The 103,431-nt window shown below is 34.4% G+C and overlaps 2 protein-coding genes across 5 annotated transcripts; both read left to right on the forward strand.

The window, feature by feature from the left end:
* Positions 1-1,582: 1,582 nt before the first annotated feature.
* Positions 1,583-35,206, forward strand: LOC126969554 (putative inorganic phosphate cotransporter). 3 transcript variants are annotated; one of them, XM_050815069.1, is made up of 8 exons: positions 1,583-1,729; positions 11,053-11,258; positions 15,436-15,675; positions 16,493-16,702; positions 16,782-16,949; positions 20,266-20,482; positions 21,654-21,892; positions 34,942-35,206. In XM_050815069.1, exons 1-8 carry the CDS (start codon positions 1,693-1,695, stop codon positions 35,170-35,172), a joined length of 1,548 nt encoding a protein of 515 aa, XP_050671026.1. In that variant the 5' UTR covers positions 1,583-1,692; the 3' UTR covers positions 35,173-35,206. The 3 variants fall into 3 exon arrangements, with proteins under 3 accessions (XP_050671026.1, XP_050671025.1, XP_050671027.1); XM_050815068.1 differs by lacking the exon at positions 1,583-1,729 and adding an exon at positions 6,616-6,681; XM_050815070.1 differs by lacking the exons at positions 1,583-1,729; positions 15,436-15,675; positions 16,493-16,702; positions 16,782-16,949 and adding an exon at positions 6,654-6,681.
* Positions 35,207-39,248: 4,042 nt separating this feature from the next.
* Positions 39,249-81,063, forward strand: LOC126969558 (putative inorganic phosphate cotransporter). Of its 2 annotated transcripts, none has more exons than XM_050815078.1 (10): positions 39,249-39,381; positions 68,883-68,962; positions 70,397-70,596; positions 71,555-71,791; positions 72,596-72,805; positions 73,782-73,949; positions 75,163-75,379; positions 76,345-76,466; positions 77,830-77,946; positions 79,086-81,063. In XM_050815078.1, the coding sequence occupies exons 2-10, from the start codon at positions 68,929-68,931 to the stop codon at positions 79,302-79,304; spliced, it is 1,524 nt and encodes a 507-aa protein (XP_050671035.1). In that variant the 5' UTR covers positions 39,249-39,381; positions 68,883-68,928; the 3' UTR covers positions 79,305-81,063. The 2 variants fall into 2 exon arrangements, with proteins under 2 accessions (XP_050671035.1, XP_050671036.1); XM_050815079.1 differs by lacking the exon at positions 39,249-39,381 and adding an exon at positions 62,045-62,116.
* The last annotated feature ends 22,368 nt before the right edge of the window (positions 81,064-103,431 follow it).

A 103,431-nucleotide genomic window follows, 5' to 3' on the forward strand; every position in this document is an offset into this window, starting at 1 on the left:
AAAAATCGTGATACAAAAGTAGTTGTAGATCGTAGAAGGGCGAAATTTTAAATTTGTATGTATTTGTATGTATCAATGCTGAATCATAATAAAAATAAAAAATAAAAAAAAATGTCAAAATCTGTACGAATTATCTCTTGGTACGAGCTGGTTCTCTGTACGCCACATTTGTCAGGAAGTAAGGAAAAATAGACTATAATAATAAATATCACACTGATGTAATTATTATTGAAAATTAACCTTTACATAACAAAAATTAAAATTTGGTAAGCAAATTTCTGTAATGACTCCAAATATAAATTTAAATGCGTTCAACCGTCCCGATAACAAAAGATCTTATTACAAACTTTACGTTCAAATCATTATATTGTAAGAAAAAAAATATCATCAATACCGTAAAATTTAACTTGTCGGTTGAAGGAGTCATAGAAGCCAAATATGGCAATATAACGCTCAGGTTACCTAACCTAACGGCTAGAGGTAAAATAACTGTGAACGCACTGTACCTATACTCGGCTCGCGTAACTTTGAGCGGGATAGTTTCGTAGAACAAAATAGTTGTCGACGTCGTTGATACTTACAGTAAGCTGTTTATAATACAAAGTTTTATTTTCTTTAGGGCTTGACACTGACTTAAAGTCTATCAAAAGGTGGCACATGCTAAGGTATTCTATTAAAATTTATGGTATTTAGCAGGTTTGCATCGGAGGTGTATTTAATTAAATCTTTATTAAGTTAATTTAGTCTTTTTAGTTTTTTTATATAAAATATTTAAATTTTAATTTAAAAAAAACATTGCTCGGACCCGGTATACACTTGAATAACAATCAAATAATTTCACCATTGGAAAATAATACAGAGAAAATATTGCCGTTGGGAATGTAGTTATCTATCATACAAATATAAATTATGTAAAAAAAACAAAACAATTGCATAAGACCATAGGTGCTATGACATATGAACAATATTACAAACTAAATAATGTACGAATAGACTCAATATTAACAACTAGCTGACCCGAGAGATGTTGTTCTGATCATAATAAAAAAAAAAACTCTTGCGGATGGAATTTTGGAAAATCCGTTCTTAGCTGACTGAAAAAAGTATCAGGATTATTAATTATTGTCTCAGCTTATTAATTATTGATGTGCTTTTATAATGTGTAATAGTAATAGAAAAAAAAAATATGCAGTTTAAAGAGTGACAGGTCGGTTATAGGTTAGCACAACCTCGCCGGTTCGCGTTTGAGGCGTGCAATAAATGAATGAAATAACGAATACAATATTATTTCTTTAAATGTACTCAAATCCTACTCAATTGTTATACTTATTGGCATTATTTTTTTTATTTCTTCACAACTATGTAGAATATCGTGATTGACTTTAAGGAAGCACTATGAAATTACAATAAAAAGAATATTTTTAAAAACAAACTTTATTTCAGTTGACTTATATTTCATGTCATCATTATTCGCTAGGTAAAGCGAATAATCTTTATCAAATCTCATGTATTTTATCTTCCTCCCAGCGATCGTCATTTGATAACGTCAGTGGCATTTTGTTACTTATGAAGTATTTGATAATGATACTGGTTAAGTGACAAATATTTCCTCAAGTATATTTTGGGATGATTTCGATGGTTCAATGATTCTGTCGTTCATAAGAGTGAGCTGTGAATTATAGAGAACACGTTATGACATTGACGGGATGGCGCCTTTTTTTAAACAAAGGTAACTTAAATGCTGATTTTACAGATCTAAACCTATTATGATTTTTATAATTCAGTTTGTATATATATAATACTTTATTAGTTTAGTAGCAGGGCATTCAGTTGATTGTAATTAATACGCCTGCCCATTACAATGCAGTGCCAGCATTCGTCAAAAACCTCAAAAATTCTGAGCGGCACTACAGTTGCGTTCGTCACCTTGAGACAGATGTTAAGTCTCATTTACCGACTAATTTTGTTTATTTATTTGTACCTTTATTTCCTTACATCTATACATTTAGATATTTACTTATAAATTGTATTTGTTAGTATGTGTTAGTATTTCACTATTTTAAATAAAAATACCTATTTTGTTAATATAATTAGTTTATATTTTCGACATAAGGACCGACTTTAGCGGTAAAAGTCTCCTCCATTGATTTCCACTCGTTCCTGTCTCTTGCAATTCTTGTCCACATCTTTCCTGCTGTTTCTACTATGTCATGGCTCCATCTTTTATTAGGCCTGCCTCGATTTCGTTTCTTATTTATAGGGTACCAGTTCGTTACTACTTTGGACCATCTTTCATCTTTTGTTCTTTGTATATGTCCAGCCCATTTCCATTTTCAACGTAGAACAGATAAGGCTACATCTTTTGTTATGGTTTTCTTTCTTATTGTGATATTTTTAATTTTGTCTCTTATTCTTAGCCCCATATAACTTCTCTCAATTCCTCTCTGACAAACTTTAATTTTTTCTAAGTTTCTATAGGTTGGAGGCCATGTCTGACAAGCGTAAGTGAGGCATGGCATTAAACAGATCTCCATAGCTTTTGTTTTAAGCTTCGTTGGCAAATTTGAATTGAAAATTATCTTCATCGACCTGTTTTTATTCCAAGTGCTTTTAGTTCTACGTTCTATTTCTTTCTCATAGCAAGATTTGAAGGACATAACATGCTCTAGGTAAATGTAGACGTCAACATATTCAATAAATATTGCATTAAGACTCATAGGTACTTGTTCTCTGTTAGTCATTATTTTTGCCTTGTCTTGATTTATTTTGAGGCCTACTTTCTTACTTTCTTGGCAGAGTGAGATTATCATGAATTGCATTTCTATTGGATCTTCTGATAATAATACAATATCATCTGCAAACCTGAGGTGTGAGAGAACTTTGCCATGCAGTTGGAGCCCTTTATCTTCCCAGTTTAGTGCTCTGAAGACTTCCTCTAAGAAACTAACTACTAATTAATTTAATTAAATATAATTGTATTATTTTAATTCTTGGACATCTGATGTTTTAAATTTTTAGTATATTTAATTCATTTTGAAGCTACACAACTTATTTTGATTTGATAACAGTCATTTTGTTTTACCTTAACACTTAATTGCTTAAGGCTAAATGTAATAATATTTTTTAAATACGGAAGAGTTCTGATAAGTAAAACAATCAAAGAAAATTAAGAAATAGTAGCTATTTTAACCGACATCAAAAAAGGAGGTTCTCAATTTATCGTTTTTTTTTATGTTTGTTACCACAGAATTTCCGAATGGGTGGATTGATTTTTGATAATTCTTTTATTTATTCGAAAACTAGTGCTTCCCATTGTAATTTTGTACAGATCTGACAAAGGCATCCATGAGAAACCAATAAAAATCAATATTACAAAAAAGGATAATATATTTATTTGTAATAACTAAATAATATTTGTAATAAGTTAATAATTTCGTATTCTTATACAATCTAATTACACTTATTGGTATTTTTAGAGTCGGTCTCAGCCTACATTAGGTTTGTAACTATATAAAATGTTTATTATACATAGTTGTAGGTAGTGGAGATAGATGAAATAGATTGTATAAAAATATCCAAATATTTTTATTCTTTATCGCATATTATATCTTTGGCTTTGGAATGGTTTTTTTTGAAGTCGATTATTTTTTGTTAATTTTTTTGTTGCATAATTAACTAAGAAACACAATTTATAATATACAATAACAAAAGCCTTTTTCATGAGGCAGGTAACACTCCTGTGCTTCTTCTGTTGCAAGAGAATGTGAGTCGCAGTGATCACCTAGCATCAGGCGATCTGAATCCTCATTTGTTCTCCTTCCATAAATTATTGTTTGACTGCACCACGTTTTCGTTATGAGTTTGCGTGGTGTGTCTCACGACAATTTTGATGAGTCCAAATATGTTTCGGTTTATTTCTTTAAGGAGATTCGAGCATAGCCTTCTAGAACAACTTTCTAAATAATCACCCGATGAGTATTTAAGGCTATTTTTAAAGTGAAAACTGCTTACTGCTTTAGCGGCGTTGAGCACTTTTCTTGGGATCGGTATAAAATGTTAAACTCGGGTCAGGACACGTGACCTGATCGAAAATTCGTAAGGGAGTCGTTGAAATTATGGATGAAAGATTTATACTTCTAACTAATTATTGTTCAGCTATTCCAACTGATCTGATCATACTTTTGAATTCCGTTGAATGATTGTGATTGGGAAGCCCCTCGAGGTCAAGGGATCGAATCTCAGCCGTTAAATATTTTTACAGTTTATTATGGATGAAAGTTGATTTTTCTGAGACAAACTTTTTAATGTAAAATATAGTAGTATTTTTTTATTTATATAAGGGGGGTAACAGTCATAATACAGAGTTAAATGTAAATGTTAATAAGTCAAGGCCATTTAGGAGCCACTACAAGAAGAAACTCCACAACTCCACAAAACTCCCCGTGATAAATACGGTAGAAGACACACAATTAACTGACGTCTCGCAATGTCAAGGAATCCAGCCATTCACAGAGCACTGGGTCCCCTACTATTCGAGCTGCTCTACGTTGCATGCTTTCAAATGGTTCAAGCTGATCCTGGGGTGCGCCAGATGAGAGATGACAGCAATACTCCATATATGGCTGGACCTGCACTTTGTAGAGCGCCAATTTGGGCCGGTTTGAAGTATTGCCGTGCTCTATGTATGACGTCCAGCTTCTTCAAAGCCAATTTGGTTTTGCCCTACAGATGACCGCATAATTGGCAATCACTCGACATTTAGAGACCCAGTATTCCGATACTAGGCCAGGCGTTAAGGGAGATGTTGTCAAAGGGCGGCGATACGACAAATAGGGGTTTTTTAATAATAAACACGCAAACTTTTGTTTTGAAATTGAATATGTTTTTTTTTTATTACACACGTTATACCTAGCTTTAATCCAAATTTTGTCCGCCATATGCAGACGTAGAAAGTTGTTGAAATGTTTATCTTTGTAAGTTGTTTATCTACACACGTCATGAGATGTAAACCGAGTAAGATTACCGTGAAAATATAAGTCAGTGTCGTCAGTATTTAAGATGTCTTATCCGTCCACGAGTTAGACTCTTACATTTTATCTTGCGACAACAATCGTGATTTTATGACAGATTTATTTTAGGATTAACTATTGTTATTGTATTTTAAACAATATGTATATAAATAAAAGAAGCTTATATACGAATATAATATAAGATCTTAGGCCTAAATGGACGCATCTTTTGCACTTATTTTCATAACAAAAAAGTAAGCTAACACACCCTAGTAAATCTAAACGTATTGTGTATTTGGGTGAATATACAAATTTGGGTGACTTTTGAGGATATTTTTTTTACAATGGTTATTAAATCAAATTTCTACAAAATTGGGTGTATATGATGGCTAATCTAATGAATATATGGTTCCAAATCGGGCCAGTCACTTTTTTAAGTAGATTTTGAGATATTTAAAATTTTCAGAATTTGACTGCCAGGGGACTGATGAGGGTAACATAGTACTGATAAAATGAACTGTTTTGTAAGAATTATAATGAAATTTAATAAAAATTAATACAAATCTCTTAGGATTTAATAATGGGACATGCCTTTTAAGTATTAAAATCACTTAGTACAAAAATAATTTTTAAATATATGTAATACAGGGAGAAATTACTATCTCAGTTTTAAAAACAGCCTTGTGACATTTTTATAATTATTTTATATTACTTAACTTTTATATTATTTTGAGGTAATTTTACGTACCTTTTTTTCTTACAAAGCAAGTATATATAATAAGCTATACGTTAAAAGCATCTAAAGAGATAATAATAATTAAAATAACATAAGAAGTTTTCTCCACAAAAGCGAAGAATAAAACGTTCAAAATGTGCAAAAATAAAAAAAGTATTTTTCGGAAACATCAATTTTGCCCTTAAATTGGTAAAAAACTCTCTTCCCCTTTATAATGACGTGTGATACGGGTAGATTTTTTATTATTTAATCCATGGGAACATCGAACCCATCTTTTTCATCCAATTTAAAAAAAAAACAGAGTGCCATTCTGCTTACAAATTTTGAAAAAATTACTCTTACTTCACCGCCTTCATCATCAACCGAAGAGCAGACAGCTGTATAGTGATAATCTGTTTTCTTTTTGAAATATTTGACCAAAAAATTATCACTACTACTATAACGACTTTGCTGGTGTGAATAACCGCTACTTCCTGGTGCCGATCAATCGCTATCCAATTTAGAGCAATCGTCATTGTCTTTAACGTATGTAGATAGTGGTAAATCATCTTCAGAGCCTGAGAATACTGTAGAAGTATGTAGACGTGTACTACTTTTAGCACATAAATCATCGGTATCACAAAAATAACTGCGTCACTTCATCGTAAGATTTTTGCAAATAAAAGCTGTTCCAGTTACCTGATGAACCAATTGTGTCCCCTTGAAAGCGATAATTTTAGATGACTTATCATTAATGATGGTGTTCATCTGCTCAATTTCACACTCTTCGATCACATCCAATTTATACCTGCACCTCTTTCACGAATGATAGTAGCGAACTCATTCAAGTTAGTTATATCTCCCTCTGTAGCAATCACTTGGTCTGCTGTTCGATTGCAAGTGGCCCCTACACCAACAGGTGCTCCCTTCCCATGTCCAGCTTCATGCAAGTTCCAGGTATATTTTATAGTATTAGGGATGGATTTGTTCCTGTATTGTGTTACAGGATCATAGGACGGTAGGAATTAATTCATCAGTACCATTGATACATGTCAGTCCTCTGGCATGAACTGAGAAAGGGCTGACGCCAATGGACTGACGAAAAAGACATAATTTGAGGCTATACTCAGAACAAACTACAAACTACATTTTAACAAATCATAGTTAGCTATGTAAAAATAATAATAAACCTCAGATTAATAAGAAAATAACGTGTTACCATGGGACTGAAATTTTGACTGACTTTTCACGTGTTGAGACGACAAACACAACCCATGTACTGGTACAGTTATGGCTGCCGTCAAATTGTGTCGTCCGCAACTAGCTTCATTACCAACATAAAAATCCAAATAGGGATTTGAAGATGAGTCGGTTATATTTGGCGCGAATTTCAAATTTAAACAAAACACAACGGACTGGCGAATGAATACAAACACAAAGTTTCTTATTTTTTTTTATAAAGTAGAAAACATTGCTAAATGAAAGTTGTAGTATATATTACTATGTACATCGCAGATTGTAGTAAATTAGTAAGTTTTCTTAAATCAATGACAATTTTTAATAAATAGTCACTTGATTGTTGGTTTTCGGGATTGTGATATGCCAAAGGACTGACGTTTTAAGCATTAATTGTGGTTTTTTACTAACATTTATTTAAAATGAAAAGCCGAAATTGGGTGACCAGATAAAATACTTTTCATTGTTTTAAAATAATTTGTAATCTCAATAAAATATGATAAGACTTTGTATATATTGGTCGATGACATTGAGTTACCCAATTTTTGTATATTCACCCATTTGTATTTATACTATTGACCATCCTACTCATTGAATTTACCCATGAACCTATATACCGCCTTAGAATAATATAAATATAGCTGACTAAATATAAATAGCAAAGTAGCTCTTCGCAGTTCTTCTACATAATCTTCCCGCATTGTACTATTTTATTAATTTTTCTTCAGAATACTGTTTCATTAAAAATATTGTCTATAAAGTCTAAATAAAGTCTGAATGACAAGTTCGTTAGCCTCATTTCATATAAGATGGATTAGCATGTAGGCTTAATATAAGAGCTTGAGTATAAGGACGTAGACACACAAAAAAGTCATTTAAAAGAAAGATCTGTGATTAAGTGTTACTTATCTCGTTGTATGAAGGCCAATACAATTAAGGATATTAATTTTCAATGACAGAGCATAAAAGATAACAGTTGTTTTATTAGTGAGATTTCTTCCACAGTCTTTTTATTATGTCACTAATCATCAAATGCTTCTTTAAGAATAAACAGATAAAGATTAACTATGATTGAATGAATGTATAATCATATGAATTGTGTAATCTCATGAACGTAATATCAATATAATTGTTTTCTTTTGATATTATAATATATTAATAGTTTTTTTTACAATGGCTGTTATATAAAAACCAAATTAGTTCGTTAGGTACTGCATCCAATATATGAATTGTGTTCAAAGTTAAAATCATCATCATCATCAGCTGGAAGACGTCCACTGCTGGACAAAGGCCTCCCCCAAAGATTTCCACGACGATCGATCATGTGTTGCCCTAATCCAACGTATTACTGCCCCAACAGCCATCTGTCCGTCGAACTTCGGTAACTTTGGTTCTCCTATGGTTCTCCTCATTTCTGATTCGATCGCGCAGGGAAACTCCGATAGCAACGTATAGCCCTCTCAATTCCCTCTGAGCGACCATGAGCTTTCTCATAACGCGACCACGTCACGTCTGCGTACCTTCGTCTTCAGACACTGTGGTATTTGGGACGAGAAGATTTCAGAGAAGAAGCCATCTTCCAACGCAGCGGTGAACAGCTTGGGTTGGGATATGACTTCGCCTTGTCTGACTATCCCCTGGAGTCAGATAGGCTTCGAGATCTAATCCTGGTGACGGACTGACTTGGTGGCTTTTCCATACAAACACTTCAAAGCTTTGATATATTGGTAATCAATATGGCACCTCTGAAGAGACTAAAGCACCACCCAGGTCTCGATCGAATCAAAGGCTATCTCATAGTCCACGAACGCCAAGCATAGTGGTTGGTTATACTCCTCTGTCTTCTGTATAACCTGCCGCAGCGTATGTATGTGGTCTATGGTGCTAAAGCCTTTTCGGAATCCAGCTTGTTCGGGAAGCTGGCAGTGTGCAAGCCTGTGCACGAGTTGATTGATGATACAACTTTTATACATGGCTCAGAAGTGATATTGGTCTATTCTTCTACAAAAGCATTTTATCGCCATTTTTGAAAAACAGCGCCTGCATACTTCTGTGCCATGCTTGCGGCATTTTGCCCTCGAGGACGACGGAATTGAATAGCTTCTGGAGGGTCTTAATAACAGGGGTCCAGCTCTCAAAAGCTCAGCTGTAATTCCATCATCACCCGGCGCCTTGTTGTTTTAAGGCTGTTTTAGGGCCATAATAATCTCGTACAGGCTGACGTCTGGGATGTCTTCGGTATAGTGTCGGGTTAATTTAGCTCTTGGGTCTTCAGCCTTGTTGGTAACGGGGGCCCGTGCAGTCGTGTTATCTGTCCGTAGAACGTCTCGACTTCCCTCAAAAGTTTGGGTTATGACGAGACGACGTGCCATCACCGGTCTTCAGTTTCGTCAGTTGGCTGTGAAACTTAGATAATATAGCCCCACCCAGAATGCTGCTTTGTATTACGATACACCTGAATTAATCTGGTGCATTCGTGATAATTCGTAGTATTAAATTAAATATCTATATATTAATATACTTTTGAGTTTTTGAAGTCAGTTTTTTTAAACTTAGTTTTTTTTTATTTCTTACTATTTAGTGTCATTAATCAGGTAAACTATGAAATTTCGTTGCTTTGTATTGTCATATATTAAATATTATTATTTTAAGTAGCTATGGAAAGGCCTACGAAAGATTCCGCGTGCCTTAAATAATATAGATCCCATATTTCACGTTCTTGTGAGACACTGAGATATGGTGAAAGAAAGCTATTAAATGATAGGTAGCTTAAGACCCACTTATCGGCAAACGGGTTAATAATAATAATATATAATCGAGCTAAATGAAAACTCTTAAAAAATCAGTACACAAACTATAACAACATCATCCACGTAAACAAAAATATTCATAAAATGAAAACTTCGAACTATGTCTAATTTTTATGAGATCAATTGGCAAACATTCTGCATCGAACTAAAGAAAAGTCATAAATCTCGGAGTACCTACTCGGTGTAAATACATAAAAAAATACCAATCGAATTTAGAACCTCCATTTCGAAGTTTGTTAAAAAAAGAAATAGCATACAATACAATACCATAATAATTAATTAAATAGGCAAATGATACCTTAATATATATATTTCTTTTGTGCGTCTGTTGTAGCTGAACTCCTCCTTAACGGCTAGACCGATTTTAATGAAACTTTCTGTATGTCTTCAGGTGGATTCGAGAATGGCTTATATTCACAATTGAACTGCCTCCTAAACGGCTGGACCGATTTTGATGATTTTTTTGTGGGTTCCAGTGAATTTGAGATTATTTTAGATTCTCAATTCCGTCCATATAATGTAATTCTCCTGCTCATGTGTATGTTATTGAACTCCTCTTAACGGCTAGACCGATTTTTCAAATTCAAGCGTGTGTACAGGACAAGGTCTGTCGGGTCCACTAGTCTGATATAAATGTTTAGATGAGCATAATTATATTATGGCATATAATTAGAAATTGGTCTCTTTATGAGACTTTAAATAATATTCATCTACTTCTACTGAGATACAAATGAAGATTTAATCAAATAGTTTATGATGAAAATTATGGAAATCTTGATCATGAGATCCAATCACGTAATATTTTAAAAAAACAACATTGCTGGCGATTTGGTTAGTATTCCCTAAATAAAGTAAGGTGTTTGAAAAAAAAAAACCCTTCAACTATTAAATGATATGAAAATATCCTTAAGTCAAGGACGATACTTTGAAGACACTATTTATTTATTTATTCGGTAAACCAACAATCGCATACTAAAACATAAACTACTTGTAAAAAAGAAAAAATATATCTAAGTGTACAGTTAACTTATAGGGTTACATATGATTCATTTTCTGTTATCTTTCTTATTATAATATCGGTTAAATTAATAGATAATGTTATTGAAAATGTTATAAAAACTAAAATTTAAAATGATAAATTAATTTACTTAAATTTGAAGTTAATTAAAATATTTACTTTTAAATTAGTTATCAATTTTGACGTTTTATGATAACATCTTTTTTGTGATAGTAAATAGATGTTTATTTAATATTTAGTTTCTGTAATTGATTGATATTTCAGCAACGGTCATACCACAGAGGTATGTGATTGGAATTTTGGGTTTATTCGCTCTGGCAAACGCATACACAATGCGAGTGTGTTTGAGTATGACGATAACACAAATGGTAGCCCGTGTTGCATCGGAAGAGATTGTTGGCGACACCTGCCCAGATGACGAAGACTATCTGTTTAGAAGTAATATGAGAAATGAGACTATGGTTTATACAGTAAGTAATTATTTTGCTTTGTTATGAAAGCATCATTTATTTATTAAAGTAATCAACAGCGTACACAACAATTATTTTTACAATCTTAATCTAGGTTTTACATAAAGCCACAAAGGATTACATAAATTTTAAATTATAAAAAGAATTCATATATTAACAGAATATAACTACCTAACGAAATAACATACTAACAAATAAAATTGTGTGTGTGTGTATGTGTTTGTGTGAGTACTGCGTTAGCTATTATTATTATTTTTTACCGATGATGTTTTATTATTTCTGTTTTTAACTTTATTTTTGATAAGTGAAATACATCGAACTCAGCGTACTGTTTATTATAAGTTCGTGACAGACGCGGAGTTATGGAATTTTTCAAATACAAATTATTTGCTTTGGAAACATGCAAAAGGCGCCTGTGACGCGATCTTAAAGATTGAGCGTTTAGTGTAAACACTAAACGCTTAATCTTTAAGATCATAAGTCATGTGAAAAGATATTTCAACGATAGTAATTGGAATAATAAAATCTAGGATAGTCGCATCAATAAAGTTTTTTTTGGTGGAAAACTCCTCGGGAACAGCTCCGATTTGGATATTTTTTTGTTAATTTTTGTTTTTTCATATTATTTCAAATCAGAAATATTTTAGAGGGGGAGATAATTATTTGTAGTGTTTAAACAATATGTACATTTTATATAATATTATTATAAGGAAACAGGTTTTTACTTGGTTTACGTTGAAAAAAATAATTCGTGTATTAACTTTGGTGTTAAGAATAGTTGTTAAAAGTACATTAAGGGCGGGACTTCGAGTCACAATTATTTCAAGAAGTTTGCAAGATCTTGGGAATCCATAAGATCAGAACTACGCCATATCATCCACAGTCTGACGGGATGGTGGAGAGGTTTAACCAAACATTGGAGCAGTATCTGGCAAAAGTAGTGGACAGTCATCAGGATAACTGGGATGACTACATTCCACTGTTTCGCATGTCGTATACAGCCGCAATACACGAGACGACTACGGTGGCTCCTGCATACGCTCATTTTGGAAGGGATTGAGATTGCCAGCTGGTTTACTTTCAGGCTGTCCACCGGATACTCCGAAAAGTACATGTCGATCGGGTGGCTAAGTACTACGGAAGCAACGATGATCGGGACGATCATGTCTTGGGAGGGGGCAGTGTCGCGTAGCAACGCTTCGACGTATATGACGAAACTTCTCAAACTACAAGACATTGATAATTTCAACAGCTCCGTCAGTAATACTTGTAGCTCAGCGGAAAAGTGTTTACTTTAGACGCTGTAGAGCCGGGTTCGATACACCTACCAGTTTATGGAATTATTTGGGTTTTATAAAGTTAATGGAAATTTCTAGTAAGTTCAAGATCAAATCGAACAGAGTAAAGAGGATGGAAAATGTGTAAGCAGGATAACAATAGTTAAAAGAAATTTCTAGTACAATTTAAATTTAAAGATGGAATGGGAGAATCATTTTGAAAATAGAACAGATCCGGGGGTATATAAGCCCTACTAAGCGTGGACTACGGCAGTTCTAGTTGTGACTCGAAAGTGTTAAGGAAGAAGAAGAAGAAAAGAAGAAGTAGTGAAAAGTGCCAGGTGATCCAGGTGAAGAAGAAGAAGACATAAGAGACTTAGTGTTCGGTGCGGTGTGACGCGTTGAAGGTACCGCCGCCCACAAGACGAACAGCGGCAGACCGGCGAAGTGAAAGTTCAGAAAAATTGAACGCAAATAAAGAGTCGTTCCTATAAGCGGAGTATTATTTCCAATCCCTGACCCACATTCGTGTCATAAGTACTCGTATACTGTTCCATACCGTAATAAAGTTCAAAGAAAAATTTATCATTTTGGTAATGTACAGAACTTTAATTTTAAACAAGGTTACAAAGAGACCTCAGCGTTGTGACCTAGTCAGCAATGGTATTAGTATGGCAATACCTCTAGGGTATCTTCTTCTACTCTATAACCTTACTTTAGATTTCAAATAGGTAGGTGGCGGCAGGTAGTAACTTGCAATATTTGTATATTGTGTTCGGGTCAACAAGAGTTGAACCGAATGTATTAAAATGAATTTTGAATTTATCTTCCTCAGCTGATAGAGCTGAACTTAATGAATGAAATTATGGATACCAGAGATGTGTTTGTTACCATGCACAGATTGCACAAATTTTTAATGAGCAAGAGATCAAGGGATAGTGGTAGCAAATGAGAAGATATCGAAAAATTTTATTCATGTGAATTTAGTTATTGTAGCCTAGTACAAATGTAAAAGAAAATAATTAAACGAGAAACAAAATTAATTTCTGTTGTATTCTACTGCTTCTAAGGTTTAGAAAATTTAGGACCTTGTTTGCTTAATAAGCTTGTATGTCAGTTTTTACAGAAACATAAAAAGCTTACAAGTTGAGAAATAGCGTAGAATATGTTTCCAAAAGTCAAGCGTTCTAGTTCAAATATTGAAGATACAAGTATTTATTATTATGCATAAGTACTTATTACATTATAATAGGTATTTATTTTGGGCCTATGTCAAAATAATTGAATTCAAGCTCGCATGTCACGTTCTAATCGCTTCAATGAAGCCGTAAAACAGCTGCAAACCGTAAAACTGACTCTCACTAAGTTTGTGACTTCCAATTCAAATATTTATCACAAATGTGAAATATCTTGTCTTACCTGTATTAGTCCGTGCCTAGGAAAACATATGATATTAAAAATGAAATATGACATATCTGAGACTCCGAGGAAGAGTGGTCTGCAGCTGGGGGCACCGCTAATCCTCTAGGAACTCCTGCTGCAAAAGTTTTTTTACCGTGTTCTTGGCGTTTGTAGAATGTAAAATGAGACACTGATTACTATTGTTACGATGCGATTAGGTCGTTGACCACTGATGATCACTTCGTCGGTATGTTTTTTTTTTGTTACCTCGAAACTTTCGACTGGGTGAACCGATTTTGATAATTCTTGTTTTATTTGAAAGTACAATCTAATTAATTAATCTAATTCTAGTTACGATTACGGTAATTTTTGGAGTGGGTGTCATTCAAGATAGGTTTGTTACTACATACATAGTTACAGGTGAGATGTGCTTTAGTCGTGAGGAGGCGAGAGGCGAGAGCGGGTCGCGGTGGAAGGACACCGATTCCAAAAATAGTAATAATCGTAACTAGAATTAGATTAATTAATTAGATTGTATAAAAATACGCAATTATTTTCATACTTTTTAGTTCACATTATATCTATTGTTTTGGAATAGTGTTTTTGAAGGCGGTTGTTTTTTTTCTAAATATTTTTTTATTTTAATTAATATTATATGCGTATTGCGTATCGCGTGCAAACTGTACAAGTACCCGGTGACAATTTTGGTTATTAACCGGCGCAAGAGACAACAGGCCTTAGATTACTCAGATACCAATGCGTCTGTTGTCTATGCGTGTCTCTCTATGTTTTTACAGGAAGTGTCTGCACTATTGTTGCCATAACAAAAAATAACAACAAAGAGAATAAACAATTGCGGCATCCATTACCAATCACATGATACCTACTGTATTCCGGCAGTATGCGGTGGTTAGGTCGCTGACTTTGCAAGAAACGAATAATTACAGTGATTATTTGCCGTGAACTGTACAAGTTTTACAAAAATATTTTATTATATAGAGTGTAGACCATCTACTTAGTATTACACACATAACTATAGTAGATAGTGTAGATAAATGTTGTATAAAAAGCTCATACGAGTGTAATAACTAAGAAAGTAAAAGAGTATGCCATGCCAAATAGTGAACTTAACTTTTGATTTCTGGGAGAGATATAAATGATTGCATTTGCATGTCATCATCATCATCAGCCAGAAGACGTCCACTGCTGGACACGGGCCTCCACCAAAGATGTCCACGACTATTGATCCTGCGCTGCCGTCATCGAACGTATTCCAGCGATCTTGACCAGATCGTCGGTCCATCTTGTGGTGGGCCTACCAACATTGCGTCTTCCGTTACGTCGTCCCCATTCGAGTACTTTGTGCCCTGCCCACTACCACTTCAGTTCCGCAATCATTTGGGCTATGTGGGTAACTTTCATTCTGGGAAACTCCAAGCATAGCCCTCTCCTCCCATGCTTTCTTGCATGTATTCATTCACAAACTGTTGCTTTTGCAGGGCCGTGACCGTTACGATTGGAATGAAAGTACACAAGGGTTTCTGTTAAGTGCCTTTTATTATGGCTACGTTTTGACACACATTCCTGGCGGGTTGCTAGCTGAAAAATTTGGCGGCAAATGGACAATTGGTATAAGTCTTCTATGTACTTCTATTGCTACAATTTTAACGCCATGGGCTGTTACTATAGGAGGTGCTACGGGACTTTTCATTATAAGAATGATTGAAGGAGCTGGTGAGGTGAGTCGTATAGTGGCATTAATACTATTATCATTATATATCAAATAATTTGTCTTATCATACTTATTAATAAGTGTAGTACCTGGACGACCGAGCGTTGCTCAGATATTTAAAAGGTACAAGGATTCGAACCGGGGTCTTCTACTTTCCGGATCACCCAATCTGAGTGTAGCAGTTTCTCATTAAAATAGTGATAAATTAAAGTAATTAAACTACATTTTTTTTTAAATTGAAACCTAGCTAGATCGATTTCTCGCCCACGAAACTACCTGTATCCTAAATTTTATTAAAATCGTTGCAGGCGTTTCCAAGATTCAGATTATATTATACAAGAATTGCTCGTTTGAATTTATAAGATTAAAACAAAACTTACATTTGTTTTATCAAATTGTATAATTTATTTTTAAGTCTTAACTTATCTCAAAGTCAGTAAGCGCTTTTCAACTTGGATTGGTCTCTGTGTTGGTGCTATGTAAAATAGAATTTCTGATTTTCGTGCTAAAGTTATTTTTATATAATTTTTGAAAATATTAAGTCCCCGTTTTTGTGAGAACTCACTTAGTATTTGTATTTTTGAATTCGATATGGTACATTTTTTGTAAAAAGTTTCTTAAAACATTTAAAAAAATACAAATATCAATGTTTCCTTCACAAATATACAAAGCGGTAGATTGTTGTTATTTTTATATGAATTTTTTATATGCTAACTAACTAACAAAAATATAAACTTAAAAAAATTGTATCGCAAGAAAGTTGCATAATTTTTTTAACAAATTTTACTCTTTTATGTGATTTGTTGCCATTCTTAATATTTCAGGGTCCAGTAACGCCAGGATTCATACTGTTATTGGCAAGATGGGTTCCACCAGCCGAAAGGTCTAGATTTGGGGCTATGATATTTGGTGGGGCACAAATTGGAAATATCTTTGGGCCGTTTATATCTGGCTTACTTTTAGCTGATGGTGGAGATTGGGCGAATGTGTTCTACGTATTTGGGGGACTTGGTGTTATCTGGTTTATATTTTGGGTAAGCAATAAGCAAGAAAGCTGCAATAGGATATTATGATAAAAAAGAATATTAAAATTATTGTAAAATGTATTTACAGGCGTTGCTATGTTTCAACACACCAAATAGTCACCCGTTTATTTCGGAAAAAGAACGAAATTATCTTAATGAGAACATAGTTGCATCAGGTCTACACAAAAAATTGGATCCAGTCCCCTTCAAGGCTCTTCTTCGCTCAGCACCTTTATGGGCCCTTGTCTTCGCAGCTGTAAGTATGAGTACTGATGCATGGTTCATGTCTCGTTCTGCGCAGGCCACCTTACGCTAGCAGCGTTACTCCATACAAACGTATTCCCCTTTTTTCTCCCTGGATTATGCTTCTAGAGATATATTGTCAAAAAATCTAGATATGCTAAAGATATGTCTGTACGTTTTGTTTTTTTGAATCAACTAACGACAAAAGAATATAAGACTTAACAATTACGTGTAACGTATGTTACAATTTTGAAAGGTTTTAAGAAAATTTCTTTAAATAAATACTTCTTTCTTTCTTCAAATACATATTTTTTAAATTACGCTTGTTCCGGATCCCCTCCTAAATTGTATAAAATTATTTTAGATAGACTTGCTTATTACAAGAATTGCTCGTTTAAAGATATGAGACTAAAATGAAACTTACACACACACATACATATTATTATGACTGTTCATTGTCAGTACATTTATGAAAATTTAATATACTTTATTATTTTCATTATTATAACACTAGAAATAAGGGATTGCTAGTAGCAAATTCTAGTAGGCTTCATAAGATACATAATAGCTTTAAGGGTAAATGTATAAACTTTTATAATAAAGTCCCAGCCACTGTTCAGGCATTATCTATAAATAAATTTAAATATTTTATTTAAAAAGTGCCCCGTCGTAAATCCTATTACTCCACAGCTGAATATCTAAGTGATCGGACAGCCTGGGACTAGATTATGATTATTTTATAGCAATAGCAATGACAGTACAATATTGCATATCTTTATTAAAAAGAGCGCAAATAAAGAATACTAAGAAGAGTTTCTTGCGCTGCTTCTTCTCTCTCAGAGCGCCATTTGTTTCCGAAGCGGTAGTATATTAGAAATGACATCAAAAAGAAATCTTAAGGAATCAATTTTGAGAAAATAAATACGTTTTATGCCTTTATTATATGATTTAACCTTTAGAAACTGATATAGCTTCATAACGTATACCAAGTGTCGTTGCTAAATGTTATGATATTGTCACTCCATAATGTAAATCAATATATTTCTATTCAGTTCTATTCGTTTTTACGCCCATATAACGCAGTAGAGTGGTTTCGCGTATAGGAAGACGCGTTACGAGAGACTTGCCGTTTAACGCGGTTTTACGAAATCGTAACTCGTAATAATAATAATAATTATAGCAAAGAGTCTCGACCATCATCTCAAGAGGCTCTCACTTAATAACTGGATAAAGGGTCAGTGACAGAAAGCAGCTGTTTTGGGAACGGCACGCATCGTGCGGAAGTTCCTCAGTCTGTCGCCCTAACCACCGCGCCGGCAGAATTGTCGTGAACCAACGCCGGCGGGACTCTATTTTTTATATTTATATTTGTAATAATGTTTTTTATAAATATGTTATCTTATATCTTTAAATGAGCAATTCTTGTATGTATATATATATATATATATATATATATATATATATATATATATATATATATATATATATAATCTGAATCTCGGAAACGGCTCCAACGATTTTCATAAAATTTAGTATACACGGGATTTCGGGGGCGATAAATCGATCTAGCTAGGTTTCACTTTAAAAAAACGTAGTTTTATCCGTCCTTTAATGAGAAACAGCTACCATAACATCAGAATACATAGGTAAATTTCGCCACTATATACAAGACTGTAATAGCTCAGATGAGATGGGACTTTGGGTGATCCGGAAAGCAGAATACCCCGGTCCGAATCCAGATGTTCTATTAGTTTTTCTTTAGTTCAAGTTTTGTACATTCTTACAAATCCGAGCAAGGCTCGGTCGTCCGGATATTATATATAAATGTAGAAAATAAGATGAAATTGTAATAAAGAAAATTATAATTTATTAATTATATTTATTATTAATTGTTATTATAATCCTTTACAAGTATTTCCAATTGTTTGCCTAGTTTTACTATTTTATTAAGGCTTTTAATACACAAATTTATAAAATAATTAAATTTTGTTATACCACAATTGACACAGGTGAAAGTAATTATGAACTGTACAAATCATTATAAATTTCACAGTACAGAAATATGTGTGAGGGTTATCCTTACATGATCGTGTGATATGGGACATTGTAATCGCGTAATATGAAAACGCCTTTTTATAACGCACCGCGTTATAGGGGCGTATAGTATATTTGTGTTTCAATTTGAAGGGCTCCATAGCTTGTGTGTATGTGTCCATACCTAATTTAAAAAATATGATACTTACGTTTATATTCTAAGGATACTTGTCATGATGTTGACATTTTATGTGACGCTCTTAATATAAGGTTTTATAATAAACTTTGTATACAAGCGTAATAGACAAACTATCTCCTTATTACGGCGAGAAATATTTTAAAATGTTCATGTGTGTTAGTGAGTTAGTGAAGTGTTTTGTATTTTGCTTTTGGCCAATCTATTCTATGACAAATATTTATAAATGCGTCATATTCACGTATTCGATATTTTAATTTGTAACACATACTTTTTATTATTAAAATCTTTAGAAAATAGAGTGATAACTGCGTATATAAAACGTTATACAAATTATTTCAGTGAATATATTCTACGAAAATAAGCGGCGAAAAGAATCAGTATTTAGCTGTGAAATGTTTCGTTTTCATTTGGATTATTCACACAATTTAACACAGAATACGACACCATTATACTTTTTAATTAATATCCGTTAAAACACAGAACAATTACGAAAAAAGCACTAAAATTAAAATGCGGTCCAATTTGAAAGGAGACTAATGGACACTAAGTTGTTTCAAAACGGTGTCACGGTCCAGCTATTCCGTCTCTTTCTCACTCCTAGGTTTTTGTGTAAGGATTGTTATCTCACTCTCACACAGGGTTCGTCTATTACGCTACTTTACTAAGTTTATGGGTTTTATAGGACATAGGTATTCTGATATACAATGCATTATTGTCGGCAGTGGACTTACCATTACGTAAACTCGTACTCATTATTAATTAAGGCCTATTTAGCAGTGGGAGGCTCCTTTGCACAGGATGCCGGCTAGATTATGGGTACCACAACGGCGCCTATTTCTTACGTGAATCAATAATGTGTAAGCATAATTGTGTTTCGGTGTGAGGGGCACCGTAGCTTGTGAAATTACTCGGCAAATGAGACTTGAAAACTTATGTCTCAAGGTGACGAGCGCAGTTATAGTGCCGCTCAGAATATTTGGGTTTTTCAATAATACGGAGCGGCGCTAAATTGTGCAGGGCGTATTTATTACCATCATCTGAATGTCTTGCTCGTTTCATCCATTATTATCGTAAAAAAATCATATTATTTTTTCAGGTGGGTCATGATTGGGGCTATTTCACAATGATAACAGATTTACCAAAATATATATCTGGGGTTCTTAAGTTTAATATCAAAGACACTGGATTTCTGTCAGCTCTCCCTTATTTAGCTATGTATCCGCTCTCCTTTATATTCGCTGGTTTTTGTGATATGTGTATTAGGAAAGATTGGCATAGTATTACAACTGGCCGGAAAATATACACAACTGTTTGTAAGTACTCACTAAAATTTATCTTGATGTAATTGTTGATTTGTATTCCTAACAAAAAAAAATATTAAAGTAGGCGTTACTTTGCGGAAATCCATAATTATCCAAGTGTTTTGAGTTTTCTTTAGTGTTAATTCCGCCAATATTTGTCTTTAAACAATTCGACACGTGTTTCGCCTCTACACGAGGCATCCTCAGGACATATTGACTCACCAAACTCTGGCACGAGATTGAGTCTCAAATTGTTTAAGGACAAATATTGGCGGAATTTACACTAAAGAAAGCTCAAAACACTTGTATTACTAACATCAAATTTTTATAGATCATATTATTCCAAATGGTATTAATAAATTGTAAAAAAGTGTACAAAAACTGACAATGACACATAAGGACCAGTGGGAGGCTCCTTTGCATAAGATTCCGGCTAGATTATGGGTACCACAATGGTGCCAAATACTGCCGTGAAGCAGTAATGTGTAAGCATTACTATGTTTTGGTCTGAAGGGCTTCGTAGCTAGTGAAATTACTGGGTAAATGAGACTTAACATCTTATGTCTCAAGGTGATGAGCGCAGTTTTAGTGCCGCTCAAGATTTTTGGGTATTTCAAGAATCCTGAGCGGCACTGCATTGTCTAATGGGTAGGGCGTATGAATTACCATCAGCTGATCGTCCTGCTCGTCTTGTCCCTTATTGTCATAACCATCTATAGAACTTTCATCCACCTTTTTCACCCCACACAGGTCTAAATTTTAAAAAGGCTAGAACAAATATTTATAAATTTCTTATCAAGTGCCTAAATATAAATTTTCACGGTGTTGTCTTCAATAAGGATGACTCCGATTTCACCTCCTATTTCAACCTTGCCAAGCCTTTTTGTCGCAATAAAAGGTAGCATATGTCCTTTCCCGAGCTCTTGTCTATCTCTGTACTAAATTTCATCAAAACCGGTTCATTGGTCTAGGCGTGAAGGCGTAACAAACAAACTTACATTCACATTTTTAATATTAGTAGGGATATTAAATTAAAATTACAAATCTGTGTCTTTCTGTTGTTTTGCATCAATCTTTAGACGTCGCTTAAATAATTAGACACTGTTTAACAAAACACGTATCTAAGCCATGTTTACATTGTTTTTTGTAATAACACTATGTTTAACTTTTACTTATTTTTCAGCGTCCACTCTGCCCGCTATCTTCATAATTCTGGCTTCCTATTCCGGCTGCGACGGGCCACTAGCCGTAACCATGTTTGTTCTAGCAATGTCTTTTATGGCGGGCTTCTACAGCAGCGTAAAAATAAATGCTATGGATATTGCCCCTAACTACGCCGGCACATGTTCAGCCATGGTGAATGGGTTGGCAGCTTTTTCTGGGATTATAACTCCGTACTTGTTTGGTTTACTGACACCAGATGTAAGTAGAAAATACTACTTTTATTTAGTTTTTTATTTTATTTATTCATACATTAGTAAAACGGCGTAAGCCAATTACAATATAAAAGTAAGTAATTAATTTCAAATAAACAAACTAAACAGAATACACAAATAATAGTTAATAAATACAAACTTTACTCACATCCAAATACCGTTCATTCATTCCTCTCACAAAAACGGAATCACTCTGTTAAGATCGTCTGCCATCCATCCGCAGATAAATCACAAGCAGGGTTGGCTTGGAGAAGAGCGTTGAGAGCGGAGAGAGACTTGGGTATAGGTGAGTTGATGAGAGTCACAGTACGATGTGTCGGACTCGCGAACAATCTATGCCTGCGCCTCAAATAGTACTACGAATATTAATCAGAAAAGAACTGGAATTGTTAGGAATTCGGTAATCTGTTAATAACTTGTCATTGAGTAAAGACTTGGCTTCGCTATGTTTTATAATATAAAAGTTATTTGCTGATTTCTGTCTTCGTATTTCAGTATCTTCAACCCAAATGCTCAAATACTTACAAGACGCATTGCTTTCGTTTACGAGTTTGTCGAGTAACTTTCTTTTATGTTCACAGAACGTATTGTATTAACTCTCTTTCGTGGCTCTTCTAGGTTAATTTGACATGGATAAATAACATAATATGATGTGTGGTGTATGTATAGAACGTCATTGGTGGTACACCACCAATGACGTTCTCTACGTACACGTAGAGAGCATTGGCGTGGCGTAACAACGTGGCGTACAAGTGTGTGCTTAGATGATCTCGCACCTCGTGTTTTTATTTGATATGGATATTTATTTGTTTTCATGTTATATTTCATAATTATCAAAACTAGGAAAAAAATATGACTCTCTTTGTATGTCTCTCTATTTAAAAAAAATTTAAGAACAATACGGGAATCGATTGTATTATAGTCTTCATTTCATTGAATTTAATTTAATAATATGTACATTATACAGCAATTAATACAACGAACGTCTCACGTGACATTTTTATCAAACACATTCCATTTGCAGTTACCCACCCACATGATGTTTGAACTTCGTATGAAAAAAAAAGGATATAAAACAAAGTTAAATTTAAATAGTTAAGTGTAGATGAAATCAAAGGCTAGTTCTGTACACAATAAATAAAATACTGTTTTTATGTATTTGTCAATTATTTCGTAAAATATGTTCCCTGTTGTTATAATGAAATTGTTGCACAGCAGAACTGTCAAACCGTGCGTCACAAAATTCTCTAATAGAAAATATGGCCATAAATTATATATAATATTGGAAATAAAAATAATTAGGGGTCCCAAATTGCAATAAAAACGATCCTATCTCTAAATTTGGACTAAATTGCACTCAATGAAGTGATCCCCTTTAATCCGTTCCGTCCGTCATTAGTTCAGGAGTTCACTGGAAACAAACATCAGGACACTGGATTTATATTAGGATGACATGACTTTGCAGATGTATATGTCTGAGCAATAGGTTAAGGATTCAATTCCTGCAGTGCATTTCTTTTTACGTTTAGTCTCTTTTATGCTATTAGATACGATATTAGAAAAAGTTGCCTCAAGCCACTGCACAGGTGCATCAAACTGCCTGAACAAGTTTAATAAGAATACGGACCTGCTCTTGCATTTGCTAGTTGACCATGTCGTAGCTTCTTTAATGTTGGTATTATATTTTACTTATTTGAAGCCCATATATTTCAACTCAGAGAAAAATCGGTTAATTAAATTATAAAATGTATTTAATGCGTACTTAAGTACGAATTCATAGCCTTTTAGACAAAATAAAACCAAATCAACACTAAAGCTTTTACGTATAATTATAATATGATGAATTGCTTGTCCAGACAATATGTTGCGACAGCGCAAAGCCTCACCTTATCGCTACAATATGGCCGCAGTATAAGGAGCTAAAGCTATTAATAGTCATAAAAGGCATAAAAGGCATTTATTTTCTCAAAATTGATTCCCTTAGAATTCTTTTTGATGTCATTTCTGACATTTCTAATAACTACCAGATACTACTACCGCTTCGGAAACAAATGGCGCTCTGAGAAGAAGCGGCGCAAGAAACTCTCGCAGCATTCTTTTTTGCGCTCTTTTCAATAAAAATATACAATATTGTACAGTCATTTCTATCGCTATAAAATAATCACAATCTAGTCCCAGGCTGTCCGATCATTTAGATATTCAGAATATCATATTTGAATACAAACCTCTGTAGAACTTTTACGTAACATAGGTGCTGTTACGTATTGACAGAGCTACTTGTTTTATAAATTTCTTGAATAAAGATTTAACTTGACACTATACTAGAGTCAATAGTAAATATATCGACAATCTTCAGTCACTGTACGCGCATCGAACTAATTTTATTGTTAATTCAATGACGTAAAAACTTTAAGACCTATTCAGTCTTGCTTGAAATTTGCGGTGAACATAACATAAAAGTATTCTGAACGGATTTTGGACGATTTGCACATTAATTTAGTCTAAGTAGAAAATGTTTGTTCAAAAAATAAAATCTTAAAAACTTTATATATTTTTATGTATTTATAAAGCTTATTACACAAACACGCACAAACGCACACATCGTCACACATACACACCAACACCTTTAGTGTTAAGTAGGTACCTACTTAATAATTATAGATATCAAATCAAATCAAATCAAAATATATTTATTTTTTCTCACACAATAAAAACTTACAATACAAACATATGGAAGAGCGGGATATTCTGACACAGTTCTATATTATTTCTTGTAGTATTATTTTAACAAAGTTTTACTATGCAACCTGGCACTTTAGTTACAATTATTAGCAAAGTACAGAACATGTGGCACGTCAACGTCACACATTGTCCGAGACTGGCTCGAGTACGCCCATTTGGGCGCAGTAAATGTTGCCGCATTTTGCGACTACGCCTGCGGTATCTAGTTGGAGCGCAGCGGAGACCAATCCTTAATCTAAGATACCGAAGATATAATTAGTAAAGAAGGAAGTCTAACAAAAAAAAAGGAAATAGACTTTTAAAATATTATTACCAATGACCTACGCTTTGCTGATTGCGGAAGCATTTTTTGTCTCACTTTTTTAAATTAGTTGCTCCAATTTAATTTTTTGTGCATTAAAATTTATTTAATACTAGCTGACCCGGCAAACGTTGTTTTGCCATATTCATTATTTTAGAGTTAGACCGTTTCTTGGACATTGCAACATTACTTTATTTTTCTAAAATAAAAGATTTTTTCTAAAATAAACGTAGCATAAGAAATTACATCCGCTACCTGCCAATAAAAGTCTCGTCAAAATCGGTTCAGCCATTTCAGTGATTAGACGGAACAAACAGACAGACAGACAAACAAAAATTGTAAAAAAAAAATATTTTGGTATATGTACCCTATATAATATACATGTAGTCAAAAACAGTTACTTCAATATTACAAACAGACACTCCAATATTATTTATATGTATAGGCGAGTCTTATTCGGGAGATCGTCGGTGTCAAGTACAGTTTTACCGCTCTTCCTATGAAACTCGTCATAATTCAGGATTATAATGTAATCAATGTTCAGTTTCTTATCTCGATTATGTCCAGACTAAATTTTAAATCAGTTGGTTAATTTAGCCGATACACTATCATACCGATAGTCTAACAAGTATTAAGACGAAAAATATAACTCTATAGGGAATGTTTGTACCTGAACCGCTTTTGATCCCCACCATCTGGATGTGTGGCGGTCCTCCACAGTGCGCTTTTCAAGGAGCTTACTTCCACGTGCTACAAGGCTGTGGAATGAACATCCTTGTGCGGTGTTTCCAGCACGATACAAAATGGTAACCTTCAAAAAAACGCGTACACCTTTCGGTTCGACACTTAACACCAGGTGACCCGTACGCTCGTTTGTCCTCCTTTTTACATAAGAAAAAGCTAATCTCACAATGATTTTAAGTATTTCTCATGGCAGAAGGAAGGTAAGCGACACGCGAGGTTCGAGGTCGGGACATCACTAGTATTATTATAAACATTGAATGAATTTGAATTTCAAACTCCAAGCACTTTCAACAAGTTGCGTCTTTGTAATGCATCTAGTGTTTTAAATTTGAAGTACCGATTACTTTGAGTTTGAAAGGTACAATGACATTCACTTTTTGACAGGAAGTTAGTTTAATGTTTGACATTTGCAAAATGGGACACTATATTATGCTGGAACAATATTGGGAAATAGTAAAAACTTACTTTACTTTTTCGAATGAGTTGTTTTTGATTTCCAATAAGTGATATTAGATCCTATTTAGAATAGGAGCTCGGATCTGTGATTTTAGTCTGTTGGATTATTTTCTGTGGGGAACCATTATCGATAAATGTTACGCAAACCAGAGACAATTGAAGTGTTGAAACGTAAAATCGAAGTTGCTATTGAAGAAATTCAAGCCGAAACAATCGGAAATGTATTGATTAATTGAGTTGATCCCATGGGGTACTGCCGCGCCAGTCATGGTGGTCATATGAATGATATTGTGTTCCAATTTTAAGTGAAAAAGTTCAACCTTTCCAATAAAACAATAGAAATTTGAAAAAAATATCAGAATTTTTCTTATATCCGATTCAAATTTAAAACACTAGATGACTCACCTTATATATGTTTCGAATGGCTTCCCCAGTCCGTATTACATATTGCCTCAATGTACCTACAATACACCACAAACACTGGCGGAATGACTGCCCTGACTTTGCTATATTCGAAGTTCGTGACTCACAAGAGACGCCCTAAATGAATTCGCTTATGGTATCGATAACGCTGTAAGCAACTAGGGCACACAAGATTATCGTATGATGACATTCATAAGTAATTGATGACTGCGCAAATTTTATAAATATTTTTTAGATTTATTTTCATAAAGGTAACTTAAATGTGTAAAACAAAAATTTTTCAATAACAAGTTCCACTTCAAACATGCATATACCTTAAAACAACTGATAAGTATAAATGATTTTCCTCCACCACATTTTGAAGTTTTTGGTAACCTACTGCCTGAAAACAATATATTTCGTATAGATTTTGCATTTGGTATTTTTTGTATAATGTAAGAATAGTATTTGTCATAGATGTCATTATGAAGTTTAGCGCCATTTATTGCCTCGGAGGTAGTATACCAAAAACCATCTGTCTACAGCAAATACATTCATCTGCAGTCCCCCTGAAAACGAGATCTGGAAACGTCTTGAAAAGTCGGGTTAACTTAAATAAAAATGTTACTTTTACGCAAAAATCGAATGTTACAATAACACGCGTTTTAATCCTTTAAAATTGTCCAAATCTGTTGTGAATAGTCAAACAGTTATGTAATTTATTTGAATGTAACACTTCATTGAACTCAATTCGATTGATGTAGATGATAAGTCGAGCGTTACAGTTTCCTGTTGAGTGGCAACTCTTTCGTACATTTTCCTTGGTCGCAATATAAAAACGCGTACCAAATATCCCTTCAATATTTTTTTATTGGCAAGAAGGAAGTAAACACGCAAAATTTGTTGAAACACATTCGGAGCTATATCACTTATAGGTAATTCAAACTAATATTATCAAGAGGAAACATTTGTGTTTTCGTATGTATGTTTGTAATGTTTTCACACAAATACTACTGGATTGATTTCAAAAATTCATTCACCATCTTCACTGACTGACATAGACTATAATTACAAAAATAAAACCCAAGTTGTCAAAAATTGTAATAAATATGTCATCGCGTGCGCTAAGGAAGCTATTGATTATAGAACAAAAAATGTCCAACAGTATTATAGAACGTATCAATATCTACAAAAATGTCCCAGATACCATATATACGACCTGTATAGCCGAGTGGTTAGCGATGCTACCTACTAAGCTAGAGGTCCCGGGTTCGAATCCCGGTAGGTGCAAGCATTCATATGATGAATATGGATGTTTGTTCCCGAGTCGTGGATGTTTAAATGTATTTATGTATGTTTATATGAATTTATGTATGTTTAAGTATATTGTATTAAATATATCATTTTCTTGTAATCCATAATACAGGCTATATCTGCTTAACTTGGGGCAAGATAATTTGTGTAAAAAGTGTGTCAATATTATTATTATTATTATATATCCAACTACTGGTAGTTATGCTACTATAACTGCTTTTTAAAATTTTAAAAGTTGATAAAGTGCCGACAACATTCAAACCATAATATTGTTCATACCTGTGTATTAATCCTTATGTATGTTTTCATATTGATGAAAAAATTGTCATAGCGTGATTCTCGAGGAAGGTTTTAGTATATAATTATTTGTGATATAACAATATATGGTTGGATGGTGTCTTATATATGTATACAGAAAAGTCCGCGATGGCATATTATGTCTATCTCTTAATATTCTAACCCCTTATTCATAATAGTCTGCTAGCTTAAAGCATTGCTAATTCTCACTCTGTCTTCTTCTATTGACCTAAGTCAGAATGAGAAAAAACACTCCTAAGCGGCTCTTTAAAGTTAGCGGACCATTATGAATAAGGGGGTAAGATTCGATTCTGCGGGTACGTGGTTTTTTGATTAAACTCATTTTAAATAAACGTTTTGGAAGTAAACAATGTATTAGCCATGTGTTGCCTATAAAAATTTGAGCGCAAGTACCTGTAATTAATTTTCTGATGTAATTTGCACCCATATTTTTTTAATAAATCGTACGTTATTTTAAAGGTAATTATGTAAAGAATTGAAAAATTATGCCAGCCGCAGCATAAATGTTGCCAGGTGTTAACAGGTACATTTTTGTTGATAAATTGTAGTCATTTGTTTTTTTTTTTAATACAAAATTGAAGTTTTTTATTTCCTATTTACGATAAACCATGGTTGCCCGTTTTAAAATGGCCGCAAGTCGAGGTTGTCATGGTTTTAATTAAGGTATCTGGCTCCAGTTAAGTGTGAGCAAGTTTATGTTTCTTAATAAATTTTACGTAATTTTAAAGGAAATTATGTAAGGAATAAAAAAGTGGTTGCCAGCTCTCAGTCAGCCGTAACGTTAGGGTTGCCAGGTGTTAACAGATATTTTATTGTTAATTATTTATAGTCATCTCTTTTTTTATTTTAATGAAAAATTGTAGTTTGATATTTACTGCTTACGATAAACTATGTTTGTCAGTTAAAAAATTTGGTAATCCCACTAATATCTTCCCTTTCTTGGCGTACGTCCGTGCAGAATGGGATGTTTCAGTATGACAACTCTCTCTGTTATCCCTACGTGAACATTTTATTGAGATAAAACCTTTAGTTGCGAATGCAGCGGGCAACTACTTATTAATAATAAATTGGTGTAACTATTTCTCACGTCACTGACGGTGACTTAATGAAGTTTGACGACTGTGGGCTTGTAAACATTAAAAAATAAAGAGCGATTCGAAGAAAACATTGCGGATGTCAAACATAATATTATGCGTCAGATAATATTTGCACAACGTTAATACTTGATAAACCAAATCACCGCTTAAGATATGGAAAATAAATACTGTTTGGATATTTAGGATTCAATGCAAACAAACATAAATTAAAAGCTCTGGGATTTACATTGAAAGGATACATCAGAGGATCATTCAGAGAAACTATAAAAAAATTAACATATTAAATGTTACATTTCAGCCACAAATTTTCAAAAAACTGTCGTAATCGTAATGTTAACACTAGGAACAAACATAAGCCAAGTTATGAGTTATTAACTCTTTTTTTGGGGCAATGTATATGCTTTTTCAAAATGTATATATTATATTTCATAGCAACATTTTACAAGTCACGATATAAGAAATGATATTTATAAGACGGCAGAAGTAGTTTGCGCTGCTTATAAAGTATTGACGAACGCAGCCGTGGTTTAACTATAGGCCTAATGAGAAAGCTCATGGTCGCTCAGAGGGCAATGGAAAAGGGTTATGCTCTTAGTTTCCCTGCGAGATTGAAGCAGAAATGAGGACATTCGTAGGAAAACTGAAGTCACCGAAATAGCGCGGATGATTGTGAACTGAGTCGGCAGTGGGCAAGCACTTAGCTCAAAGGACAGATAGCCGTTGTGGCAGTGAAGGCCTTGAGTAGCGACCACGTACTGGTAGATACAACGTTAGTAGGCCCTCCACAATATGGACCGATGATCTGGTCAAGATCGCCGGAGTAGATTGGGTTGCGCAGGACCGATGGTCATGGAGATTCACCAGTGGGAGGCTCTTTTGCACAGGATGCCGGCTAGTTTATGGGTACCACAACTACGCTATTGCTACCGTGAAGCAGTAATGTGTAAACATTACTGGGTTTCGGTCTAAAGGGTGACGTACCTAGTGAAATTACTGGGTATATAAGACTTACTAAGTGTCTCAAGGTGACGAGCGCAATTGTAGTGCCGCTCAGAACTTTTGGTTTTTTCAAGAATCCTGAGTGACACTGCATTGTAATGGGCAAGGCGTATCAATTTCCATCAGCTGAACGTCCTGCACGTCTCACAGACAGCAGTGGACGTCTTTCGGCTGAATTTATAAAGTACTAGCTGACCCGGCAAATCTGCAATTCAGCAATATTCATTGCTATGCAGACGACAGCACGGGGTATGCTTCCTACACCGGCCGTGCCAACATGTCCCGGGATAGCGTCGATGAGAACCGGATCAAACTTGTGTCTGAAATCGAGACTATGCTTTGCAAAGTCTCAGAATGGGGCCGACAAAATTTAGTCCAATTCAACCCCAAGAAGACACAAGTTTGTGCGTTCACCACTAAAAAGTCTCCCTTTGTCGTATCCCCTCGATTCGAGATCACTCCTCTAACTGCCACAGCCTGTATTGGCATACTTGGCGTCGATATATCGAGCGACGTTCAGTTTCGTGGTCACTTGAAAGAGAAGGCCAAACTGGCCTCTAAAAAGCTTGGTGTACTCAGTAAGGCGAGACAGTACTTCACTAAAAGCCAACTTTATAAGGCGCAAATTCGGCCTCACATGGAGTACTGTTCTCACCTCTGGGCGGGTGCTCCCCAGTACCAGCTTCTTCCATTTGACCGCATACAACCAAGAGCGGCTCGAATCATCGACGATCAAGTCATCTCCGATCGGCTTGATTCTCTAGCATTGCGTAGAGATGTGGGTTCTCTCTGCATTTTCTACCGCATTTATCACGGGGAGTGCTCAGAGGAGCTGTTCGGGTTGATTCCAGCGGCCGAATTCCACCATCGGACATTACGTACAAGAACCATCCGCATCACGTAGACGTCTGGCATTCCACAACCGCGCGTTTTCTTCGAAATTTCTTGCCTCGCACAGCCACTTTGTGGAATCAACTACCGGCAGCGGTCTTCCCGAACAGATACGACTTAGGGACCTTCAATAAAAAAGCATAAAAAGCTTAAAGGCTGGCAACGCATTTCTTGACACACCTGTTGATGCGGATGTCCATGGGCGGTTGCCTCACCTCTCCCCATCCCGTGAGCCTCTTGCCCGTTTGCCCCTCTCATATAAAAAAAAAAAAAAAAAAACATCGAGACATACAAACTTTCACATTTATAATATTAATAATAGGATTGTCGTTAAAAACCTAAGGGGCCGTTGTTACGCTAAGGTGTGTTACAAATAGAAAATTACCCCATAAATCCGCAGGTGACTTCTTAAGGAAAATATGAGCGTCGGTGAGCAGTACACTTGTTTCTCCTCCCATAAAATCCCTTAAATAAAATACGAAATTAGATCAAAAACTACATGAAATGAAAGTCTAACTGATATACGGCCGTTCACAATATTTAGTCTATCTCTTAATTGAGATAAAATCGTAACTATCGTTGACTTTCCTGTCCCAATAAAGTTATCGACTGTAACTCACCTTATCCGTACACGCTGTCTGTCAATGGGACGACGTATAGCTTACTAGCGATAGAAGTTTGTATTGAAATTGCAATTCACCCGTCCCAATATAAGGCGATAAGAATGACTTATCGGGTATATTGGGACAGCTTCAGATTATTGACAGCTAATTACTGACAGTAAAAGGTAGAAATGTATCTCTATCTGTAGATAGTATATTGGGAACGGCCGTATGTCGATAGGTTTTGAAATGTAAGTAAGCGTAAAAGGATAGATTTGCCAACCTCTAGTAACTTAAACTAAGGATAGATAGGTTATTGACAACGGCCGTTAGAATATAATAGAGTAATATACGATCTGACAGCTTGATAATGCTTGACCATTTCTTATTTGTCAATGTATGCCTGGGCTATTGGTTTCATATTCAAAATACTAGAAGCTAATGCCAAACATGGCTGACAACTTACGACTTTACAATAAAAATCGGTTACAGTCACAATAAATTCTCTTTTCTTTTCTATCTTGCTGTGTCTCAGTTAGCGATGAGCTTATTTCTTGCATGATTTGATATCCTATTCGCTAGCATACTGTAATACTATAGTTTATACACTAATGACTTGACAATAGCAAAAACTTTAACTGAAATGACACCTTATAGAAAAAAATATAATAACTTACAAGTATACTTTGCCACTAATATTATTTAGGTGTTTATAATTTTTGGTTCCATACTGCGTCATTTGTATTATATTACAACTAATGAATGAATGAATATACTGTGAGACTTACATTTTTCGTCAGAGGACCAGGATATGCACACAGTATGCAACGGGATATCATCATAACTGAACTTACACTATCTTCACTCCCTGAGGCCTGGATTTAAAGTTGTTCCCTCACGGTGTTCTGTAAGCTGAAAACACACCAACAGCCTTATAGTGCGAGGCTTATATTCGATGTTTTGGAGTGGTTGAAGCCCGGGATCTTGATTCAGAATTTAATGCATTCTTGAGTACCAATGAATGAATAAATGAATGATTTGTTAATTCAACAAAAAGCAGGTAAAATAGGTCAATATAACGTCTGATGTGTCTTATACCTTTTACCAGTGTGACTGGAGTTTGAATATTATATTAATATAACAAGTTATACATAGAATTTATACAAACAAAGAATAAAATAATAGTAATGATTAAAATGTAAACATAAAAGTCCACAACCAATTATTGTTAATAATTTTAAGATATCCGTAACCGTTAATAATAATAATAATAATAATAAAAGCCTTTATTCACTGACCTTTCCACATTTTCAACTTATATGCTATACTTAAAAATATGTTACATGTTATTTACTAAAAAAATATTTATATTATTAGCAACCAATTCGCTGTAGTTTGTCAGGTTGTCTGTCGACATAGGCCTCCCCCATTTGTTTCCACGTCACTCTATCTCTGGCTAACCTTCTCCATCCCTTTGGTAAATCATCTTCCCATCTTTTGATTTGACTTCCTCGTTTTCTTTTTCCATTCCTCGGATACCACTCTATTACATCCTTAGTCCATTTCTCTTTGTTCGTCCTCATTATATGTCCGGTCCAGTTCCATTTAAGTTTTCTTATTTTTCGTAACACGTCACTGACTCTTATTCTTTTCCTTACTTTTGCAGTTGTCCATCGATCTCGTAGTCTTATGTTAAGCATACTTCTTTCCGTATCCGTAACCGTCAGGTAGTACTTAATTTAAGATAACTCGCATAAACTTATCACTAATGAATTCAGAAATATTATAATAGCAAATGCTATATAAATATTTATAGCCAACTCATGAGTTCTCCTTTTGAATTTCTTGAAAATACTGCTTTTATAGTTGCCAGGAAGTTTATTAAGTGTCTTCAAAGTCGATTTGACAAAAATTGAGATAAAGGTTCAACATCAAAATGAGTCCTTTTAACACCTTTCTTTGGAGGTTTGTCAGACCTTTATTTATTTATTTATTTAAGATTACCTACAGAAACTACAACATACATTCCACTATAATAACAACATACTTAAAAAAATTATAATTGCGATTCTACTTACAGGCAATCTGACATGCATGAAATATAATTTTTTGACGATGTTTGTCGGCTATAAAGTAATAACGAATAATATAAATCTAACAAATACTTTACAACTACTTCTACACAAATAAGAAGAAAAATATATAAGAACAAATTTAAATTAAATTAGTAATTTAAAAAACAACATACTTTTTTGACGTTGATTGTCGGCTAGATACTAATAACGTATAATATAAATTTAAAACATATTCTACAACTATTTCTACACAAATAAAAAGAAACTTTTCTTTTTAAACACTTAAAGAACAAATTTAAATTCAATTATTATTTAAAAAATTACTACGCTTAAATTCATTTCAATTATGGTTAATTTCTAAACCCTCAATCCTTGAAGATAGATTATTGTATGACCGCGAAAGCCTTACTAAAGACCTTCCTTTGAACTTGATCCTTGCTACCTATGCCCAGGATCTTAGGATAACTCTGTTCTTTTATCCCACAGTATTTTAGATAGTCTGTCAGATATCTACGAGTCTCGAGACTTTTCTGTTTGAGTCGATAGCTAACAGAGCCCCATTTATCTACTTGTTTTTTTAAATCACGAAATGGGAAGACATATAAATGCATTTATTTTCTCAAAATTGATTCCTTTTGAATTCTTTTTGATGTCATTTCTAATATACTAGATACTAATACCGCTTCGGAAACAAATGGCGCTCTGAGAGGGAAGAAGCGGCGCAAGGAACTCTTCCAGCATTATTTTTTTGCGCTCTTTTAAGTGAAATATACAATATTGTACTGTCATTGATATTGCTATAAAATAATTGTAATCTAGTCCCAGGCTGTCGGATCACTTAGATATTCAGTCCGAATGAATCGATTGATACTCGTATGTCCGAATGAATCGATTGATACTCGTATGTCCGAATGAATCGATTGATACTCGTATGTCCGAATGAATCGATTGATACTCGTATGTCCGAATAAACCAATATAAGCAAAATGTCCATTAATTGTAAATATTTTGCATATTCTTGGCTTAGGGCCGTAAATGTTTAAGTAATTTAGGAAGTTTATTGCAACACTTAATCATGGTTTCATTTCTTTTAGCAAACAGTTCAACAATGGCGGTTAGCGTTTTGGACAGTATTTGCTGTATTAGTAATCACAAATATTGCTTATCTAATATGGGGTTCAGGAAAACAACAATGGTGGGATGATGTCGATAAGTATGGCTACCCACCAGGATGGAAACACGGTCCTCTGAAGAAAAGAACGGAAGATCCTGAGAAGAAAGTGGTAAAACCAAAGCATGATCATTCGCCGATATCTGATGATTAGAATTAGATTAATAAATTATTAATTCGAGATATAATTTTATTTCTTAATTCATAAGTATTTAGTAAATTTATTCCGCTAAGTTTTGTTTTTAATCAATTCGACACGTGATTCGCCTGTACACGAGGCATCCTCAGGAGATGTTGACCCGCTAAAGTCTCATGCCAGAATTTACACTCAATAAAAATCACAATATTTGGATAGTATTGATACTATAATCAACAACAACAAGAATCTCTAACTGCAGTTTTAACAGGTGTCGCAAAATCAGGAATGCGTGTTTGGTATGCGCACATTAACCTGTTAAAACTGCAGTCAGAGATTCTTAAATTAGAAAGTTAGTTTAATTATTTTCCTGACAAAGGCCTCCCCCAAAGACCACCATGACGATTGGTCATGCTCCGCCCTCATCCAACCTATTCCGGCGATCTTGACCAGATCTTGTCGGTCCATCTTGTCGGGAGCTTACCAACACTACGTCTTCCGGTACGTGGTCGCTATACGAGGACTTTACTGCCCCAACGGCCATCTGTCCGTCGAGATATGTGCGCCGCACACTGCCACTTCAGTTTTGCAACCATCTGGGCTATGTCAGTGACTTTAGTTCTCCTACAGAACTCCTCATTTCTGATTCGATCTCGCAGAGAAACTCCGAGCATAGCTCTCTCTATTGCCTCCTCAGCGACAATGAGCTTCCTCATAAAGCCTAAAGTAAGCGACCACGTCTGCTTTCCGTATGTCATCACTGGCAACACACACTGGTTAAAAACCTTCGTCTTCAGACACTGTGGTAATTTGGACAAGAATATTTTACGGAGCTTCCAGAACGTTGACCATCTGAGTTGGATTCGTCGAGTGACCTCTTTCTCGAAATTGGAACTGCCTAAGAGTTAGTTATTTTCATAGTATTACATACTATGGTACATTGTTAAAGCGCAATGCAGCTGATACTAATACCATATTTGTGGTACAGAAGAGGGCTGGGTATTCGCGCTATTAATTACCTTTGAATATCCTAAAGAATCATTAAGAGAATTTTTTTAACCATAAACATGAAGGTGATCGCGCTTTTTTAATGTAGCAATGTCGTATGGTTCTAGAAACTGCTTCTTAGCTGTATTCCTTTCTATGAATCCCTTATTATATGAATCCCCTGCAGGAAGCTATTCTGTTACAGCGCAGTGTGCGAAACTAAAAGAGTCATGGACCACAAAAAGAAATACAGTATCTACATTTGATTTCATATCTCCAATTCTCCTTGTTCTATCAGGCAATAATCCGATAAGAATTCGGATAGTAGAGCGTAGAGCTGTGCATTGGTTTTCTAGCAAGGTAGGCCCAGTAAATCTCACTAGTAGTTGCGCTTTAGTTCGTACTAACTTTTACTGTCGCCAGTATTGTAATGTTCCTCGTTTACTCACGAGTGAAACAACTAATCTTTACTATGTACTAGCACTACACCCGGACACGTCCACACGCAACCAATAGCCGATTAGACTTTCCGCTGTACTGTATATTCGTTATATAGCACTCAACGTCACACAGTTAATGTCACTGTCGATGTCGTGACAGTGACAATGATAGTTAACACATGCTCTGTTAAGACTAGATGTCAGTACACTACAAGTATGACATTAGTTGTATGAAACGCTGCTTGCTTCGTACAAGCAATCTGTTGACTGCCTACCGTAGGTAGTTAGTTAACTTTAACACTAGTGCTATATTTATTTAGGTTCATAACGAGGTAGGCACCTAATTGCCTATATGACATGCACGCCCCTGGTAGAGCGGCTCTATCCGCTATAGATTCAACACACTTTTGTTTCTTACACTTTCACGTATGGATTTTGATGAAAATTTACAATAATATATGCACATGAGAATAACACAAAGGCTATCCCTACTATACTTAAATATTATAAATGTGAATGTAAGTTTGATTGTTACGCTTTCACGCCGAAACCACTGAACGGATTTTGTTGAAATTCATTACAGAGACAGACTAGAGCTTGGGAAATTATTTTATCGCTAGAAAAAAGGCTTCGAGGGGTTGACATAGGGCATGGAAGTTTGAATGGAATTTCGTCATTATCGAAGATGACACCATTAAATTTTGTATGATGTAGGCACTTGATAGGAAATAAATATATACTTGTTCTAACGTTTCCGAAATTTCCACAAGAGTGGAGTTGAAATAGGGGATGAGAGTTCATATGGGAGTCCAACCAAAGTCACGCTTGAATGTGAATACGATTTTTTTTTAAATCTGGTACAAAAATGAAACGATTAAAGGTTACAGGACTACTTTCAGGAAAATTGATTTTCCCATAGGAAACTAAAATCTTTACGATTTAGCAAAGGATGACAAAGAAAATAAATAAGTTTATAAAAATATATTTATTTAAGTAATGTATGGTTAACCGTTATAATATGAACCGATGACGTATATGTTTCTATACATATACGTCATCGGTTCATCGTCATTGATACAATCTGGTATAATACCAGTAAAGTTTCGAAAATTAAAAGTCACATTTAGACTTGTCGTGTCAAATAAAATGAAAGTTAACAAAATTAAACAAAATTAAAATGAGGAGAAAAAAAGTGTGTGTACTTATGTATGCACGCAAGAAGTTATACTTCTTAGGCCTAATAAAGAAAAAATCCTTAAAATTATTTATTACTCGTGCTATTCTACTTTTGTAGAAAGAACAAATAAATTATGAATACGGCTGTACGGGCTTGAACCCTTTGCCTATCGTAATAATGAACGAAGAAAACAAAAAAATAATAAAAAGAAAATAAATAATGAATGATGAAATCTTAGGAACCTACTTCACCCTGTACCTTTTGTGTTACAGTGATGCGCGCGCATCTTAAAATTTCCCTCTTATCACTTTTTCATAACGCGCCTAAAGAAGTAAAACTTAAAAAAAGAGAATGTGCTCGTCTTTACGAAGTCTATGCTTCGTACTTATCTACATGACACCCCTCTAGGATTATCTAGACATATCTATGATATTTTTATTCTTAGATATAATGTACCGCTATTGTAATCTATGAGAGCAAGGTCATGTCGAATCAATAATCTAACTCGTATTCTGTAAAATGTTATTATTATCAATTTTATAGTAAAACTTAGCGTATTATTCGCATTCGTTTGTGTTTTATCATCTCAGTGTGGTATTTGTGCTGGTCCCGGTTTTTTATAAGATAAGAGTCGAGACAAGCAGGACGTTCACCTGATGGTAACTGATACGCGCTGTCCATTACAATGCAATGCCGCTCAGGATTCTTGAAAGACCCAAAAATTCTGAGTGGCACTACAACTGCGCTCGTCACCGTGAGATATAACATGTTAATTCTCATATGCCCAATAATTTCACTAGCTACGGCGCCCATCAGACCGAAACACGGTAATGCTTACACATTACTGCTTCACGGCAGAAATAGGCGCCGTTCCGGTACCCATAATCTAGTCGGCCTCTACTAAACTATAATAACATCCTCCACGTAAACATAAATATTCATACAAAATGTTCTTAAAATGAAAACTACTGGACCAAACTATGTCAAAATTTATGGGACCAAATGGCAAACATTCCGCATCAAAATAAAGAAGAATCACGAACATTGGACCACTCTCTCGACTCAGCGTAATCGGTGTACATACATAAAAATATATCAAGCGAATGAAGAATCTCCTCTTTTTCGAAGTCGGTTAAAAAGAGTTACAATAAGTTTTTCGCCAATTCTTCTCCTTTAAAGTACCTTTTCCTAAGTCTTGATAAATGGTAAGCTTTTGTCATTCATAAGTGTCAACTTATTATACTCTACTAGTTCTAGTATAAATGACGTAATCGCAAAAATGAACATTTACTGCAATTGGGTATAAAAATACTCTGTTATTAAGATTCAAAGATATACACCTTCCATTAGTAATTTTACTAACATGCAATGCTCGAAATGATAAAACAACTCAATCAGAATAAAACCACAGTCTTATTAAACAAATAATTACTTAAATAGTCGTGATTGTAGTCGCAGGCTTCATTCAAAATCTCAAGACATTCATATTGTGAACGTTAAGTGGCTGTGTCGACTGATTACATATTACTATGACTTAGAACCTGCGCAGGAGTTGAACAGGTCGTACGTTTCGATTATTCAGTGTGAAAATCGGTATTGTGACATAAAACATATGGATATTTGGTAAGTAACTTTTTTATTTAATTATTTATGAATAACATTGAGTATTTTTTTAATGTATACAAGAAATGCGAATTATTTTAAAATTCTTAGGAATTCTGTTTTTTAATGTACTTCAAATTATGGCTATGTTTATAGTTTATATAGGTTTATATAAATAATACTGATAATCTCATGGTTTTTTATATTAAATACATGTTAAATTACAATATAGACAAAAGTTTAGTTGAATAGTTTGAGATAGGAAAAAGATAAAGTCCATTGGTTAGACAACGCAACTCAAAGATATTAATCTAATCTCCTATTCAAAATATTTCGACACATATAAGAGTAAAGTATAAAATAAAATAATTCCTTATCTCTATGTTCTTGACTTGTTTGGTTGGAGCAACTTTTAACTTACCTTGAATGTATATAGAAATGTAAATACAATTAATTCATTTTTATAATATTTGATTTATCATTCATTTATACGTTAATATGAACGACAATTTAAATATTCAGTATTTACAGTCTTTATGGTAAATAATTTGTTTTTAGTGTTATATGTGTAAATTATAGGCTATATAAAGATATCACGGTTGTAAACTACTCTACTATATATACTGTAACATCTCTTGCAAACAACTAATAATTTACGCGGAAATAATCTATGTATGCTATGTGATACATGTACTTACTCTGGCCATAAATATTGTAACAATTAAAAGTAAAAGAATATTACATTTGAATTTGGAATATGTCAGTTTTATATGATTGTTCAATGAGTTTTCTCATTTTGGCGCCAATACATTGTACAATATTTTGTGATATTAAAATGGAGTGGGGGTGATAAAGAGATCCGTAGGTATGGAGCCAAATGCAATTTTTACAACTCTCCATACGCTTGGTATTAGTAAAATGTTTGTGTACCGGGCTAATAATAGGTACAATGAGACCTCCTCTGTTTGTGACATAAAAAGATCTGGCCATCAACGAAGTGTTCCTATGAAAAAGGTGGTCAAAGCAGTAACGGAAATAATTCGAAGAAATCCTGTCCGAAAGCAAAAGATTATATTTCAGGAGATGAAGATAGCACCTATCAGTTTGACAATAAGGGTCGAGACGAGCAGGATGTTCAGCTAATGGTTTTTGCCCATTACAATGCAGTGCCGCTTCGGATTCTTGTAAAACCCAAAAATTCTGAGCGGTACTACAATTGCGCTCGTCACCTTGAGACGTATGATGTTAAGTCTCATTTGCGAAGTGATTAAATAATGCAATAATGTTTACACATTACTGCTTCACGGCAGAAATAGGCGCCGTTGTGGTACACTAATCTAGCCGGCATCCTGTTCAAAGGAGCCTCCCACTGGTAAACATATATATAATGATTCATATCAGCATAACATAATCGTTTTCAAATCGTTTATTTTAGTAGATTTGTGTAGATATCGATGTGTGTGAAATTGTAATATTGGAAATGAAAACACGCTACTATCATGCTATTCTATACTAAAAATGAATACATCTGTTTTATCGATGTCATTTTTTGTTACAATAGTTTATATTTATTTGAAGGTTGTGAGAAACTCTCTCAACCTTATTATCATTTAGCCAGGTTTGTTCAGTTACTGGTCTTTAAAATCACGATGCCTGAATCGGTGGCAATATCAAATGAAATATTTTCATGTCATCCAAATTAGTGACTTATATTACCCTATATCTTATAATGTTATGTATAATCCTTAAAAAATATAATCATAAGGCTAGACGATTTCATAAGCGGAAGAAAATAAGCGATTCCTAACTAGGGATCAATTTATAGGCACGATACGAAGTCGAGGGCTTCAATACACCTAAGCAGTAGAACGTACTCCACTACTTCACGTGTAATTTTAACAAATCACAGGAGCGTTAACGATCTTATTAGGCGTAACACATTGGTACGTGGCGGGCGAGGATCGAAACGAGGGCTCGGTGGTGAGAGTCAACAGTTTAACCTCCATCATCCATCATCAGCCGGAAGAAGTCCACTGCTGGACAAAGGCCTCCCCTAAAGATTTCCACGACGATCGGTCCTACGATGCGCTCATCCAAAGTATTCCATTCGAGGATTTCACGCCCCAACAGCCATCTGTCTGTCGAACTATGTGCCCTGCCCACTGCCACCTCAGTTTCGCAACCATTTGGGCTATGTCGGTAACTTTGGTTCTCCTACGAATCTCCTCTTTTCAGATTCAATCTCAGTTTAACCTATTTTTAAAATATTACTATCAATTATTATTGCAGGACATAAAAAAAGTTTAATACTGACTCACACATAGTATTTAAATGGTAACTAACCAGTGTCGTAGTCTATTAAAAAATAAATGGAAAACCCGTTAGAAATTGATTTTCATTCAATCTTTCCGCCCGTTAAATTACGCTGATAATGGATTTTCACCCGCATTTTTGTACGTAATTAATGATACACTTTCGACCCAGTTATCACATGAATACGACATACTTTTCGAAAAGCTGTTATTTAAAAAATATTTCTGAATTCTACAAGTAAAACTTTCTCAAAGAAGAACTTTATATTATATCAATGATGGAATGAAAAAATAGCAAAACTTGAAAAGATTTCAAGGTTTGGTATGTTTTCATAATTTATTTATAATTTTTAATGTTTTTTGCACAAACCTTATTGTTAATGAAAAGTCTCAAACCATTCAAAGTCAAAAAATAAAAAAAATGTTAACGTCAATGGCATAGATAACAGCAGTGGGAGGCTCCTTTGCACAGGATGCCGGCTAGATTATGGGTACGACAACGGCGCCTATTTCTTCCGTGAAGTAGTTATGTGTCAACGTTACTGTGTTACGATCTGAAGGGCGTAGCTAGTGAAATTACTGGGCAAATGAGACTTAACATCTCACATGTCACAAGGTGATGAGCGGACTTGTAGTGCCGCTCAGAATTTTTGGGATTTTCAAGAATCCTGATGTAATGGACAAGGCGTAGATACCATCTCGTTCCTTATTTTCATAAAAAAAAAAACAAACCAGAACTGGTTGAGTTCGCTTGATTAAAAAGTACCATTTCTAAGTCTGTATTTGTGTTTTCCAGCACTTTATTGCGTTCATAAGTGTCACATTATTTCGGTAGTAATAACAGATAACAAAATTATTTACCTAATCTTACAACAGTTTTCATTTAATGATGATGTAACTTCTTTTTGACGCCTTCACCGGAATTTGATACAAATGCAACCTAATAATCAAAGAAATTAAACTAAACGCTGGCATTATGGATTGGTCTCCGCTGTGCTCCAACTGGATACCGCACACCTAAAAACAATAGCTTCTTATTACAGCAACTATAAGTTGCTAGTGTATCGTGACACTCAATGGTATCTTTCAAATTTTGTTACATACGCTTCGTGTTATTTTACATAAAGCTAAATGATATACTAACCTCCTTATTCATAATAGTCTTCTAACTTAAAGCATTGCTAATTCTCACTCTGTCTTCTTCTATTGACCTAAGTCAGAATGAGAAAAAACACTCCTGAGTAAGCGGACCATTATATAAGGAGGTAAATATATAATGAAAGTATAACCGTGGTATTTTATTTCATGAAAAATCTAGAAAAATATATTTATATGTCTTGATGTTCTATCTATCAGAAGTACATCTTGGTTGTATTTGTTGGTAAAATAAAGTAGTACAGGTTCAATTAAAATCTAGATTTTCTCGAGTCATAATTATTTTCAGCTTTTTTCTTGAGGTGCTAAAAAAAACTCAAAGAAAATCAAAGTCAAATAAACTTTATTCAATTTGGCTTTAAATAAGCGCTTTTTAATATTCACTATAAATATTTCTTTTAAATTATTGAATTTACTTTTGTAAGGTGCTGCGCATCCATGAATTGTGTTTAAATTATATTAAGTATTTCATAAAAAGTAATAAATATAAAATATCATATATGATATGAGGATGAGAGATCATCCTTTAGAATTTGAATTCATTGTTTGTATAAGAATGCATCGTGAACGTGATGGTCGTGATTATTGTAATAACAATTAGTAATTGCATCCAACAAATACAATGATTTATTAACTACTAGCTGACCCGAGTCCCGACAGACGGTGTTCTGTTAGTATAAATAGTAGGAAGAATGAAGTTTGTATTCGGGAATAATGTGTAATCAAAGTTTATATTATTACAATAATTATAATATTATGTACTTATGGAATATTAAGGATTGAAATCATATTTGTGTTGTGGCTTTTACATTAGCGCTAACTAATTGCCAATTTTTTAAAGTATAAAATGGAAATAGTATGTTTTTCTTAAGAGATAGGAATATATCTGTAGACCTATATAAGATACATAATTCCACCATACATTATTTTGTTATATCTCAAAGAGCTTAGACAGCGTTTTCAGTAAAATCTCCCAGATGGCTTATTTTTTACGACAACACCAACAAAAATTGTAAATGTATACAAAATTTAAAATTATGTATATAAGTATTAGTATTAAAACCTTCCTCGAGAACCACGCTATTCACTGGTGAAAACAGCAAGAAAATTGCACCAGAGTTTTTGAGTTTATCGCAAACAAACAGATGGAGGATTTTGTTTTATAATATGTTTAGATAACAGGTCGACCTGGCACCACAAGCCGTTTTAAGTGTGTTGTCAGGGGGAAAGAACGTGCCATATTTTTTTGATTTAAACTTCAATTTATTTATGTGGTAACCGTAAACATATAAGATTAATTAATAAGATTATTATTAAGTAAGCTTTTAACTTTGCATTTATAACTTCGTTAGTTCTGACTAGCAGTGGACAGCCAAAATTATTGGCAAGACTGATATTAGGAATGTAGGTGGATTTAATAACGTTTTTCTTCTAAATTTCATCTTTGTAATTTCAAACATCGACAGAGCTGCAAATTTCTTTTAGGTCAATGTCAGTTTAAGGTCACTTATTTGACACAACAATATGCTATCATAAAAGAGTAAAGGCCGTTGTGAGACTTGTGAAGGCTAACTCCCTTTCTGTGGAGAGGTCAATGGACGGAATTCAAGCGGACTGGACAATATATTAAATATTTATTTACAACTGACATTTTTGTTTCTAGGCTGTGATTAACTAAGAGATGATTTTACTGATAAATATATATATATAATAGTGAAGTAGAGCATATGTCTGTGAGTGCGTGAGATACTTCCCGCAGATTCGCTAACTATAGTGGCCACTACTTTAAGTTACGTTATGTTACATTAACCGGAGAGAATTAAAAAAAATAACGGGTTGCACTCCGGGAGTGCCGGCAGAAGTGAAAACTTGAACATTAACGTTGTGCATTTTTGAGTATCTTGGAATGGTTAAGGTTAGGTTACTTCGCACGAATTACATAATTTATCGGTAGAAATCACTAGATTATATTACATAATGTGGGTAAACACTTAAGAATTATTACAATCATTTTACATTAAAAAGTTTATCTCTCAGGAAAATCAACTTTCATCCATAATTTCAACGACTGTCTTACGAATTTTCATTCAGGTCACGTGTCCTGGCGTGAGTTTAATATTTTATAACCTAAGAAAAGTGCTCAACGTCGCTAAAGAAGTTTTCACTTCAAAAGAAGATTCAAACTCCTCTAAATAACTCGACATTAAGGAAGTTCATGACGCTAGTTTAGCACTACGAAACCAAAAATTTGGTATCTAAGGTAATCCCCAAAAATACGGTTGTGTCCACAGGTGTCAACTCATCATTTTATACTACAATATTTGTATCAATCTGTCTAACATTAGGCTAGGAAAATTTAATACAAATTGGGTTTTTTAAGAAGAAGATAATTCGTTGTGAACCATTCCACTAATTTAGTAATTTAATAAAGCGAATATTTTTTTCTCACCCAGTAAAAGCAATTTATTTAAATGTGATATGCTGCAATATGATATTGATGTTTATCACCTTGAGATGATTTAGATATGTTATCGTTATACAAAGAATAACATGAGAAACTATCCGTGAAAAATTTGTATAAATTATATTGTAAGTTATGTTGTGGAAGAAATATTACTGCGTATTATTGCTTATTCTATTTACTCATAAATATCTCAGAGTCATGATTGAAACATTAAATATCTGATCCCTATTCTGTGATTATGCAATAAACATCCAAGTCGAAGAGCTTGAAATTAAAAATAATTGTTTATTTATCCAAATGTTTTGAGTATTCTTGAGTGTTAATTCCGCTAATATTCGTCTCCAAAGAATTCGACACGTGTTTTGCCTCTGATGAACAGATGACCATTGGGGCAGTAAAGTCCTCGTATAGCGACTACGTACCGGAAGACGCAGTGTTGGTAGGCCCCCCAAAAGATAGACCGACGATCTGGTCAAGATCGCCGGAATACGTTGGATTGAGGCAGTGCAGGTCCTATCGTCATGGAAATCTTTGGGAGGCCTTTGTCCACCAGTGGACGTCTTCTGGCTGATGATTATGATGATGATGAGAGATATCGCTTCAGTGCGCGTCTTCTAAATTTATCACGGGGATTATTCCGAAGAAGAATTTGACGTGGTTCCAGCCAGCAAATTCCACCTTCGCACAACACGCCACAAATTAGAATATTGTCCCAACCATCTGGATGTTTGACCTTCGAGAAACTTCTTCCATGTACCTATAACCAAAGTATGTAATGAGCTTCCATGTGCGGTGTTTCCAGGACGATACGACATGGCTATCTTCAAAAAAAAGTGAACAATTTTTTGAATGGTGGGCAACTTCTCTGGTGTTGCTGGAGATTGTGTGCGGCGATGATCACTTAACATCAGGTTACCCGTACACGCGCTTGCCTCCTCTTTTATAAAAAAATAAATAGAACATTTTAAGATTTAATAGAGATTTAAGAGAGAATCTTTACTAGTGGGAGGCTCCTTTGCACAGGATTGTAGGCTAGATTATGGGTACTAATGTGTAAGCATGATTGTGTTACGGTGTGAAGTGCGCCGTTGCTAGTGAAATTACTGGGCAAATGAGACTTAACATCTTATGTCTCTATGTGACGAGTGCAATTGTAGAGTCGTTTAGAATTTTTGGGTTTGTCAAGGATCCTGAGCAGTTCTGCATTGTAATAGCAGGGCGTATCAATTACCATCAGCTAAACAACCTGTTCGTCTCATCCCTTACTGACATAAAAAAATCTTTTTTGTATGATATATGTAGGTACTGATACGTAATATAAATATGAATTTAAGATGTCCACTCAGGTAAAGCTGGAGGCAGAAGCTAGTATGAAATAAACATATTTTATTTCATCCAAAATAAAGGTTCTCGTGTTATCAAGAACATTATTTTATGAAACGTTTATTGAGTAACCGGTATTCTAACATAAATAATCAATTTATTTACCTCAAAGAGTAACACTTATATACTTACTAACTTCTTTGGTTATAAAAACATTTATACAGTAGTCATTTCGGCAGGCTCATAATTTTTGTATAAGTTAAAGTAGAGATTTGTACGGTAAATGTAACTATAGCATAAATGACTAGGTGTTACCCGCGACATCATCCCCCTTACTATCATCCCCCCGTACTTCAATTATGTATTTAAATTTCGGTCAGTAAGTAATACAGTAATGGCTCTAGCTAAAACAGGAAGAGATAATATAAGTAATAAAGCTGTTATTCCTACTGCTCACACAAAATACGGGTTTTGGATTGCCATATTGCAACTCTATTACGTGTCTGTGGATGGATTAGAATAATATTAAAATCACGATACAAAAATAACTGTTGATCGTAGATGGTTGAAATTGTATGTATTTTTAACGCTAAATCATAATTAATAAATTTAAAAAAAAAGTAAAAAAATAAATTTAGGGGACCCTTAACATTTAGGGGGATGAAAAATAGATGTTGTTCGATTCTCAGACCTACCCAATAAGTATAAATTTCATGAGTATCGGTGAAGCCGTTTCGGAGGAGTTTAACAACAAACACCGCGACACGAGAATTTTATATATTAGATAAATTTGAATATCATAAACAATTTCGTTATATCACTCGACAACCACGTGTCATTCTTGTTTTCATTTAATGATATACAGAGGTAAATATATTATTTACATAAAAGAAAACCGGTTGTTCAATAAAGATTTTATTTATTACTTCAGATAACAGCTGGAAATTTATTTTAGAACGAAATTAATCATGTCTGGAGGCCTTTTACGAAAATCGAAATACGAAGTATCGGTTGACGGATCGTACATTTATTTACTTATTATGATAGTGTTTCGAATCCGAAGATCGAAACGAAGTTCGCGATTAGACATTTTGTCTTTCGTTTACCTTATTCCCAAATTCACTTGACACTTACGTTTTCGTTGTTTGACATTGACAGCAATTAAAACTAATTTTTAAATTTCTAATTTGCTATCGGTTTTGGCACGATTTACCGGTAATATAAGTATGTACATTCATATCATCTTTGTGTAATTTTATGTCTATGTTTCCGAAAGGAATTACGACCGCACTATTCGGATCCGAAGTACTTTGATAATAGGATTTAAATCGAAGTTCGTCGTTCTTTCGTTTTGCACCAAAACTATGTATTTCGATTGTCGTAATAGGTGCCCAGGAGCCCTATTACCAAAAGCGAAATACGAAGTTTCGGTTGATGGATCGTATATTTTCCTATTACGAAAGTATTTCGAATCCGAATATCGATACGAAGTTCGCGATTAGACGTTTTGTCTTTCGCTTATCTAATTCCCAAATTCACTTGACATTATTATGATCGTAACTACAACTGCGCTTTATATGGTTATGTCTATGGTTCCGATACGAAATCCGTCCGCACTATTCGGATCCGAAGTACTTTGGTAATAGGATTTAATTCGAAATTCGTCGTTCTTTCGTTTCGGACCGAAACTTCGGCTTTCGATTTTGGTAATAGACCTTCAGATTCATATTCAGTTGTATGACATAAGCTTAACAATAAACAAGAGTTAATGAACACAAAATTGAGAAGTCGTTTTGAACAAAATTATCCAAATGATTTTTCACGTTTTTTTCAAACAATTCGACACTTGTTTTGCTTCTACACGAGGCATCCTCAGGACATGTTGACTCGCCAAACTCTGGCATGAGACTCGACTTTTGTTTTAAGACAAATATTGGCGGAATTAACGCTGAGGAAAACTCAAAACATTTGGATAATTATGGATTTCCGCAAAGTAACGCCAACATCAATAAATTTTCTTGAACAAAATTTGCTACGGTTTCATTCGTACGAGATAGACAAGAGACGGTAAAAATACATATTGTTCTAAAAATATCCATCACTTGCTTAAATTTATTCTATGTTCAATCGCTATACTAAATTTGCAAGCCAAACTTGATATTTTAAGCCATTTCCTGCTTTATTATATTATTTATTGCTGAATATAAATTTTTCAAACCATATATAGATGACATACTATCGAACCATAATATAATAATATGATACAGAATATAATATTTCTATGAAAAAGACAAATAATTATCGAAATTGAGAAAATTTTCTATATTGTATGTATTTAGGAATGAAGATTATAAATGATGAATGAGTTAGAAATATTGAAATGTAGATTCATGGTGGATTAACGGAAATCTTAAGAATCTGGATTTAAAATAATCTTATGTTATATATTAACTGTGGAGTGAACGTTGTCACTCCGCAGTTAGAATTTTTTTATTTTTTTTTATGAACATAAGGGACGAGACGAGCAGGACGTTGAGCAGATGGTAATTGATACGCCCTACCCATAACAAAGCAGTGCCGCTCAGGATTCTTGAAAAACCCAAAAATTCTGAGCGGCACTACAATTGCGCTCGTCACCTTGAGACATAAGATGTTCAGTCTCGTTTGCCCTGTAATTTCACTAGCTACGGCACCCTTGAGACCGAAACACAGTAATGTAAATACACACACACAGTATATTGCTTACACATTACTGCTTCACGGTAGAAATAGGCGCGGTTGTGGTACCCATTATCCAGCCGCCATCCGGTGCAAAGGAGCCTCCCACTGGTAAACAATAAAATTTGCTATGGTTTTATTCAAACGAGATGGATAATAGCCGGTAAAAATATATATATTGTTCTTAAAATATCCATCACTCGCTTAAATTTATTCTATTTTCAATCGCTATCCTTAATTTGCAAGCCAAACTTGATATTTAAAACCATTTCCGAAAAAAATCGAACCATCTTTAAATGATTGATGATGACATAGTATTGAACCATCTATAGCTTCTATATATAATAGAATAGAAACACTTTATTAGCAATAAAAACACACACCTTCAATTTAAAGCATAAATCTTAAAGTAATATATTAAATGAAATAAAAAATATTAAAATATAGACAAAATAATTAAATAAACTGTGCGGCGCGTGATTCCCTTCTAAAAGATACAGAATATATTATATTCAATGAAAGAGACTAGAAGGACTTATAAGAGACTAAAACAATTTTCGAAATTGAGAAAATTTTCTATATTGTATGGATTTAGGAATGAAGATTATAATTAATGATGAATGAATTAGAAATATTGAAATGTACATTCATGATATATTAACGAATATCTTAAAAATCTGGATTTAAAATAATTTTAGATCGTTAGAGTCTTATATTACTGCGTTAACTACACAGTAACAATTTTTTTCAATACTAAACTTAATCTTAAATCTTAATTAATTGTAAAACCAACTACATTATTTAATTATTTTTTTATTTCATTATTATTACAAAAATAATCAAATATTTCATTATATTTATACAAATATAACAAATCTTATAACTATATGTACAGTACTATGATGAAATAAAATAAAACTATCATTACGGTGAAGCGTACCAAGAATACTGGCAGCATTTCCACGTTGGATAGCTAGGCTGATCCGTTGATCGAAATAAGTGTTAGCGCTTGGATTGCCATTAGCCCTATTGAGGCGAGATGATAGTACTTTGATTCTAAGATACTATACCAAACGGCACAACGATGTAAGACTCATTGAGACCGACATATTTGTGACTTGGTGTTTTCGGCAGCCGAAGCAGTAGCCCCAGCACCAACTGACGTAACTTGGACGTGAGAAGGAGCAAATATTGTACATTCAAGAGAAAATCACTTTAATCGGCATTTCCTATCTTCTTCAAAGTCTTCAATCACTCGGAAGTCGACTTTTACCAGTTGAGATCAAAGTCCACTCCAACTAAGTAACGGGCATAGCTTGAATATTAAATTAAATCATTTTAAGTGATTGAGATTATGTTTTACAAAATCTTAATAATTTCTTCATATATCTAATTACATTATGTCGACTTTTACTAGTTTAGATCAAAGTCCACTCCAACTAAGTAAAGGGCATAGCTTGAACTCTATCATTTTAAGTGATTGAGATTATTTTATACAAGATCTTAATAATTTCTTCAAATATCTAATTAAATGTAATTACAAGACCTTTTATTCGTTAAAACTAAATCACTTAAATCGGCATTTCCTATCTTCTTCAAAGTCTTCAATCACTCGGAAGTCGACTTTTACCAGTTGAGATCAAAGTCTACTCCAACTAAGTAAAGGGCATAAGGGGCTAAATAAAGGGTAAGTGATTAATATTATTTTTTACAAAATCTTTATAATTTATCCATATATCTAATAACATTACCAGACCTTTTATTCGTTAAAACTAAATATTTTTTAACTCACGAGTTTAGTTTTTTATTGCAGAGCAGGATGCATTGTTTAAAAATCATTAACGTCATTTCATATAATATCATATTGTTTTATGAAAAGCAGCATACCAATTACCAAAACAATCGGTGATAAATGTAAGGTAATATTTCAAATAGCTTTTCATTTGTTGATTATTTCTGTTGCAAATTACTTCAAAGTCAGATGGAGTCAGCATACAAATGAATATTACTAAATTTATATATTTTATTGATAAGTATTATGGCTGTGAATGCCAAGTTCTGGGTATAATCTAACAGAAGTTAATAAAATTTGAAGTTGAAAGAAAAGTTAAACTGGCAGAGAAATGAAGGGGCTTAAGGCTGACTGTGATGTGGATGCAAGGTGAAAGGTAATTTCACTGAACCCTTATATTATTATGAAGGTAAAGGTTACAAAACACACTTGTTGCGCCTTCAATTCCTATTTTCTACTAGCACTGTTTCATGTGCCATGTGTCTATTTAATACACAGTATTAAAAATAAAAGCGGCTAAGTGCAAGTCGGACTCCCCCATGATCGGTTCCGTAACAGCTTGTAGTTCGATGTAACTCTAATATATTTGAGTTGATTGAATGAAAGGTAAATTGCGATTTACGATCTATGACGTATTAAAAAAAACTAGTTACTAGATCTCGTTCAAACTAATTTTCGGTGGAAGTTTGTATGATAATGTGCATCATATATTTTTTTTAGTTTTCTTATTCTCTTATTTTAGAAGTTATAAGGGGGAGGGGGGACACATTTTTCCACTTTGGAATTGTCTCTCGTGCAAACTTTAGAAAAAAATGATAGTAGAAACCTCATCAATCATAATTTTGCATGACGGCCATCTTGGATTTCAAAAATGATCCCAAATTCATTCTCTGCACCCTCGTGAATCTCGGATACGATATCCATATTGTTAAAATCATAATTTTGCATGGCGGCCATCTTGGATTTCAAAAATGGTCCCAAATTCGTTCTCTGCACGCTCGAGAACCTCGGATTCGATATCAATATTGTTGAAATCATAAATTTGTGCAGCGGCCATCTCGGATTTCAAAAATGATCCCAAATTCGATCTCTGCACCCTAGAAAACCTTGGATATAGCTGTGAACGGCGCCTCTATCGTCTCTCTTTTTCATTTCATCGAGTTTCAAAAAACAACGATTCTAAAGAACTTCTTTAGATACTTACACTTCAAAATGGTTGCAACAATAATTATTAAATACGTGATGTTTTTAATTAATTCTTAATTTATATTTTATTTCTTCTTGCTTATTACATATAATCTGGTATTTCTTACAATTTATTGATTTAGGGAAATGTCTATTCACTTGCAACATTATTTAGCTGTCTGTGTGCGTGTTGTCGAATGTAGGTACGTGACGCTCACGCACACATTAATTATAATGTTACTTCTATATTGACAGGAACTATGAATGAAACTATCGTTCTGAGCGTTATTATTCTATGAATGTAGGTATAATTTCTTTCGTTGGTTTAATCCGTGACAGCTGCAGTTGTCAGTTGGAACTGTCATAAGCTTGCCTATCCAGGATGTGCCAAAGATGTCAAATTGCGATGGTCATATTTAAGAACGATATACATAGTAATTGTATATTTTTTGCTGTGGTCGTATAACCTAGACAAATTAATTTTGTTATAAAAAATTGAAAGTATTCTACTAGCCTTGAGTAGGCATTATAGGCCTTGAGTGCGTAACGAAAAACTATCTGGTTGGATGTTCAATAGAAGTTCGATTATAGAGTAAAAGAACTAAATTTATCTGTATTTACTTGGAATTAAGTATAGGTATATTATTTAGACTCTAAATATGGTAGGTAGGCAATGCCTATTGGCATATATTCAATGCGCGCCCCTGCTTGCATATTACTGATAGGCAGAAAAGGCGACATTGTCGTACCTAAATTGCCAGCACTCTGCGCAAAGAAGCATCTCACTGGATTTACATATTATATGCTTAAATATTGACTAACTATCTAGTTAATAACAGTCTTAGAACTATTTTTCGATATATATGTATACAAAATCTCATAATCCACTGGTACTACCCATCTATTAAACGGAGTTTTCACAATCGATTCCACTACTTGATAGACGTCACTTAGACAACACAGATAAGCACTCGAGTTATATTTCACACATCAGGTTTCGCGTCTAAATTGCGTTTGTCTACAATAAACAATAAATATTACAAAAATCAAATTACTTGCGGCGAGATAAGAAGCGACTTTTTCTTTCGGCGTGAGCAGGAAAATCTTCAAAAATACTCTGACCAACAACTGTTTGACCGACACTTCAGATTATTACCTAGTAAAAAGTACCCCTCCCTTTTACCTAGCCACTGTTCTGCCTTTTTCTTCAACAGTAGTACCTCTTTCGCAAACCCGTCATTGCTCTCCAAGTGTTGTTCATTGCCAACATCCAAGGTTCGTTTTTTTCTGGATTCTGGATTCCTTTTTCATTCTGTCGATGCAGCCATATTTAAGTCTACCGTTGGCAGTTAAAAAAGGTGGGCTACTCAGAGTGTCAGATGCTCTGCTCTGTTGGTGTTAAGATGTTATTTATCTATATTTGGTTTCTTATCCTCGTTATCGTGTTTGTAAAATTTATAATAGTACCACGCGTAAAACATGGAAGCATTTACATTTTAATCATGATAATATGAATACTATGTATAACAATTATTGTTGTGTGTAATTACGTGCTATTCCAATTTTATAATTTTAATTTAAAACATCGTCTACAAACATTTATTTTAGAGCATGCTAGCAAGAAAATAATTTACCATATTTTAAAGTTTGTACCATGTTAAATGTAGGGCGTTCAATAAAAAGTGAATATGTGTATGTTGCCGGTAACTTTTATTAAATCTAAATAAATTTTTCAATATAGTAAAATATAATAACATTTTAACTTAATACACTTGAAGTATAATGTTCCTGTACTTCACCGATCATAGCTTCAACATCTTTGACGACTTCAACGGCTGACCTATGACTGGGGCATTATCTTGATGGAACAAAACAATTGTTACAAGTTGACTCGCCAGTCATGGGAAATTTTATTAAATAGCTATTTTAATTTATTCTGCATATTTAAAGCCATGAACACCCTTTTACGAGTACTATCCCAGAAAAGAGATTGTTGCCGCCAAACGGCTCACCTTAAATTTTGTTATGCTCTTTCTTCCATGACTGTAATTTTGTGTCTGGATCTTAATGGTGAAGCCACGTTTCATACAAATTGGTCGAAATCGATCTAATTAATGTTCAGGACCTTAGGACGTTATGGCCAATGAAGTTCGGGAAATTTTCAGTACAATTTGTTCTTTTAAAATGCTATGTTTAACTTACAGTAATACGACAATCTGCTAAAACATTTTTTTCAACTTTCTTTAACCATTTCTTCGGCCACGACCGTTGTAGTAATTTCTTCTTGAATAAAATATTCTACATTTAAATTTGGAGTAAGAGTATTTACTTTTTTGGACTCCAAGGAGTTTATATCTCATTCTCACTATTTATTGAATGCCCCTCGTATATAATATTATAGCTAATGGCTAAATGTTGGTATTGGCTAATCATTTCCTTAAACTTAAATATAATATTGTAGTTTGATTTTTGCATTGGTGAACTGGGAGAACATATGCCGTGACGGAAAAAGCGTATTTCATCCATGCGATATAAGACGCATAGTCCGATGGACCCCTCGCTACTAATTACGGGATATTTACGCAAACCATGGAATAGTGAAGTTCCATTTGCGGTCTTCTTAATACGTTCTTTTTTACCTACATTATATTAATTATGTTATGCTATATACTCGGCGCCAAAAAAAGCCAATGCGTTCTTAGACGAAACGAGAAGACCAAAACATCAAAAATATAATTATTACAATAACGAATTTGATCAAATCACTATTTTTGAAATTATACTTATTTAGGCGCTTTATGAAAAAGTTATGGGAGTGAAGTGAGCGATTTAAGACGCGCTCGCATCACTGTAACACAAATAATAAAAGTTATTTTTTTTGGGTTCTTCGTACATTATTAGGACAGGCAAAGGGTTCAACCCCATACAGCCATATTCATTATTTAATAATTAATTGGCAAAGCCATGTTTGCAAGATTTTTACAAAATTATTCTTTCTAAAAAAGTAGAATAGCACGATGAATAAATAATTTTAATGATTTTTACTTCGTTAGGCCAAAGAAGTATTACTTCTTACGTGCATATGTAAGTACACACACAGTTTTTTATAAATTTTCCCGCAACACATATTATATAGGTAACACCAGGGATCAGAAAGTAACGAAAGGCATAAATTAATTAATGTAAATTGTAGGTTAGCATTTATTTCCCATTTCTAGGAAGTAAATAAAGATTCATATTGATTTAAAATACATTTTGAATACTACCGACTAGATGGACTATTTGCATTTAGACAGCATGAATTAGTAATTTTGAATGAATTTGCGAAGTTTTAAGTCGAACTTGTATAAACAAATACTATAATATATAACTATGATTATGATTATTATTGATGTATTATTAAAAAGCAACTTATCAAATATTGGGAAAAAGTTCGAAAATGGAAATCTTGTACACAATAGGGTATTATATTTTAAAATACTTTTAATTTGATTTTTTACATCCTAAAAGTTATCAAACACATCAAATTATAGATAAAAACATTCTTATTTAATTAAAAAATAAATATTCTTTCCCGGCAAGATATTTCGGCTATTCAAACGCGCCATTTTGCGCGGGGTTTCTGTGATGTCAGAGTCTATCCCAAGAATCTGTAGTGTACTAATAAATGTATGGCCGGTTTTTTCCTCCTGATATACTGCAAAAACTACTAAATGGATCAGAATAATTCTTATACCATTAGATGCAGCGTGTTTAGGAGAAGATTTTAGTATATAATATGTTGGTGATTACTTATTTAGAACCTATTTTTTTACCTAGAAATGCCTATAATATTAGAAAAAATAATATTTCAACAACATTCCATTATCTCTGTTCTTATTTGTACAAAATTTAACGGACTTTTATTATTTTATAAGTTCAAAATAAAATGGCACTTCCTAATAACAAAATAAGGCGAGAAATGTGGTGGTGTCATGCTACGTTCTTCGAATTGGTACATTTATGGAGCCGGACCGGTGTAGCGCTAAAAGATAATTTGAAAAAATATCATACAATGTAGGTAATTCAAAGAACCAAATTTTTGTTTCGTGTCTCATAGATACCTCTTAAGGCTGCTATCCCAAGAAATCGGCAAAAAAGCACATATTTAAAACCATTACTTGACAGTTTATGTGAAGGTTATATTTTTACAAAAAATAATTATATATCTATAGAATATAAGAAGAAAATACATTTTTTCCTTACATTTCTATTTGTTACAGACAGTGCGAAAAAATATCACCGAAACACCTCTAACTTTTACAGTTGGAGCCATACTAATCATTCAATCTAGATAAAAATTGTACGAAAAGTATTTATTTTGTACACCAATACTATTTAACATGACAGAGTTTTGTTTGTTTTGTAAAGAAAGTTGATTGTAATAAATTAAAAATGCTTCTAATTATGAATTAGAACTATGGCGATCTTGTGTGAGAGAGGTAGATTATGGGTACCACAACGGCGCCTACTTCTGCCGTGAAGTAGTCATGTGTAAGCATTACTGTGTTTAGGTCTGAAAGGCGCCGTAGCTAGTGAAATTACTGGGCAAATGAGATCATCTTATGACTCAGTGTGACGAGAGCAGTTGTAGTGCTGCTCAGAATTTTTGGGTTTTTCAATAATCCTGAGCGGCACTGCAATGTAATGGGCAGGGCGTATCAATTACCATCAGCTGAATGTCCTGGTCATCTCGTCTCTTATTTTCATAAAAAAAAGGTAATCTGGCTCCGCTCGATTCCTCAAGGCCATTGGCTCGTCCCCAGCCTTAACGGTAGCCCTTTCACGTTAAATACCCTTCAGGTTTGGGCTCCTTACTTACTTATTTTCCCCTTACTTCTCGCAAAATATATCAGGTCGCTTAAGTAAGAGGCACGTAAAGATAATACATTCGGGTCAATTACTTGTGAATGGTACGTATCAGACATCAACTTGTTGACACACTAGATAAGTACAAATTAACACCAGCTGTGAGCATAGCCTCATGGCAATCATTAACGCTTGAGATCCGCAATGTATTTCTTAGAATAATGTCGTAAAACATTGATGGTATACATAATGACTTTACTTCTTAAAATTTGTTTAATCTTCGCCCATAAATATTTTATTGGTTTCCGACGTAATCGCAATAAAATGTGTTACTTTATGGTATTTGCATAACTAACACAAATGCTTAAAATATCTATATCGAATAAGAACTATATTAAATAATAATAATAATAAGTTCATTATTTCATCCAACAAAGGATCATAATGTGTTAGTAAGAAAGTAACCTTAAACCTAGTGTTAGTACAATATGTCTTAAAAACTAAGCCTTCCTAGCCTAGGACAGGGTCGACTTGTCAGTACATGTAACATACAGCAGTGGCTCAGGTTCTGACAATCGAATCTTTGCGAACATGCCCTCAGAATACCATTGGGGCACGCCCGAAACCCCTACGCAACAGGGATGTACAACGCTTACGCATAGTCGCGTAAAAACAATCTACGCGCGCCTCAGCAAACATCCCCGACGCGCTGCAGTATTGTGGCATTGGCACGTGTTAAATGAGTTACAAAAAAAAAACATCAAACAAAAATACAGAAAACAATACGTCTAGGGGTCAAAAGTGTGTAGCCGGCCTTTAAGTTGGGAGTATGCTTTATGCTTGGAGGTCCCTAAGGCTCGGGTTACTATGGATGCGAGTTCTGACGAAAATTTGTTCTGACGAGGATTTCGGACGTACTCGTTGGCGTTTACACTGTGCGCGTTTTCTGTGATTCTGATAGTCAGTTCGTTTCTGCCGTCCAGCGAAGATGGACGAATTTGATGAATTTGATTTTCTTGAAAGTCCATTATTTGAATTATTATTGTTAAATGGTGGAAAGACAGAGCATGTCAACGAGTTATTTTCTATAAGAGACGACAAAGAATAGTTCCAAATGTAGAGTGTTGAGTTCTTTAGCAACTTTCTCCCACTTTTGCCGAGAAATATATCTGTTGTGATAATTTTTGTCTCTCATATCCCACAAACACCTGTTCTCGTACACGAGACTGATCAATTTATCGTTATCCATGGTGGAAACCAAATCACTCGAAATTCGCAGACGCAGGTCGTGCGAAAAAATCAAACAAGTTTGAACGCTCGAGTGGTTCTGACGACGTCGTGCATGTTCTGACGCGTTCGTCGTTGCCAGTGTAAACACTGTCATTGGATACCAGGTGTTTGTTTCTTCTGACGAATCCGTCAGAACTCGTATCCATAGTAACCCTAGCCTAAGTCGTAACAGTTCACGAAAATAGTAGCCAGTAATTGATTCCAGAATGTAGCTTGAGCCAGACAAGAATTTTATCGCAGAACAACGTAGCATTCTGACATTATCTCCGGAATTCGGCTGCTGGTATCAACTCGAACAACTCCTCTGATCTCTCGCGTTGATAAATGCGGAAGAAGATGCAGAAAGAACCCATATCTCATCGCCAACGCGTTTAGATATTCCTGTTACTTTAACTAATTCTTCTGTTCATTATTCCCTGTGGTAAAATGTTAAAAGAATTACAGAAGTGATAAATTCTAACAAACATCGGATCAATGCACGCAAATGTAAAAGTTTGAGATGCCCATTGAAAAATTTGGCTTTTGATTATGGCTAACTCCAGAACTCGAATTAAAATGGGTATAAAAAGGCGTTCAAATATCATATTATTATGATGAATTTAGAAGTTTATTTGATTTTGTTTTGTCCACGTTGTTCTTATATAAATAATACTAATAATTATAATTATAAATACAATATGAATGATTATGATAATACTTATTTTTTAAATTTTCTATTCTATTCTTCCAATTGTCGTCTTCTATTAAAGGGGCACCACAATTCAGTGAGTGTATGTTACCTACGTGTAAGTAGACCACCAAGCTAAGAGCATACATTCGATAGTTCTTAACGAACTGACTAGTGTTTACGGTAGTAACCGGAACCAAGATTGAAAAATTATAAATGTCTTTATAAGATATTTCACCCTATGTATTGACTCATCAAGATATCTCTAGAACCATAAAGGTGTGAAGAGACTTGAAATTTGGTAGAAGTATTTCTTTTGCCAAGCAAATATCAGGTATATTTTACGAAATTCCACCCGCAAGCTTTTTTTATTAAGGTCAGAATAACAAGTGTCGGGTCGGCGTAAATAAAAATAATAGAATAGAATAGAAAACACTTTATTAGCAATAAAAAAGAGACACCTTAGATGTACAGAACTAATTATAATATTAAATACTAAATTAAATGAAATAGGTAACAAAAATTATTAAAATGTGAAGTAAAAATAAAAATTACATAAAATTAAAAATTAACACGCTGCACGTGATTCCCTGCTAAAAGGAGCTGACTCAGTACATTGTTGGTCAGTGCAGAAGACACCAACACAACACACAATATTAAAATTTTATAATATTGACATTTGACATTGAATTAGTTTGAAGCGATAAAAGTTAAAAGGTTAAAAACCGTACAATATTGTATATTTTTATTAAAAAGATCGCAAAAAAAGAATGCTGGGAGAGTTTCTTGCGCCGCTTCTTCTCTCTCAGAGCACCATTTGTTTCCGAAGCGGTAGTAGTATCTAGTATATTAGAAATGACATCAAAAAGAATTTAAAAGGAATCAATTTTGAGAAAATAATTGCCTTTTATGCCTTTTCAAACTTTTCACAGCCTTAATTTTGTTAGATGTCTGCACAGTAATGTATACTTCAAATAGATCAATTCAAAACCCCTTAGTTATATCCTGTTTGAATAAAGTTTATTCGACTTGACTTGATGACTTATACGTAAAAACGGCAAATTTTGATATTGACTCTTATGGATATCATCTCATATAACAGAAGCTATGTGACCTCGTAATTGACCCTTTTTATTAAAAGACGTTTCCTTCAGAAACACGTTATGCCTTTAAGGTAAACGATTATATGCTTATTTGCCTGTTGTTACATTAGCATATAATTCTGTTATCTGTAGGAAGTTTTACTCCACACTTTATTGGCAACCTTTCAAAACAAGTTCTTATATTCACATGCCTCATTACATCATTCCCTATTCTATCATCTAAATTCACTCTATTAATTAATAGAGTTTCCACAGTTAGTCTTTTATTATCGTTTTTTCATCGCTCATTAATTTGCTGAGGGTGGCTACAAATTTTAATCTTACAATAGCTTTAAGTATCTCCTATTGAGCTATGGCTCAATAGGAGCACGCGTGTGCACGCTATTAGTTATGACTAATAGCGTGCACACTTTTGTTATTGTCAAAATAATTTAATGTATCTTAATATATATAAATTACGTGACACGTCCGCGATGGACTCCTAAACTAATGAACGGATTTTAATGGAAATTACTACATCGAGTGCAGTTTAGTCCAACTTGAGAGATAGGATGGTTTTTATTTCGATTTCGGACCCGTAATTACTTTTATTTTCAATATTTGTTTTGTATGGACATATTTTCTATGAGAGAATTTAGTGACGCACGGTATGATAGTTCTGCTGTGAAACAATTAACAACAGGGAGCAATGAGGTTCTATACATAGTATAGACTAGTTCTATTCTATCTTTTTCTTCTTTTTCTCCTGGGTCACCATCCACTTTTCACTACTTTTTCTATTCTTCTTCTTCTTCTTTTACACTTTCGAGTCAGAACTAGAACTGCCGTAGGTCACGCTTAGTACGGCTTATATGCCCCCTATATTATTGTCTTTTTTTAGGTATTGATCTTTTATTTCTTTTAATAGTAGCTTAGTAATATTTCCTAACCGTCCAAATTCGAACCCCTGTGTCTCTACTACTTCACGAAATATTTCCTGTTAGTGCAAAAAAAATTGAAAGTGTTTAATAAACGAAATTCTTTGAAAGAGAATTTGAATATTTTTTTCTGTTTTTGGTAGCTTGTTCTAAAACCAAAACAATGTCTTTACTAATAAAAAAAAAGCCTATGCTTATAACTTTTTAACAAACAACGCTCGAAATTTAAATCTCTATCGAATATCTACAATATTATCTACCTCTGTGTTTTGAACGGAAACAAAGACTTGCTACATTTTGAGATTACTTGGGACGTAATGAGACATTGTCGAGCATAATAGCTCGGCCGAGGGGTATGAAAAGGATTTTTTTAAATGAAAATAAGGGCCAAGACGAGCATTTATGGAACTTATGACGCAAAAAAATCAACTTATCATCAATTACATAACTTGTTTTCATTTATCGTTATACATTTCACAATTGACACAAAAACATCAATATAATGTACACTGTTAAAGAAATATCATTAAATAAACGAATACAATACGATTAAACTTGCTTTCTAAGTGACTTTTTATAAAATGTTAATTTATATTTAAACCGTAAAGTGAATATTTGGAATTGTTTTATTTTTAATCGTTTTTTTTTATAATTGACCGTGACGTCGACTCTAAGCTGTATTGTCAAGGTATAATAGAGGGATACTTATAAATGACATATAAACATAATTTAGGATTATGACTTCATAGTGCCCAACGTATTATCAAGGAATTCACTTAACCCGTGAGGACTCACGCTGGGTCTAAAAGACCCATCTCCGTTTTTGTTTGCTCATTATTCATGTATTATTGATTACTTCGCTTCAACCCTTCAGGTACCTTAAAATCATGTCATAAACTATTACCATTCTCCGCGAAACTCAGTTTTCAGCCGGCGTTTGCGCAGTACGGACGGCTCAAGTGTGTGTCGATTCAACCCATGTGTGAGTGCTACGTTAGTAATTTTTTTCAATTGTGATTTTTACATTTTTGTTTGTTTTGTATGCACAGAATATCACGTAAAAGGCTATCCGACAGTATTATCGAGCTAATTTGGATATGATAAAATATTTCTGAAAATGATTGCCCAGAAAAGGATAGGCTAGAGGTTAACTCAGATTATAGTCAGAGTGGAGGTGATGACTGCTCACACCCATCTTCTTTAGTTATATCTTCACGTGCCAAAGTGCCTATTGATTCATAACAAAGACCTGGTTTGAGAGTCGTTTCACTTATACATTGGCCAAGGGTATTTCATTACCCGCTAGAATATCCAAGAGTCCCTTAGAGCGAAACGAGACAGAAATTGGATAAATTTACTGCCCTAGGAAATATTATTGAATTTTTTGAAAGAGTAAGTTTTGATACTTTCGTAACTAAAACCGAAGAAACAATAAAGAGCTTCTGTTACTAATCTACGTGTTCAAGTGTGTGAAATACTGGGTGGCAAAGAAAACAGTAGTACAGAAAGTACTAGTAAAAGTTTCAGCTCGTGGCATGTGGTGAAGATGCTGTAATATGTATCCGTCAAAGAAGGATAACAAAACTTAAACAGCTTGTCTATACTGCAAAAAGTCTATATGTCGTGAACAAACTGGCTTTTTGTGCAATAAGTAAATAAGTAATCTTTGGTCTTATATATCTTTGAAAAAAAGTTAATTGTTTTTTAGTTAATTTCGAAGTTTTATATTTTGTTCTTTGATCATGTAGACTGATTTAGCATGTAGGTTCTAAGAATATTGATTATTATTGTTATTTTTGTTCAAAATTAGTTCCCAAACCCCTAACCCCAGGTTAAAAATAATTTCGTAATTTTTTTTACATAAATAAAAATAAAGTCTGAACTATACATTACTGGGATTCCTTTCATGAATATATGTAGAAAAGACTACTTATTCATTAAATTCATATTAAAATATAGGTTTAAGCTTACGGGTCTTTTCGACCCACGTGCGACTGTTTGTGTTCGAAAATGAGGTGCGAGTCGTCGCGGGTTAACAGTGAGTGATGAACTCGTGTTAAAACTTATTCATTGATTCCGATTGTATATTTTAATTCGGAACCAAGAAACCTTAGATTAAAACTTCATAGCCTTTTGTAGAAGTTCGTTCCAAGGTTTGATTATATTATTATAAATTTTAGTAAGAATGGAAAGAGCTTTAATGGAATGTGTGGCTGTGATCGAATATTGGAAATAGGCACCAAAAATCAAGTAAAACATAATCCCTACTAATTTTAACTTTCACTTTTAAACCACTGAACCGATTTTGATAAAATTCAGTATAGAGACAGTCTAGAACTTTGTAAAGGATTCCTTTAATCGCGAGAAAAAGACTTGGAGGGATTGAAATAGGAGAAGTTCGTCATTGTCCGACCTGTGTCGGGTTGAAATAGGGTATGATATATTATAAATATATTATATCTATATGATTTAGCTAAAGATATAAAAACACAGTAAAGTAGTTTATAATAATGAATAACAATAAGGACTTTATAATTAACCGCAGCATTTTGTTTATGTAATAAATAATGCCTTAAGCTTTGCCTAAAGAAACTATTCCATGAGGACGAAGTCTCGGGTTAAAGCTAGTAAAATAATAGTATATTGAAAATTCTTCGTATAGATGTCGCCAGCATGTCGTCCAATAAAGTGACTCTGTGTGCGAGTAACCGAGTGATTTACAAAATGATGTAAAATTTGTTGCTAAACACATTGCATATTAAAACTAACGATATGATAAATATTGTTTTCTCACATTAGATGTTCACTGATCGCTTACTGAAACGAACCGAAGTTAATTAAACAATACACGACGTAATCGTAATTGCTCATGTATGAAACAATCTTAAACATAGCATTCTAAAATTGCAGAAAGTAGTCGACCTCAGACAACGTTGACTAGCGCGGACTTTATTTACAATCGCTCGTTGCAACATTTAATAATTGCCATGCAGAATGTTAGCATTCTTACAAATAATAACAGCTCTTTGAAGGTTCCTAATATTCCATTGGAACCAAAAGCGTATACAATTTATTTTTTATTGAAGAGGAGAACAAATGAGCGAAAAACTTAAATCATCATTGCCACCTAATTCTCTTGCAAAACCAAAAGAATCAAAGCAGCATTACTAACCTTTTTGAAAGGCGTACGCGCTTTTTTGAAGGTACCGATGTCGTATCGTATCGTCCTGTAAACACCGCACAAGGAAGCTCATTCCAAAGCTTGGTTGTATGTGCAGACGCCACACATCTAGATGGGATGGATGATATCATAATTAGTGGCGTGTCGTCCTTTCTATTTTGTACTTGTTTTTAGAAAAAAAAAATGTAATGAATGATTTTGATATATCTAAATATTGAGATTATAAACATATTAATTATAATGAAATAATTAAATACCGCAATCGCCCATATTAATTGGATCATGATGTCACGGCTTAATAAATATCACCGCGTCGCCTGAAGTTTTGGTTGCAAAATAACGTGATATAATTTATTCTAAGGCGTGACGTCATAATTGGCCACCATAAAAATTTAAAGCGTTTTCGCGCTAATTCAAATTACAGTTATAATATCGTACCTTGAGAAGTATAAAAGCGGTGTTATGTCGATTTGTTTTTATCGTCATAGTAAAAAGCAACACAAATTACATTAGCTCAAATTTTTTCAGATTTTTCTTACAAGCAGTATGGGTCAAAAATTTGTTATCAGTGTATTTTGACGTTTGACAAAAATATATTGACTACAGAAGTAGTTTGATGGATTACACAGAAAACAATTGCTAATCTCCACGTTAATTGTTTGACTTTTACTTTAACGGCCTTACAAATAAACTTGGTATAAAGTTATAACTGATGATAAACAAAGAAAATGCAAAATGTTTACAATATCGTTGACAACACTGTCAATACAATGATAATTCTGAAGTTTTCCGAATGACAAGCTGCCTTGCAAATAAGCGCGGGAAACGTTATACGTCCGAACAAACCATTCGTAAGCAAACTGTCTATTTGTAGACATTTTACATACGAGTATTCTTGGTTTATGCTTAGTTATAACTTTATGCCAATTTTATTTGTAAGGCCGTAACTGTTTAAACCTGAAGAAATGTTTTTATTATCTTCAGAAAATGTTTGATAGCTTATTTTCACAAAATTTTAAATGTTGTAGTTTAGGTAAACATATCACTTCGTCTCATAGTATAGTCGATAGATATAAATAAAGGTAGGGAGTATGAGTATTTTATTATAAACAATTTTAAATAAATTATACTCAATCATCAATCCAAAAGTTGTAAGATTGGTTAGAAAATTTGACCATACTAATAATAATAATTCAGATGTTAGCATACGAATCGACAGATGTGATACTACAGGGCATGGATATTTTTATACCAAGCTCTGTAGTACCGATTGGTGGCAGATCACAGCCCTGGTTTGATGCGTCAGTTAAAGCAGCATCTGACTGACAAAAACAGGCGTATCGAACTTGGGTTGCGGCGCTGAGCTCAAAGGATCCAAAGTACTAAGTTCTGTAGAGGAAATATAACTGTACCTGCAGATTTTTTAAGCGGCAAATCGCACGTGCGAAATCGAAGCACATCGTCAAAATCGGCGAGCAGCTTACCAGTTACACGACCAGAATACGCAAGTACTGGTCGTTCTCAAAAGCTGCTCTTGGTAACTTCAACCAGCCGTCCCTGACGCCGTTGCACATGAGGAATGACACCCTGCCCCATACGGCAAAAGAGAAAGCCGATCTCCTGTGCGCTCTATTTGCCTCCAACTCGACTCTTGACGACAACGGAAAAACACCGCCGACCATCCTGCGGTGTCAGAGCTCTATGCCTGAAGTACAGTACAGACAGAAAACTGTTAGTTGAGCTCTGTTTTCGTTGGACGTCAGGAAGTCGAGCGAGCCGCGTGGCATTTCTCCAATCGTGCTTAGAACGTATACCCCTGAGTTGACGCTGGTGCTAACGCGTTTACTCCGGCATACATACATACATACATACATCCTCATATACAAAAGGCGTAGTCCCTGACTCATTAACATGTTCATGTCTACTTAACCGCCAGCTCTTGGTATACTTAGAGGGTCACCAGTTGATTAACGACCGACAGTACGGCTTTCGCCATGGTCGATCGGCAGGTGATCTTCTGGTATATCTAACACATAGATGGGCAGCGGCTATCGAAAGCAAAGGGGAAGGCCTGAACTTCCATCATTTGGGCTTCCCGAGAGTATATGCAAGTGAACCTCCAGCGTTCTCACTGGGCGCAGCATTCAGGTCGTTATCGACGGCCATTGATCAAATCCCAAGCCCGTGAACGCTGGAGTGGCCCAAGTCTGTGTGCTATCTCCCACACTGTTTCTTCTGCATATCAATGATATGTTAGACACCTCCAACATACATTGCTATGCAGAGGACAGCACGGGCGATGCCATATACACGGGCCATGCAGGTCACTCTCGGTATCCCGAGAGTCGACCAGTGCCGGGAGAAACTTGTGTCTTCTATCGAGTCCTCTCTTGAGAAGGTCGCGGAATGGGGTAAATTGTACCTTGTCCAATTTAACCCCCAGAAGACTCAAGTTTTCGTGTAAACCACTAAAAAGCCCCATTTGTCGTATCACCGCTCTTCAACAACTTCCCTTACAGCCTCGCCTAGTATCGGAATTTTGCGTCGCGATCTCTCGAGCGATTGCCAATTTCGCGGCCATCTGGAGAGCAAAGCCAAATTGGCTTCGAAGGAACTGGGCGTCATTAATTGAGCACGGCAATACTTCAAGCCGGCCCACATTCTAGCGCTGTAGATAGCGCAGGTCCGGCCACATATGGAGTATTGCTGTCATCTCTGGTCTAGCGCATCCCAGTATCAGCTCGATCCATTTGACCGCGTGCAACGTCGGGGTCCCGGTGCTCTGGAAACGGCTGGATCATTTGGCGTTGCGTAGAGACATCGCTTCATTTTGTGTCCTCTACCGCATTTATAATGGGCAGTATTCCGAAGAACTGTTTCACCTGATTCCTGCCGCTGAATTCCACCTTCAACGACACGACACGCCACAGTTAGGATATCATCCCCACTATCTGGATGTGTGGCGGTCCTCCACAGTGCGGTTTTTAAGGAGCTTCCTTCCACGTACTACAAAGCTGTGGAATGAACTTTCTTGTGCGGTGTTTCCGGGACGATACGACATGGGTACCTTCAAAAAAAGCGCGTATAACTTCCTTCAACGCCGGCAACGCTCCTGTGATTCCTCTGGTGTTGCAAGAGAATTTGGGCGGCGGTGATCACTTAACACCCGTACGCTCGTTTATCCTCCTTTTCCATAAAAAAGAAAAAAGAAAAATCTACCAGACACTACTTTTAAAATATTTGAAATTATGGCTCTATACGGGTTGGATATCTGAAACTGAACATTTGTAAGGTATACAGTTAGCCTGTTAATATCAATACACAGTGATAATATAATAATAATATTGACACACTTTTTACACAAATCAAATTATCTTGCCCCAAGTTAAGCATATATAGCCTGTGTTATGGGTTACAAGACAATGATATATTTAATACAATATACTTGCTTAAACATACATATATTCATATAAACATCCATATAAAAATACATAAATACATTTAAACATCCATGACTCGGAAACAAACATCTATATTCATCATATAAATGCATGCACCTACCGGGATTCGAACCCGGGACCTCTGGCTTAGTAGGTAGGATCGTTAACCACTCGGCTATACAGGTTGTCAATGATGACAATGTCAATGACAGTGATGTTCAATATTAAATTTTATCTTTATTTAACCAAAGAAACACTGCCAAATTTGAAGTACATAATAATATGATAGAGCTGGTTATGAAAGTTAAATTAAATTACATTGAACAGTGAAAATAAATATATTGTAAGTAAAATAAGAGACCAAAAAATGTCTATATCAGATATCAATCAAATTTTTTGTTACATAACAAAACATCCCGTGTAATTTCACGGCTTTTCATTTATTAATACAACCTGTATTGTAACAACACAAGATACCTATCAGTTTTTTTTAAGTTAGATGCGATAAAACGCCACTATCACGTACGAGCTTCTGAATGAAAAATATAAAGGGTTGGCCGCTCATAATACCATTTTTTTTTTATGCCAATATGGGACGAGACGCGCACGATGCTCAACTGATGGTAATTGATACGAACTGCTCATTACAATGTAGTCCCTTTCAGGATTCTGGAAAAATCCAAAAACTCTGAGCGGCACTACAATTGAGCTCGTCACACTGAGACATAAGATGTTAAGTCTCATTTTCCCAGTAATTACACTAGCTACGGCGGCCTTCAGACCGAAACACAGTAATGCTTACACATTACTGCTTCACGGCAGTAATAGGCACCGTTGTGGCACCCATAATCTAGCCGGCATCCTGTCCAAAGGAGCCTCCCACTGCTACAATACAATAACTCTTGCTCATTACAAAATTACGTCAGGAAAAGGCGCTGCAGACGGACCTACCTAACCGACATACTGTGTAAAGAAGTCTTTCACAAAGTTAAAAATATTACAGAGAATAATTTTATAATAATGAAGTATTATGTTATTATTATCACAATTACAATTGTTTATCACTACAATCATAATTCTAAATAGACTAACGCACTTAACTTATTTGCTTTACTCTCAACCTACAGAGCTGCAGTCACATTACCGGCTTTAATCTTTATCATATACGTCGAAATGATACCACGATGGCGGCGGACGATCACAAAACGTAAGTTTAATTAAATAATATTATCTTCACCTTCCTATATTATCTCAACAACAGCTATTAAAATTACTATACACTACTTAATATGTTGATATATATTGGATGTTATATTATATTTCAAAGAGTAAACGTCGACAAATTCTTGTAGAGTTTTTGTCGCTTTTCGTTTTAAAACATGATGAGAATAAATAATAAAGAGTGCATTAAAAAAATGCAAAAAGGATTAGAATAAAGCGGCAAATTTTGCTCGATATATTGTACCTACTGTTTGAATTGATATGTACATCGAAATATATTTGAATGTAGCTATGAAAATGACGTTTATGGTGTCCCGATATATTTGACTACTTCGGATGACGCTATCCATTTGGTCATTTTCAGTGAATCGATTTATATGGTAACGATGAGTGTTGCCATGTTTTTGAATACAATGGGTGACGCTATTTTTTTTCGCTCACTGTACATATCATAGAACTGTCATATTCTTTAAGGAATTATCTCTGTAAATCTGACTGAGTGATACGATGTACGATTTTGCAGCAAATTTTTATGAAAAAAATATTGTTATTAAAATTTTATCAAAGATTTATACTAACTTTATTATCCGTAGTAGCTCTAAGTCATGCTGAGTTCCTTGCCCGTTGTTCTGTCGTCTGAGACATTACTTGATGAATCTCTTTTTACATCGCCGAACAATTAATGACTATCTAAATTTGATTGAGTAGGAGGCGTTACAAGTTTAAGTTCATTGCTGATGTTATCATTATGAATATCACAGTTTCTAGAAGATTCGCTTATGTTCCTAAGTACATTACATTAAATACTATGTGCCCATATTACTTTTGCAGTCTTTAAGACTATCTTATTTGAAATTTTTATCGAAAACTACTGATTGTTTTCAATGCATATGTTCTTTGCCTTGATACTTCTTTGCCACTACTTTTAAGTGGCTTCAAACCTATGCTGATTCTACTGCGAAGCCACTGAAGACACCAATCTTCTTGAATGCGAAGCCATTGCCAGAATCAGGCTGGGGTGTCTTAAAATACCTTTACTCAAAGCAGATGACGCACACTGCCTGGACCCTCTGAGGACCTACGTCTCTTAAAAGTAATAATAGGTCTTAAGGATATATTTTAAATCCCGGCATACTAAGTGCACATTTTTTCTAGTTAGTACCCTCAATTTTTCCACAGCTCATTTTTACGCATCGGAAGTCGAGGGTAGGCGCGCTAGCGCAACCAGGGGTTCAATGGATCCTAGGATTTAAGTGCATCTAAGTCCCCTACTCATAATAATAAAAGATAATAAATGGCATTTACTTTCAAAAGGGGTGATAAATTGTACTTCCAATTAGGGATGCCAATATCCAACATTGAAAAGCAATTCAGCTTATATGCGTAAGTATTATAGTAAGATTACTTTTCATACTTACAGTATTCTTGATACCTCAGCGCTATGTGTTGGGTATCATGGGATTGCTGGCGGTATGCAACGCGTACACCATGCGAGTATGTCTTAACCTGGCTGTGACTCAGATGGTTAACAACACCAAGACAGAAGAATCGCATTATGATCCCGATGCGTGCCCTGATGACAGCGAATTATTACTAAATGGGACAACCTCCTTGAAACCGGTGAGTAATTGAATAGTGATAGATTTTTTCATACATACATTTTTTTATGGAAAAGGAGGACCAAACGAGCGTACGGAGCACCTGGTGTTACGTGATCACCGCCGCCCACATTCTCTTGCAACACCAGAGTAATCACAGGAGCGTTGCCAGCCTTTAACGAAGGTGTACGCGGTTTATTTGAAGGTACCCATGGCGTATCGTCCCGGAAAGACCGCACAAGGAAGCTCATTCCACAGCTTTGTGGTACGTGGAAGAAAGCTCCTTGAAAGCCGCACTGTGGAGGACCGCCACACATCCAAATGGAGGGGATGATTTCCTAATTCATTGTGGCGTATCAAGCGACATACATAAAATTTAAACTAAATAATTCATAAACTCCCCTAGTGTGTTAAAAAATAATGTGTTTAAGTGTGTTAAAAAAATCTTTAAAACATATTTTAAGAATATGATTCAGATTCCTTTAAAAGATTTAGTCTAAGCAAATTAAATAAAATTTGTAGTGATTTCCAGTCCGCTTCGAAATCTTCAACTCCAATAAAACTTTTTCATTTCTGGTTATTATAAGCCGCCGTTAGTTCATTGGCCCATCATCACGCGCTTAAGGTTGGGTGCGTGTATAAGCGGAAGATAGTTTCTTGAAACGCTTAAAGTTTTTTTTCATTTTGATTCTATAAATAATACAAGATACCATATACATTTATCTAGAACTAATATTCAGTTCTAATGGCAATTGATACATTTTTTAATCCTATTGTGCACCCTATTGTCACAATAGGATTAAAAGATGGAATATCTCATGTGTATGCCATTAATTAATTAATAAAACAAAATGTTATTTTAAACAGGGCGTTTTAAAAAGTGAACGCATATAAAACATACACTGGTTTTAAATAATTTGTTCCAAATATATGTTTCATATTTTCACTTTTATATAATATAATTTTCATTTTCTTTTCAGCACGCAATATTCGACTGGTCCGAATCAACCCAAGGGCTAATATTGAGCGGGTTTTATTATGGATACGCCCTAACTCATGTACCAGGAGGATACTTAGCCGAGAAATATGGCGGTAAATGGACGTTGGGAATCGGTCTCCTGAGTACAGCACTTTTCACGTTATTGACTCCTTTCGTTGTAACAACCACTGGTGCTACCGGTTTATTTATCTTGCGGGTTTTACAAGGAATGGGGGAGGTGAGAGCAATAAATTTTATTTTATCAGATCATTACGAGGAATATACTTCCTATCTTTTTTCAGTTAATTTTGTTATAAAATAGTGTGTTTTATTAGAGAATAGTTATTACATATCTATATTTGCAGTGCGGATTTATATTAATTTCCCACATATAATGTATTTTTAATTGAGTTTTTTCTAGACAAATAAAATTTGAAAAACAACATTTTATATATGACGATACGTCACTCGAACGGTTGGCTCAGTTGGTTAGAGCACTGGCACGGAACGCCAGAGGTCGTGGGTTCGTGTCCCACATCGTTCATAAAATTTTGTTTTTCAAATTTTACTTGTGTATTAATCCTAGAAGTGCGGGTAGTCACTTTAAAAACATAACAAATTGTCGAGTTTTTCTGTGGTACAGGACGATATTACTTAGGCTGGTAATACTCCTATAATTTCAACGCTGTGTAAAAAAAAGTGGAGATAACTAACTATTTTATTCATCTATCTACTGTTATTTGCTATTTCGTTCTTTGAAGCGAGTACCAAATATTAATTAAATTACTTTTTTGAGGATTAAGCCGGGTGTAATATAACTGTTACATCACAACGAGTTTGGTAATGTATGACGAGAACGAAAAATGTTATTTCATCATAATCATGATCATCAGCCGGAAGACGTCCACTACTGGACAAAGGCCTCAAATGTTATCTAAAAGCAGTAAATTATTGAAAAGTTTGATTCATATTTCATTGAGTTTTTATGATTTTTAATAAAATATATTTGTTTGTTAAAGTTAATTCTGTTTCTATATTTTAGGGTCCAACAATGCCGGCGTTAATGATTGTATTGGCTCGTTGGGTTCCGCCACACGAACGATCGCGACAAGGAGCATTGGTGTTTGGGGGAGCACAAATTGGAAACATCTTCGGATCATTCATGTCCGGATTTCTGATGGCTGGAGGAGGTCATTGGGCTAACGTGTTTTACTTCTTTGGATGCTTTGGAATACTTTGGTTTATTTTCTGGGTATGCTTAAATTCTGCTGGTTTTGTGCATATAAAGTATATATTTTTGTATTCTTACTCATAAAATACGTATTAGTATTTATTTCAATCAGCACTTCAGAAACTTCCATTCAGCTATGTTTTCGGCTTCTTTAATTCTAGATCAGGCCAACCGCTGCTTCCTACAGCATCTCTCCCACTTTAATCATCAAAATTAATTCACCACCACCAAATAAATAATGATCAATTATTCAAATGATTTGAGTTTTCTTTAGTGTTAATTCCGTCAAAATTTGTCTTTAAACAATTCGACACGTGTTTCGCCTCTTATTGTTATTATTGAATTGTTTAAAGACAAATTTTGACGGAATTAACAACAAAGAAAACTCAAATCATTTGAATAATTATGGATTTCCGCAAAGTAACGCCTACTTCAATTAATTTTCATGATCAATTAGCAAAAAGAAACGAAAAAATAATATAAAATTTATAGATAACTAAATGTAAAAAATGCCTATCGAGATACCAGTGGGAGGCTCCTTTGAACAGGATGCCGGCTAGAGTATGGATACCACAACGGCGCCTGTTTCTGCCGTGAAGCTGTAATGTGTAAACATTATTGTGTTTTGATGTGAAGGGCGCCGTAGCTAGTGAAATTACTGGACAAATTAGACTTAACATCTTATGTCTCAAGGTGACGAGCGCAATTGTAGTGCCGCTCAGAATTTTTGTGGTTTTTCAAGAATCCTGAGCGGCATTGCATTGTAATGAGCAGGGCGTATCAATAACGATCAGCTGAACGTTCTGCTCATCTCGTCCCTTATTTTCATAAAAAAAATATTTTTATCATGAGAAAGATATACGCGTATTTTTACTGAGTAAACTAGAATCATTTTGGTAATGTTTGATCCTAATTCGACGATCTAGTAACAATAATCGAAGAAATTAAACTCTTTATGTATTCAAGTAGTTTAATGATTATTCTTATTATGTTTAAGAGTCTTCTATGCTCCAGTACGCCTAACACTCATCTATTCATATCAGAAGAAGAGCTGAAGTATTTGAACGAGACAGTTACCAGTGCTGACACGACGAGCGTTCGAGATCCGGTGCCATGGAAGGCTATTGTCAGATCGGTGCCAGTTTGGGCACTTTTGTTTGCAGCAGTAAGTTGACATTTAAAAGTTTCATTATCAGCATCATCAGCCGGAAGTCGTCCACTGCTGGACAAAGGCCTCCCCCAAAGATTTCCACGACTGTCAGTCCTGCGCTGCTCTCATCCAACGGCAATCTTGACCAGATCATCGGTGCATCTTGTAGTGGGCCTACAAACACTGTGTCTTCCGGTACGTGGTCGCCATTAAAGGACTTTTCTGCCCTACTGGCCATCTCTCCGTCGATCTATATGCCCTGCCCACTGCCACTTCAGTTTCGTAATCACTTAGACTATGTCGGTAACTTTGGTTCTGCTACGGATCTACTCATTTCTGATTCGATCTGCCAGGGAAACTCCGAGCATAGCATCTTAAAAGTTTATTTAGTACAAATACTTACAGGTTTCTGCATAACAAAGAGTAATTTACTAGTTTTCAAATATATCATTTTAATTACTTTCAAAATTTCTAGCGAGTTACAAGATTTTGTGTTTCTTTACATCATTTTGTTGCAGTTTGCGTTACTGTCGTAGCGATGTTGATAATTCATTCATCCATTCCTAAATTGAAAACAATTTAAGAAAAAGCACTGTCGTGGCCTTCTAATCACACTTACGATTATTGTTCTAACTTGTATTACATCTTTAAATTTCTGGCAAATTGAATAATATAATAAGCTTTTAACCAAATGATTGCATTCAACAAACTCTCGATTTATTTGATTTTTAAAATAAAACGCATAAGTTTAAACTTTCAATGAAAATCACGGAGTCACTTCTATGTGTTTCATGTGGAATAATTGAGGATGTTGAACCCTTATTAAATCAATGTGTCCGATTTTAGTCTAGTAGAGACGAAATTGTAGGACTTATGGGTTTGAACAGGTTTGATACGGACATGTTTGTAAATAAAAGGATGCCATGAGTCTGTTTGAATCCATAGGTATTATTTGTTTTTAGAGACTGTATCTGTAACTTGCTTCTCCTTATAATTAAGCTGAATTTTTGTTTGAGTTTGTTAAGTTAATAATTTTGTGGGTTAATGTACTTAGATTATAATGGGGCTGACATGTACATACGTCATATGAAAGCCCCTAAATAAATAAAGAAAAAATAAAGATTACACGTGGCCGCTCTCTTTCACCACTACTGTAGTCAAATAATATCATCGCCAATGCCTCTGTGTGTATAATATTATTATAATGGCATATTATATTTACTTTCAGGTGGGGCACGACTGGGGATACTACACTATGGTGACAGATTTACCAAAATACATGACAGACGTGCTCAAATTCAATATCGCAACGACTGGCACTCTAACCGCAATGCCTTATCTTGCAATGTGGACATCTTCGTTTGTTTTCGGATGGGCTTGTGACGTATGTGTGAAGAGAGGATGGCATTCTATCAAAACTGGGAGGATTATACATACAACTATAGGTAGAATTTCTTCAATGACCTTAAAACACTAATACCTATAAATTCGTAATGCAAACAATTCAGTCAACCAATTGAGATCAACGCGTACTGAATGCTCATTGGACAGACGATGATAATGACTTATCGTTGTTGGTTAGTTATATTGTTACAAAGGGTAAACATAAGATCTGTATTCCTAATGTGGTATAAAGTTCGGAGGTATAAGGTCGATGGATCAATTTTATTTGGTAGAGAAATCTGCTTTGCAAAGTAGCCTAGACTTGTTTGGTTCAGTAGATATTAGATCATCATAGAGTCATATTATTACCTCTGAATTCGTTGCCGCAACGTTTGCCCAGTTTTGCGTTGAACTCTCCCAAGACAACGTCGAAAAGGGTCTTAGGAGTGTCAATGGTATTCGTTCAGTAATTCTGAGTGTTAGGTACGCTACCATTTACGTTTTCCACCTCAGTTACGTTGATGACGCGACGTGTGCACAAGGAACCCGATACCAGCCTGGGACAGCTAATCGCCCTCCCGGAAGTAGAGCAGGGCAATTTAGGACTATCGAGTCATCACCCTGTCTTCAGACCTCAGATAACCCCATGACATCCCATCGTAGTTTGTTTAAAACTTCCTCCAGTTGCTCCAACGTCTCGACGGTCTGCAGTGTCTTGATATTGTATGTTGCCAGGGCCAGTGGTCTTCGTTGGTGGAAGCAACCCGGGGATTCTTAGTTCCCACTACCCCAACGCGTTTTTTATGAATAAATAGCTTATGTGGTACCGTGGCCACCACGAATGAGGCAGATCCTCCGTTCTGTGTATCCATTAGTCGTCTCTTACGACACCCACGGGAGGAGATGGGGTGTTTCTATTATGGTGCGACACCACACGCGCTTACAATGTTAGGATATTATTATTCGTAATATTAGGATTATAAAATAATACATTCTATTTTTACTAAATACTTATTTTCATTCACAGCGGCAACAGGCCCGGCTATTTGTATAATCCTTGCTTCATATGCTGGATGTGACAGATTCGCTGCTGTCGGATATTTCATTGTTTCAATGGCTTTAATGGGAGGATTTTACAGTGGCATGAAGGTAACATTATCTTGTCATATATTTCTTCTTATGTGTTCATATATATCTGATGTTTTTTTATGGTTTAAAGGCAAAAATGTCATAGACCACCTGACATAACTCAAATAGATGGTAAGTGTTTACCACAACAACTCTCTTACAACAGCCAAGTCGTATTGAGCTGAAAACACTGCATAAGGAATCTTTATCCACTGTTTGGTTAGACGTGGAAGAAATTTTCTTGAAGACCGAAGTCTGGAGGCTTGTCTGGATGAATTCGACAGCCGGGTTCTTCAGATAACACACACAACGTGATAAATGCGGTAGAAGACAGTAACAGTACCAGTGAGAGGCTCCTTTGCACAGGATGCCCGCTAGATTATGGGTACCACAACGGCGCAACAACCACTATTTCTGCCGTGAAGCAGTAATGAGTTAGTATTATTGTGTTGCGGTCTGAAGGGCGCCGTAGCTAGTGAAATTACTGGGCAAATGAGACTTAACATCTTGTCTCAAGGTGACGAGCGCAATTGTAGTGCCGCTCAGAATTTTTGGGATTTTCGCGAATTCTAAGCGGCACTGAATTGTAATGGGCAAGGCGTATCAATTACCATCAGCTGAACGTGCTGCTCGTCTCGTCCCTTATTATCATAAAAAAAAGACATGGTATAATATGTGCCTGTCTCTCGAGCAATGAGATACAGTTTCGATTTTCGCTAGTTTTACATACACTTTGTATTTTTGTTGGCAAAATTCGTTCGAAATATTCCCAGATTTTGATCGCAATGCCAGCTACAGTTGCCACGTGCAATTGTCAAACAAACGTATTCACGAATTCAAGGATGTGAATAAAACTCATTATTACTTTGAGCGACGGCGACGCAGTCAAGATGGTGCAGAATCAAGACAAATTCTAATTTCAAAGCTATTCTATTTTCTGTTTTCTAATGTAAAAATTAGCAGTTTACCTAATACGCAGATATATTATCCGGTAACTTATTTAAAACAGAGGATAATAATGGATAACCTTAATGTGATAAACTAGTACTAGTTTATTTTTTTAAATATAAGCGGCAGCAAACTGGGATCCCACGGACATCCGCAATACCAGAGGTCAGAGATGAGTAGTCGGCCTTTAAGGTGGGAGTATGCTTTAAGTTGGAGGTCCCTAACTCGAATTATTTTGCAAAAATTGCAGCCGATAATTGATTCCACAAAGTGGCTGTGCGCGGCAAGAAGGTTCTCGTAAAACGCGCGATCGTAGACTGCCAGAGAGAATATGTTGCTAGTAACTTTCTAAAAATAGATAAAACTTTCACAAAAATATTTACTGAATGTTTGGATAAAGTGTGAAAGTGTAATAATAAGAATCTTACTATTTCAGGTAAATGCTTTAGATTTGGCGCCAAACTATGCTGGTTCACTGACCGCAATGATAAATGGTACTTCCACACTCTCCGGCATAATAACTCCATACTTAATTGGAATCTTAACACCTGATGTACGTATACTTATAATTTAATTACATTTAAAAGGTTAATAGGCTTGAAAACTAAGCTACTGATCCCGGGTTCAACTCCCAGTAGGTGTTAACATTTGTACGATGAATATAAAAGTTTCTTTTCGTATCAAATCTCTGTCTATTACGTCTAAAAGTGACACTCTTGATACATGAGTAAATTTTCAAGTGAATCTTGAACGTGATGAAAATTATATTAAGATTATTATGCATTCTATTACTTTTATGTGAAGCTGATATAAATATAAAGAACAAAAAAGTTTGCCCACTGCTCAAATCACGGTCAATACTATAACCGTGCTATGAAAGTATAGGGCTTGGTATTATTTCCGTGCACATAATACTATATTTACAAGAACGTATCAATAGCGTACCATATCAATGATAATTGGTTTTAGTTAAGGTAGCTTCAATGATCCACTTGTCATATCCATATTATTACGTTTCTCTCATTCGCGCAGTTGTCGTGTCCACCCTTATTCTCCAGTGTTTTCGCTTGAACCACACGTGTCACGTAGACCAAGAGAATACTTTTGTGGAGAAAACTATTCACTGTTTCTGTAAGGAAGACTATTAAAATCTTGTGTTATTTAAAAACGGGTTCGAAAAGACAGTCATAAGCAGCTAACCCTTATTCTCATCGCTACGCCGATTGTACGCACTGGTTAGACAACTTCATGTGCCATCCAGGGAGCAATTTTCAGACCAACAAAATATTCTTGCTGACATATTTTGTGAACGCTCCGTGCCTTTGGCATTTCACGTATCATACTTTTCATACAAATTTTTTTTTGTCTGATACGTTCGTAGCATCGTCATCGTATGAGACGATGTAGTGGGCAGTCTCCATTACGCGTCTTAAATAAGTTAGTCATTAAAAACGTACTATGTTTGATGTTAAATAATCATTGCGGCACATTGTCAGTGTTCAATAATTGACGTACAACCAAATTTTTCAAGTGTCTTCACTCCTCTCTCCTTTTGTAGTGTTCCCGTAAGCTAACCGTAGCTGATAACCCAAAAAAGAACTTTAAATTACTCTTTTTTGTTGTTATGATTAGCCAAACGTTATGTCATCCACTCATAAATATTTTTTAATGGAGTCATCCTTTTTTTTGCAGTCTACTTTAGCACAATGGCGAGTTGCATTCTGGATTTGCTTTGTGGTATTAGTTGGTACCAATATTGTGTACATAATATGGGCAGACGGCAAGCAACAATGGTGGGATGACGTCAGACAATATGGGTACCCATCAGACTGGAAGCATGGTCCTCTTAAAACTTCGGACGATGACAAAGAAAAGAGTAAAGAAAAAGAAGCCACAGCAACAAATTTATGAAAAGATAGTTTTATTATTAGTATAGATAGTTTTTAAGATTAGTTAATATTAAATTATTTATTAAATAGGATTAACATTTTTTTCAATGACACATAGAACAACTAGTTAAATTAGTTATGAAGTTAATTACTTGGTATGAGCTAGCATGTAAATGATAAATGCTTAGATAATTTATATAATATCTCTATAGAGCCTCTTGCTGTTAGGCGATGCATTAACAGGCCAGGTTTATTACTTTACTTTGCATGACAAGCAACGTCTTACACTCGCGATACACTGACCTCTACTTTATACCACTGGACTGGCGGCTGTCAAAGTGTTTTTGTGCCTGTTTGATATTCGCCATTTTGGCGCTGTTGGCCACGTAGCAAGAGTCTGCGGCACTAAAACTAGTGATGACAACCTCAGCAAACAACCATAGATGGTGGGAGACTATTTACAAAAAAAAAAATTGTGTACTTTCCGTTGTTACGTGCGTTGATTCTTGAAGTATAGATAATAGGGAAAACGAACGAAATTAATTCAAAATGCAAAAATACTTCAGAGTATTGTACGTTCCTTCTCCGATATTTTTATCAATTTGTTTAAGTGTGAGTGCGTTGCTCAAAATAGAGGTTAATTGTTAGCCGATGTTTTCACAGCTGTCACAGTCTATCTAAAATTAATATTATAAATTATATAAATTATCTAAGGATAAAATAAAACATTAAAACTAATTATTATTTTGAACAAGTTACCATTTACTTAGTTTATTGGGAGATGAAGATTACTTTTACCAAACTTATGGGATCACAGTTATAACATGCATATCTAGCAGTACCTAATGAATACGAGAAAATATTATGAAATCATTTAGTTTTGCTGTGTATGAAATGAATCCCACCTATATATAACTATATTATTAGTATTAAGTATTTCCCTGTAAACTCAAGTACCCAAACTTTATATTGTTTTAAGAAAATTTTTTGCATAAGAATATGATTGTTATATTTCGTATATATTTAAGATTTCATCGCTAAAGCTAAGGTTCAAGATAAAGAATTTAAATCCACTAAAGTTGGTAGTTTGTTGGAGCAATAAAACATAGAAAACTTATATATACATTTGCTTAATATTCTACATTGTTTTAAGTAGTCCCAAGCAAAATTTGTTCGTTAATTTAAATCTTTAATGGTTTAATTATTTATAACTAGCTGTTGCCCGCGATGTCGTTTGCGTGGACATCTGCATTTAGCGTTATAATATGTAGCCTATACGTTGTCCCGACCTTTTCTTAATATTCACACACAGTTTAAATTCAATCTATTCATTATTTCTTGCACTTAGTCCGGACATACATACAGACATACAGACAAATGTACTATTAAGTACTTTTTTGTCTTCAATATTATTTATAGAACACACAAAAAGAATTATTTAAAAATATGTACACGATTTTATTATATGTATAGTCAAATAACTCATAATGCTTGCAGACAGACGATTTCTTAATTTTCAAGAGAATCTATAATAAAAGCATAATATCTAAGTACTTTATGATGTAATGGACATTAATCTAAATTTCTATAACAGGTCGGATTACTACTAAGTACAAACATACACATAATTATTCATGATCATTGAGTATTATTTAATTTAAGCTAATGCCATGTAAATATTTTACGTAACTAACCTACATGTGATGCGATATAATTATTGAATAGTCACTGTAATATTTTATAGTTGAATTACGAGTAAGAATAAAAATATTGAATATTAATATGGTTTTATCTTTTAATACAAAAGTATCCTTATGTCAAATAGCGCTGTAAATATGCATTTTCTCCCCTTCACCGCAATGATGGTAGGATTCGTCACGTTCATATAAAACTTATTGCTTGTATCTTGGGGCGGGTAGTCCATACTTCAAAAATATGGTGATGGCTAGTCCATTAGTTCTATATATATATATAGACTCTAGTTGTACAGCGCGACTAGTTGACTTTAGTTGTTTTCATAGTATTATATTGAGTATGAGGCAATACAGCCGATATTAATACGATCATTGTGCTGCAAAAGAGGGCTATTCGCGCTATTTAAAACCTAGGTCCTAAAGAATGATTGAGCGCGTAATTTAAAGAAATAAACATCTTAACTGTTGCCTTTCAATCTTCTTCTCTGTCGTTTCCAACTTAATGATGCCACAGATTGGGAGTGGAGCGACAGGCTATTAAATAATAAAATTTATTGTAAGTTATTACATTGCAACCTATTTAAAAAGAAGCCCGCTAAGTTACTTCTGAGTCTGTGGGATCCTTTTTTGTATGGGTATAATTTCTTGCTTAAGTGATATCATATCCCATTTTGAATAAAATGTTATATTATATAATATAGGATGATCCTTTCATCAAGAACTATGTTTAATCTTGTTAAATAAAAAGTTATATTAAACATAAATTATATTTATATACATAAATTATGTATCTTCTTGTTGATATCGCTTGCAATAGTTTCATTTATTTACAGATTAATTTAACTTTACCTTGTCCATCATAGAAAATAATGGCCTTTAAAATAGGCCGTTTTAATAATTCAATGCAGAAAACATTGCTTTCACAGATTCTGAATCTTAGCCTAGTTGGAGATGCTCTTATAACGTAAGAGGAAATCTCATTAGCAGTTTTAGTCTTCTCAAAGTTTTAATTAGAAGCATCCTTGCAGGTCTGTTTGTCACTGGACACTATCTCAGTTCTGCTTGGACTAGATTTTTTTATATGTCAGCTACCAAATTGCTTTGAATTCCCTAGTTTCCAATATCTTTATTTCCCTAGATACTACTACCAATGTTTACAGCTATAACTATGATCTTAAAAATTAAACAAATATTAATTAAAATTAACAGACATTTGAAAAATAATAGTTTGAAAATCGAAAAACACGCTTTGGTTGTTAAGAATGGTTGAAATTTAAATTGAATATCAATTGCTGCTTTATCGACGATCGACGAAAAAATTATACAAATTAATAAAAATGTTATTTTGCAAATTGAAAAATGGAATAATTTTATCAAATTAAATATGTGTTGGACTCGGTCCTCAATAAATCTACGAAGTTTGAACGAAATCTGACCGTTTAAAGTGGGTCAAAATCGTGCCTGAATGGGTAGGTTACAAACAAACATACATACAGGTGAAGCTTATAAAAGCGTATAAAATATTTAAGTTCATGTAAACTTACTCAGTTAACGAATTGTTTAGATGAAGACAATGTTAATAAAATAAAAATAGAATAATTATTTATATTACTTTTATTTCTGTTTATCAAAATATATACGTTATTATTTGTACAATTACAACTCATGATCTAGGATTCGTCTGATTGATAATATCAAACGCCAGTCTCAAATCTAAATCGCATTATAAGATTAATTGGCCAAGCAGAACTATTACGTAAGCGCATTAGGTCCAATTCTCGCTAACGGATTAACATTTTGTCATTGTATTGTGTATGAATGTAACCATAAAGTAAATTGTCTGAGCTACAAGTACATTTAGCTATTATTCAAATGCAGAGTCCATTATAAATGTTGGCTGCATTTTATTACATTCAAGGTCTTAAATGTTTATTCTCTTCGCGTACGTAATCCGGATAGAATTAGAAGGATGAATTGTGTACGCGCAATCTAATTAACATTGTTGGCCTATTATTATGTTAAAACATTTATGCCTGTATTTGTGTGTCTGTGGCAATGTCACTCTCGACCGATTATGGTGTCCTTTTTCGTTTGTTAACAGAATTTATAGAGAAGGAAGTTCTCAATTCGGTTGGTTTTTTTTAATGTATGTACACCGATTACTCTAAGATTAATGATCCGATTTACGTAATTCTTCTTTTATTCGGTGCGAATTAGATGCAATTTGGTCCAATAACAATTATACATAGTTTTGACCCAGTAGTATATTTTACGAACATTTTTTATGAAAATTTTTGTCTACGTGGATGATATAATTGGTTTTTGTGTATGGCTTTTTTAGGAGTTTTCATCCAGGTTGATTATATATTATTAAAATAATAAATTATTATTATTATTTTTAACTGACACTATAATGTAAAAAATAATAAAACAACTACGTTTAAAAAAACCGACTTCAAACACTGAAACGTATCAAATAACTAAAAATTTACTTTAATACATTTTTTATGCAAAACTTTGCCTTTAATATTAATAAAATTCTATTATGTAGTAGTATATGTAGTTATTAAAAAGGCATAAAAGGCATTTATTTTCTCAAAATTGATTCCTTTAGAATTCTTTTTGATGTCATTAAGTATATAAGTTTTGTTGTTTGTTTTGATGTTGTATAAGTTTTGAGAAACAACGACTTTTATTACCTACGTGCTCAGTCATGTGTGTACAAGGACAAAGAAGCGGGTATCAGCTAGTTAACTATAAAACAATCAACATCAATCTTTTCTAATAACTTTAATTTTTTCTTTATTGCATGCCTTAAGCGCGAAGCACGTAGGCATGTTCTACTAGGGCCTAAAAATCAAAATATCGTTTTGTCATCAGCACATCGTCAGAAAGATAAATGATTCTTAAACTTATTAAAAATTTAATTGATTAATTGCTATTTTTACATAAAAAAATGGTTTGAGTGGCTGATAGTGTGGATTTATAGAGTCCGCATGGCGAGGTTCGCACAATAAATTCTTAAGATATAAATTTTTAAGTCAGGATTTTTTTTTAATATATTCATATTTATCTAGGAACCCATTTAATGTAAATAGCAGCATAATTGTGTTTTGTTTAGTTATAATTATTTTTTTTCGGCTATATTTTATATTTTATTTCTAAATAGAGCTTAAAGACAGCTACTGTTCCCTGTTGTTTCTTTTGATAATTATCTTTAATCGCAATAGAGCATTTCGTTCGTATAACAATAAAAAATATTCACAGAAAAATTTGAACGAAGTTTGAAATTAAATTGAAAAAAAAAATTACCATATTTGTTTTTTTTTAACAGACTCATTGGCTTAATCATCATTTCAGTTATTCATTTTATTTTCTTGATGTTAGACGTAAAATTATCAGTAAATCAGTAGTAAAGTAATAAGGGTATATAAATATAAGTGAAAATTTGTCTGTATTAAACTGCTTTAAACAAATACGAAAAATTCTTAGAAGAAACAATCTTCAAATTAAATTGTTTCGATAACCAATAATAATAATTTTTTTGTTAAGCATAAAGTTACAAACTATGACAATAATTAGAAAGCTTCATGCTAATATTAGTATGCTTATTAATAAGAACCAACTACTTGGAGTACGTGGCCCCTAGTAAGTAGAACATATTCCCTACTAGCGTTGATTAATGCAGGCGTAGCGCGAGACATGTGTAAGGATGTCGACAGCGAATTTACGAAAAAATCTTTGATCGATATTTTTGTTTCTAGCATTTCACTAACATCAAATCTATAAGACCCACCATATATTTCTGTAAATTTATAATGAAAACTTTATATTTAATTTAAATAACTGAATGTACCATAATATTATTTTCGGAAAAGGTAGAGCCCGTGAGAATATACTAGAAATTCAATCGCTACTCTTATATTTCAAAAAGCATTTTATAATAGCCGTAATATACATACGCTTTACGCCTTAATGAATCGATTGACCAGGCCCAAAAAAGGACACAAGAAACATTTTATCCCGAAGTATTGGATAGTTCCCGAGGGTGTACAACATGATCAAACTTCCTGTGATCGGAATCGCAAATAGTAACTAGTAATGTAATAAAATGAACTCTATTTGAGATAGAACAACCGGACATTTCGCATCTATGTTGCCGTCTTTTCTTGCAAGCGATGAGTCGTGAAATTGACAGCAAAAGTATCTACGATATATCAAAGATCAAAGGTTGTATTAAAACTTGAATCCCAGTAGGGTGCATATATAAGAGTGGCTTCAATTTTATTACTGATTATTTAGATCTTCAAATTAGATCAAACTAGTAGGAACCTGTATTTTGGCTTACAGCGCCAAAAAATTAATTTCGAAATAATATGTTTAGATGCACTGCAAGCTTAATTAGTATAACATTTATATGTGAACCACCATGTATAGTATGAATAATGCTGTTTAAATAAACTAAGTGGGTAATAAGTTAAAGTGCTTCGGGAAACAAGATTTAATAGCTGTATAAAACGTTCTAACCACTACATGATATAATATCTGCATTCAGGAATTTAAACGTCTAGAATAATATGATAGTCTTTTAGTATTTAAGGAATTTGTGTGACAGCTTACGAATAAAGTATGTGAAATGAATTATCAATAATTAAAATAAAATATTCTCCCTACTGTTATTTATTATTAGTTAACACCATATTGAGGGAAAATAAACTCGCAAGTCAAATTGTTGGTTGGGTTTTAGATAATAAATATCAAAACCACCAAGCAAAAACAGTTCCGATGGATTTTACTTAAATAAGAGTGGCTCGAATCATCGACGATCAAGTCATCTCCGGTCCGCTTTTTTGGCATTGCATAGACGGGGAGTGCTCAGGGGCAACTCCTTTGAGATTTGTTCTCGAGAACTCCTCTGAGGACTCCTTCAGATTAATACCAGCAGCTGAATTTCACCACCCGTATCACATAGACGTCTGGCAGTCTACCACCGTGCGTATTGCAAGAAAATTACTTGCCTCGCACAGCCACTTTGTGGAATCAATTAAGCAAATAGCAGATTTTCCGAACCGATACATTTTAGGGACCTTCAAGATTATAGCGGGAAACTTTAATGCCAGCATCTCATCTCTTGACCCCCTGGTATTTTGGATATTAATGGGTGGTTGCTTCAGAATTCCCCATCACATGAGCCTCTTGCCCATTAGCCCCCTCTTATATAAAAAGATTAACCACCATGATATGAAATAAATTAAGTGTAAAAATATTTACACCCATCGAATAATCAAGCAGTAGATGTTTTGGGAAAATTGTGGAAAAAGTTGGAGGAGGCCTTCACCCGAGGAGGGGTTCATATCCAAATAAATAAATAACCCGTACAAATAAGTAACACGTACTAACATCTAGATACTAAGAAAAATATAAACTAACATTATATAACAACATCTGAAATGTACATATATTAAGGATATGAAATAAAAAAGGCTTTATTATTATTATTCTCTTTATTACAATTTCATCTTATTTTCTACATTTATATATATAACTTATTTATAAAAAAAATATTACAAATATAAATATAAAAAATAGAGTCCCGCCGGCGTTGGTTCACGACAATTCCGCCGGTGCTTATGGCGACAGACTGAGGAACTTCCGCACTTATTATTATAATTCTTATAGATGTTTTGGGAGTTTGTTTTGTAGTGCCGCCCAGAATATTTGGGTTTTTCAAGAATCCAGAGCCTGCATTGTAATGGGTAGGGCGTATCAATTACCATCAGCTACCGTCCTGCTCGTCTCGTCCCTTATTTTCATACAAAGATCTGTTATTCGTATGTATAATTCCGTGGGCAGCAAATGATTGCAAGGCTCTTACGAAACGCGGAGTTGTGACGTGAGGTCCGGTTATGGAATTTCACTGCTGATATTAAAAATGTGATATGTGTAGCAGATGCATATTTAATCGATATAATATGATCACATTGACAAATAATTAAACCGATTGGGTTAGACTTAAACGTGCATTAAAAATCTTATCTATTTCTGGATTGCTAGCTTTATGTAATATAATCTTGTGGCGCCCAAGGGCTTGCATAATAGAATTGCTTATCTACGAGAATATTCAATTTATATTATTATTTTATAGTATTCCATAAGATGATTTCAAAAAGATATACTTACGTAGATTTTTTAAAGCTACCAACGCAATTCGAAAGAAAGGACTCAAATGTATTTGACTCAATTTTATTTAAATTTTTTTTATGACAATAAGGAAGGAGACGAGTAGGACGTTCAACTGATAGTAATTCATACACCCTGCCCATTACAATGCAGTGCCGCTCAGGATTCTTGAAAACCGCAAAAACTCTGAGCGGCACTACAACTGCGCTCGTCACCTTGAAGACATAAGATGTATAGTCTCATTTGCGCAGTAATTATAGCTACGGCGCCCTTCAGGCCGAAACACAGTAATACATATACATTACTGTTTCACGGCAGAAATAGGCACCGTTGTGGTACCCATAAGACGGCATCCTGTGCAAAGGGGCCTTCCACTAGTTATTTAATTACCAACCTATTCTCAGACCTGCCAAATATAGACAATATTCATAAAATTCGGTCAAGCCGTTTCGAAGGAGTTTGGTGGTAATCACTATGACGCGAGAATTTTATATATTAGAAGGCCATTGAACGCATATAAGACTGACAAATGTTTAGGTAGGTGCCTTAATAATACAATTTGTTACAACAATTTCATAATATTGAAACACTAGAATCTATATGACTACTAGCGAACCCGACAAACGTTGTCCTGTAAACACGTCTTAAGTTTGAAAAAACAATATTTTAACAAAAAAACAACCGACTTCAAAAACACTATTCCAAAACAATATATATAACATGCACTAATAGTTATTTATGCAACTGTTGTGTAATAAGGGGTATTAAAACACGAATGTGGGTTTATTTATAATAGTATCACATGAGTGTTTTAATACCTAATTATCAACAGTTGCTTACAAGACTTTATCTACACCCAGAATATGAATACTCTAAAAGATTCTGAAACAGTTAGCTTACTGCTATCATTAAAACACCAGTCCTAGTAGTAACCTAATATCTTTAATTACTGATTATATACAAATAAACTAAGTATTAATGAAACAATTATTTATTTTAGTACTAATTTACATTTTGTATAGTGCAATAATTAAAATTCACTCGAATTTAATGTTCTTTTGCAGCGTTTAAAATGAATCGCTATTTTTTGTAAACAAAACAATAAAAATATCGAAGGAAAATGGCGGGGATTCGAATAACCTATTTTTTTTACGGCGCGCTACGTTCTGGTAGTGTGGAACGTGCGTTAACGAAAATGTTCTTTTTTTGAAATGCATACAGATACCACGCATCGAGCAATAAGAATGTGGCTGTCTGTTGAAACTCTTTGTGCATAAGGGGATCAAAAAAAAACATAGGAGTGTGTGTTGTTATGAAATTCAGTCAACACTCGTTTGGATGATGTAATGGTTATTAGAACATTGGGAGTTTTAATGTTGGCAATAAGCTAACTGTTTCAGAATCTTTAATAGAGGATTCAAAGCATGGGTTTAGATAAAAAGTATAACGATAATTACGTATTTTTATACAATCTAATTAATTAATCTAATTCTAGTTGCGATTATTGTTTTTTTTTGGAACCCCTTAATTTTATTTTTATTGTTTTGCACGTAATTTTATGTTTTTACTTTTTTACGATACAGCATTAAAAAATACATACAACCTTAAATTTTCAACCCTCTACGATCAACCCGTATTTTTGTATCGCGATTTTTATATTATTCTGTTCCATCCACAAATCCGCTATAGAGTTGCAAGATGGCAATGGATCAATACTTACAATAATTATAGTACGATAAATTTGGTAGGTCTGAGAATCGTTTGCATCTAATTTTTACACCCCAAAAGTTTTTTTATTACTTTATATAGCAATACAACGTTTGTTGTGTCAGCTAGTAATTATAATATAATATATAAACATAGTGAAATCGATCAGCGAGTATGTAATTAAACACAGTGTGAATAATTTGACTGTGACAGGATATTCGTATTTACAATAAACTTTAATTTCGTGGTGCTACGACTTAATGAGGAAGTCATGACACAATTTCTATTTAGTCTAATGAATTTCGTAGATTAGTAGTCGCATATTTTACGTAATTAAGTGTTTAGTTGTTGAAGAATATGACCTTCAAATGATGTAGAGCACAATGATTGGAATGCAAGGGCGGGACTTAACAACTAATTGTGAAAAAATAATTAAGAGACAATTTGCTATAAATGAATTTTACCAGTGGGTAAATCAGCCGGCATCCGGTGCAAGGGAACCTTTGCACCGAATGCCAGCTAGATTATGGGTACCACAACGGCGCTTATTTCTGCCGTGAAGCAGTAATATGTAAGCATTACTGTGTTTTGGTCTGAAGGCCGTCGAAGCTAGTGAAATTACTGGGCAAATGAGACGTAACATCTTATGCCTCCAGGTGACGAGCTCAGTTGAAGTGCCGCTCAGAGTTTTTGGAACTTTTTTGGAGTTTTTTTAATAATCTTGAGCGGCACTGCATTGTATTGGGCAGGGCCTAGCAATTACCATTAGCTGAACGCCCTGCTCGTCTCGTCCCTTATTTTCATTAAAAAAAATTACATACCTACCAAGCTAATAAAAGTAGAACAGACTGTTTAAATTATTGTATTCAAATTCAAAGTGAAATAAACTTATTTAGAAGAGGAATAAGATATTAGGCATATCGAATTGCAGATAAAACTGTTTTTACACAGTTAATGATTTTCTAAATGATAGTAACAAATATTGGCCCTAATCAACTTTTTACATGATATTTTCGCGTTAAAATAAAAACATGGGAATGTTTTCCAAATATGTAAAGATCAAAAATATTATTATTTTACTGAATATTGTAAAGAAACATTAATTATTGTTGGATTATGGCCATTTTGAATTTGTGTAGACCTAAAAAAAAATCACTATGTGCTGGGATATTTTATAAATGGCATTATATTGTTTTTAATAGAATGAGGTTTATTTAAAAATAAACACGGGTACGAGTTCGCGGGTGACCATTGATTGGGCCGGTCCTAGTTACCATTAACCATTACAGGACCGGCCCGAGTAACCATTTTAACCATTATTATTTATTACAAATGCATAGTAGAGATGCAGTGCGCAAGTAACCATTGATCGGTCCGGTCCTAGTTACCATTAACCATTACAGGACCGGCCCGAGTAACCATTTTGACCATTATTATTTATTACCAATGCATAGTAGAGATGCAGTGCGCAAGTAACCATTGATCGGGCCGGTCCTAGTTATCATTAACCATTACAGGACCGGCCCGAGTAACCATTTCAACCATTATTATTTATTACAAATGCATAGTAGAGATGCAGTACGCGAGTAACCATTGATCGGTCCGGTCCTATTTACCATTAACCATTTGTCTATAACCATTACAGGACTGGTCCGAGTAACTATTTTAACCAATTAATAGTAGAGATCCGCGTACTCACAAATAGAACCATTAATTATAGTTATTTAGCAAGTGTCATAGATTAATTTAGTATCTTAAGTAAATAAATACCCCCTACCATAAAACCAATATAGATATCTACCCATCAGTGCACCCCTTTTCATGGTTATCAACATTACCATTTCGTTCATTGTAATACTTCTGTGTTTTGTTGTCTGTCAAATTGATTCACACAGTAACATACAAATGAGGAAGAAGAATAGATTTTTCAAGGTTGATACCATGTGGTATCTATGTAGATCCAATTAAGATTTTACCTTGGGAGCATTACATAAAATGAATGAAGAAATGTATATCATGTATTTTATCATTAGTTTTTCTGATCTAACGCTTCTAATTATTATTTTGTTAATATAACTTGTTATACAACTGAAAAAAATATTTATACATACAGATATCTAATGGAGAAAGGGACTTAAATTTTTCTGAAGTTTCAAGAATTTTAGTCCTATAATTCTAAGCAGGACTGTATAGGATGAAATGAAGTGATTTTTTTTTTATTGAGTCGAATACAGTATGCATATAGATCTTAAATTTATTGTAGTGTCTATTCAGCTTATTTAAATTAGCATGCAAAATAGTTTACTTATTATTATTATTATTAATTAAAAAAATCCTTAATAGTATAAAAATTGTCCATTAACTATTTCAACAGACGTCCAGAAAATCGTTTCTGTAGTAAGATTTTATTTCCAGAGGTATGTGAATGAAGAATTCTACACACATTGCGTAGCTTCTATTTAAGTATAATGTAGTTCTGGGACAGTGGCCATAAACCAGTCTAACCAGTTATCGGGTGGAACGAGGATTGGAGGATTTAAATTATTGGCCTTTTAAATAAATGATTATTATGTTAAACATATTTACAAGCTTAAAATATATGTAATATATGATTCTTAGGACAATTTATTTAAAAACACTACATTTCACCACCTTTCTTTATAGTAAGCAAACAACATCACATTTTTTTTTACATACTTAGTATAGCTTCTGCTCCTCAGTCAAGGAATAATTAATTAGACATGCTTAGTAAAGTTCACAATACTCCGGTAAATCGATGAAAAGATATCGCATTTATTTTTCATAAGAATTGGACGATAAAAATATTTTTTTCTCATTCTGAGTTTGGTAAGCTTTGAGAATATCTTAGTGTAAAGAATATTTAAAAAGTAATTTATGAGTGGTTTGAATTTAAGCAAGGCTACTCGTAGATAACCAAAATGATGTATTTTTTTTTATTAAAATAACGGATCACCATGTAGTGCCGCTCATTGAAAAACCCAAAAATTCTCAGCAGCACTACAACTGTTTTCGTCACATTGAGACGTAAGATGTCAAGTCTCATTTGCCCAGAAATTTCACTAGCTACGGCGCTCTTCATACCGAACCACAGTAATGCTTACACATTACTGCTTCACGGCAGAAGTAAGCGCCGTTGTAGTACCCATAATCTAGCTGGCATCCGGTGCAAAAGAGCCTCCTATTAGTATCCATAAATATATCTATATATATTATTATCTGCCTTCTTTAAAAACAAACTACGAATTCTTGTTTAATTGTTACTTTACAAATAAGACATATTTGCATTGCACTTATGAATTCAAGGCGATGATAGCGTCGACTACAGTAAGAAAAACATTCCATCAAGCAAACAAAAAGTATACGTAGATTGTTAAAATGTAATAAAGGTTATTCCAAGGTTTTAGTGTTTTAACTAGCTTGAACACTTAACTGATAATATGAGTATATTTTTTTATAAATAATTATCATGGCGGATCTAATGCTTGCATGGCCAACTAACTAGCTTAAAAAGTCCAACCGGGGACGATTTTGATGATAGTAAAAACTGCATCTTTTAAGAAAATATCATACCAAAAAAAAATGGTTTCCAATTATTAAGATCATAATAATGTCAAACAACGAAAAAGCAAATGTCAAGTCAACTTGGAAATAAGGTAAATGAAAGACAAAAAGTCTAATCGCGAACTTCGTATCCGAAACACTTTCGTAATAGGAAAATGTACGATCTGAAAACCGAAACTTCGTATTTCGATTTTGGTAATAGGCCTCCAGGTGGTCTATTATCAAAATTGAAAGCCAGAGTTTTGGAGCGAAACGAAAGAACGACGAACTCTGAATTAAATCCTATTACCAAAGTACTTCGGATCCGAATATTGCGGACGGATTTCATTTCGAAACCAAAGACATAACCATTAAAAGTGAAGCTGTAGTTACGGTCATAATAATGTCAAACAACGAAAAAGTAAATGTCAAGTGAATTTGGGAATAAGGTTATCGAAACACAAAATGTCTAATCGCGAACTTCATATCGATCTTCGGATACGACACACTTTCGCAATAGGAAAATGTACGATCCGGTAACCGAAACTCAGTATTTCGATTATGGTGATAGGACTCCTGCAAGTGACATTTCTACGGCAACTAATGAAATCGACTTAGCCAACATGTTCGGACTTGTTTAACCAAAAATGAACAAATGAGTGACACGTGGTCAGGGGCTCTACTCGCTGGAAGTACAAATTTTATCGATTCGAGAACATATAATTAATATTGCACCATTAAAGCCACGGACTAGTAAAAAATAAGGACTCCGTGTCACCTTACAAAACAGTGTGGCACCCAAAACAAGCCGATTAACGTGTAAATACATAGCCCCGTGCACACACTTACACTACTACAGGCCGATAGGCGGCCATTATGAGAATTGTCATCGTCTGTGACAGATCAGTTTGCGTCTTAATAAAATATTTTAAAAATGCCGTCGTGCGTGTTGAAAAAGTGTAAAAACGATCACATCTTTTGCGCATTGTTGTTTTATATTAGCATTACATAAATATTTTTATGGAAAAGGAGGACAAAAGAGCGTACGGTCACCTGGTCCTAGTGATCATCGCCGCCCACATTCTCTTGCAACACCAAAGGAATCACGGGAGCGTTTCCAGCCTTTGATGAAGGTTACGCGCTTTTTTTAAAGTACCAATATATATGTCAAAAATAATAGAATAATAATAATAAAAATATAGAACAATAGACTTGTTAATATTAATAATAGTTGAGTATTTATTCATAGTACAGCCTCCAACTACTTCAATTTTAAAGGCGATCAGTCAGCAAGTATACAAGTTAGGCTTGACTTGTATACTTGCTGACTAATCGCCTTCGATACAAGTCAAGCCTATGAGATAATAAGTTAAATTTTCGCAGTACCACTGTAAAAGGCTGTATCTCGCATAAAATTGGTTTCTTTGGATTGGATTACGAATAATTTTGTGTTGCCTGTGCCCTTTTGCGCGTCCATCCCGTAGCCATCCAGGCATTTTTTTCCATAAATATGAAAACAGAAGATATCCGTCCTATTTCCCAGTTTTTCATAAACTGGACGTTTTTTGTAGTTTCAAGTACCTTATAAATTTACTACGATATACTTACACGTAGAGCCCATAATTCAGGTTGAGGAAAATATTTTTCGTATTTTATATTAAAAATCAAGCCGCTAAATAGATTTACTATAGATACTTGATCCTCGGTACATTATATATGTACAATATTAGCTAGGTTATTTCGGGTGATATTCATATTCATAGGTGGAATACCACTGAACACAAATTCACGATCTGTTGTCAGGATGAAAGTCTTTACGAATTTATTTAATTCATTCATTCATTTTATTCGTAATAGCTTCATGACTTTGACCAAGCATTGTTGCAATTATTATGGTATATTATTATCACTCCCAATGTTAAATAACTATATTTCTATTGTATTATATTCTGGTCGATACCTTATCGTAGAAACATTCAAGAAAAGAGGCCTAAGATCGGCTATACTCGTATAATCTCAAAAGTCGAAAGATAATTCTGCCGGCTTATCTGTGCGACTCGAATCAGTCCGTAAAAGAAACCGAATAAAATTACTGCGTGACCGCATTGCATTGTTGCATTTCTCAAGAGATTTGACTATCGAGTTAATAAAACTTAACAAATTGTTATGTTTTAAAGTGAAAACCCTCACTTCTAGGATTAATATACAAATAAAAATTTTAAAAGCCTCTTGAACCGATATATTGTAAATACAAGTTATACCTACATGAATAAAGAAATTTCATTTTATAATATTTTCACCAAAATTTACATCATTTTCCAAACTTCTTAACTTTCTGTATTGGCGTCATTCGTTTTTAAAAATTTTGAGCAAATTCTGAGCTAAATTGAAGCTTAGGAAAATATCTTCTCTAATTAACTTTGCTGAAACGTGTTACTTTGGAATTAATTGATGTAATCTGAATTTAAAAACATGATCCTAATATGATGTCTCACGTGACTATTTTTTATTTATTTAATGAATCAACAATTTAAAAAACAGTAGTCATAGTGTTAATGTTTACATTGCATTAATTATAAAATCTAAGTTAAAGGTAATCATAGCATGCTTTGTGTAACAAAATTTATGAGTAAGAAGAAATCTTGTTTATCAAGAATATTGTTTAAATTAGTAAATTTCGAATTATTACTTATATTAATTAAAGTTCTGTGAATGCAATATTAATACTGATTTAGTATTTAAGACTACCTAAGTATTATATTCTAAGGCTGTTTTTACTATTATACACCCTTTCTATTTTATAACACAACCTTCAACCTAGAAAATGCTAGTATTATTGCAACTATTTTTGCTGAAGAAGTAGGTGTGGCGAATATCCAAGATAGTTCTTGCCTCGCACAGCCACTTTGTGGAATTACGTTAAATTTAGAGTAAACTCCCACCTTAAGCCGGCATAAAAAAGGCATAAAAAGGCATTTATTTTCTCAAAATTGATTCCTTTAGAATTATTTTTAATGTCATTTTTAATAACTACTAGATACTACTACCGCTTCGGAAACAAATGGCACTCTGAGAGAGAAGAAGCGGCGCAAGAAACTCTCCCAGCATTCTTTCTTTGCGCTCTTTTCAATAAAAATATATAATATTGTACAGTCATTTCTATCGCTATAAAATAATCACAATCTAGTCCCAGGCTGTCCGATAATTTAGATATTCAGCAGTGGAGTAATAGGATTTACGACAGAGCTATTTTTTTTATAAAATATTTAAATTTATTTATAGATAATGCCTGAACAGTGGCTGGGACTTTATTATAGAGGTGTATACATTTACTCTTAAAGCTATTATGTATCTTATGAAGCCTACTAGAATTAGCTACAAGCAATCCGTTATTTCTAGTGTTATAATAATCAAGGCATCACATCTATTGACCCCTGGATGTCCATAGACGGTTGCCTCACCACTCGATCCTATTCGCTATGAAAGAGATTAATTACGACAGAGTAGTTATGGATACTTATGTACATTACTATCACCCGTAGATAGAAGATGGAAAGAGTATGTAAACGAGATAGCCATAGTCTCACAGACTGGCTATCTCATTTACATAGTTATATGTTCTGAACGATTTGTACAACGTAATAAACAACAACGTCCAATTTTTAAAAAATAACTGAAATCACCACGGCAACCATTGTGTCTTGGGAGCCGATGAAGCGTCTCGTAACGGTGTCGCGAGTCCAGAGATTTTATCACATCTAAAAATATGCGTACCGCGCTTAAACAAGGTTTTCACTACAAAAACCAAATAACATATTTCTCATTGAAATCACATTGATATAAGCAGCATATAAACATTTAAATATGAATATTCATTTGAAAGGAGTTCGAGAAATATTTTATCAATTACATTACATCATATCAAAACGTTATCTTTGAAGGGCTAGATAAAGTTTGTTCTAGAATTCTTATGATAATTTTGTCTAGCATACGCTCTATTATTATAATATATATATACATATAATGCTGAATCACTTGACGTTGCATAGAGACTTACCTTCATAGTGTGTCTTCTACCGCATTTATCACGGGGAGTGATCCGAAGAGCTGTTTCACCTGATTTCTGCCATCGAATTCCACCTTCGCACGACACGCCGCAAGTTAGGATATCATCCCCACCATCTGGATGTGTGGCGGTCCTCCACAGTGCGGTTTTCAACGAGCTTTTTCCACTTCAAAGCTGTCGAATGAGCTTCCTTGTGAGGTGTTTCCGGGATAATACAATATGGGTACCTTCAAAAAAAGCGCGTACACCTTCCTCTAAGGCCGACAACGTTCCTGTGATTCCTCTGGTGTTGCAAGAAAATGTGGGCGGTGGTGATCACTTAACACCAGATGACCCGCACGCTCGTTTGTCCTCCTTATCCATAAAAAAAAATCATTTTACCTAGGTACATAGATCTTTCTTAATCGAATATCCTACCTTCATCTTAAATCTTTGGTTTCACAAATTTTATTCTAAGCACATATTATTGACATGCTGTATACGTTAACCTATACGTCAATAAATTACGAAACCTTTCTGAATATCAATGAGTTTGTTGGCACAAGCTGATAACCCATTTTTATTGTAATGTCTCATTCGATGTCTGAATATGGTCAAGTTTTAATAAACATGATACTAATCTACCAACGCAAACGCCCTACCAAAAATACCCATATTACATAACTGATTTTTGAACAAACAGCATATGTAACTATTTTAAATTTTAGAAACGTATTTTAGTTGTTTCATTCACATTTTGGTAATATCAGTATTTTTAATAATACTCAAAAAAATACACAACAAGCTTTGTTCGCCATATCAAAGCCATTAAATTGAGAGCTTATCATCGACAATTTGTTAGGTTTCAAAGTGATAACCTTCGTGTTTGTTCAACTCAATTGTTAAATCTCAAATTTAAACCTACAAGTGAGGTTTATAACTTTAAAAACATAACAAATTGTTTAGATTTGCAAGAGCGACATCTCAAGTCAATTTGCTAATATGCAAATATTGGGGTTGAGCAGGTTATCAACTGTAAAGAAGATCCTGTAGATGAAGCCATAATCTGAGATTTGATCAAAGCATACAAGATTTTATCAACGATACGTCACATGAACAGTTGGTTCAGTTGGTAAGAGCGCTCGCACGGAACGCGAGAGTTCGCGAGTTCGAATCCCGCATCGTTCATAAGATTTTGTTTTCAAATTTTATTTGTGTAATAAGCTAATCATTAAGTAATTATTTTAGTTCTTCAGGCCTGATCCAGTAATGTCAGTAAAACCACTGAGTTTTGGAACAACATTGGCAAATTAATACTTTATTGCTCGTTGTTTCAAACTTTATGATAACGGTACAACTTATTTCGTTAGCAAGTACTTTTGCTTAGCTCATAGCAGAATATCTAATATGTGCGAGCAAGTAATCAACGACATATTTTCAAATATCGATAAAAAAATTGTTGCTTTCGTTGCTTATTATGTTAAAACTATTGCAATATATAAACCGTTATTTTATGTCAAGGTCGAGTGGCCTAAAAATCTTAACAGCCGTCATATTATTATCTAAGTTCAGAAGTCAAGATAAGTTTACATTTAATAGTCACAGTTGCTATACATATTTATGTCATTGATAAGGACAAAATATTTTCAGAAATTCTCTTATAAGTTAAGTAAGTAAGTTCTAAGGAGATTTTTAAAGGAGTCTATGTCATATTAAGGAGTTTGGCCGGTTATAAACTGCAGAATAAGATAAGAAACACTAACTTAAGGAAAATTACGAAGGTTACCGACATACTCAAGCGAATCGACCAACAAAAGTGGAGATGGGCGGGGCACATGATGCGAGATAAAGTGGGGAAATGGAGCAAAAGATTTACAGAATGGTACCCAACAGAGGGTAAAACAAAACGAGAAAGACAGCACATAAGGTGAAGATGAAATAAAATTGACAGCAGGACCTAACTGGAGAAGAGTTGCAAAAACAGAAAAGAGTGGAAATCGTTGGAGGAGGCCTTTGCCAATCGGCACGGCGATCTAAGAGACATTTTATAATTTATACTTTATTACTTAAGATTATTGGTTTTTCAAATGTTAGTTGTTATTTAGTTCAGAATCAAATGGCTTTATTATTATTAAGTCCAATTAAGTGTTTTTTTTTTCAAAACCACACTGAGGAAAACAGCATTTATCCGATGATCAGATGGTGTGGTTGATAAACCAACAAGCTTAGATATCTCTAAGCTTGTTTGGTGTATCATCAGACCCAGAGATTTCGATAACCAATATTCAGATACACAGTACTAAGGGGGAGTATTGTCGAAGGGTTTGATGTAAGTGGTATCTCCAGTACACTTATCAGCATTACATTTTTTACTCTAGAAATGGAACCTAGATGAGGGCTGAGCCAACCATAACTACAACTTAGTTACTCGTTTGCTACTCCCATGCAGAAAAATGGGTGATTCTTTTGAAAAATATTTTTGGAAATCAAAAGAAAATTACTCTTAGAGTAGCGCCTGTTGTCGTTCACGATGAAAATCGTTGTTTTTTTTCGTTTCTTCGATCGCCGCATGTCGATGTTTCCAATAAAGCAGAACATGAAAATTTAGCTTAGGCCAATGAACCAAAGCCGAAAAAATTAGGAAGTAACACAAAAATCACAGTAAAAAAAGTTGTCAAAGACAGTAATTGTTTTACAACAAAATTTTAAGGGGTGAACGCATGAAATTGCTGATTTGTACTGTAACATTTAATTTTTTTTTTTAATTTAACATATTTATTTAATCAAAATAATTACCATTATTATCTTTACATTGCTGCCATCTAATAGGAAGGTCATTTATGCATTTGCGATAGAACTATGGTTACGTCAGTTCATTGTTATTCACCTGTGTGGGCGGTCTTCCACGTCTTCAAATCAAAGTTTCCATCACGAAAGCGTTTAAACCAAAATCGCACGGTGCGTTCATCCCATCTCCAAACGCAACATTGATATTGCGAGCTGTTACTGCCGCATTATATCCGCGTCGGAACTTGTATTAAAAAATCACTCGAATTTCCGAAGTATCCATCTTTCTCGTCGAAGCTGAATAAAAAAACAACTGAAAGTCGATAATCGAATGTAGCATATTTTTTAAAGAAGAACTACATAGGTACCACGAGAAAAAAGTTCCACTCAAAAATCTCAAACCATGAAGGTTCTATGTCACTTCGAAGCGCCTATTACAATAAAACTGCAATTTCATACTTTAACCCCTATTATTTAAAAGAAGCAAAGCAAAGAATGACAAAACACACAAGATGCAATGACGTAACAAATAAATAGAACACTTTTTATTTCTTAGGACTGATATATTAAGCTGATTGTCTACTAGACGTTGTATCTTGAGATATCAACTAATAATAATCTATTATATATAATTTACTTGACACGTTGTTTGTCCGCGATGAACTAATAATCGGATTTAAATGGGGATTACTTCATGGAGTGCAGTTTAGTCCAACTTGAGAGAAAGGTTACTTTTTATTTCGATTTCGGGACCCATAATTATTTTTATTTCCAATATTTGTTTTGTATGGACATATTTTCTGTGAGAGAATTTATTGACGCACGGTTTGACAGTTCTGCTGTGAAACAATTTCATTATAACAACAGGGAGCATTTCTTACGAAATAATTCTTGATGTTTTGAAATATTCATCCAGCCCCCACGAGTAGCACCCATTCACGAGCATGACGCATGGACCAGCCATCGCCTCCCTCGACCATATTTTAGGGAAGGGAACGACCCGCCCCACGTCACCGCCATTTCCCAAAAAAAAAAAGAAAAAAAAAACCTAATGTTGTATATTGCATTCATTTGTCATTTGTTTTTGTGAATTGGCGGCAAATCTAAAACTCAAGTTACACATGAAAATAAACCTAACGCGAGAAAATTTTCGGTCAATGATTTATTATGACTTTTGTTGTGGGCTTACTCAACAACAAAGCGGCTGATATGAGAGGCTGCGATTAGCATTTCTTACTGAAGACCCATCTCGTGCCACTATTTACAATAGGTTTACCGAGTTTAAGCGTGGACGTGGCAATCTCAATAATGATCCGCGTGAGGGACGTCCTTTAACAACGAATACTGAAGATAACATCAGTTCTGTGCGACGCATGATAGGGGAAGATAAGAGAGTGACCTATCAGCAGATACGGGCGAGCCCAGGCATTGGTAAAAAAAAAAGACAAGTTCAAAAAATATTACACGAACATCACGTCAGGAAGCTTTGTACCAGATGGATTCCCCATACTTTAACCGACGACCAGAAACACCTTCGCATGGACTGGTGTCGCCAAATGGTGGATAAGTTCAACGGCTGACTACCACGGTGACTCAAATGCTGTATTTGACATCGTCACAGGTGATGAAAGCTGGATATATTGCTACAAACCCGAAACGAAAAGACAATTTCGAGAATCGGCCAACTATGGTAAAGAAAGGAAGAAGTCAAGGAAAAAAGATTATTGCCTCATGCTTTGGTCGGAAAGGTCATTTCGCAACAGTTGTGCTAGAAGATGGAAGGACAGTTACTGCAGACTGGTATGTCAATCGCTGTTTGGCTGTTGTCTTGGAAAAAATTCGACAGCAGCGCCCTCGAAGCAGGATCCTCCTCCACCACGACAATGCTTCAGTGCACTTCGCAAAACGGACTCTTGAATATGTGACTTGGCAGGTGTCGATATAATGAGTCATCCACCATACAGTCCTGACCTGGCGCCCTGCGACTTTTATTTATTCCCAAGAACTAAAGATTAAATACGAGGTATTCGCTTTACGAGCCCTGAAGATGCGGTGAAACCGTACGAAAATGCCATAGAAGAGACCCCTAAGGAAGAATGAGCGCACTGCTTTTCTCAGTGGTTCCATCGAATGCGACGATGTGTAGAGAGGAATGGAGATAACTTCGAAAAACAATTAAAGTATTGGCAAGTTTCTACATTAAGCCAATTTTTCTAAACATTTTCAGTGCTACCTAGGTACTTACAACACCAAACAATTTATCATAATTTTTCTTGACTGCCTCCTGTATAGGGGCATTCACGTCATAAACTCTTCATATCAAAGAAATTCTGTAATTTTCATATTTATTCATGTACACTTAGTAAATCAATTTCAGATAAGAAAAAAGTTACTATTTATTGTAATGTAAACAACAAACATAATAATATATGATAAGGATGACATTTATAGATTAAACTTACCATATAAATTTCTCTAGAAAATATTTCCTTATGACATTGTAAAATTCCTGTGAATTGTAAAATTGTAAAAGTTATAGCTTAACGGCCGTTTTCAATAACGTATCTATCCTTAGTTTAACTTACTAGAGGTAGACAAATCTATCCTTTTACACTTACTTACGGGCGTTCCCAATATTCAGTCTATCTCTTACTTGAAATAAAAATCAAAATTATCGTTGACTTTCCTGTCCCAATAAACTAATCGACGGTAAATCACCTTATCCGTGGACGCTGTCTGTCAATGGGACGACGTATAGATTACCAGCGATATAAAGATTATATGGACATTGCAATTCACGCGTAAGTATAAGCCAATATAAGGCGATAAGAATGACTTATCGGATATATTGGGACAGCTTCAGATTATTGACAGCTAATTACTGAGTGTACTCGCAACGCTTCTAACCGTCAGAAATGGAAGCACATCGCCAGGAGATCTACCCTCAGAAAGGATATTGACCCACCGAACACCCCACCTTTTTCCTCATCAGCGCAATCACGAGCACTCTGACAAGAGTGTCCGACTAAGAAGAATTACTGACAGCAGAAGGTAATAATTTATCTCTATCTGTAGATAGTATATTGGGAACGGTCGTAACACATTTCAATAACCTATCGACAGATAGCATTGGACTATAACTATATTGGACATAACTATGGATGAAAAGATCTTGTCATTAAATGGTGATAGCAATATATCCGTAACAAAAGTAGATCATTAATGAATCTAGATTTGACTTTGTCTAGACAGTTGAGCAATGCACGCACATTAACACACAAATCGCGAGGTATCGCGAAATATCAAATAATTCAAGAACTCTGCAATAAAATGGATAGTTGGTGAAATATGAACTCGGTGCTAATTGATACGTAAAGAATATTCTAGTTGAATAATTTATAATACCTATAGTTATGACAATTTTAAATCATTACTCATGAATTTAACTTCAACGGACTCAAAAAGGAAAAACTATACAGGAAGGCGAATATAATCTAAAGTAATATTATAAAGAGGAAACATTTGTGTTTTTTTGTATGTATGTTTGTAATTTTTTCACACAAAAACTACTGGAGCGATTCGAATCGAAAATTTCATTCAAAAGATATAACGAATTGAAAATGTCAATCTAAAGAATATATTTTTTTTTATATGAGAGGGGGCAAAAGGGCAAAGGCTCACGGGATGGGGAGAGGTGAGGCACCCGCCCATAGACATCCGCAACAACAGGTGTGTCAAGAAATGCGTTGCCAGCCTTTAAGCTTTTTATGCTTTTTTCTTGAAGGTCCCTAAGTCGTATCTGTTCGGGAAGACCGCTGCCGGTAGTTGATTCCACAAAGTGGCTGTGCGAGGCAAGAAATTTCGAACAAAACGCGCGGTTGTGGAATGCCAGACGTCTACGTAATGCGGATGGTACTTTGCACGTAATGTCCGATGGTGGAATTCGGCCGCTGGAATCAACCCGAACAGCTCCTCTGAGCACTCCCCGTGATAAATGCGGTAGAAGATGCAGAGAGAACCCACATCTCTACGCAATGCTAGAGAATCAACCCGATCGGAGATGACTTGATCGTCGATGATTCGAGCCGCTCTTCGTTGAATGCGGTCAAATGGAAGAAGCTGGTACTGGGGAGTACCCGCCCAGAGGTGAGAACAGTACTCCATGTGAGGCCGAA

Source organism: Leptidea sinapis, chromosome 18 (assembly GCF_905404315.1).
Source record: "Leptidea sinapis chromosome 18, ilLepSina1.1, whole genome shotgun sequence".
Taxonomy (NCBI): domain Eukaryota; kingdom Metazoa; phylum Arthropoda; class Insecta; order Lepidoptera; family Pieridae; genus Leptidea; species Leptidea sinapis.

Bases quoted from the DNA above. Each gene is read 5' to 3' on its own strand.
- LOC126969554 (XM_050815069.1), top strand. From the start codon at position 1,693: ATGACATTGACGGGATGGCGCCTTTTTTTAAACAAAG. The intron at 11,259-15,435 runs GTAAGTAATTAT...TTGCTTTTGCAG, and splicing joins ATGAGACTATGGTTTATACA to GGCCGTGACCGTTACGATTG. The intron at 16,703-16,781 runs GTAAGCAATAAG...ATGTATTTACAG, and splicing joins TTATCTGGTTTATATTTTGG to GCGTTGCTATGTTTCAACAC.
- LOC126969558 (XM_050815078.1), top strand. From the start codon at position 68,929: ATGATACCACGATGGCGGCGGACGATCACAAAAC. The intron at 72,806-73,781 runs GTATGCTTAAAT...ATTATGTTTAAG, and splicing joins TACTTTGGTTTATTTTCTGG to AGTCTTCTATGCTCCAGTAC. The intron at 76,467-77,829 runs GTAACATTATCT...TTACTATTTCAG, and splicing joins GATTTTACAGTGGCATGAAG to GTAAATGCTTTAGATTTGGC.